Source organism: Poecile atricapillus, chromosome 4 (assembly GCF_030490865.1).
Source record: "Poecile atricapillus isolate bPoeAtr1 chromosome 4, bPoeAtr1.hap1, whole genome shotgun sequence".
Classification (NCBI taxonomy): Eukaryota; Metazoa; Chordata; class Aves; order Passeriformes; family Paridae; genus Poecile; species Poecile atricapillus.
This window is the reverse complement of record NC_081252.1, coordinates 70,631,075-70,772,185: the sequence shown is the minus strand read 5'-3', so window position 1 is coordinate 70,772,185 and position 141,111 is coordinate 70,631,075. Positions and strand designations below refer to the sequence as shown.

General features: G+C 43.3%; 5 protein-coding genes and 1 non-coding gene across 17 annotated transcripts in view; 3 read left to right on the top strand and 3 right to left on the bottom strand.

Moving 5' to 3' along the window:
• The window catches only part of REEP1 (receptor accessory protein 1), a 64,745-nt gene extending 3,883 nt beyond the window's left edge, over positions 1-60,862 (top strand). For 2 of the 9 annotated variants that reach the window (XM_058837963.1, XM_058837968.1), the window contains exons 2-10: positions 23,121-23,193; positions 25,967-26,043; positions 27,831-27,951; positions 29,518-29,643; positions 36,497-36,547; positions 42,313-42,481; positions 48,836-48,871; positions 57,033-57,172; positions 59,170-60,862. In XM_058837963.1, the coding sequence (XP_058693946.1) occupies positions 23,121-23,193; positions 25,967-26,043; positions 27,831-27,951; positions 29,518-29,643; positions 36,497-36,547; positions 42,313-42,481; positions 48,836-48,871; positions 57,033-57,172; positions 59,170-59,241 (865 nt within the window). In that variant the 3' untranslated portion in view covers positions 59,242-60,862. Of the gene's footprint in view, positions 1-23,120; positions 23,194-25,966; positions 26,044-27,830; positions 27,952-29,517; positions 29,644-36,496; positions 36,548-42,312; positions 42,482-48,835; positions 48,872-49,736; positions 51,812-52,522; positions 52,564-52,878; positions 53,026-57,032; positions 57,173-59,169 lie in introns of those variants that run through there. The other 7 variants (XM_058837964.1, XM_058837965.1, XM_058837966.1 and 4 more) reach the window with 7 other exon arrangements.
• A 3,470-nt stretch (positions 60,863-64,332) lies between these two features.
• MRPL35 (mitochondrial ribosomal protein L35) lies at positions 64,333-67,794 on the bottom strand. Its single transcript, XM_058838853.1, has 5 exons — positions 67,786-67,794; positions 66,678-67,158; positions 66,433-66,583; positions 64,922-65,066; positions 64,333-64,685 (listed from the first exon to the last, which is right to left on the bottom strand). Exons 1-5 carry the CDS (start codon positions 67,792-67,794, stop codon positions 64,497-64,499), a joined length of 975 nt encoding a protein of 324 aa, XP_058694836.1. The 3' UTR covers positions 64,333-64,496.
• Positions 67,795-67,978: 184 nt separating this feature from the next.
• Positions 67,979-88,954, top strand: IMMT (inner membrane mitochondrial protein). Of its 4 annotated transcripts, XM_058839105.1 has the most exons (15): positions 67,979-68,137; positions 72,872-72,948; positions 73,340-73,529; positions 74,886-75,006; positions 77,138-77,218; positions 78,281-78,382; positions 78,924-79,060; positions 80,040-80,143; positions 82,076-82,211; positions 83,164-83,293; positions 84,926-84,940; positions 85,931-86,154; positions 86,987-87,118; positions 87,549-87,678; positions 87,999-88,954. In XM_058839105.1, the coding sequence occupies exons 1-15, from the start codon at positions 68,093-68,095 to the stop codon at positions 88,604-88,606; spliced, it is 2,232 nt and encodes a 743-aa protein (XP_058695088.1). In that variant the 5' UTR covers positions 67,979-68,092; the 3' UTR covers positions 88,607-88,954. The 4 variants fall into 4 exon arrangements, with proteins under 4 accessions (XP_058695088.1, XP_058695091.1, XP_058695089.1 ...); XM_058839108.1 differs by lacking the exon at positions 77,138-77,218; XM_058839106.1 differs by lacking the exon at positions 84,926-84,940.
• Positions 88,955-89,283: 329 nt separating this feature from the next.
• PTCD3 (pentatricopeptide repeat domain 3) lies at positions 89,284-106,313 on the bottom strand. Its single transcript, XM_058839110.1, has 24 exons — positions 106,185-106,313; positions 104,489-104,538; positions 103,787-103,826; positions 102,733-102,778; positions 101,954-102,022; positions 101,422-101,526; positions 100,917-101,040; positions 100,169-100,287; positions 99,702-99,775; positions 99,308-99,395; positions 99,151-99,211; positions 98,785-98,867; positions 97,981-98,125; positions 97,309-97,359; positions 96,392-96,475; positions 95,815-95,843; positions 95,433-95,536; positions 94,708-94,786; positions 94,526-94,616; positions 93,768-93,853; positions 92,563-92,711; positions 91,659-91,700; positions 90,639-90,797; positions 89,284-89,944 (listed from the first exon to the last, which is right to left on the bottom strand). The coding sequence occupies exons 1-24, from the start codon at positions 106,274-106,276 to the stop codon at positions 89,866-89,868; spliced, it is 2,049 nt and encodes a 682-aa protein (XP_058695093.1). The 5' UTR covers positions 106,277-106,313; the 3' UTR covers positions 89,284-89,865.
• Positions 98,935-99,076, bottom strand: LOC131579379 (small nucleolar RNA SNORD94). The gene has a single exon (XR_009277697.1). It is a non-coding gene; the product is annotated as a small nucleolar RNA SNORD94 (small nucleolar RNA).
• A 70-nt stretch (positions 106,314-106,383) lies between the features above and the next one.
• POLR1A (RNA polymerase I subunit A) lies at positions 106,384-135,725 on the top strand. Its single transcript, XM_058838553.1, has 34 exons — positions 106,384-106,556; positions 107,028-107,232; positions 108,346-108,495; positions 108,588-108,695; positions 109,620-109,705; positions 109,811-109,920; positions 111,422-111,508; positions 112,164-112,266; positions 112,727-112,886; positions 113,837-114,010; positions 114,178-114,300; positions 115,049-115,276; positions 116,293-116,547; positions 116,886-117,077; positions 117,553-117,696; positions 118,139-118,322; positions 119,604-119,686; positions 119,799-119,957; positions 120,288-120,386; positions 121,268-121,420; positions 121,613-121,695; positions 122,449-122,614; positions 123,090-123,311; positions 124,366-124,574; positions 125,198-125,365; positions 125,975-126,110; positions 126,839-126,996; positions 127,495-127,609; positions 128,204-128,320; positions 129,074-129,355; positions 129,926-130,126; positions 130,882-130,999; positions 132,182-132,346; positions 134,789-135,725. Exons 1-34 carry the CDS (start codon positions 106,480-106,482, stop codon positions 134,887-134,889), a joined length of 5,121 nt encoding a protein of 1,706 aa, XP_058694536.1. The 5' UTR covers positions 106,384-106,479; the 3' UTR covers positions 134,890-135,725.
• The last annotated feature ends 5,386 nt before the right edge of the window (positions 135,726-141,111 follow it).

The window sequence follows — 141,111 nt, the reverse complement described above, 5'->3', positions numbered from 1 at the left end:
CTTCTCAGAAATACGAAACTTTGTGTGCTTGGGATCACACAGAACAGAAATAAAGGGTTTTGGCTCCCGTTCTGAAAGTTAGACACATCACACTGCCTGTTGAAAGATTTTCGATCTGGAACACGTGGCAGAGGAAGGAAATGTCAATAGAAATGAGGCTGGGTTAGACAGGTTATCAGTAGATGATATGATGCTGTGTGATGACTTAGGCATTTGAATTCCTCCTGTGAAAAGCTTGGAAGTACATTGCAAATTAATATAAAATGGTTAAATATGTTCTTCATGGTGAGAATCCACAGCCTTAATTATGCTTTTTTTGCCTCCATTTATTTTCTTTTAAATCGAAATATCATTAATGGCCTCTCTGATCTCTTATGTTCTGATGTGAAAGAGAATGGCATCCTTAGATATGTTCACTGGGAATTCCCATCCCTGTGTAGAAGTATCAGGGATTTGGGGATCTGTCAGGCATCCTTTCTTCCGGCTGTCCCTGGAAGCAGTTGGATTCTGAATAAAGTCAAAGGGGCAACCAAAAAATTATTTAACCTGCTGAGTGAAATTTCCTTCCCTATCACAGTTTGTTAGCTTTCTCTTTCTTGGTTATTGTGATGCTGTTTTAGCAAGGCTGTGAGATTGGCCACCCCCATCCTCATCTGGTGTTAATCTCAGTGCTACTGAGTCAGACATTGATTTCATCTTTCTATCTGTAAAGAATTCCCATTTTAGAGAAACTTAGCAGATCCTTCCTCCTCCTGCTTTTCAAGTGTATGGGAAGCCTAAAGAAATTTGTGAATGAAACAAAACCTGAAAAGTCTTATCATAGATGTTATCTGAAGGTAGAAAATGATAACTTGTGCTTTTATGAGAGGCAGATCTACTCAAGCAGGCAAGGACTGCTCTCATAAATCAGAGCACAGCTTCAATTTGTTGGTTATTGATACATCAGCATTAGTGTTTCTGTTGATGTATACCACCTGATATATATCATGTATTGGTTATTGATACATCTGAATTTGCATTTTAATTGACATGCATCATGTATGTGAAGGTCCTTCATAGCCTGCTTTATTTACTTGGTTCTTTTTTCATGGTAGGTGACATGAAGGATTCAGGTGTTTGTTGCTCTCTACAGTCCTTACCAGCAGTGTAAAATTATCTGAAAATACAGCAAAGAACCCAAAATGCAGCTTGAGCTCCCAGCCAAGGCTGTGGGATGAGTTTGCAGTAGACTCTTCTGTGCTCTGGAGCTGGGAAGTGGGAAGAACAGACCACCTGCCATACTTGCAAAGTTTACTGATACACTTTACCTTTATAAAAAGTGGTGTAATCTGTCCAAAACAGAGGCTGCAGCCTTGCACTGCTGCTGTCCTTCATGTGAGGAGCACTTGGTCTCTGTGCCCAGCTCAGTTTGTGTGCATCCCTGCTGCAGCCTTTGGCTCAGCTGAGGGGGCAGAACCTGTTGGTGACAGTAAGTGACAGAGGAGCACCCAGCGCAGGTGCGACATTTGCCGTGCCCTTGATATGAAATGTGAGCGTGTGATCACGCTGCAGGGGACAGCACTGCCTGCTGCTCTGGCAGCCATGACCCAGATTCTCCTGCCCAAGCACAGATGTGCTGGAAATGCTCCTGGCCCCAACGGGGAAGGTTTTCTGGTGTGCACATCACAGATCTTACTGGTTCTGGTGTGGTAAGGAAGGATGTTTTACCAGCTTGGCAGCTATGGAGTATAACCAAGGGGCTTGGCCTTTGCAGCTGCCTTTGTACAGCATTTTGCCTTTGTGGGACCTTTTCCATTCACTGTATTAAAGCACTTTGAAGCATTAATTTAGTGTTGTGTCATTAGAGGGATTTTTACTGCCATTGTATGGGTAAGGGCACCAAGACATACAGAGATCAAGTGATGTGTCCAGTATTCCACAGAGTAACAGGTAACATATCTCCTCCAGGCACCTTGCTCAACAAATTAATAGAAGGGAACCTGATAAGGGGAATTGGGAAATGTGTGTGTGGCTTTTGTATGGATTTTTGGTGGCGTGAGAGAGATAGAGCAAAACTACAGACTTAAATAGATGCTACTGAGGCAGTCAAACAACCAAAGGCTGAAGTATTTTGAATCATGACCTATTCCCTTTCAGATCCTTGGTGCTGTCCTTAGTGTCGCAGTCAGCAGAAAGCAAGAGCCAGACTTCTTAATACAGTCTACTAAGTCAGGCATTACACTGCCTAAAATTGGTTTCCTAGTCACAGGAGGGAGATTTAGATCCAAGGTACTTGAGCTGTGGTCTACAGATGGCTGGCAGTCCACTAAACATCAGTCAGTGTTTCAGCTCTAAACCAGAAACCCTGATATGGGCAGTTATGTGCTAACTGATTTCTATAGAAGATACCATTTTTAAATTTTTTTGTAGTTACAAGTCTTGATATTATATCTACTGAATTACAGTTTTGTAAAATATTAATATTTCAACATTTTGCCAATTCCATGTGACTTATTATTTGTCACCTATCCTTAAGCAACAGCAAGATATAAAAGGAGTTGTGAGTTTCTTCCAAGGTCTGGATGGTCCACTGATTAGGAAAGGTTGAGAAACACTCTTACATGCTCTTACTGCAGTTAACAGAGCAAGACTGGCATCTCTAAGGAGCTTCCATCAGGGGTTGTGTGTTGCATGGAGAGCTGTTGGTCAAGGGGAAATACTTGGTACAAATTGGACGAAGGAGGACAACATACAATCACATCTCCTACTTCTTGGGCAGTTGCTTCTGAATACTGAGCACTGCATTTGTCTTTCTGCTTCTGTGTCTCAGCAGACAGAGCTGATACCTTGGGAACTTTCAGGCCAATCAGGCAAAAGGTGGATGAAGATCTGAGTGCTGCAGAAGTATTGGCCAGTTTGGATTGCTGCAGAATCTTTGTATGACAAAATTTCTTCTATGTCTTCACTAGGCAGCAAGGATCTGAGTCTAGATTTCCTTTTGTTGGCTTGTCCACTTGGCTGGATTGGGGCCACTCAGATTTCAGGTGGGTCTTGTGAGGTGAAATGGCCTAATGAAGGGATTTATCCAGGTAATCAGGCTCTTTGCAAGTAAAACACTCATATGGCAAAATCTTCCTCACCTGTATGGTTGACGTTAATCATATGCTGCTTTTTGCAGGGAAGGTCTCACATACTTTTGTTATCACTGGTATGCTACTTAGATTGCAAGCTCTTTTGGGCAGCAAGTTCACGTAGTATTTTTTATCTTACAACACTTAGACAGTGGGGATTAGTCTCTATCTGGTTCTTCTAAGTTCTATAGTATTTGAAACATAAATAAGGTATGAATACATGCAATTCTCCATTCTAGGTGAATCATTCTTGAGACTGATCCTGTGCTCCTCAGTAATTTCTCTGTGACACTTGCTGGTACAATGTTCATGCTCTGATTTGGCATTTCACATGCATGTAGTAAGACAGAATTTAAACTGATAAAATACAAGTAAAACAGCTGGTGAACAGGGTGGTGAGAAAGAGCTAGAAGAAGTGACAAAATGAAGACTGTGTTTTATCTTTTCATGACTTGTATACTTTTGAAGAGAATGACTGAGGTAACAGGACACATTCCACAGGTAGGACTTGGGAAGGCACTCCAGACCTGGAGCACCATGCCAGAGCTAGAAACATGAGTGGTGCTTTCCCAAGATTTGTACACAGAACCACTCCATCTTTTGCTATAAGCCTCAGAACAGGCATAGTGCCTTATCAGAGTACCCTTCAAACAAAGGTGTTTGTTTCTTGCAGACACATTTTGCAAGAGAAGGGGAGAGCAAGGGATTTGAATTTACTCTGGGTGGTAAAGCAGTGATCTGCAGACTGGCAAAAGTAGTCACAGAGTCAGAAGCAGGGCAGGGATGGCATCAAAGAGAAGCTGTACAGTAAGTAGAAATGAAGAGCAAGGATTATGTTTCAAAAGCGACACACATTTATATGGAGGCAGAGGACTGCGTGTCAAGTTGGAGATTTACTCTTGGCAGTGACAGGGGGACAGCTGGTGTCATGCTTAGGAAAGGCTTGTTTCTTCAAATGCTGCTTGCTGCATCCCTTACTGCTCATGCACTGATTGCTAAAAAATAAATAAATATCCACTTTCAAAGAAGGAATCAATCAATTGGTCAGTAAAGCTGCAGTCTCTCTTTCCCCTTTCTTTCTCTTGGAGCCAATAGTAATATTTTGCTTTCCAAAAATGTCAAATTTTACAAGAGAACAAAAGTAATATTGCAGAACCTATTTGTGAGGAGTTACAAAGAATGCCCCTCATGTCTGGAATGCTGTGGACAGAATGCTTTTTGGACAGATCCCAGGGATGCCAGGACCATGTGTGTACCTGCCTGTGAAATTTCCAGGCAGTCCAATACTATCAGCATTAGTGAACAGTTGCAGCTCCTGTAGAAGAAACACTTCTGTTCTGTTGAGTTCATACTGCCACTTCCTTTCATTCAGCTCATTTATTCTATTTCTTGTTTCCAGCCTATAAATAAATGTTTACACAGGAAAGCCAAAAACTGACAGACATTTCTTGCCTCATGTTTTGAGGGAGGTTTATAACCAATAACCAGCCTCATACAAGGAAAGTGCTTGTGCTGCAGATTTTATATGAGAATACCAAGAACCTGGATTCACTGCAGTGCTGTAAATTCCCTGTGGGAAGAGGGAAAATTGTTTATTCTTTCCTGATTTGGTAACTGTAAAATAGTCTTAGTGATAATCTCTGTCCATGTAAACTACCAGTTCTGTTTTTCACATGGTAGAGCCTGATGTAGGTATGAGGTCCCCCCACTGGAGCAGAATTGGAGGGGTGAGGTAAATATGAATTCTGAGCTGAAATTTCCAAGCCAAAGGTCAGAAGTCATGGGGTGCTCTGGGATAATTTACATAGACAAATTCCTTCTGTGGCAGAGCTCTCCTGGCTGTCAGTCCCTGAGGAGCCCTTATGGAGAAGTAAAACCAGGAATCTTGTGTGGCATTTCAGGAAGAACACCCTTGCAGGGAGGACAGATGGGAAGCACCTGGTGATGGTAAAGAGCAGAGCAATCACAGGAAGATGACCTTCTCCATTCACAATATTTCATGGTCACCTTTGTCTTGGTGTCTTCAGCACAAATGCTCTGACACTTGCTGTGGGCATGTGAGGAGAGCTGCTCTCTCCAGCTGTAAGTCACATCAAATACTCCTCATGATGAGGTGGTTGTTCTAGTTTGGGCAGTTCCCACAGGACTGCTCTGGGTTGTGCTCTGCCTTAGCCCCTTTTGAGGATGAGCAGATTGGAGCTCTTGAGCTTCATTCTGCTCATGGAAGGGTTCTGCTTGTCCTGCTGCCTCTTCTGCTGTGGATTTTGGGGGACATGATCTGTGCATAACTAAAATTAGGCCTATGAGCCACTCAGATTATGTAATCCACAAGAAACTATGCCTGGTGTTAGATCAGGTTCAATAACATCTGGCTTCTAAATCTACCTGCAGAATTCATGGTGACATGTGAGACAGAGATGGATGCTGGAGCTGCCCTGAGGCTAAAAGGCTTTGAGTTTAGTCACGTATTTAATGGAAAAAGATTGAATGGTTTGACTTGAGAATGACTGCAAGACAGGTGGTTATATGAAAATGAATTGATGATCAGTGTTTAGATTCCACTGAGCATATTCCTCTGCAAAAAACACCCCACTATCCTAGCTGGTATCTTTTGCTGGAAATCACAGCAGAAAGGCCAGGGGCATGATGGACAGAAGCACTGAATGAGACTTTCCCCTTTCCAAACAATTTGTCTAGGTCTGAATTAAAACACATTGTCAGGGCAGCCTGGAGGCTGTTTGCATTTTCCCTGGCTTAATTGTACCTGTTTTGTAGCTGAACAAAAGACTCTGCTTTCCAAATAATAAAATAATAAATTTTTTTTATTGTTTTCATTCTGCTTATAAGGATTTCAGTCAAAATAGAAAGATGTTGCTGTTTAGAAAGATCATTAATAATTAAATCGAGATACTCTGGGGAATATACCCCATAAGGCTAGATTTGTTGAATTTAACTAGATCATAATAGTTTCCATGGTAACACACTCTGCTGTCCTATATACAGAAAGGGTCTTTCTCATAGGATCAAATGCAGAGAGGAAGCTGCTGTTTTAAAATACACCTTAAAAACACAAACACTGAACTAAGAGTAAATGGTTTCCTGCATAGATGTTGTAGGAATTTTCTCATGCTTGTTATAATGTGCTCACCTCCTTTCTTAGCTGTCAGAGTGCAATCAGTCAAACCAATCCCCTGCTGATTCTAATGATTTATGGAGAACCTGAGGTCTAATGATTCTTTCTCATGATATAATCTATCTCATAGATACATCCACATCTGGTTATTTATAAAGCTGTAACTGTCATGAGCCTGCAACAGAGAATTTTGTGGTCCTTTTGAACAGGTCTGCAAAAATCCTTGTGTTCTACTGCCTACCCTGCTGTCTGCTTGTGATCTCCCATCTCACTGTGCTGTGCAAAGCTGGTTTCATCAGTATTTGGTCAGCATTGAGAACCTTGTGTATGGTGTGTTCTGTTACAGCTGATTACAGCTGGCTCTAAAATGGGAATTCATGGTGATGGCTTAACACCCAAACACTTAGAGATAATTGAGGAACCACACATTCACTTAAAAGATTTGGAGGTACTTCAATCCATCAGGAATTGCACAAACTCTTTTCCTCTAATCTGTCAAATAGGTGTATCATTTTATGTGTTCAAAAAAAGCCTTGCAACCATGGGATCAGTTACAAAATCTGTATTGAAATGAAATATGGTCATCCAAATGAAAAAGATGGAATTCAATAGAAAGCTTCTGAATGTAACTTTCTAATAAAGAAGTCTCAGTACATGAGGGGGGAAAAAAAGAGTTCATATGTGGAATAATTACAGCTTCTTTATTTTGCCCTTATAAGTAGGCTAAGGGGTGCATTGCCAAATTTTAGGAAGAACTACCACAAAAAATCCCAGTCCTGGCTTGTGGTAAACCTGAGGAATCAAGGCTGGATTTTCTGGAGACAAACTAAATAAATAGCTGAAAAATGCTGTTGCAATGCAAATGTTGATAATTTCCTCATTCCTAGGGCAATACCAGAGCTTTAAGTTGTGCCAATTGGTGCTACTTTTCTGAGGTCAGTGAGTGGTGTAAATCTGCCCAGGTGGAGGACCTAAGTTTGTGTTTGTAGCTCAGAATGGTGAGGGCCTTGTAGAGGGTGCCAGCTGCATCCTAGAAAATTGAATATTATGGGACAGAGGTTGGCTGGTTCAATGGAGGTCTTGTGTTCTTTATGAGCTTTGAGTTAAACTGCCCTTTGAGTGGTGATAGACCAAGGATAGAGGGCTCCTAAAGGCATGATCCTTTCATTTTAGTATTGGGAATTTCATCACTAAATAGGAATATGGCTTTACCTGCACTTCAGCAACCAAAGTCAATCAAATGCACCATCCTAAAGCCGGTAGTCAAGACACCTTTGACCTCTCCTCTGGAGCTCTGATGAGCCTCACTATCGGACTTTTCTCTAAGAAGTGGTAATACCCACTGAAAGCTGAGGGTGAAGAGCATGACCACCTTCTCTTTAGATTCAGTCTAAAGAATCCAAATGCCTTTTTGCACCCTAGCATATATATTTTTCAAGCTACTCTAATCACATCAGGCAGGTAGAAACTGTAATTTCTCATGCTTTGTGCCTGTGCTGTTGTGTGAAGCTCTGTTACAGAGGGTGCTGGCTAACCATGGCTGCTGCTCATCCCTGATCCTGACTGCCTTAAACGAGTGCTGCTTTGCTGACTTTCCAGAACCTGGAATCCCAGCAGCTCACTGACAGCCATTTTCAGGACCTGCGGGGATGTGACACATGTGACTGATGATACACACCCTCTGCCTGTTCCTACAAGTTGTTCCTAGATCACTGCAGAATCAGCAGAGCTGCTCGAGAGACTGCAGGCAGCCACTGTAAGATTCTTGCCTGCTGTCCGTGAAGCAGGACATGCATTTTAAGTTTATAAATACTATGCCTGATTTTGCATGGGACTTGAAAGTGAACCAGTCTGCTTTCCATGTAGTTTGTGGCAATTCATATTCAATCTTGTGTAAACCCATTCTGTAAAATCATACCCCCCACCCCCAAGGACTTACTTATAGATGAGATATTTTTCATCTCTTTGATAAAGTGTGACCTGAGTTTTTTGCATTCAGATGTGTTATACAGCCACTGGAATAGCTCAGCATTCTTTTTCAATTATTATTCTGCTGAGGTCTGCAGATACTTGGCTGTAACAAATCATGTCCCTATTCAAACACTATTATAATTTATGTATATTCTTGAAACCAAGAAACCTCACTCTGGGCAGTCAGGCCATAAATGGCTGAAGTCTGTGTAAATTCAATTCTCCAGACACGTTTTATACAGATACATGTGTTTGAAACAGTTTAACCATTTCATTTCAAAATAGCAAGGCTTTATTTAGAGTGGCACTTGCAACATTGTCATCCCTCTGTGTGAATCCCCTTGCCTGGGAAAGAGAACAAACGCTGGACTGTGGCATTTAAACCAGCAATATTAATGAATAAGAAATGGTGGAAAAGCATACATAAGATAGCAGGCAGTGTGGGCGTTCTCACAAAAAGTACAAGCTGCCTTCCCAAGCAGCTGCTTATTTAGAAATCTCTGAAATGGTCCTTGAAGTATTGGCTGTCTTCCCCTTTGCTTTCCTCTCAAGTTATTTCTGTGAAGTCTCCATCTGGCTCCTAAGCCAATCCTAAGTTTATATTTTATTTTATATTTTGAGTAGCTGCCAGCTGAAAGGTATATGTGTGGGAGGGAAGGTGAGAATGGAAAAGAGGTGAAATCACTAAGCCAAAAGAAAGAAGAGAGGCAAAACCTTTTCTGTTCAGAATTGTGCAATACACTGGCTCCTTACCCAAGCCAAGACAAAGTGGCATTCCTCACAGTGTAGGGATGGAGCTGTGCCTGTGTCACAGGCTTTGATCTGAACACATTTGTGTTTGGGGAAATGCAGAATAGAAGAGAGCAGCATGACTTATCCCTTTTACTCTCTAGGGCTCTCAGCTAAAGCTTGAAATTCAGAGACATATGAGAAATCTGTGAGAGATCAAAATTGAATGCAAATGGGAACATGACATCTTCTGTCAGAAGGAGGATTGAGTATCTGGATATCAATACTGCTGTCTTGAGGCATTAAAAAACCTGATGTCTTTTGTGGAACTGGATTTTAAATCCCAACTTCTATAATATATGTGTATATTGCATGGATCTGTGGGCATCAGATATTTTGATTTGTACTCTGAACCTGCAAGGCAGTGTGCATGCTCTTTTCTGAGAAACTATTGTCTGATACTTTATTTTGAATGGAAATGTTCCTGTAATTGCTTCCAAGAGATCACCTGATGAGAATAAATGAGCAAATGTGGGAATTGCTAAGATGTGCTCACAGTGAGATTGTCTCACTGTGTGATGATGGGGGTGGCACAGAAGCAGTGCCTGGAAGCTGTGACTTCTCTTTCTAGATCTCACACTGCCTGGACTGTGACCAAGCTGCTGATTTCCAGTGGCGAAAGCCATTTATTTTCCAGCATGGTCAATGGAATGTGTAGATATCTGCCACCTCAGCCTTCTCTGAAAGTTTTTATCCTAGGTATCTCTTTGTCCAAAATCTCAGATTGCCAGATGTCATTGTAAAGCTCTCAATATGAGCTGCTGTGCCATGAAATGCTTCAGTAGATACCTGTCCTCACTAGTGAGTCTTGCCTGCAATTTAGGTAATAGGTAGTTGTTAGAAAAATGTAATGTAGGTAAATAGTAGTTATGCTGTAAAAACCAGTGGAAGTAAAAAGAAACCCCTTTCTCCCTCTTACCTTTAGTTAAAGACTCAAACTTCACTTTCTAGCTATAATATTGCAGGTATTAAAATCTAGTCTTTGGTGTAACGGGAAAGTGTTTAACCTCTTAAGCTTCAGGGAGAAGCTATGGTAAGATTGAAAAATACCAGAAATTTGAAAGGAAATTGAATATTGGTCAAACAATACAAAACCTGGAGGTACTTAAAAAGACAAAATTATTTGGGAGGAATAGGGAAGAAATTGTCTTTTTGTAGCAGAAGTATAGTCATTTTTGAGGTGAATCACCGTGTAAGAAAGTTAGATGGAGAGAGATTTCCAAGTTCAGAAGAGAAGACTTGCATTGTAAAAATCATCCCAGAGTGGCTATGGAAGTATGTCTAAGTTTCAGTATTTCTGTCTTGATGCATATTCACTTGTACTCTTTGCTGAGCAAAACCAAATATATTTTAGAATGCTCTGTACAAATTGCATGAGATGTATCTGTCCCACGCACCTGCAAAGTGAATTGCAAGTCAGAAATATTCAAGTTCAGCTGTAGTTCTGGGCAATATGCAGGTGTTAGTGCAAGTGAGGGGATGGGCACGAATTTTGGAGGCTGGGAACTGAATTTTCACCTGGGGTATTTTCGCCCACCCACACTGTGTGCTGGTATGCTCTGAGCCAGAAGCAGTGACAATATCCTGCCCAACCCAAGCAAGTTAAAGGCACAACAGATGCAGCTTTTGTGTGTCAGCATTGAATGATGGATGTCCAACCAGGGTAATGCTCAGCTGGGCTGATGTGGAACCAAAATGTGCAAAGGGGATCTGAGAACTCAGCTATTTCCCAAAGACTTGGAGAGAACTAATTGAAAATGGTGAAGACTTACAGAGGTGCTTATATTTCTGTGCATAGGGTACTACTGTGTCCTCAGGTACAGTCCTGAAAAGCCTTTTAGAATTATTAGATCAGAAAAATTAAAGATTCCTGGGCCCTGGAGTATGAATTTGTCCAGCTACTAACATAGGTCAGTCCTTCAACAGTGCTGAATATAACTTTTCTTAGGATCAGTTTCATTTAATCTTTCTTCATTTAACCTGAAAATACAGTTCTACAGCTTCTAAAGGATGAATTTAGGGGCTCTGGAGGAGATTGTCATTTAAGAAAGCCCTTTGAATCAATTTTAGTTTGATCAAGGCTTTGCAGCCCCTGATCTTTTTAAAAATTATCATAGCATGACTATTAGCCATGTATGGGTAATTTACTTTCCCTGTGAGGTTCCAAGCTTCAGCAGAAGAAAGGATGTGTCATTTTATCACTAGATATGTACCTTGGGCCATGGTGATTGGCATAGGGGTAAATAAGCTGATAATGACCTCTCTACTCAAGGCTTTGTGTAAGAATAGATCATGCAACAACATTACCATAAGACCATTATAAGTAAACTGCACAGTTAATGACACAAAGCCTTGTCTGTGAGTATGTGGCTGTGGAGATAAGGGAAATCTAGCTGTTCCTCTAGCTCACCGAAAATGGCTAAGCAAGAGAATTAGAGCACTGTTTGTAAATATTCATTTCATCTCCCTACCCCTTTTTTTTAAGCCTTGCTGACAGCACCCATTCTGTATTAAGTCCCAGAGTTAAGGCAGTGTGGTGCTGTTTTTCACATGCCTCCCTTAATAACCAAGTAGGTATTCTGCAGCTTAGCTCCTTGGGGACAGCACCAATTGCAAGGGAAAGGGTGTGGTGGGGCTGAGGAAGGTTCTCCAAGCAGCAAGGAAGAATCTCTCCATCATTCAGAGAATGGATGTGCTGTACCTCTGATCATAGGAATGATGTAGTGCTGCTCTCTTCCAGATCTCGACACAGGGTTGGGTTAGTAAGAGGATTAAAGCAGGTTGAAGAAAATTATTGTTCCCCTCTATTTTGCAACCGTGAGGAGATGCCACAGTTGCTGGCTGGAGTAGAGTATCCCATTTGAGTTTTCCTGGTAAAAGGAGGGCCTTGGCAGCATTGAGTCCAGTGGAAGAGGGTTGGAGTGCATGGTGCACCAGGACAGATATGTTTGTTCAGCCTTAATAAGAAATGGTGAAGGGGAGATGCCATTGGTGTCTTTAAAAATGTGGAGGATTGTTACAGAGAAGGCTTTTTGTGGAGGCACAGCAAAAGAAGGAGAGGCAATGGAAACAAGTTGCAGCAAAGGAAATTCTGATTATATATAAAAATAATTCTTCAAAGCAAGGGTAAGCAAACATAAACAGACAGGAGTCCAGAGATGAAGATACTGAAAACTTGACTGGACAGGGCCTGGGGCTTATGATTTATTTCTGGCATGGGATTGGTGCTGCTCCTTTGTTCCTAGGTTAGTCTGGCTCCTCCAGGGTTAAATCTAAATTCAACCAGATTCAACCCTGGAGTAAGTGCTCTTGCTCTGCAGTGAGCATTATCAACAGAAGCTCAGAAGCCAAAGTGCTGGGTGCTGGCTGTCCCATGTGTTCTTAAGGAGGAGTTCAGAGGTTCAATAGGTATTTTACATCATGGCTCTTATGAGTTAGTATGTGAAGATGTGAGACAAGAGGCGCCACTGTACTGTCATTTTGGTGTGCTTTTCATTTTGTGTGTGAACCCAAGTCCACTGTCTGCCCATGCATCCCATAATGAGTCTCATACCCCTGGAGGTATTAACCACCCCCAGATTGTGAAGTGCTCTGGTGTCACCCCTGTGGGGCTGATGCTGCCCTGGGACAGCCCTGAGAGCTGCCAGGCCAGGCTATTATTTAGGCTCTCCCAGCTGCTGTTTTGTACCACTTATCCTAACACCATGATTTAGGATTAGCCACTAAATGGTCATTTTTCTTTAATTTATTTTAATTAGTGGCAAAGAGTTGTCCTGGTAGTTGAAGCTGAATTCAGAGGTGTAGCCAGCAGATCTAATTGATTATTCGTTAGTGGTCCATGGCTTCAGAACAGAGGCGTGTTTCCTTCTGCTTTCGTCTCCCTTATGTCTGGGTTAGACTGGAGGCTGCTCTGTATCAGTTCAGCTCCAGCTGGATATCTCTGCCTTCACATTTATCTCAGTTGCACCATGCATTTCATTACAATGCTGTTATTAGCTGTACAAAATGGAGGGATTAAAAAGGATGAATGAAATGAGAAAAGACCCCAGAGGAAAGAACTCTATTAAATTCACACAAGAAACCCTTGTCGAATACCTGTGAGAAAAGACTAGAAGTCTCTTTTTCAAGCAGTATGACAGTTTCTTGTTTTCCTTTGCTTTAAAATAAAAATTATGGAGGTCCTAGTAAGAAAGCAGGTGCCCAGCCACTCCCTTAAGTGTTTATAGTATCCAGAAGAAATGCCAATCGATGTATGTGGGCCAGAAAGAGAAACTTGGTCTGCATGGCCTGTGAACTCCCGGCAATTTTGCAGCTGTTATATTTAGCATGTGGCATTCTGATACCCATGCTAACCAAAGCTTGGAGCTGGGCTGAATATTCTGAAATTACCTGTAGAATCATCTTGCCTTAGCTTTCCTATACTCTCTTGCTTTAAAACTGAAGTTGAAAACTGGGCACTGTTCAGGTCATGATGTGATTTTTCCTTCTGACTTTCTTATAATTTAAAATAGACATAAACCACTAATGAAATAATCAGAAATCAGTAGTAATGCCATCAACTTTGATATTCATGTCAATAATATAGTGCACTTTGAAATCCTTTTTTGAAATGTGTCATCAAAATGAGAAGAAATATTTTAAAGATGTGTATGGGTTTTTTGTTTGTTTACTTAACTAAGAGGTAGATATTGGCTCTGGAACACGGAGGTTGCAATTGAGTTGGGTGCCACTTTTTTTCAGCGAGTCTGGTCCCTCAAAATGTTTGGTCTTATGGTTTTTCTGGTTCATGTTCTGGATTCCTCAGAGATGTAAGAAAGTCAGCTCCTGATGGAAGGAGTTACACTGTTTACTGTTAATTTACCAGCATCCACCATATCCACCATACTAGTGGAAGGTGGCCCTGCTCACAGCATGGGGGTTGGAACAGTAGTAAGATTTCATCTCCAAGCTGGCTGTGACTATGCCTGACACCTCTTTCTCTACCAAGCTGCTCTCCTTGGCTAGTGGAGAGATCTACCCTGGGTTTCTGTCCTCTCAGAGCTTCTGGAGAGCTCCAAGACCAGAGGTACTCACAGCAAGCTTGGGACTGCTTGATTTGTTACAGTGGATTGAGTAATTGGCAATGCATGGAAAGTCAATATTTTTCATTGCTTTAGCTGAATATTTGGGTCAAAGAGATCTTCTGGTTTAATTTTGAAATTGCATTGAGCTGAAATATTCCTTGCATTTAGTTAAGCACTTCTAGTAATATTCTGTCCCTGGGAAGCTGAAGTAACAGTACTCTAAGGAGGTTCTGTTGCAATTGATTTGGATGTGTTATAGTTTCACATAATTTTTTATTCCTGTTTTCTGTCCCATGAGTACACCACAAGAAGTCTAAAGCTGTTTTTCAGTGAGGGGTGGAAGAGCAGGAACTATTGTGTTTCTCGCCACTTCCTCAGACAGTGGTTTTACACTTACGGTTTGATGGTGGAAGTCTTCCATAACCTGAACTGAGTTTTCATACACAGAGAATGTAGTAGGATTGTGTTCTCAATTAGGAGAGTTTCTGTGTGTGGTTACACTTCCTAAAAGGTGATTCACACAGTATCAGTCAAAATAATTCCAAAATAATACTTGCAATATGATGTGGTTTTCTATGAAAATAATGCGGAGTTTCTCTGTTGATAAGCAATCCACCTTTTTTTAGTCTAGAAATTAGTTTGGTTAGGTTATAAGTTTTTCTGTTCCTTTTCATATCATGAGCCTACCATAAATCTGTAGGCTAGCTCACAATGCAGATTTTGGACCATCTGTCATCTCTGGAATATAATATCAGTGCTTCTAAAAAAGCCTTTTCCCATATAAACATCACCCTCTCCAGAGTCAGGAAAAGCAGCCCTTCCCATCTAAAGCATACCATTCAGTTTTCAAATTGCCATTTATTTGGCTTGGAAAAAACCAAAGCCCTCAAAGCCGAACTATACAGTCAGTACTGGATAGGGAAAGCATCAGAGCTCACAGATCCTGAGCCCTGCCTTTTTGGAGCAGTGAAGATCTGACCCGGTCACAGAACAGGAATGTTTTCTTCTCTAAAAGGCACAGATTTTATTGCCCTCAGTATCACACTGATTAATGACCTCTTCCCCAAAAGAGTGATGAAGCTGTGGGCTGTGCCAGCACTGGGAGTAAGCTCAGTGCCGTGGGCTGTTTTCTCCTGCGGGGCTGCTGAGCTGGAGCACGGAGAGGGAGGAGCAGCAAAATGTCAGGCCCACGAAACAGAATCTCTCACAGGCAGCTGCTCAGAGCCTCGTGGGGTGTGCCAGGCACTGTGTTCTTACTGACTGCAGCTTCTCACAGGCCCCACACCAGCCCCACAAACTCTCCCACTCAGACCCTCTTTCAAACATTGTCTGGGTGACAGCAAATTCCTCTCTCTCATCAGCGCTCAGGGCCTGGCAGCTCCGCTGAAGGCAGCATGAAGTAGAACAGACCAGATTAGTAAGCCTCTACCTGCAAGGAATTTGCTTCCTAAAATAGCTGCCGAGCTGTGGGGTATTTTTATAGCAGCTACACAGGCATTCTCTGTTCTGAAGGACTGGAAAGAGAACTTTAAAGTGTTGGCTTGAGTGTAAATTGATGGAATTCTGCCTGAGTTTGAAGAGAGTCTGGAACAGTAACCCTGGGAAGGGTTAAGTACCTGCCTAATCTTGAATGGACTTTAAATATGATACTCAAGGATACCCATGTATGCATAACCCTCTGAAGACCCTTCACTGCTGGTAGTTTTTCTAGGAATGTCAGGCTTTAGTAAGCATCACGTGCATTATCATAACAATCACAATATTTAACTAGGTCCCTCCATCAGTAAGAGTTATTTAAGCATTTCTATCTTCTTCCTGTAACAGGAAATGTGGAAAAGGGAACAGTGGGGACAAGTTTATCTTATTTAGACCAGTCTGAATGTAGGATTTCTATGTTAACAAGTGTAATAGTTCGCAGAATTATTGAGGTTGAAAGAGACCTTCATGATCATCCAGTCCAACTGCCAACCTGACACAACCACCATCCCCCCTAAACCACCTCCCCAAGTGCCACATCCAGACACCTCTTGGACACTTCCAGAGATGGTGACTCACCACCTCGTTGGGCAACTTATTCCAATGCCTAACCACTCTTCAAGTGAATATTTTTTTTTCTAATATTTAATCTGAACCTCCACCAGTGCCACTTAAGGCCATTTTCTCTCATCCTTTTACTGTAGACACAGCAGAAGAGACCAAGCCCACCTCACTACAACCTCCTCTCAGTTCTAAAGAGCAGTGAGGTCTCTTTGAGCCTCTTCTTTCTCCAGACTAAACAACCCAAGTTCCCTGAGATGCTCCTAGTAGGACATGTCCTCTAAGCCCTTCACCAGCTTTTTTTCACTTCTCTGGACATGCTCCATCACCTCAACGTCCTTTTAGCACCAATGGGCTCAAAACTGAACATAGCACTTGAGATGTGTCCTCACCAATGCCCAGCACAGGGGGACAATCACTTACTTGGAACTGCTGGCCACACTATTGCTGATACAGGCCAGAATTCCTTTTGCCCTCTTGGCCACCTGGGCACACTGCTGGCTCATTCCCAGCTGGTTGTCAACCAGCACCCCTCGGTCTCTTTCTGCTGAGCAGCCTCTCAAACCACCCTGCCCCCAAATGCATGGGGCTGTTGTGACCCAAGTGTAGTTGTGTGACAGCTCCAGGCTGGCCAAGGCCAGTTTCTCCACCCATCCCCTCTGCTATGTTTCTTCACCTGTTTGTGCCTGGCCATCTGCCAGCTCCTGTGTGAGGAGTGGCCTGGCTGAGGAAAACAAAAAAGGGTCATGTCAACTGGAGAGGAGTATGTGCTGCTTTGGGAACATGAAGACTACTTAAATTAGAAGCATCAAGGACAGTCCTTGACTTGCTGTTTCTGCTGGAAGGCCAGTCTGGCATCCCTGTGCCCTGCAGTTACGCCAGGAGGAGCGATTGGGTTTCAGCAGCCATTATGTTACATTAACCAAGATGAAATTTCATTTTGCTTCTGTAGTAACCTGTCTGAGAAGTCAGAGGTGGATCTGGATGGAAAGCAGAGCATCTTTGTGTTAGACACAGAGCTTTCCTGGGTCTGCCTTCTGCCTCCTTGGTGTGGGTGTGTATGTGCTTTGGGAGTGCGGATGTGACGACATGGTCTTAGCAGTTCAGAAGAGCTAAGCAGGTCACCGAGGAGCTGCAGAGGTGCAGAGGAATGTTTCCCAAACAGAGGGGTGTGCTGCGTGGCTGTGCAAGTGGAGCTTTACCTGCAACAGCAGTGCATGACTGGCTGAGTGACCTGGGCACTCCTGCATGTTTGTCCTTGGGCACTGAACCAAGCTCATAAAGATGTTTGATTCAAGTTGCAAGTGGAGTTCGAAGTGAGCCTAATCTGTCTCAGGGGCATCAGGACCCAGTGCTTTTCTTGGGAGATATTTTTGTCATGAGTATTCTCAGAGTGTATCAGGATGTCAGTCTGGCATGGTCAGGTATCCACATCTCTTGGGGCCCAAGGTGGGGATGGTGTCAGCTGTTGCCCTGAGGGGTGAGCAGGCGAGTTCCTGACTTCCCTGGAGCCACCATTCTGCTGCACAGTGACTGCAAAGAATTTGCAGGAGCCACCTCCTAGGGAATATAGCCCAGAACCTCCTCTGCAGCTGGTGCTTCCTCCACCCCAGCCCCTTCTTGAAAATCAATCATTTGGCCTGTCCAGGGACTCAAATTAACCCTTTCCCTGACCTTGTGCACTGCTAATTTTCACATCTCCGGCTGCTGGATTTCAACTGGGAACCTTCAGTGCGAACGCAGTGCCATTTATTTTTAATCTGTGGCACTGTGTGAACATTAATTAGGACTGATAATAAGGAACACAAACCTATTGGCACCCTTCTTGGTGGTATCATTGAGGAATGCTGGCATGGTGACAGCTCAGCTCTCTGTGTAAGAAGCACGCACTAGCCAGTGAACATGTTGAGAAAATAGGAAATGTCTCAATGATTCCTAAATGTGTCCATGCCTGTGAGCAGAAGTTGTCATCTTGGCTGCTGTGTGCTGATGAAATGGGAACATTAGTTATTTGTGGGCAAAATAAGGGCTGTTCTATTTGTGTTGTGGTAGTACAATGTTCTAAGTGTTTGGACAGCCCAAACACTGCTGGTGGCATGGTAACTAGAGGAGCAAAACTTGGATGGCTTGGGATGTAGACAGCCCATGCTGGTATATTTGTAACAGAAAGTTACCACCCAGAAAATACCCCTGTGGTTAAAAGTGCTCAAGGGAGGGGATATGCAGGCATTTCTGGAGGTAACCTGAGTCCTGGCAAGAACTCCTGAGAATCACTGGGAGCCTTTCCATTTATTTCAGTGGCTACTTTATGGAGCGTGAGAGTTCATTTTGTGGGTAAATGACTTTTCCATGAGGAAAGCAACATCTAATCAAAACTCAAGATGTCCTGTGAGACCCTCACAGGTCATGGTGGCAGCTCTTAGGCTGTTCCCCAGACTCTAGCCTAGAATTCTATCAGGAATACTGTCACATCTGGGATAGCCTGTGCTCTGTGGTGGTCAGACCACTGCTCCAGCAAATCCAGAGAAGGAAGAGAAGGATATAATAGCCAGGTCTGACTGTGGCTGTCCGGGTAAGTGGAGACAGAAGGAACTTTGGTGATGATGCAGCTGCTCCCCTGGAATATGACAGGGTTTTCTAAAGAGGAGCCAACAGTTCAATTTCTTTACTATTCTCCCGACAATCAGGAAACCTCACAATATGAGAAGCTTCATCCTTTCCTGTGTAATTTAATGGTAAACTTGAATAATGAAACCCAAACCCCAAGTCCTACATAATGTAATTATATTAAAAAATGCAGTTCATCCATTCCACATAATATCTCCTGGTGATAGAGGAGATTTCTCCCCTCCTTTTGCCTTTGTTTTATTTATTGAGTTGAGCATCCCCTCACACTGCATCAGGAGGAGTAAATAACCTCAGTTATTTGTCTTTGTTGCAAAAGAAACAATTACAGCCTTTACAGTCCCTCTTAAGGATCGTCCCCAGTGCACTTCCACTTTCCCTGTCTTTCTCTTTCCCCTCCTGCCTTTGTGTCTCTATTTTGACAAAGAATGACCAGAAGCACATGTAATGATCCAGACTGGGGATTGCTGCTGCTGAGGTGCCTAATAGGATTATAGGATTTTCAGCATTAATCCTTATCCTATTCTTTAGGCAGACTGACCTTTTACTTAGATTTTTGCCTCTTCTTGCACAATTATTTGACTCTTCAGTGATTTCTTTACAGCTGCTGTTTTGTCCTTTTTCAAGGTGATTGTAATTGGTGTGGACCTCCAGCACAGAACAATGTAAGAACTGTCAGGCTGTTGTGGTTATTTGTTTAGTGCTGCAAGTGAGCTTTTCCCAACTCACTGATGGATGTCACCACTTCCTTGCCTCTCTCTATACCCTGAGTGTGTGTGCTTGCTTTAGCCCAGACTAGAGAACTATTCTGTAGCTTTAAATTTAGCAACTACTCTACATCAAGCTCTGGGAGGTTTGATGATCAGGATATCTGTTTCTGAAGGTAAAAGGGCCAAGGCTTTCCTAGGTACATGGCCCATTCAAAGAAACTTTGAAAGATGGAAATGGGTGGGGAGTGGGTTGACTCTGGTTTCCTAAGGAAATGAGACTTAAGTTGTCTGTTTTTCCACTGTTGCAAAACTTTTGGATCTGCAAAGTGATTGTGGCCAAAATAGATGGGTCAGAGAGGCCTCAAATAAAAATTTCCTACATTATTCCTAATAATTAGCTGCTGCATAGGAGATTATTTTATAGCACTGTCTGCCAGGAGGTAAAAGCTGCAGTGCTGAGTCCATAGGTAGGTCATTAATTTGTCTGGCCAGCACCAGACAGACAGACAATGCCTGTAACACAGAAGGAGTCACAGCACATCTGAGTCCCAGGTCAGCTGGCAGCAGCGGGAGGGAGCTGAAGGGCAGTCCTGTGATTTTTGGGCTGTGGGAAGAAAGCTGAAGATCCTGTGATCTGGTTCAGAGAACATCAGAAGTTTTGCAGAAGAAGAAGAATATAGAGATGAGGAGGACTGGGGAAATAATATGGTTGGAGTTGGGCTGCTGTCTCTCAAACTAGGGGCTGTCAGGAGGACTGCCAGGGAACAGCTTGTTTTGGAGGCAAGGGACTGATGTGCAATGGGGGAGCAAGGAACACAGGAGCTCCAGGGTGTGGGAGAAAACATGCAAGGAACAGCAGAGGAAGAGGGTGGTGGCACAGTCATTAAAGGAGAGCAGGGACTGAGGTAGGAGGTGATAAAAGAGCAAACCAACAGTGGTTAGAAACATAGTTTTTCAGGCATGGAAAGCAAAGATAAGTTACTTCAGCTTGTTAGGCTGGGACTGGGGGTGACTGGGACAGGGGGGAGAGGTTTAAACACTGGTGCATCTAGATGGGGTAGAGACCACACAAAGGAGGTGGAAAGGAGACTTGGACAAGGAAAGACTTTATGGTTTTCAAGGGACAGAGAAGGGACAAAGGATCAGCCTCAGGTTTGTGTATAGCGTGCAGAAGGAGTGATTTGGCAACAGTCTGAGCATGGAGATGAAGGAAGGCAGGAATCAACAATAACTTTGATTACACAGGAAGCTTGGATGAGGGGGAAGTGAGAATTATTGTCTTCAGCAGGGTACAGGAATTGAGGGAAGAGACGGAGGATTGATGTGTGTGTTTGAATTAAATCAATTGTGCTCAACTCTGATCCAAAGTCAAGTGAAGACTGTAACTTCAAGAGACTTTTTGGAATATTGCTATATGCAAATATTGTCTTAAAACCCCTGAATACGCTTTAGAGAAATGCCCAAACATCTTTTGTCTTCCATTTGAAGAGTGTGTCCAGAGCTTAAGTGACTCCAAGCCACTTAGTAAGCCACAGAAGTGACAAGACTGGCTTCCAACATTCTTTAAAACAGTTTTCAGTCTGGTAAACCACAGCAGTAATAAATGCCCATATATGCACACAACACACTGCAAGGCAAATCAGTGAAACTCTCAATCTCCAGTTTAGGGAGATCACATCACCTTATTAACTGTCCCTTGCTCTGCACATGCAAAATGATTCCAATTTCCTTCCCTCACAGGATTTTTTTTCCCAAGTATTTATTGTCTACAACAAATTATTTTCTGGTATGCCTGTAGACCATTTGCTTCTTCAGGATCCAGTGACTTTCTGTTACCAGCACAAACTGAGGAAATGAATATCAATCACTCAGTGATTATTTGCAGGAAATAAAAGTGTAAGATAGCAGCCAGCCTAGACCAAGAAGGAAGAACAGCATTGCAGTGCTTTTTATAAGGAGAGCCAAAAATATTTTTCATGTGCTCAGCTGTTATTTTCTGAATATTGTAGCTTTCTTCCATTTGTGAACTCTGCCTTCTTTGGATTAGGTCCTGTTACCATTGAACTCGGAGTATTTATTAGCCTCAGTGAGAACAGGATTGAGCCATCAGCTGTGTGTTCATCCTTGCCTTAACCCGTGTTGCTGTTTGGTGGAATACTGCAAGGGACAAAAACACTTTTGGTTTCCCAGAATCTTTCTGAGTGTTTGTGTCTGATCCTTGCAGATAGCACAAGCCCCTCTGAGTGAAATAGGTTCAGAGCTGACTGTTTCCAGCAAAGCTTTTTTGAAACCAGTGTGATGTCTCTGTAAAATGTTGAATCTCCTCACTCAGTAGCTGCTTTTCTGAAGTCTGCATTGTGCTTCAGGTTCTGCTAATCCATGCTACACTGAGCATGATGAATAGCAGGCAAATTGCCTTTGGTCACTGCTTTGGAAATCAAGATGTGTGCTGGCTCACCCCATTCTTTCATAAATACCTTCTTGAGCTCCGGGAAGTACGATGGTGCACCATATCCCAGAGTGTTAATTTTTAATGTCTTGTGCACGTAATGGACTTGACTGTAATTACGAGTCCCAAGGCACACAGTCACTGCTGGCAGGGTGGAAAAAGATGACTGCGGATCCATGTGGCTCCACAATTAGGGATTGAAACATTGATCATTTTCATTCCCAGGAGCAGAGGAAACAGTTGTATGAATTTAAAGCAAAAGCTTCAATGGAAAGATGGGTAGTTGCAAGCCAGTAAACATTACCCTGCAATCTATTAAATTTAGACTTTGCAGCATCATCCTTCTGCATGGAATAAAACTGAAACCTGGGCAGGGCAAAGTGGTTTTGACAAGCCTATGCTTGCGTCCAGAATAATCCAAGTGAATAAGCGTGTAGGCAGTGATGCAGAGAAAACCTAGTATAAAAAATACTGCACATTTTTTTCTCAGTGGTGCTATTTTTAACTTACAGATCCTTGTTTCTTTCTTACATGAAATCTTGAAGCTGACAGCATCCCTTTCAGACTTGAAAATGAAAGGAATCTGTCTGAAGGAACAGCAGAGCTGGGACTTTTAGGCCTGATCATGTTGATGTATCTTGGTAGGCAGATTCCTCCTCCTCTCATGAGCCTAATTTGACTTTGCTGAACAGTGCAGGGTTCTTCCCTATACCAGGTTTAATGTAGGATAAGGCACCCAAACCTTTGCACCAGTAGAACTTGGATCCTGCTTTATCATCTGCCAGCTTTTCAGAGTACTGAACAGAGGAAGGGATTTTAGACAAATAATTCTCTCTCTGAAAGCAATACTTCCATATTCCTGGTGTCACAGTAGATTGCTTCAAGATCAGATTTTTAATTTCCTGTGGTGGTGTGGTGGTGGCCTTTTTTGTTTGGTTTGATTATTTTGTTTTGTGTGTTACTCGTAAGGTACAGCTTTGGAAACCATTGCAAAAAAAAACCCAATGTCCTGAATCTCTTCTCTTCATTCAAGTCACTGGTAACAGATGCTCTGAATTCAGTGATGCAAAATCACTCCTGTACTGTACTGTATTTAGTGCACTCGAGCTTAAATCAAATCCCAACACTTTGCATCACTGCAAAAACCACATTTAAAACACAGGGAGGAAAAAAAGTCTTTCTCTCTGACAGGAAATTAATTTAATCCATTTATTGTTTGTTTGTTTTTTCCAGGCTTATATTTGGCACACTTTACCCCGCATATTATTCTTACAAAGCCGTGAAATCAAAGGACATCAAAGAATATGTGAGTAATGAGGTTTGTGGCTGTGCTGGGGGGTTATTTTCTAAGACTGCTCCTCACCACATTGGAAAGGTGTTGCCTGTATTCTGGGAAAGCTTATAAAGCAGTGCAAGGGGCAGACTGGCCTGAAGGTGGGCTGGTTGATTGCTAGGCATAAATGAGGTTTGGGTTTGTGCTTCTGGCTCCAGTGCAGAGCTGATGTGCTCCTTGACAAATGTCTGCTGTTCCTCTGGTGGTGAGATAAGCTGACTTAAAAGGTATTTGGCATCCAGAGCTTTGTGTGCTCTTCTTTGTTTCTGATGAGCAGCATAAATCAAAGCCTTTTCAAAAAGCCTTGAAGCTTTAACTGTTCATTCAAAACAAGGATAAGAGGAGGCAACTCGAAGTTCATGTGGCTGAATCCTCAGACAGAAACATCCTTCCTTGCAGTGCGACCTATTTACAGGCAGGTCTGGCAACTGGGTGTGCTCTCTTTGCTTTTTGCTGAAAAATCTTCCCTGGGCCCTGGTTACCAAAGGCATATGGGGCCATCAGGGAAAGTGAAATGAAGGAGAATCAAAAGTACTTGGATGCTGTCGGGGTCCTGTAGGATTTGTAGTGCCCTTCACAACCTGAGCTCTTTTAACTTCATTGAACCCAGCTCATCCTCCAGATCTCCAGAAGATTGACTCTTCAATCTTCTCAGGATCCTAGGAATAACAAGCCCATTTTCTCATCTGGATAACAGCATAGGTGTCTATCCCATTAAATCTTTAGTGCAAACTCAATCTGGGACTCACTGTGGCTGCTAAGAGTTTTGTTTATAATTTTCCTGCTTCAGGAAATGGTTTTGGGCATTTTGAGAATTGTAAGTGTTACAGAACACAGCAGATACTTCAGGCAAAATGTCTCTGCAGCCCTTACACAGCTGTGCTTCTCAGGGCTGCTTTGCTTGAAAATGCTGAAGACGTGCACAGGCATCTCCAAGCAGTGTCTGCCACTGATACTTAACATTTCCATAGTCCCTTTCTGGAAGGTATTTTGTTGAAGGGTCCAATTTCTATTGGAAATTCAATTGTAAAACAGGAACACACATCAAGTGAGGAACTCACATCAACTCACAAGACACTTGTGGTTGTGACGCAAATATGGGAACAACTGATCTCGTCTGCCCTTACAATTGATTTCAGTTTAACATTGCAGTTGTGGCAATGTATCCATTAAGGCTTGATTAAAAAGAAATAAAAATTAAGTAATAATTTAAAATGACATGGGAGGAACCTTCATTTATTAATCAAAACTTATATCACTCTAATGTAATTTTATTCTGCTTGGTAATAGTAATTTTGATGAATGTTTTAGGCTGATCAAAGCCGATCCACACCAGGTCTTGGTTTGTGTTTCAAAGTTTTGCTGGCAGTAATGTCTAACTGAGAGAGCCATGTTGGCACTGAGGCTCTGAGGAGTCACAGTTACATAAAAAGTCTGGCAGAAGCTTCACTGGGAAGATGATGCTCTCAGGCATTTGGCAGTGCCATTATTGCTGTAATGCTACATATAAATATAAATATGTACATAAATATAAATCCCAGGAGAGCAGCTATGTAGCAGAGTGACAGGTGCTCAGGGAATAATTCCAGTACCTACAGGGAAATGGAGACTATCAGTACTGCCCCACTGTATCGGGGAGAAGATGGGGATATAATTTCCAACCTGGTGAGATCGACATTTATTGGTGCCTCCATCTTCCATTCCCCAGAGCAGCACCTGGTGTAGGTATCCCTCTTGTACTGTCTTTCCTCCAACCTTTCCTTAGTCTATTGCAATTGTACCAGCCTTAGCTAACATGGCCCAATTCTCTAATTCATTGATTTTCATGGGTTTTACTTCCTTAAGCTTTCTAACATTCCAGCAAAGCTGCTTAGGGACCTCCATTTTCAAATGCACCTAATTAAACAACAGTTGCCAGTTAAATTAACAACTTTTGTCTCACCACCTTTTTCCATCCTAAGAAGAACCAATACTAGATGCTTCAGAATAGTTGAGCTGTGCTTTTAGATGCCATTTAGTGCTCAGTGAAAAAAATTCCCAAATTCCTGAATTACTTGAAGTACTACAGTTTATCTGACCAAGTCACCATCCCCAAAGGCTCTCTTGCTGGTTCCCAAAGGAAACCATCATCCATGACAGTGGAGTTTCTCTAGTTGAACAGAGACAGCACAGCCTCTCACTACCAGTGTGAGGTAAAACAGTCCCCTCTAAGCCCCAGGGAAGGGATTTAAACTATTGCCCTTTCCCTTGTCACTACATGGGGTTGGGTGGGAGCAGTCACAGCCACTCCAGGGCTGCCCAGTGAGTCAGTAAATGGTGGTGAGTTGGGTGACAGGATAGGCAGTTACCTCTTTGCCTTTTCCTGGCTGTAGGTATTATGTAAGTAATTGCATCTTAACTGGAGTTTGGCCAACAACTTTATTTTAACATTTGCTATTAACATGAGCCAAGTGAGATTTTTAAAGCCCTGTGATAGAGCTGTCATGTTCTACTGGCCAGTGGAGTTTCTGCAAGGACAGAGGCTGCTCTTCTTTTCCTAAGACCAGTCCTAAAGGCCGCTGTCACCTTCCCAAGGACCGTGTTGATCTGACACATGTTAAGTGGGGCAAACTGGCACCTTCAAGTCCACAGTAATTGCTAAATACACAATGGAGAGGGTGAGGGGGTAAGAATTTATTTTCCCATGAGAGTTATTCTGTGCACTTGTGCCTGTAAGAGATAGTTTGAGACTGTTTTTGTTTACCAGGTCAAATGGATGATGTACTGGATCATATTCGCGCTCTTCACGACAGCAGAGACATTCACGGATATCTTTCTTTGCTGGTAAGCACCAGAGGGGAGAGGCTCTTTGGCATGAGATGAAAAGAAAACAGAAATGTTTACAAGGGGGAAAAAAGGCACACAAATGTGCACTGACTCCTGTGCACAGGTTCAGCAGCTTCAAGTGCATAGAGGGTTTTTGTCTGCAGGAGACATGCTTCCTTTCTCAGTACTGCCACAGGAAAAACAAGAAAGTAGAAAGGCTCAGTGATATCTCATTAGTGGGAAATCATTACTGGAGTCTCAGGCCCTGCCTGTCAGGCACAGCTGACTGCCCAGTTGGACGCTTTCAGTGGTCATCGCATAAAAAACAGTTGATTTAGCTACAAGCAGAGTTTTATACTTGCCTGGCTGTATCCTACAGTAAATACACAGACTGTGGATCAGGTACAAGCAGCCCTGCAGCACAAGACTATGTAGGTTGCTGTGTGGGTGGTTGTTCCTGGGATGTTTTGCCAGACATATTCCTGGTTAGGTTGGGTTTCTGGTTTTATGGAGGACAGTGACAGTCTGCACTGATGTGGCTCTTTGGTGCCAGTGGAAGGATTCCTGGTAACCTTTGCCAGAATGAGAGCACATAAATTCCCAATTATCAGATTCAGTTCCTTTTGGATGCTCAGGTTAGGAAGTGTTTGCTGCTTGCTTGCCCTTTATTGTAAGGCCTTCCTACCAGAAACCAGTGAGATCAACAGACTTTAGGATGGAAATGTAACTGTAGCACATGGCCCTTACATCCTGTTCCTGCACAGCACTGCATGCCTTGAGTGAGTCCTTCCGATGAAGGAAATCGGGAGAACTTGGCAGCACGTCAGATCTATTGAAAAGGAGATAAAACCATTATTGTATGTCTAATTTGCATGCAGATCTACCTCTCCTGTGTTCATCTGTAGCTTTGTTATTTTTTGGAGAATGAATTATGTGGGTCTATCAGGAGAATTGGCAAAGGGCTCATCCAGCCTGTGAAATCAAGTGTGCTGTAGAGATCCCCAGTGAGGTGGGAGATCAGCCTGGCACATCCATGCTCAGAGTGTCAGACCTGGGTGCTGGCTGGCTCAGTGACAGCCCTGTGTGGCACAGCAAGAGCCTGTCTGGGTCCACAGCCATCACAGGTCTGTGCACTGCTCATGCTTGCAAAGGGTGACAATCGTTCATCACACTGCTGCTAGCAACATGCTGATGATGCTGGGTGGCCAGTCTTGAGCTCTGGGCTTTGTCCTCCAGAAAAGAGCCTGGATAATTTAATCTCAGGGTATCCCTAGCTGCTTGTTACAGCTAAAGCATGTCCTGCTGGTTCATGTCCTCTATATTTTGCAGCCCTACCTCAAAGTCAGTGTGAATCTGCACCTTTATGTTGCTTGGACAACAAAGGTTCTTGTATCTCAGCTTCAGTCATGTAAGTGTTAACTTAAAAGCTGAGAGGCAAAGAGATGGAAAGTGCATAAATATATCAATGAAAATACTGGTTTGCTGGTTTGGTCTTTGCTTTCTCACAATTACTGGGGATACTGTGAAGGCAACACCTATGATCTTTGCATATAGAAAGCTTCTCTTATCGCACATCAGAATCTCTTCCAGGCCATTAAATAATGGTCCTGATAACCAAGTAAAGATTCACCCACATGTGTCATTGAGATGTGTTCAAAACTGAGTCAATACGCTTTAATCTTTAGATTTTTTTGGTAGCAAAATCTGCCTTGAGCTGAGCTGGGAAATCCCTAACTGTGCTGAGCATCTCTAATTAAGGGCAGAGGTTAAATTGGGAGCAGACAGTAACCCTCTTCTTCTTCTAGGTTTCCATTCTACTATGAACTCAAAATAGCTTTTGTAGCTTGGCTGCTGTCTCCATACACAAAAGGCTCCAGCCTCCTGTACAGGAAATTTGTCCATCCAACGCTGTCTTCAAAAGAAAAGGTAATCACAGGTGCCTGGATCCTCTCTGGGTGGAACAGAACTATGGTGTGTTTAGTCCAGTCCCTGTGTCATTCATTTTTATGGAAGGATTTGGAGCTGCTGATTCTCTTCCTCTATCATTTGATCCCCTCCTTTGAGTTGGTGTTTTTGTTCTTTGTGCTTGTTGTGTTTTTAAATACTGGCATCTGTTCAGTGCACTCACAGTTATTAACTCATCTTTGTGCAGTTGAGAAGTTGGGAGGGAGTGGGATAAAAATACCTCCTGAGCTGCTTTGCATGTACTGGGCGATTATAACTGGAGTACTCTGTTGTGGCTGCATATAACAAATAGAGAAACTTGGTCTGGCAGCCAGGACTCCTCAACTTTGTTCCCAGCTCTGCCTAAAACATTGTACAGAAATGATACAAACAGCCCAGGCAGTTTAAAATGAGCTTAGCAGCTGTGAGCTGCCTGGCTGTGCAGTGTGGTGAAAAAAGGCATGTAGCATGTTGAGGTCCTAGGTTTAAAAAATGTCTTGCTCAAATTAAAGATGCTAATTTTGGGAGGGGGATATTACAGCTTGGATCATTTGCCTGCCTGGAAGATTACTATGGCTGTGAATGGGACACTATCAGGCAGATCAATTTGGCTCCTGTGTATAAATGGACCAAGAACAGCTATTGTCACATACCAACATGAAAACTGCTGAGTGACTGTTTCCTGCACTGGCACCTTGGAAATGAAAGCTCTCTGTTTAGCCACAGGCAGTGAAACAGCAGTTGGATCTCAGTCTTGTCCAAGAAGGACAGTGGGAATCAGTCCCCTGTCTCTGCTTCCCTTTTCTTGTGCTTCTCCCAAGCAGGGCTCATGCATTTTGAGTTGCCAGCTCTTACCTACAGGGAATAAGGAGAGCAGCCAGCAACTCCTCACAGCCTCCAGTCCCTACTAACCCAGCACATGCACCAGCTGAGTACTAGAAGTCATTGCTATCGTTATCATCCAGACCCCAGTGTCCTGAGGGAGGGAGAGTAAGGGAAGGAACCTCCCTAACTGTTTCACTGTATATTGAGCAGCATCAAAGTCCAGAAGCTCTGGCCCTACCAGTTCCATGGGCATCTGAGGCTGGACATCTCCATGATGTGCAGAGATATCCCAGATATTTCTGAGGCCACCTGTCCTGGACACAGGGCAATGCAGCTTCAGCTGCCCGGTGTCATCATATGATTATTTTTAACTATGAGGCAATCACATTTGTCTTTGGAGTGCATGGTTTGCAAATATCTATCAATCCATGTCATTCAGGCAGATTTCTCTTGCTTCTAGGACCTCAACTTTGGGTCCCAATCTTCCATTTGTAGAATAAAGAGTTCCCAAACCCTGCAATGGGGGTTACTGCCCCCCAGAAAATTTTCCTCTTTGCAAATATTGGCTGTGAGCTTTTTTCCAGCCACAGTGGAAGAAATAGGAGACATCCACCACCATAAAGTATGACCTGACTCTGCCAAGAGTTTGAGGCTGGAAGCACAAGCCTGAACTTGTCCTTCTTGTGCTTTTTTAATTGTTTGTTTTGTTTTCTGCTCTGACAGGAGATCGATGACTGCCTCATCCAGGCGAAAGACCGAAGCTACGATGCCCTCGTGCACTTTGGGAAGCGGGGGCTGAACGTTGCAGCCACCGCAGCTGTCATGGCAGCTTCAAAGGTAAAGGTGCAGGTCAGGATGGTGACTCATTAACATCTTATCTGCATCCAGTGCCAGCAGCAGCCACAGTGTGGAGAGGGAGAGATGATGGGCGTAGGGATTCTCTCATTGTTTTGTATAGTGACCTATAGTTTTGTGTAGTGACAGGAGAGAAGATGAAGTTCATGAAGGCTGAAAGTTCTTCTGCAAGGCATACACATACCATAACTTGTATATAACTCTCTGCAGAGATGTCATATAAGAGTGAATGGGAAGTGCCATTACTTGCCTTTGGAGGATGAGTAGCTATTGAATGAGGGGTCTCATCTGAAGGGGTGTATCCTCTACTCTCTTCCTGGCTTCGAGCTAAACCCAGAAAATAGCTGTTATCTGTTGTTCCTTTTCTTGCATAAAAGCTGCAAGGACATGATAACTGCATTTTGGGGTCCTGCCCTCTGTCCATGGGCTATCATGGCTTGGAGTCGATGTGCACAGTGTGTTTTAGAGATGAGACTTGGCTACTGCAAATAGCAGTTGCAAAAGCATAGTTAGCAACATATGGACAAGGAGGGTACTGGTAGTAGGAACAACATGAGAATGGGGGTTGAAGGAAGTTATTTTCCTCTGGCAAGTGCTTTTCCTGTGACCTCAGGCACATTAGTATATCTTGGCCTTACTTCCTGCAAAAATGCATAATGCATCCTTGGGAGGCCAAATACCATAAAGTCTATAAAGCCTGTTGAATGCAAGGTATTACAGAAGGGAGGAGCCCAAATCATGTGCCATGCTCATGGAATCACAAGAATATGCTAAACCCAAAAATTGTCTCCCTTTTCCCTACCTAGCATTGTGAGACTATGTTGTCAGGCCTGTCTTCTCCTGAACATTTCTTCTTCATCAGGGAGACTTTTCCAGCACAGGGACTGTGAAATAAACCAAATTTAGACTGAAACCTGGGATAAATGTGCAGCTAGGGCAGTGCTGTGTATCGTATGCCCAATGAAATGATATTTTTGTGATGCCTCCAGGACACTTAACACTTTTGCTGCTGCCATGTAAGCCTGAAGAAGTCCAACTGGGGACATAAATAGGTTCTAGGAATGCCAGTTTTGCAGCACTGCATTTGCTCTGATCCCCTTCCTACAAGGTACTGTAGACTGTCTGTGCTAGAGCTGTTTTTAGGACACAGTGAGAAACTATGTGTGAATCCCAAAGGGATTCTGGCTCCTGTCTAGGTAGCTCTTGAATATGAGAAGCTCAACAGTAACCCAAACCCACAGTGACAACCTGTTCCTCCATCAGGACTGCAACAGTGTCTGCATCAGCTGTTCAACTGGAATGAACAGTCAGCAGCAGTTTTCCTTCCCACTGTTCCATGTTTCTGGTGTTTTTCTTAAGAATCTCTCTGCCTTGAAATGTGGCTCTAGTGGCAATGGAGAAAAGAAGAAGAGTCTCCACGGTACAAGGAAGCCGTTGTTTTTCACAGTTAATGAAACTCCCCATTCAATGGTGGAAGAAAACAACTCTGTGACTCCTGTGGTATTACTGAACTGCACATTTGCCAACACAACTTGAGAGAAAACTGTTAAGATATTACAACCTGTAAATGGGCCAGAAAAGTCCTTCCTGCACACTACTTTGGGGAAGGGAAAATGATTTGTTAATAAGATTGAGAGGTTGTTATTGAATAGATTGATTTTTACAACAAAGCAAGGGCTGTTCAAATCTTTCCTTCAGCCTTGACATTTAAATTACTCTGAATGTATGAGGAAAAAATAGGACCCCTGGCTTCTTTCACTACTTTGGCCTGTGGCCTCCAGCAAGCTGCTTGTTTCTGTGTGCCTCAGGGTGCAGATCCAACAGAGAGTGTGAGCCAATCTGACAGCTCTCCTCCAAAGTGGGGTAGTGCTGCAGCTCCCAGTGTGCACCAGCATTTTGGACCTCCTCAGGTTATCTCTAATCTATCAGAAATAATCCTGCAAGAAAAATAAAGGGATATGTTTTTTTGAGCCCACAAACATATCATGAGTGCCTGAGCCAGCATAAGGAAAGGGATTGAACTGCATTGTGAGGAGCATGGCCAGAGGAAAGGAAAGCAAGATCATCCCTTCCTGGTCTTGGGAAGCAGACAGATTAACTGTGCTATTCATGGAGCTACACCCCAATCCGATCCCAGTGTGAAATCCAGGAATGGATAGAGCAGCTCCTGTCCCTTGCCCTTCTGAGATGGAATGTGCTGCTGCTCTGGCAGGGAGAGCTGCCTGGGGTGAATTACAGCCTGGTGTGCTGTGGTGCAGAAGTGCTGAGCTGGGGTTCCTCAGGTACTCAGGATGTGACTGGGAGGGTGTGGAGGTGTCTCCACGTAGCTGTCCCTGCTGCTGTGGAGTGAGTTTTTTCCCAGAGAGGAGTGATACCACAGGCAGGGGTGGGAACTGTTTCTGTTGCCCTGGTTTTCAGCTGCTGTCAACTACATGTCAACGCCCTTACTTGCTCACTTGAGAAGGTATGACTGAGCCAGATTATCCTGCGTGAGAGAGGTTTAAATGACTAATTATCTGGAAAACACTTTGAGCAGACAGATGCCAGACCAGACTGCAGTGCTGTCCCTAGGGAGAAGTTTCTAGGGAAGGAGGAAAGAGAATACTATTTCTAAGGCTTATCATGGCTTTCCCAATGCCAAGATTTAAGGGTATCCAGCTAGTCTGTGATAAGTGTTGAGTGTAGATGGGAAAGTGAGCGGTTCATTTGGTTTCAGCCTTTAAAGGATTGTGTTAAAATTGGAATCTATAGAGATGATGATTTATTCAGAAGCACTGAGCTCCTGCAGCTTCCATGGAAAACATGAGCTTTACCAGCAAGTGAATGTGAGGATTATTTACTGCTTCACTTGGATTACTGGGTGAGGAAAAGATGCTTTTGTATGCAGAAATGAACCCTCAGACTTTGTAAATCAACTTCATTGTAGTGGCAATACACAGTTAGCTGCTGGGCTGAAAAGGGACTCTGTACAGACCTGTTTTCAGTAAATTAGCTGAAAACTAAAGGCTCCTATACCTGGAGAACATGTCTCATGCTGTGCTTAGCCCTGTCCTCTCCTTTCTGTCTGAGCTGTGATCCATCATGGTCTTTTGTCTTTCATGGTAAAATCTTTGGGCAAGGCCTATATTTTAATTCTTTTCATCCATTATATTTTTAATCCATTATTTTGTCCACAATATTTTTTAATCCATCCTGTTTATCCATCATCTTTTTATTCGTGCATCATAATGCGTCATGCTCACTGATTACCGTTTGTGTGTGATAGGCTGCTGCTTATATATTTACTGCAGGCTAAGATGCTGCAAACTGTGCAAAGCCACACCTTCCTTATCTCTGATCCCCTGTCCCTTTCCCTTTTCTATTTTAAATATCCTATGGTTTCAGTTAGCCAATTACAGGCTTGTCCTTCCCCCTCCTCCTGCTCCCTGCCCCTGCTCTGTTTTGTTTTGAAGCCACAGTTGTGCTAATGCTGGCACAAACCTGTGCCAGTTCATTTTGCAGGCTGAGGAGCTGTCAGTGTCCCAAGCTCTGCTCAGCTGGCTCACTTGGGTGTTCTCTCTCTCTCTCCAGAGAGTCTATTTTTGATGCTCACTAGGCAAACAGAATGTTGCATATCTGGTTTATTACCTCTACTGGGTGCTCAAGACAGATCTTTTCCCTGCCCTCAGCAGCTCACATCCCCACCAAGGAGCATAATCTCATTTGAGGCTCTAATCCTGCCCTCATCACTTGGTGATTCTGTCACATGTGGTGACTTCAAGTGGGTCAGTCCTAAGTGGTAAGATTAAATGACCAGGCAGTAAATCCTGTGGCTCTTTGTGTGTTTTCAATTAGTTACAACTAATTCAGCCATTTCCATTCCTGAAGAGCCCTGGGCACTGACCACCACCATCTTTCCAGCTCACCTTGATGGAGAGAAAAGTGGAAAAGGAGCTTTTGGGTCACAGCAGAAGGGAGCAGCAGCAGCAGGGCAGTTACAGCCCCAATCATGGGGCTGCTGCAAGGCCTTGGCCAGGCAGTGCATCCATCAGATGGATCCTGGGCATAAGTGGGCTTTTCATTGCCACCAGTCAGGTTTCGGTGTAAGCAGCTGGGACACACATGGCTGCAACAAGGAGAGGCTCCAGAGGCTTGGAAGCAGCACCAGCCTTCTCCAGCACACCTGCATGTACTTCCTTGCTGTGACCACACTCCCAGCAGTTATCCTCCACCTCTCACCCTGAGCCTCCTACCACCTGCTGCTTTGCCATGTCCCCAGTCCCCAACTCTTCTACCCCTGCTTGCTTTCCCAGAAGCCTGCCCAGACCTGCCATTGCCTCCTGTTTTTCTACAACCCACACATCACCAGTTTTACACTCTCCCCCAGCTCTTTCTCTTTCTAGCTCCTGGGTTTCCCAGATCCTGTTTGGATGTAACCTTATTCCCTACCCTGAACAAACCAATTCTGCCGAACAGATCCACATCTTTCCCCACCTGAAGACAAATCCTGCTCCCAACCACTTAACCATCCCCAAGCTGCAGCCTCAACTCTTCTTTTCAGAGGAGATTTGGAGAAAACATCCCACTGCTAACAGATCAGTACTCCAGAGGTTTCTGATAATGCACCTTCCCCTGCCTTTCTCCTGCCCTTCTGTAGGTAAGGTGTCAGAGCATGGTGCTGTGGCCCATTGCGTGCCTGCTTTTACGCAGGGGAGTGGGGCACAGCGTGGTGCTGGCACTGGGCACAGAGCCTTGGCAGGGGAATTTAAACGAGTTGGAGGGAGCAGGCACACATGACTGGTGTCAGTGAAAAGCCCATTTGTGCCTAATAAGTCTGAGAAACAGTCCAAGAGCCTTTCATGGGTGGGGAAATGTGGCTCACGGTGCTGCTGGAGCCGGCAGTCACCACGTGAATCGTTAAAAGGAGCAGGCATGCAGACAGGCAGGAGGGTTTCAGGATGTGCATCCATCTGCTTAACTAATGCTCAGGAGTTCTGAACTGCAGCCTCAGCAGTTCTCAAACCACCTGTCTGGGCTGGCATTTCTATTCTATTCATTTCTATTTCCACCTTTGGGCTCACCTTCCCCTGGAGGGTTATAGCTTCATTACCTTAGGGCACCTTAGCCCAAGAAATTTATCAGGAAGCTTTTCAGTACATTTGCTGGTTTTTAAACCGGGACACTGGGAGGGAAATACCGGTGATGATTTGGGCTTTATCCTCTTTTAATTAATTTCTAGTATCCAGCTGGTGTAGCCAGTGCAATTGCCCAAAAATCAGTATTTAGATCCCTAATTTACCATGCATTTTTTACCTATTTACTGTGGAAACTGGGAGAAAAATACTTGTGTGTGAGAGATATGCTGCCTTTTGTGACATAGCAGTGGAGAACTGTACTGCTACTTGAATTGGGAGAGGGAGGCAAGGGTGGGGAGCATCCTTTCCCTTAAGATGCTTGATAAAGCCTCTTTGTAATGATTAGATCCCACTGCTCAGAGGGAGAGTGCTCCTGTGCTGAGCAAACATATGGGAGCACAGTTCTGACCAATCTGCTTAGCACCATATCTACGATGGCCACATCATGTGCCCTCATCAGCAACATGGCCTAGAGCTGCAGAGGTCAGGAGGGATTTAGAGTTCACAGTCTGAGAAGCCCTTGGGAACACTTTACTGCTATCTCAGAGGGGCTGAGCTTGTCGCTTTTGAAAGTAGCTTCTTTTAAAAGATCCCCATTTGGGATCCAAAATCAAAGATCTTGGAGCTATTTTATGCCAATAAAGAGGAAAAACAAATGGCTTTCTTAAAACATATGGTATCATGCCACTGATTACAGTACTTTATATTCTTGTCACATGTGACACATCTTTTATTCAGAAGTCTTTATGAATCTGTTTTTCACAAATCTATAGAATCCCAATGCTGTTTGAGTTACAATCCAGGTAACTTTTTTCAGTTTTTCTTTCATGTTGGCTGTTTCGTTGGTGTCTCCAACAAGCAAACAACACTCACTGAATGCACAGGGCAGCAGAACAAAAAAATAAATTTATACAGAGGGACTAGTGTGGGAGAAACAATAACAAAGAGTTCCCTGGAGAGGAAATTAACTGCACAAACAAAAAGGGTGGATGAAATTACATTTCCACCATCAACATTAACGTCATCTGGTTTCCCTTTGAGTCTTTATTACTGTCTGACATTTCCAAACAGGTAGCTCTTACAGACTAAGCATGGCACGCAGGCCCTGGCCATAAATAAGGATATTGTTTGTAGGATATTTGTGTTCATATGGTGGCAGAAGCCATTTTCTCCTTCACTCATGCCTGTGCTCAGACCATAAAGCTGATGATTTTGCTCAGGGCCTGCCTGCAGCCAGACATGAGGAAGCTTCTGTGTGCAAACTCCTGCTAGCTGCTGTGAACAATTCCCCACTGTCACCCTACTGCTCAGGAGAACTGTCCATCACCAGGACTGAAATGACTGCCACGTGTCCCTCACGTAGTCCTGGGCCTAAATTACTCATTAGGCCTGACACTGGGGATTTCTCCAGTGGGAAACATCAATCAAGTGCAAGGAGTGGAGCCCACTGTGTTTCTAATTTGCTTTAAAAACACGTGTTAGGTGGCACCTTGTCAGCTGGGTTTATGGAATAGTTTTTCCATCTCTCTGGGGAAGCTGAGGAAGGAAGAACCTATGTTCAGAGGTCTAGTCCACAGGTGGGTGTCCCTGCTTTTTATGTGTATGTGAGTCCCTGCACATGGTGCCCACTGTCATGCTCATGTCTCACCTCAATTACTTATGCTTCAAATAGATCTTATTCTCAAAGCTTTTATGTGTGTTGCCACAATGGCTCTCTTTTTTCCCTTTGCTAGGTCTCTCAGCTACTTCATTTACACTTGTATTTGGACCAGAAAAAAGGGCAGGTAATCTGCTGAGTGCTTTTACTAACCCCTAACTAATGTCTGCTCCCTGTTAGACTAGTTGTTAGACTAGCTGTTAGACTAGTTGTTTGGACTGTTTTCAGCTGACATTGGTCTGAGGCCAAATGCTGTCTGCTCTGCTTCCAGTGGGTAGATCCTGCGTGCTGAGCTTTAAAAGCCTGTCCTTGCTCTCATTAGCAAATTGCCTTCCAAGTCCTCTGCTGGCAGTCGAAGAGACTCCAGCTCCAGGCAGGGAGCTTTGTACATGGAACACTCATTTAACTGGGCTGATTGCTCCTTCATTGGCCAAGCTGCTGTGTTTGCTGCTGTGCTCGCACTAATGGATGAAGGGAGCCTCTCTTCCTCTGCTGTGATCCCTGTGAGGATGGTTGGGGTTGCAGTGGAGCTTTTGAAGGATCTCTGACAGGTGTGGTTGGAGCAGTCCTGCTGACACCGTAGCCACAGCTGACATCCTGGGAATGTGCACTACGCCCTGTAGGGGACAGTGGCAGGATGGAGGCTGCAACGTGCATGCAGTCATCTGTGGAGGAGGACTACTAACCACAGTTACAGCAAAAAGAGAGGAGAACATTAACAGATTGACTATTGTGCTGGCAGTGTGCTGAGTGTGACTTAGTGTTCCCTTGCTTGTCCATTAACTGCTGATCCTAAGAGGCAGAAGGCCAGGAGGTGCCATCCTGCATTAACACTGATTGTATTAAAAGCTTCTCTTTTGTGATGTGGCAGTTTTGGGTTCCTGATTTTTCATGCTGTGTCATGGTTTACACAGCTGCAAAATGGAGTTTTTAGATATTAGAGGTGTTTTGAAGCCTAAATAATGTTTACAGATTTCTTTCATATTTTCAAACTAAAGGAATGATGAAATCTATAACTGTTATTTGTTTATATTTAGATCATATTCAATGGGACTGTTACATAAATTTCAGGTTTTTAAATTATGTGCTTAATTTTATTTACTTTAGCTTTTGCTGCCTACGTACATGAAGTATTTATAATAAATAATTCTATTGAATGTAAACCCAGTTTTTCCCAGACTCCTGAAAAGTTTTAGTTCAAATGGGAATGCAGAGGCTGATTATAAAGTGGTACAGGAAATTAAGACGGTTCCAGCTCTTTCTGATTAAGTGCCTTTTACAGGGCTTGTCACAATGCAGATGTCAGTTTTTTGAAAGTGCTTCTGATCCTTCCAGGCCAATACTGGTTGCATCAGTGTTTGTGCTCTGGACCCAAGAGAGGTTGATGTTTGTTTCTGGAGATGATGATGGTGATGTCTGCAACATGAAGAGGAAGGCAGTGTACAGGTTGCTGGCTCTGGAAGTTCAGTGTTTTAATACTGTTTTGTCATACTCTTTAAGGCAAAAAGGACAGAATGTGCTAGGTGTGGGTGTGGAAGGAGAGTCTATAATACAGCTGTCATTTTGACCAAATCAGGCAGATATACTTAAATTAGTTTTAGATTAATTACTATGCCAAGTGGATGTGAGCTTTAACTTAGAATCACAAATGAGCTTCTGCAGCTTGTCTTGATGGCCAATGCCCTCATACTGTTGGTGCAGTCATTAATCTAAATAAGGTTGACACCAATTGAGAGCAGTGACTGGGAAGTGATATTACCATGTCCGTTTTAGTATTTGTCTTTTATTCTGTTCAGTAGCACTGAGCCCTGGCTCTTCCCTGTAAGAAGAGAACTTGTGAGGTTGGTAGATCCTGGGGGAAGAAGAGGCAAAGGAAGCCTGACGAGCTCCACTTTCAGTTTGTGCTGTACCTTTACCTATATGCAAGATCAGATGAATGTGGGGACAGATGCACCGTAGTGATCAGGGAACAGAGAGACTGTCCTACCTGTGTCCCCCAAAACCTCACTGTCTGGCAAACTCACTGTCTGTAAAATCAGAAGTGCCATGCCCACAGGCATGGTCCATGTCTTAAGAGAAGCTGAATGAGAAATTTAGTCCAGGCAGGGCGTCTTGTTCTTGTGCCCAGGGAAATTAAGGCTCAGTTTTCCAGCACCATTTTATGCTTGTGTCCTCTAAAGTCCCAAAACCATAAGTCCCACACTGCCAGCACAATCCTCCTGACAATTGTTGGTGTTCAGTGAGGAGGAGAGAGAGGTGGTGTCATCCTTAGTCCCACAGCCCTCCCAGCCACAATTTTCAGAAGGCTGTGTAATAACATCGAGCTGTTTCTCTGTTGGCACAGTGACATGGTGCTACTACAGCTACTGTCATGATGTTACTGCTGTCACACTCTCCAGGATAAAACTAACCCAGATCTGTGTGGATGTGCTGCAAGCATGCCTCTGGCCTGCAGCTTCAGGACATGGATCCTCTCTCTGTGCTGAAATTCCTGGGATATCTCTCATGTCTATAGCAGTTGGAAGAGCATCTGCACGATCATGGCCACAACACTAAACAAAAATCCCCCAAACAGCTGGTCTTCTTCTTCCACATGATTGTTTTAGCAAAACACAGCCCAAAACATGTGCTTTGCTAAATCTGTTCTGTTGAGAAATAAAGCTATGAACTTATTTTCTTTTGCTAATAAATGATGAGACTTTTTGTGGAATAATAAGCATTACACCTGGATAAAGTCTTTATTTCTAAAACACAGCTCTGCAACCCTCACCATGCTGGCTTTTCAAATGTTTCTGATTTCATATACACCAGCTGCTTATGCAGCAGGGAAATAAAGGTTGGCAAACAATATTTTCCATTTTACTCTGACACCATCCCTATTCTGTGGTAATTTCTGTCACATTTCTATTTGGGGTCAAGTAAAAATGTGGTAACTTGGAAAGAACTGTGAGTGTTACACTGTATTCTAGGAGCAAGTAAATAAAGTCTATCCCTGGAAAGGCCAAAGGTGCAGAAACTGGAAAGAAAGGAAATGGAACTCTGCAGGTTTTCACAGGTGTTCAGTGCCTTCACTTAGCCCAGGCATTTGTTGTTCTTGCCATTTCTGATATTTGGGAAAAAATTGTTTCATAGAATGGTAGGAACAGTAGCAGTAATATTTTGCTATTACTTGTCTTATAAACAATCTTTATTTTTGCTGTTAGAAACTCAAGTTAAATTAAAGCAAAAATTCAGAAAAGGAAATTTTAGTTCTTTTTTTCACAGAGAAAGTAAAGTTATTTAGCTCAGCTGCTTCAGTCTGTGCTCAAGGCTCTATGTTATACATTGATGTAATAGACCCACAGATGACAGGCACATAGCAGGTCCCTGTTTCAAAGCTCTCTCTGGAGCCTTTGATCATTCTATGCTGCTGTATCACAAAAATATTAACACAACTTCTTCATTTTCAATGTGTTGGTGTCATCTTCCCTGCCAGGTTAGTCTGACACATGAATCTCGTCTCTAACCTGACTCATGTCCACATACATAAATTGCTGGCTGGAATGAAATGGAATTTGGGTTAGCTGGCTGAGCAGAGCAGCTGGGGGGAGGTTAAAAGCCTGAGCCCTGCTGACACTTGAGCTGGGTGTGAGGGAGGCATACAGCACTCAAGTTACAGTTCATCACTTGCTAACCCTCTGGCTTTGCTGGCCCAGACATTCTGCAATAGCAAAATATTATTTAATGGTCAGCTTGCTCTCACTGGAGATCTGTCTGTTGTAATCAGGCTGCAGGGTAGGATATCTTGTGTTGGCTTTGAATCAGGCACTGAGAATAGGGTGTCTGTGCAGGAATTCAGTGGAAGTTCCAAAACCCATCCAGAACTGTACTGAGCTCTGGGCAGCTGAGATCTCAGCCAGCTGACCAGCCATGCAAGGCAACTACACTTACCAGCCCAGTAACATTTGCAGAGTAAATGTAGCTTACACTGGCCCAAGAGGATTAACTGGAGATGCCTCTTGGAGTGAGAACACACCCCAAGAGTGGCTCAGCCACTGGCAGGAGTAGCCAAAATTCAGGCATCAACTTGTATGCCAGGCTGGAGAACGCGAGGGCAAAGGTGAGTTTAGCAAAACATAAATTCTGAGGACTCCACTGCCAGGCATATAAAATCAGCAACATAATATGTCTTGGTTTATAAGCAAAGGAGCCACATCAATTTAAAATATTCTGCTTTTGGAAGTAGAATATGTTAGTGGGAAAGAGTAAAGTAAGTCTGCTGCTACTCTGTAATGTTCTGCAGGAAAGCTAAATGTAGAGTTAGAAAGAATTTTGTACTCATTTTTCTTTTACAAAAAGCTTCAGGCTGAAAAGTTGGGAGATTACTGATCTGTCACTTTCCTCGAATGTAAAAAGTGCAGACTGCCACAGTGACTGTAGGTATAAGCACCTGATGCCCTCACCTTTTACACACCATAAAAATAAGATACTGAGGAATTTGTATGAGGTAGAGGCACTGTTTTTCCTTTGCTGTGTGTGCAGGATTTCTGAAGTGTTGTTGATAAATCATGAAGTAAATTGTTGCTTTGCCTTCCCAAGGGGTCAGTGCCACTGCATAACAGCTTTAGCAAGGAATGTGTCCAGTCTTACCTTCGACTGTAGCTGTTCAGGGTGAGTCCTTTCTCTCTGCCAGGCCAGCACCAGAGTGAATTCTCCACTGGCCTTGACCTGCACCTTGGGTCAGGATACTCAAAGCTGCAGCCCAGAAGGGAGCAGTGACATGTTCTGGTCCAGCCCCAGCCTAAGTCCTCTGGCAACAGTCAGGCTGTGCTGCCTGGACAAATACAAGTCTAGATGAAAGTGGTGGGTGAATTGCTACAGGTTTCCTTATCTTTTGTTAAACAGGAGAATATTTACTGTCTGTTATTTGCCTTTCTGATTTCATCTCAGTCAAAGCATCCACTGAATTTTTCCTAATTTACAGTTGCAGAAAGAATGTTAGAATCAGGCTCTGTGTGTTTACTTCAGTGGTTTTTTCAAGATTATATGCTATGAAGTATCTTTCAGATCCTCCCCCCTTAATAAAATGTTAAAACATAAATATAATTTTTATCAGTTATACAATTTATATTCTGAATGTCATTTAATGTAGCTCAAAAAATCCATGATTCTCTATGGATTGAATTTTCTCGTGTTCCTACTTTATGGCTATGAGGGTTACAGAATATTTACAGTCAACCTTTTGATGAGATGCAGTTTTAAATAGAAAGTGTCATTTAATCAACCCACTCTTTGCAGTTACATTCCTTTGAACAAGGAGTATCTTTGTCGTAAAATTGAGAATTAGTGTAAAAAGAAAGAAAAATATTGAACTAGTTAATTTCTTCCTTAAGCTGCATGAAAAAAAAGAGATTGTTATATTTCCTGGAATGTAATAGTATCTTTTTATTGCTTTAAAATTTCAAATTTTCTGTGCTGTAGTAATGTTGTGTATTGCTGAGAATGGCTGGGTGAATATCATCATAGATGATTAACTTTAAAAGGGAGTTATTTTGATGCGGGCCATTTAATTGTGATTCTGAAGCCAAGCTTCTGTTTGACTCATTCCTAGTGAAGGAAAGTACCCTACTAGAAAGATACAACATCCTGCTCCTTTACACATGGCCAAGACTGCTCTGTACTCAGATCACTGCAATGAAGAATCAGTGATGTTCGCCATGGAGCCACTCCAAAAGGAAGAGCCAAGAGAGGGAATGATGCTTTTAGCAACACATTTTTGTCATCTCTAAGTTACTGGACCACACAATTTTCTTCTCTTCCTATTGTCCTGATGGATGTCAAGGAGCAAGGGAGAAAAAAAGGTCTCAAAATATTGGATCTAACTTTGTGTTCTTTATTTGCTTATTTAACTAGGGACAGGGAGCCCTGTCTGAGAGACTACGGAGCTTTAGCATGCAGGATCTCTCGACAATTCGTGGAGACAGCAGCAGCACTGTTCCTCCTTCGGTCACTGTACGAACAAGTAGCAAACAGAGCCACCCAAAACCATCCAGAAGTGCATCAGAAGGCACTGGCAGCTCAGGTAAGTGCCAGTGTTATTTTCAGTGTTGTGTTGTCTGGAATATCACACTGTTCAATGAAGTCATGCCCTTGGCAGGAACAGAGAGAAACAGACACTGCAGGCAGCACATACCAGGGTTCACAGGACACAGCCTTGCTGTTGACTCTCTTGGCACTTAGGAGAAAAAAAGCAGCATCATCATTTGATGATTACTATTCCTGGCTGGTACAAAGGATGGGACTTGAGCATGCAGAGAAGCCAGACTCTGTCTTTGAAACCTGAGCTGGAGAGTTGGGCTGGGGGCTGCAAGCCATGCTGAAAAACACGTGTCTCCTAAGGGCAATGTTTGTTCTCTAATTCTGAAAGAACAAAGGCAAGAAATATGCTGTAAGTAAGATCCATTCCTTAGGATTCAGTTAAAAAATTTATTTCAAGTTTGATTAAAGAAATATTTTTGAGTCCAAATCCCAAACATTTAATTGGAGATAGCTTTGCAGATTAGATCTCAGAAATTGAGACATGGAGGGTTATCCCAAGCAGGTGGCACCAGATGGCTCCTGGGATTCCCACACACCACCAAAGATCACTTGACTCCAGTGCTGTGATGAGAAGCCACGGAAAGTTGCAGGCGTATTGCACTTGGTAGCTTGTGAAACATATGCTGGCAAGTCAGAAATTCAGCAGTTTCGACTTGTGTGTGTTGAGGTCTGTGCAAACACTTGCAGTGTTTCAAGCCTGGGTAGTTGCTACCCCTTCTAATTTGCTTTAGTTTTGGAATGGTATTAGAAACGTCCTGTTCACCCTTCCTAAAGAGTATCTTTCAAACCTTTTACAAACTCTGTGAATCAGACTTCTTTTTTTAAATATTATCTGTTGAATACATTTTCTTTATGGGTAAACTGAAATGTTGGTGCACAGTGGTTTTATTCTCATCTTTATATAAGGTCTTGTGTACACTTCTCTTGAAGTAATAAATCTGGAAATAAGGTGTTCACACGCAGAATATAAAAGTCTTTAAAAAAATCACATATTTAGACCAGAATAGATAATGCTATAAATAAACCATAATTTAGTTATCTTAATTCCATGTTGAGTAGAGCAGCCTTTGTAGTTTTGCTTTTGAGACAGTGGAGTCAGCTCACTTGGCCACAAACCCCTTCTCAAGACACAAGAGTTTTTTATTTTGGTCTGGTTTTGTATCCATAGTGTACAAGGATCTCTCAGATTGAATTTCTGAAAAAATGTTCATAAACTTTTTGAACTCAGCCTAAGTGTTTATCAAAAATTTTTGGATTCAAGTAATTTGAGATTTTAGTTGTTTTGGTTTTTTTTTTAAATCTAAACTGCACAAATTTGCAAAATCTTCCAAGACCTCTATCTGTCCTATCTCACTTGATGATTTCATTGAGGTGCCTAATTCTCCACCTGCAGAGAATACAAACAGACTCCTCTTGCAGCTGGTGGGAAACTCCAGCCATGAGCTTTGCTTTAAAGTGAAGGATACAGTTCTGGTTTCTCCAGTCCTTGTGCTGTTTCATGTGGGCACTATTTTGTATGTGGTCAGAATGTCTGGAGGGGAGAACTGATCAGTCAGCTGTCGTGTGTGTGTGTGTGTGTAAGACTGTGATGTGTCAACCAAACTGTGTCACATTGTGAGTGCCATGTTCTGCTGACAGGACACTGCTCCAGGCACACCAAGCCCAGACATAGTTCCATTATTCCACCTTTCATATTTGTTCAGTTGGAGAGCTGGACATAAGCAAGGGACAGACCTAATTTGCCTCTGCCCATTAGTGTTCTATATGTATATGTAATATATGCAAATGTGAGAATGTGCATGAGCAGTCACTACAGAAGAGCAGACACAGTTCTTTCTCCTGTCTCAAAACCCTCAGATGGCATAAATGTCCCTGTCAGATGTCCTCACTGCCTCACAGAAACATTGAATTCCTCTTTTTGTTACCTGCTTTAGAGATTGTGGGACACAGTCAATGTGGCATCAGATGGAGTCAGCAAAAATGATCCAGACTATGTGTTTGGCATGAAGGTGTTGACATTTTCAACAGGCAACTTTTCCTAAGAATTACAGAACCTGCTTCTGTTTTCCTGATGCTCTATCACCTTACATCAGTGACCTGTTACGCAAAGTAGACTTCAAGCAGATATTTTTGTTTTGACTTTTTTTCTTTTTAGAGGTATTTCTCTCTCTTTTTTCCTTCTATCCTAGTCCCACTGCAAATCCACAAATTATGTTAGCAACACTAAAAAAAGAACCAACACAAAAAGAAACATTGTACCCTTTCCTTCTGCGAGTGCTTTATTCCCAGTGTTCTAAGAAAAACCTTAAAACAGGAGGCTAATGATTCCCCCCAAAACCCTAAAGTTTTATATAATTCAAAGAAGGCTTATGTTGATTGTCCTTGACTGCTGCCACCTAGAATTGTGCCTGCTCCTTGATCTCTTTGTGACCGCATTAATTAAGGGAATTAGCTGAGGGCTGGACTTAAAGGTTATGTTCACAGTGAAGAACACAGAGCCATGCTCTTACCTGGTGTGTTTTCTGACTGACAAGACAGCAGAGCTCAGTTTCTGAGTGGTAATAGCCTTGCTATTATAGAATTTTAGATTAAGCACTCAGGAAAGAAAAGCAGACCAAAACCACCATCCCTTCTTGATGAGAGCTCTGAAACTCATGTGGTTAGAATTAAGGTATAGCTGGAACAATGATGGCTGAACATAAAAATGCATGTTAACTAAATTAGCCAATAAAAGCTAAATCCCTGTCATGAAAGATGCTGGGAGCTGACCCCACTTGGGTCTGCTGTAAATACCAGCTAGAAGTGATGGCTTTGCACTGTGGTGGTCCCTTCCTCAGGCACTGATCTTTGCTCTTTTATGCTGAATAGGGTTTCTCTGGGGTTTATATTACTGATGTTACTATTTTCATTATCATGATGTTATCAGGGGAACTTCAGTTGCAGCTGATACCTAGCATACCTGGAAGTGTCCAAAGCCAGGTTGGATGAGGCTTGGAGCAACCTGGTCTAGTGGAAGCTGTCCCTGCCCATGGTAGTGGGGATGGAACAGGATGAATTTTGAGGTCCCTTCTATCCCACACCATGCTGTGATTCTATTAGCCCATAATCTGTTTTGATGCCAAGGTGATGGAACAGCCCAGCTCTGGCTACTCAAACTGTCCAGTAGTAGAGAGTGGTGAACTCAGAGAAAGAAATCTTGATTTTGATGCAGATTAAAAATACTTTCTTGTACTATTTTTGAGGGATTATTTTTAGTTTGAGTCAATGTGCCAACCTGCCTTACTGGAAGCCTCTAAGATCTCTGTTTTGGGAGACTTTCAGTGAGATATGAGGTCAAGAGGCCAGGAAGTGGAAATTCCTCAAGTCAGCTTTGGTGCAGAACGAATGGTGTATGGAAGCATACTCTGACTTAGAGCAGTGAGGCAAAGAGAAGAGAGGGCTCTTTAGGTTGAGCTTAGAGTTGTTTATATGGGTCCCGTTCCCTGAGCAATGGAAACACAGACAGACCTGGTGTGGAACTTGGTGTTGCTGGTCCTCTTGTGTGACCATGTTTAAGAGCTGATGTGATATCTGAAAGAAAGTGATTTGGAAAGACAGGGGGATAGAGAGAGGTCTGTTGTCCTTCCTGCACAAGGAGGGGAGAGCTAAAATTCAGTTTTGTTGATATTAAACCCTCCAGTCCCTCTGTGAGCACCAGCAGTGGTTCAGGTTCTGGTTTCACAACTCTTGGGCATGTTTCCAAGCCTGCTGAAGCATGTGAAAAGGCTCTCCTGACACCAGTGGGCTGTGGCCAAAATTTGGCTGCAGGACCAGGCTACAGAAACACTCAGTCTGTTTTGTTTCCACTGTCGTTATTTTTGTAATGTGAATGGTGCTGCTTAGATGGATTTGTGATTCTTTGAATCTCTCTTGACACAAAGTACTGTGTGAAGAGCTTGGCATTTTGTAACGACCTCATGCAGATACAGGGAAGGATTTTTTTGCCTGGTGAAGGGTGTCTTATGAGGCCAAGAAATAGAACAAGCAAGAGCTGCTTTTGAGGCATGGAGAATTGCTCCTATTCCTCTACCCTTTGCTACTTTTTTTCCCCTTCGACTTTTTGCTGTCTTTGCTGCCTTTCAGTGGTGCCTGTGCAGCTCTGCTGTGAGGATGGTTCCTCACAGGGGTGGGACAGCTCAGCACACAGTGGGCTCTACGTGTGTTCACACACATCCCACAGAGAGACCCTTCTCGTCCTCCTCACACCCAGCCAAAAGCCACACCCAGATGACATGAGGAGGCAGAGGCTGCTTTTGCCATGATTTGTGGGTAACTGCTGATCCCACAGGTAGCACATCCCATGAGGCAGCAGCTCCAGGGAAATGTGCACACTTTTCTTTGATGGGCACCAAGGACACACAGTGATCCCCTTCCTCCACACAGCAGGCCCACCACCTCTTCGTCTGATTTTTCACTTCATTCTTGGTTCAGCATTTTTCAGTTCATTGTCCTGGCACCAGATGATGGACTGTGACATTTTACTTCAATGCCTGTTCCAACCTGCCCTTTTTTCCACAGGCAGAACTGATCCTTTCCTTCAGGAACTGTAAATGTCATGTGGCTATGCATTGTTATGGAAAACTGTAAATTCCAGAACAATATTTCCAAATAATTTTCAAGGGAATCTGTTGTTCTGGCAAATGTCCAGTAACAATCCACATCATGACTTGTCTTTATTAACAGGAGCTTTTGCACTTCTTAACCTTATCATATTGCCTTAATTTGTGTTACATCACAGGACAGTCAGTGTACAGAGCTGATGCTGCCTGGGGCAGAGGATCACAAATAATGGAGCCACCCTCTGTATTGCCCAAACCCAGTGTTCTTTCTGCTTAAGCTTGTCCCACACTAAGATCATTCTTATCTGGAGTGGTTTCAAAGCAGAAATGGACAGTGTGCTTTCTGATACTCTCCATTCCTCTGAGCAGGAGAGAATCAAAGCTGTTTTTTTGGTCTTGTGCTGAAGGACCAAAGGCTTTGCAGTACAGGACAAAGGCGAAGGAGCATCAGTAGTCAGGATGTGTTTGGTATTCAGTCCCCATCAATGAGAAAGATCTGAGAACAAACCAGATATATGTTGTCTGAACTCCCAGAGAATAAACTGTTATAAAACAGTGATCAGCTTCCTTCCGTGTAAAATCAGAGGCTGAGCTCACAGCAGATCTCTTGAGGTAGCCCACAGTTTCACAGAAGCATCCTACCAGCGTTGGACTCCCACTAAAAGAGTGTCCAACACCACTAAAACTAACTAAAAGGGTGTAACACTGCTGCTTGCCTCTGGCCCATCTGTCTTTTCCTTTGGATACATTTAAATCTTATTTTTACATGCTGACCCCAGTCAAGGAATTGCTTCAAGTTAAATGCTATCCCTTGCTTCCAGGTTGCTCTTGACCTGGGTCAGATTCTCAAGCCAGTGGAGAGCAGCAGCACAGACATCAATGGGACAATGAAGGTGGAGGCCAGAATACAAGGGACAGACAGTATCTCCCTTCAATAGTGCTGCTTTAAAATAACTTTGGAACTATGGAAGAACTTCCTGTGTCTCCAGTGCAGGATAACCATAACTTAAAAAATCACACAGAGCTCAAACCTTTTGCTTCTTCAAAAACTTTCTTTAATGTGGAGTCGTTGATGCCACTGTGAGTGTTAAATTGAAAGGCCCAGACTGGAAATTTAGGCTGTTTCCTGGAACACAAACTGTGCTCAGGATGAAGCTGTAAACTTCACATGTTCATGAACAGTTTTGAATCACCTGCTTTCACTGAAGGGTGCAATGCAATTTCCTTGGTTGCTTTCATTCTTATGGCAATTCCATCAGGATATTAATTCCTGTAAGACCCTCATGGTTTAGGAAGATCTGGCATGTATGTATAGTTTTCCTTAGAAGCTGTGTGAGTGGTTGCAGCAGCCAGACTTCTACAAGAATTCTAAACCTACTGAAAAAACCCAGGCACACAGCCTCACAAATCCCAGCATTACACCCTGCATTTGTTATTGTTTTATGCATCCATGCTCCCATTGCTTATCCACTCTCCCAGGTCCCTCCAGTCAGGAGTGACTTTTGTTCAGTGGTCTGAGAACAGTGCCAAGGAGCTGGACCTAATCCCTCCTTAACACCCATATGGACACAGCCAGGGAAGAGACACATTCCTGAGTCTGTGCTCCATGCTGGTCAGTGGAGACACTCATCTCCCTGTGCACATGAGGGCCTTGAAGTCCACTGCAAAATGGTGCCAAGTGTTTTCTAAGAGTGAGTGGCTTCACCTGATGAGTTCCTAATGCTCAGCTCCTCTTTCAGTGTGCACGTGTTGCTCAGTATGCCGACTCCTCAGAGGTGAGTGCTGGATTTCCTGTGTCCTGGTATCCATGCATCCCTTTTGGGCATGGCTGCATTCCCCAAGCCTGGCTTGCTCCTGATGCTCTTGCTCACTGGGTTTCCTAACACCAGGGGAACAAAGCAGGGGAAGGCCAGGCTGTGAGCGGGTTTGGGAGCTGCGTGTGTGCTGATGCCAAGGACTTCAGTGCTTCTCACCATACTGACCTGTGTTACCCAAGGATGGGGATTGTTTCTCTGGAGAAGAACTTCATTCCTTTCTCTTCTAGAGGATGTGCCATGTCCTTGCTGTGCAGTGTAACTCCTCTGCCCTGTGCTGGTGTAAATCCTCTGGGAATGCAGCAAGAGCATTGAACTCAGTCCCAGCCCTGTTTTGCTGTGTTCCCTAAGGATTGGCACATGTCTCTCCATTGGTGGAGAGGACCTTTGTTTTTGTGGTGAGCAGGGTACATAGCAAATCCTAACAGCAGACCCTGGTATGACAAAATAGGCTTGAGCTGACTCTTTCTGATTCAGTCTCTGGTAGAAGCATTTTTGAAAAATGTCCCCTCTGTCCCCAGCATTTTCTGTGTTTCCAGACATCAGAGTGCAGTGAATGGTTTAGCTGCTGGTGGTCTTTTCAGTGCTGTGCCAGTTAGCTGGGTTGCTAAGAGCCCAGACATGTCACTTCTGCATTTTTTCCCAGTGACAGATGAAAGGAGTGGGAGAACTCCAATTTGGGCATGCCAGAGGATGGGACTGCCAAGCAGCTTGTCTGGGGAGAAAAAAGAAATACAGACTGGCAGTGTCTCATGTTGGTGGAAGAAAAAGACTTTTGTAACTCCTTTTCTTCTCATCTCATGTGCTTTTTGTTTATTTTGCACAGTCACCAACCTGGAGGCAGCAGCAGAAGGACTGAAGGATCACAGTGCTGCCACCGTGCTGCAGCCACCTGTGCCTTCCCACAGCCCTGCCCCTGGTGCCAGAGCCCTGTGCAGTGTTGGTGCTTGGAGGCTGATGGTTCCAGCCTGACACAGCCTCCTCGCACCCTGCATGGGTGGCAAACCCACCCATATTTGATTTGTTACGCTTCCTTTTCTGGTTGGATGTGCCATTGTGCAGGGCAATGAAGCATGTTTAAGGTGGTATCTGTTGAAACAACCATGAAACTCTTGTATTCACAGGGCATTTTATTAGAATCCTTCTAATTTTAGCCTAAACCTATTTTATGGATTTGACTTCAAAGTGTTATTTATAAAAAGAATCACTGAATCCTTATAGGCTTAACAGTCATGAGGTAATCTTAGGAAAGTCATTTAATGATGCTAAGGCAGCAAACAGTCCAATATGTTTATGAGCTGGACCCCATGTAATTTTGATCTTGTTGAATTTGTGTACCCTGTCATTCACATTGGCTTGTTTTACTGTTCCTGCCCCCCTCTCCAATATAATCCAGTCCCTTAGACCATGTCAATAGGGATGTGCCAAGGCTCTATGTCATAGAGGGTTCATTCTGTCTCCACAGGCTGCCCTTTCTCTGTCTCCAAGGCAATAGATGCATTAATGCACTCTCAGACAGTGGCCTGCCATTAAAATGCTCCTTTGTAAGTGCATCTTTGGTAGCCTGGAGAGCTGACTACGTCATGTGAACATTTTTCAGTGCCACAAAAAGCTGAGGGAAGAAAGAATTTAATTTTGTTTAGGTAGGAATAAGTTGTCTTGAGCTATTGGCACTCATCTTTTCTTGGTGCAAACTTTTGTGTAGTCAATTTCAGAGTCCCATCATTAACAGTTCTCATTTCCAAAGAGTTTATAATCTAAATGGGCAGATAGTCAAGTCTTTTCCTCAAGCAGGGATATTACTATTCACTGCTTTAGAGCCTTGGTGCAGTCTTTTTGGCATGAACAATTGCCTTAATGCTCTTGCAGGTAAAACTCAATTATCTCACTGTCTGACTCACAGAAATCTCCACAATTCTTAGGAGAGCACAGGCTGGTGGAGCAAAAGTGCAAGCATCCTGCTCCCTAGATGATATCTGGAGAGAAGGTGTCCTGAGGATGAGGCCTGCAGGTGCCATGGGGTGTGCATTTCTGCAGAGCCCAAAGGCCAGGCTGAGCACAGCCTGAGCCCCCTGATCTGGACTGTCCCTGGCAGCAGTTGTTCTGGGCTCCTCTCCTCTGGAGCAGGACTGTCCCTGGCAGCAGTGGTGGGTTTCTCTGTGCTGAAGCTGTTGGCTCCACAGGAGAGCCCTTTCCTGCCCAGCTGGATCACTCCCACTGGCCTCATGGCCTGCACATGACAAAGCATTGATGCAATTCAGGACATTCATACTCTGCTCTGGGCAGCTTCACTAAAATACAATCCTGTTTGACAGATGTACTCCAGCACATCTTTTTGAGAGCTCCTATGCCAGCTCCTCTTGCTTTTGTTTGGGGCCAGGCCTTTGCTGGTGGAACTCCTTCCAGGTGTTCACCCGAGTTTCTGATTTATCTCCTTTGTGTTCTGTGGAAAGTCAGGCTGCAGCATTCAGGAACAATGGTACAATTATGTAAGAGCTCTTTTTCCCTTTCTGAGAGGACAGAGTGAAAATCTCCAGGGATATCTGTTTGTCTTTTGGCAGTGCTTGGCAAATGCTTAAACGCTGTTCGATATTAAACAATCTTGCTTGGGACTGGCATTTAAGAAGTAATAAAATTATGTTTGGTGGTGTTCTCTCAACTAACGTCTCTTAGGTGCTGTTGCAAAGACCTGGGGCATGGTTGAGAGGGAGAAACCATTTTAATTCTTGCAGAGAATAAATTTACCTATCATGAATTGAAGAATCAGCTATGTATGAGGAGAATTTTTGGGATGGCAAATATTTGAGGGGGCATTTAATACTAAAATGCTGATCAGAAGCCTTAGGCAGTGTAAGGAATGTGCAGGGACATTAGTGATGAATGGGTCTGTGTTGGTGTGCACTGCAGGGTTGTGCTCCACAAGGTGACAGATCACACACATCCAGCAGTGCAGCTGACCAAGGATCTCCATGGGACATCCACTTAATTGTGCTTTAAACAAATCACATTATTGGTCTATTGGCTGAATCCAACCCCTTCTTTGTGGTATGCTAAGAAGCACACGTGAGTTATTATAGTGGAAAGTGCTTTAAAAACACTAATTGACTTTGTGTCAAGGGGCCTGATTGTACATCTCTGAACGAATTCAATTAAATGGTGTAGGTGGTTTTATTTTGGATCTTAGCCAGTTTTGCTTCCAGCTCTCATTTGGGGGATATTTTTTAACCTTATTGAACTTAAAGAACAAACAACAATTTTCTGTTGCTCTAGGCATTTTCTTCCTTAAAATTTCCCTTTTCTAAATACTGAAGCAAATTTTTACAGGGCTGGTTTGCACCATTTTGCACTGGTGTTTCTGAATAGAAATTTGTGATTTATTTTCAAGATTTAAAAATAGTTTCTTATTTATTTTGGTTACTTCAGGGAAGAAATTTCACAGGAAATCAATAGTTCTAAAGTACATTTGCATTTTACCAGCAGAAAGTTAAAATATTAATTGTTGTTTAATAAACTCCATCTGAATGACAGATATGATAAAAGCAAAGATGAATATTTCTGTGCTCTGAAACAATGTTCCTTCCCCCTCTGAACCCAAATGTTTTCTCCTAACAGTTTATTCTTTCTTTTTCTCTATGTAAATATTATGGGACTCTGATGTAAGTGTTACAGATTGCATGAATTTTCCTCCGAGGTGTTTGGAATAGACTAGCACTTAACAACTCACTCATTTGTGGGATGTGTTTTCATTAACGGATGACTTTGTTGATGTGATTAGGCTTGTTTGCTTTGGTTGCATTTGACTCCAGCTTTGGAAAGGATGTCTGCCTCTGTTTGGTGGCTTCTGGGCAGTGTGTGCTGGTATAGTTGGCTGTTCCTAACTCCTTGGTTTGGCAATGAAAACTGCTGGGGAAGTACAGGACTTGGGTCAATGTCTTTTGGAAATGATGGTGAATTTATCTCTGTTGCAGGGGAAAGAAGCTGATGGCCATCGTATAATAAATATCTGTTCTCCTGTGCTTATTAAGTGATGTGCAGACCTCTTTATATGAATGATCCCCTGGAAAGGCTTAACTATGGAGAGACTTTACCTTCCATTACAATAATACAATACCTCACTCTTGGTTTGTGTAGTGTGTAACTCTGGTTTTCCCCATTGCTCCTGAGGAATTAAAAGTGATGGGAGAAAGAAGTATTGTGCCTAGCAAAATAAGGGGAGGTCCAATGTCAAAGTTGCCAAATTCCCACAGTAACTGTACTTAAGTGTCCAGGTTTTTCAGAGGATCTAGATCAAAGTCATTTGTTCACTTGCAATTAGAGTGGACCAGGTCCTGACTTTTGTTGTAGTCATGAAAATCCATAGGAGCTTGTTACAGATTTACATGGCAGCATGGACCAGAGTCTGAACCAAGTGATTGCTGAAAAAAACATCACTCTACTGAACTGTAGATATTGCTGTAGAAAGAGTTTTGCAAGCAAAATTTCTTAGCCTTGTTGAATCACAGAGATCAAAGATTGCAATGATTTGGCCCTGCATTTCCTGGTCCGTGCTGGGTTGTTCCCTGAGATGCATTAACAGCTCAGATCCCAACCCTGCAGAGCACTCAAACATCTACTTTAACATGAAATGTGCCCATTTTCAGGGCTTCCCACACAATGTGTTGGCTGTATCAATTCCCTTGGGAGGAATTATGATGGAATGATAGGAACTGGAATTAAGGGATCCATTTCCTTAGACTGTTTATAGTTGGATTATTCTGTCTTGCTTTAGTGGAGAGAGGACTGTAATCTGGTCTGTGCACTGAAAAGGTGTTTGCAAGAGGCAGCAGCAGCTTTAGTCCTGGCACCAGCCCATTTCCTGCTTCTGCAGCAGTTCAGCCCCTTCACACAAAGATGTGGAGCCATAAATGTAACAGGTGGAGACACCTAAAACACAGCCTGCCCTGGGATGGGGAGTGAGAGTCTCCCAGACAGAGTCAGGCAAAGGCCTGGTGTACAATCCATGTTTTCACACAGCCACCTGTGACAGCCCCTGGGGTTGTTGGCTGCTTCCCTGGAGCAGTGCACACTGCTGACTCTGCTGCTCTGGGGACATCTGATAGTGACCTGGGGCCCTGCAGCCTCGGATCATAAACATGGCTCTTAGAAACATACAGGAGGTCACCCAAGGCCAAGTGCTGTCCTCAAAACGCTCCAGCCCTGACAATATGTTTTGCTCCTCAATCTTTACCTTCTGTGGTAACAAGTTCTGTTGTCCCAGAACTCTTTCATTCACTTTAAACATTCATCTCCTTTCTCACCAGTTCCTTATGTGCGTTTATTCTTGTGGTTAACCCCCTGCTTTACGTTTTTACTCATTCTTTTGGTGTCAGAAATCTGTTTTTTTATCATGTCATCATCATATTCACAAAAAAAGAGGAATTTCAGAGATGGGGCTCCCACAGCAGCCACTCTTCAGAGATGAGTTCTCTGCCATCCCACAACAGCAGAATGCTTCCACAAACATGGGACAAAGTCTGGCAGATCAGTACGAGCTTGGGTTGCTCACAATACAGAGGTCCTTCCCAAGGCAGGATGGGCAGGGAATGCTCCCTTCTTATTCCAGGTCTCAAGGAAAGTGCCATGTGTATTCAAGATCTGTTCTCATCAGTGGCCAGAAAAGTAGTGGAAAAGCCTGGAATAGCCCATCTTCTTCCTTTTTCTAGTTCAGTGAGGCTGAAGCAAAACTGGTTCCCATTTGGCTGGTTTTCAGTGTCCCATTCACAATGATGTGGAGCAGGGAAGAAGAGGGCACCAGCCCAGCTTCCAGTGAGTTTTACAGACCTCTCAGCTTCAGGGATCAAAGCAGTATGTGCCAGCTTGGAGGCTGAGCTCTTGATCTTCATGGAAGCAGCTTCAGGACATGGATGTGATGCTTGCATTGATGGGGAGAATGGAAACCCTGCAGGAGACTGTGCCTGCTTTGGAGGTGACATGGGTGGCAGAGCTCCCTGGGTATCTTTTTTGCCCGTTTTTACCCTTTGCATCTAATTAAAGAGAGAGAGCAGTAACGAAGAAAGCAATGTATGCTGCAAAACTTGTGGGATTCACAGAAGCATTATCAGACTGAAGGCTTCTTCTGTCTCCTTTTCCTGTGGAGTGTCTGGTTGTAGGATGGGAGCAGGGCACATTTTCATTATTCTATCCACTCAGCCTCAGCAGCCAGTGTCTCCTCACTGGTCACTGAGCACCCTAACTCTGCTTCTCTTCCATCCTGTCCCATTCAGAGCAGTTTTCCCTGGTGAAAGTCCCTGTCTGCTCTCAGTGGCACATGGCACATGGAGATGTGTTGTTGGGCCACTGGGTAAACCTCAGTGAGGCCATTAAAAGAAGTCCTGACCCACTTCTACTAAGTTTGACTAAATTTTGATTTGGCTTAGGCAGGCAGCAAAGAACAGCTTCCCCATCCAAGAGGGTCTAAGCTAGGCTGCTCCTGGGTAGATCACTTCCCAAGTGGAGGGATAAAATAGTAAACCAAAATGTTTCTGTACTATTTTGCCATGTGGTCTAGAGAACATTTAATTCTCTGCACAGTGCAGTTTTCACACTACTGTTCTACAAAGAAGAAAAACATTTCAGCATTATCCTGGGCCTCTCTGCAACGTGACTATCAACATTGTCAGTACAGCTGGGGAAAAAGTCAATTTCCAGCTCTTCCTGAAAACCTGCAGTGGTGTCTTCCAGCCTGCCCATGTGAATGGTGATAAAGGGGTAGAAACATGGGATCAGTGGGCAGAGATGGTGTGCACAGGCTGCTGTCTCGAGCAGCAGCTGCATCCTGTGGGCTGAGAGCTGCTGACTTTAGTTTGGCACTGGAGAGAGCCCCGGTGACCTGCTCATGACTTGTGGTATTGCTGTAGCCAGATCATTTCCCCTCTCTCTGTTACCCAACTGAAAGAGCTGTCGAAGAATTCAGTTCTTTTGGGCTTTAAGAATCCAAAGGGATTAGGAAGTAAAATTAGTAAGTATTAGATGTTTAGGAACACATTGGTTTCAGTCTTTGGGGTTTAGTCTTTGGTCCAGCAGACTCTTACAGACAGGCTGAGACAAGAAGCACAGAGCATTATTTCTATGTATATTCCCACAACAAAGTATCTACCCAGTAATTCTGATTAGTACCACCTAAACAGCAAATAGTTCCACTCCTACTGTGTTTTGAAATCAAAAAAGCCCTCTCAGTTAAACAGAGAAACCTCCAGCCCTGATGGTAAGAAACTATGGAGAGCAGGAAACTTGGTCATGTTGAGTTTCCTCTTCTGTACCTCTTGCTTTGAACTGGTCATAAAAATACTGTCATTTACTCATTTACTGTCCGTATTTAGGCAGCAAATGGATTGTGTTGTGTAACACGACCAGTCCCACAAAGATTGTGCCATAATTTACAAGGATAAGAACCACCAAGTGTTTGTGGTCTATAGTTATAAGGCAATAAATTGTCTTCAGGTCCATCAGCAGAGTTAATGCTCCTCCACATTTACTCCAGAGTGACAGAAGAGAGACTTTTCCTTGCTCTAGTTTTCCAGCAAACAACCCACTAGCTGAGGGTCCATTCAATGCCTGGTGAAGCTTTTTGTGAACTTCAGTGGATCTCAGATTGAGTGATTGCCTTGACCACTCTCAGTTTCAAGTCTGTAAGTGCTACTGTTTCCCATTTCTGCGTCCCAGGCAGCACTCTCTGTGCTTACCAGAGGACTTCAACACCCATTTGGAGCCTTCTAGAGGAAGCAGTAGATGCAGGAGCTATGGATGGAACCAGCAATTCAAGGAACCAGTTATTTTGTTTATCCCTGAGCAAACAAAAAAATCTCTTTCTAGTGTCAACCTCCCAAACATCAGAAGCTGTGAATTTAGTCTCAATTCCCTGTAAAATAATCAAAATAGACTTTATAATGGCTTTGTAAACAAAAGCCTTCTGATTTCTAACCCCACAGCTGCTATTATTAGAGTGTGATGTGTGACTCTTCTGTCTATTAATCCCTGGAAGATGCATGGCTTTGCAGTGAGTGATGTTTGTGTGAATCAAACTATCACTGATTTCCTCATTCCGTGTCTTCACATTTAGGCTGCAAATGGCTGTGTTAAATAGGTGAAATAAGTGTGGACATTAGGTATGAGAAGCCACCTGAGACAAACTGTGAAACAAAAGGCTCAGTGTTCTCAGATGATGAAGAGAATGATTGTGCATCCATGAACAAAAGACCCAAAAAGAAGGATCAACCCCTTGAGGTACTCCCATATTGTCAAGGCTCCTCCTTCTGACATTCCTTGATTCTTCAACTGGAATCTTCAACTGAACAAGCACCTCTCTTTGGTCTAAACTCACTAAATACACTTTACTTCATGAAAACAAAAGAACTAAGGGAAATGCAGGTCTCACTCTGTGATTTGCCAAAATTTTAGCAACGTTTTGTTATGGAGGAAATAAAACCCCTGTGGGAAATGCTGTAGGCAAAGACTCCTTGAGATCTGGGCAGGGTGGATGGAGCCACAGCCTGCAGCTGAGATCTCTACCTGTGGGAAGCTGAGTTTGTTCCCTCCTTCCCTTGTCTCAGTGTGAGGGAGCAGAATGGTGTGGTTTGGTCAGCAGGCACAATCCTTTCTGCTGGGTTGTTCTACCTGTGGGGGCTTTCACCAAAATCTGGGCTGCTCTGTTCTAGCCATGGGAAGGTGCAGCCTCTTCAGCTACTCCCAGAGCTGTCCAGTGGCCTCCCAAAGGAAGCAGAGCTGTTCATGCCCCATTTGAGAGTTTGGCTGTGCAGTTAATGACAGCTTTAAGATCCACGTGGTTTCCCAAAGATCAGCCTTCTCCCAAGCTGCGGGAGGTGCTGCTCTAGCTGGCTGTGTCCCTGGGCTCCTGGTTTACAGACAGCTACTTGGAGCCAGCAGCTATGGAGTCAGGTGGTGTGTGGGATCCATCACTGCCATGCACAGCAGCAGTGAAGTGCTCTGCCCCAGCTGTGCCTTCTGGGCACAGCCATTCCATCCAGATCTGTTGTGCTGTTGGGGATTCACCGTGGAGACCTGGGGTAAGATTCCAGGCTTGGAAGATGGGGTGAAGTGTTGGATTAATCCCATCTCTGTGAGAAACTACTTTAGTTTATGGTCAAGCTGGAAAAAAATAGAGATTTAGGTGGAGTCTGAACAAAACCTCACTGTGCTGCAGTCCCTTGTCTATATGAATATTTATACCTTGCTGCATCACGGGAATGCAGAAACATGGCACAGTCTTGGGTTTGAAAGTCCTATAAAACAGAAATGACAAAGTCCTCTCTTTGGTCCTGTCAGGCCCTTACAGGTAAATACAGGTTAATGCTATTAAGAAAACGAGGCTTTGGATATTTATGTAACTGGAGTAGAAGAGCCTACCACACCTTGCAGTGTTAGTTGATGCTCCACACTGAGAATCCATGCTGTTACAATATCTGATAGCTGTTTCTTGTTGTTAATCTCATGAGACACAATGCCACACCAGAACTTTTCTGAAAGAAGAAGACACTGCACATTGGGGCTTTTCCTTTCATTTGTTTGCTAGCCTAACTAATGTCTGTCTGAGTCTGGAGAACAGGGTTAACCACAGGAAACCAAATTCATGGAGTTGGTCTGCCTCCTCCTGGGCAGTCAGGGCTCCTTGTAAAACTCTGCACCAGCTGACTACAAGGCAGAATTCCAATAGCTGGTTTCTAAAATAATTTCAACAGATTTTGTCTGGCCTCTTTCCCAAGCAAGCAGGTGATTTTAAGGAGTTCTACCTCGTGAGAATTACAGGCCCAGTGTGTTTCACCTTGAGAAACCCTACAGCTTTGTAATGCTGTGAGCTGTACCCTCCGAGGAGCTGTGGAGGGGTTGGACAGGGCAGGATGGGCTGGGAGACACCAGAGCTGGATCCCTGCCACCAGTTTGATCTCCAGATCCATGAGCTGCTGCAAATGACACCAGTTTGACCTGGCTCTTTCAACTGTTGAGTTATTAGCAATCTTTAGCCACACCTCTAACCAAGCACCAGAGTGGAAGGTGTTGATGTAACCTGGGTATACAACAGGTTCCTTAAAGAGATTAGTCCTCATCTGGCCATTCATTACTGATCTTCAGGGCCAAAACTTCTGCATTACTTCATGTGTGGAACGGGATCCTTGTCACAGAGGTCCCATAAAGATGGGTGAGTTGTAAGGAAAGAAAATATTTTTCCTACTATGCCTCTGACATTTTGTCTTGCATTTCTGCAGGCACCGCCTAGGACCCTTAGACCTCGCTTCAGGAAGAAAAGTACCTCGTCCTCTGCCACTGAAACAATGTGAGTGCAATGAGCCGATAGCACCAATATCCACAGAATGTCTCTCTTCTGCCTTAAAGAGCTACTCGTTCATAACGTAGGAAACAGCAGTGGGATGGATGTGCTTTGATGTACAGCACTGTAGACATGGCCTTTCTCCCTCCTCTCTCCACACCCTTCTGTGACACGCTGCTGGTGTTTGTCCCTGACGTGGGTAGGACAGTCTGGCAGGCACCTGCAGGTGAGGGGTCCTGGTTTGGTTTGCAGAGTATGCACCCACCCACAGTGTACATTTACAGTTTCATTTGTGTCTGCATAGCTCTTGCTCTGTGAATGCCCAGTGGAAACAACAATAATCAGTTACTCATGATGCTACATTGACAGCGTATTTATTTATGGCTTTATCATGGATGAAGTGGATTTGCAGAACCCATGGATTTCTCTTTCCTCCCTTCCTCCTCAAGACTGTGAATGATGTAACAAATGTCAAAGTACTTTGACTATACAAAATGTCCAAGATTTGTTAGCAAAAGCTGAGCTGTAATTGTGTTTTTCTGCAAGTAAATCACATGCTCTGAAAAAATCATTGTGCTAAACCCACAGAGACAGAACCACTTACAGAGGATGAGGAAGTGATGTGCAAGAGAAAAAAAATGGTTCCAGTGATGTAATGAAGGGGGAGTCCTAATTTTGACCAGCCTGAGCCAGGAGAGTATTTTGTAGAAAATGATGTGTAGAAGAGCTAAATCCCACCATTTGTGGCCAACGTTCTACTGACAGTTGTAAAGTGTGAGCAAGCCAGGTTTGAGCAAGCTGCAGCAACAGAAATTAGAATTGCTTTAGTGATGCATTTCCAGGGGAAAGCACACCTTTCTCCCCTTCTGCAACAGTGCCAGTCCCAGCATTCTGCTCTGCTGCTGAGGGGCTGCTTTCTGCTTGCATGAGCAGAGGAGGGTGCTGGGTCTGAGCTGCTTTTTGAAGCCTGGAGTTTCTCCTGTAGCATGGAGTTTGGTTAGAACCACAAGAACCAGATGGAGTGATGTATTTGTATCCATATATAAATGAGAAATATTAAAGAAGAGGAAGACATGGTAGGGTTTGTGTATTTGTGCTTCAAGTTGGTGTCTCTTGTAAGTGTTGAGCATGTGAGATTCACACATAAGTTAATTACGTGACTCTTTGTGTTTGCTCTCGGACCTGTCACATAGACTAGCAAAGCATTTAGCATTACATAGGATGTGCCATCACCAATGGATCAGCACAGGGGCTCGATGGTGTCACTGTTCATCTGGCTCAGGTGCAGCAGCCCAGGGTGCCAACAGCCAGCTGGAGTGTGCCAGGCTCAGAGATAACTCTGAAGTGGCCTTTGAAACCATTTCTCTGCTGGGCATGCATCCATATCCCAGCTGCCCATCTGGTGGATCCCTGGGGTCACCCCCACAGCTTCCTACATGTGTGGGAAAGAAAGAAATAAATTACGCACACACAGAAATGTTTATCTGACCTGGCTAGGAAATGGAAAAAGCAAGCAGGTATTTCCTGTGTCTGCCACAGTATTTGGCCTCATTACCTGAGAATTTTATTTCCTTTACATGTGCTGATTCAGTCATATTTTGCAATTTTTTAAAAATTCTTCAGAAAGTAAATAAAAAAAAAAAAATCAAACAAACCTGTCTAAAGAGCAGTTACGGAACAGTCGGTCCCTGGAAGATACTCAGCAAAAGCTTTGAGAAGCTAAGCTTATATATTTTACTTCTAAGCAGCTTTAGAGTTTATTTGATTTCTTTTGGCTAACATTAAAAAGAAATAGGAAAACTGCCTGCACTGTTAGCAGAAAATAAAATCCTGTTGCAAGCAAGCCATGTTTCCCTGCTATGCAATGGGCTGCTGTAAGAAAAAAGAAGCTGACAAGTTTGCACTCACTTATGCCAAATAACCCAAACAACGTAGAACTGCATAACATCTGACAAGTTCTAGTCTCAGACACGCTGTATTAACATTGATTTTCACTAAAACTATTTAATGTGTGTCTAATCTGCTGTTTTACTGTAAACTTGACTGTTTAGCATTTCTTAAGTGCTGAGGTGAAATGTTGACAAGGGAGTTGCCTTATATCTCTCAAAACATTCACTGTATAAATGAGAAAAATAAACCTTTTCATATCTCTGGAAAAGAAGAAATGTATTATCAACGGAGCTGTATATTTGTGTATAAATAGACAGACATGTGAATGCCTGACCTCGTGCACTCGTGCTCCTTGTGCTCCAGTGTTCTGTACAGACGAGAACGGCCACTCGCTTTGATTCCTCACCTTCCTCGCACAGGTTGTTTACAGGGGCTGCCCCAAGTCTGTCAGTTCAGAGTTAGGGCTGCGTGCGTTCATTCCGGATAAACACCACCCGCGAAGTCTTTTGTTCCAGCTTTTCTCTGGAGCCTCTGCCAACGAGTGAGCACGGTTCGGTGACTCGACTTCCTGCGCTGCTGCTGACCCCTCCTGGCAAAGCAGGGTGTGCAGGACCCGGCACGGGAGAGGAGGCAGGGATGGATGGATGGATGGATGGATGGATGGATGGATGGATGGATGGATGGATGGATGATGGATGGATGGATGATGGATGGATGATGGATGGATGATGGATGGATGGATGATGGATGGATGGATGATGGATGGATGGATGATGGATGGATGATGGATGGATGATGGATGGATGATGGATGGATGGATGATGGATGGATGGATGATGGATGGATGGATGATGGATGGATGATGGATGGATGATGGATGGATGGATGGATGGATGGATGGATGGATGGATGATGGATGGAGGATGGATGGATGGATGGATGGATGGATGGATGGATGATGGATGGAGGATGGATGGATGGATGGATGATGGATGGATGATGGATGGATGATGGATGGATGGATGATGGATGGATGGATGATGGATGGATGGATGATGGATGGATGATGGATGGATGATGGATGGATGGATGGATGGATGGATGGATGGATGGATGGATGATGGATGGAGGATGGATGGATGGATGGATGGATGGATGGATGATGGATGGAGGATGGATGGATGGATGGATGATGGATGGATGGATGGATGGATGGATGGATGGATGGATGGATGGATGGATGGATGGATGATGGATGATGGATGGATGGATGGATGGATGGATGGATGATGGATGGATGGATGGATGGATGGATGGATGGATGGACGGATGGACGGATGCTTCCTAGGCATGTGTTGGAAAGGAGCAGTTCTCAGCTCCCATATCAGGGAGGGCTATGAGAATGGAACTCTGAAGAGAACAGGCCAGCTCTAGGAAGTGGCCTTTACCCCTCCCAAGGCTCCAGTGAAATGTGCATTATTTTAAGCATGTAAAATTTAGGCTGAGGGGAAGGAAACTGCAGCTGGAGATGGTCTGTGGTAACAAGCCTGTGAATGACCTCCCCAGTTTACCATAAACTCACTCTCTTATGAAGAGAATAAGACTGGAGCAGCCCAGTGCAGCCCTCTGTGCCTCCTCTCCTGCCGTAAGGGTTAGTGTCAGTGCAGCTCCAGTGGTCACCAACTGCTGAATCAGGATCCCATCAAAAACAAGACAGACTTCACGTGTGTCCCTGTCATCCTGGAATGAATCAGCCCAAAAACCTTGTGGAAGTGCAAACCCAGCACAGAAGGAAAGAGAATCAGGCAGTTTATTCCTGCTAGGAGGGAGAAAGCTGCTTGGAGAGAGATGATGCTCCTTCTGTAAACAACCTGCTGCCTCTGGCTGCTGGCAAGTCCTCGTGTTGTGATGAACCCTTGTGCTCCTCACCCACAGTCTCCCTTTTGCTGTTAGTTTCAGGTACCTGTTTTGCATCCAGCACATTTGAACTAGCAGAGAACACGTTGGGATTTGCATTTAGACAAACTATTTAAGGCTCATAATTGTGCACTTGGTGTGATTTCTTTCCTGTGATGGGTAGAAAAGGTCTGTGATACAATGGTACACTTGATGCCTCACAAGGACGGCCATTACAACAGTATTCCAAAGGTTGATGTTTTGCTGGTTTTGTTATACTGCTTGATATACATCTTGAATAAAGTCTTAATCTTTTCTTTATTAAAAAAAAAAACAAAAACAAAAACATCTTTAGTCTGTTCAATGTATCTGGCAGGCCAGAATAATCACTTTGATTGCTGTATTATTTTTATCTGAATTCTGGCTGACTGTATATAGATGTATTCACTAAGTGCTGCATGTCCTTCAGAACTTTCTGTATCATGAACTGGAAAAAGAACAAAATACAGCTACTGAACACTCTGAGTAACTAGTGAATTCATTGCAATGCTACAGCCTTGTACAGCAAACCCCCTCTGCTATACAGGCTACCAGGCTCAAAAATGGGTTATCAGGGAATGCTAAAGTACTGCTTTCATATGCTTTCTGGAGTATCAGCTTTGTAGAGAAAACATCTGATCCAACCCTTAGCAAAACCAGGGTCCTAGTTGATCTGCTCACTCCAAACAGCCCCCATGATAAATCCTTGAGTTTGTTCCATTTATGTGTGACCAGGAACGTGCAGTGCGAGGTGTCGTTAGGCTTAAAGGAAAAATAAACAAATTACTCTGACTTGTCTGCCTAAGGATGTCATGCAGGACACAAAGAATAGATTTGACTACTCAAAAATCAATGTGAGTCCTGCAATGACAGATGGTAGCCAATACATTTTAAAATTAGTTATAAAACCAGCATGTAGCTGTGAAACTCTGATTTGGGTTGTTTTTTTCCCTACACTTTCTAGCATGGACACAAGGCAAGTGTGTCATTGTGACAGGCAACACTGCTGAGATGGGTTCTGCTCTCCCCTTTCCTCTTCCCCAGAAGACTCCATTCAGTGAGCCACCAGTAACTATGGATACACAAAAATAAGATTATGGGGTTATTTAAACATATTTGTTTTAAAAAAATAAGACTAAATATGTTGAATTTTTCGCTTTTGGTGCTGTTCAGTGTGTTCCTCCATGTCAGACAATCACAGGAAACAACCAGACATCAGAATGTGTGGGTGACCAGACTGACCTCTGCAAAGTAAAACACAAACTGCAGTTGAAGATAAATTCGAGTATTCCTTTATTGTGGCCATTGATTCCCATAATTCTGCTCAGATGATATGCACATGTTTATTTAAAAAAAGCAGGGTTAGAGATGTACATTCCAAAATCCAGACCATGCCACATGACCACACCCCTTTCCTAGAGATGTGCAAACCCAAGATTTCTACACACGAAGATTTGTGCGGTCGTGGTACTTCTGGAAGGGATCATCGATGTACCAGTTCCTCCTTTTCCAGAAGGAAGTGGTCATTTTATCCAGGAGTTTACACTGTGTCCTCGTGCACAACACAAGCTCCCTCAAACGCTTCTTCCGGGCAGCTGACTTCTTCCACAACCTCTTCTTATAACCAGACTGTCAGGAGAAAACACACACAAAAAACCCATTTCTAGGTAGGTCACTGCAAATACACAAACACAGCCACACTGCTCAGCAAACCTGGATAAATCCCCCACTTTCAGGAAAACAGGAGTCTCTCCACAGAGCTTTTTTTAACTTCCACACCAGCCACTGTTTCTCCCAAGGAAGGCAAACAATTACACTTTACACTGACTGTAAAGAAGAGACTCTCATTACCCAAAAAATCTCACCTTTCTCCTAACCCAGAGGCCATTGTGCAACCGGAGGAACCTTTTGACCACAGATTTCACACTTTTCCTCTTTCCTTTCCGTAAGCTGCAGTAGGTGAGGGTCCTCACTGGCTGCTGGAGTAAGCTTGGAAGTAAAGGCGTGACACTAAAAAAAACCAAACCAACCCCAAAATGGGGAGGAAAACAGAACAGGAATGAAACACCTTTTTCTAGAAGTAATCATTGCTTTTATCACACATACATGCATAGAGAGATCAGAAGGGCTGTGGCTTGTTTGAAGGGTAACAAGGACTCCTCTAATATTACAGCACAGCACCTAATGGGTGTAGGATACCAACTGCAGGGCTGGATTCAAACTCGTTGTTTCACACAGAGCATCTTTTTTTTTTTAATCTACTAAAAGCAGTCAAACACTCAGAAGCCAATATTCAGCTGTTACTTGGATTCAGAAATTACTTTTAGAATATTAATCATAAAATAGTTTGAGTTGGAAAGGACCTTGTAAGTCATCTAGTCCAACACCCCTTAGCAGCAAGAGAAACAGTAGTGAGTACAAGACTAATTGTAAAATATGGCTGCAAAGAATATCCTAATTTGCCTCCTACTCCAAGCATTAATGGTGACTGAAGTGAGAGGCTTTGGGGCTAACACAGACCCATTGCAGAGTGCAAAGGTGCTCAAGAATGTCAGACTGTAGTTTATATATTCTACATGTGTGCACCTATCTGTCTATCTATCTATCTATCTATCTATCTATCTATCTATCTATCTATCTATCTATCTATCTATCTTATATATAAATATATATGGGGGATGGGGTTAGTCTCTTCTCCCAGGAAACAAACAACAGGATAAGAGAAAATGGCCCCAAGTTTTGCCAGGGGAGATTTAGATTGACTTTAGGGAAAACTTAACAGAAGCAGTTGTAAAGCACTGGCACAGGCTGCCCAGGGCAATGGTAAAGTCACCATCCCTGGAGGGATGTAAAATCTGTGCAGATGTGGCACTTGGGGGCATGATTTAGTGGTGGCCTTGGCAATGCTGGGCTAAGGGTTGGGCTTGATGATCTTAGAGGCAGTTTCCAACCTATGATTCTATAATATATCTGTATCTGTTCAACATATATACTACACCTATTGTATAAGTTATATAAAACAACATTATATCATTAAATATAACAGACTATATTAACAATATAATATTAATACACACAACGATAAATTATATGTTATAGGCTACATAATAAATTCACAGTATATTAAATATTATGTAATATACATGCAGCAGAATAAAATGTATGCTCTTAAATGTATTTATGCATAAATACATTTTAATATAAATGCATTTTAAATTATTTCTATTTCTATTAAACAATATAATACATATAAAACATATAAGGTATACAAATAAAATCATATATTAAGTACATATATATAACACATATAGAAACTCCTCCATATATATCTGAAACCCCTTTTAAGGGTTTTTTGCACCAGGGAGAAGCCGCGCACCTGCTGAGCACCGAGGGGGTCCCTGCCCGGGGCCGGTTCTCGCAGAGCAGCCGCGGGGTCCAGAGCGGGGCCGGGGCCGGTCTGTGCCCGAGGCAGCGGGCGGAGGGGCCGCAGAGCGGGAGTGCGCGGGGGGCCCAGCGCCGCAGGATCCCTGCGGGAACACGGGGAAGTCTCAGCACAAACGTCCCAGCCAGACACCCCCAGCCCCAGCACCGAAACCACCCCGACACCGCCCCGGTACCGACCCGCCAGGGCCCCGCGCGCCGCCGCCGCCGCCGCCGCCATGGCCACGCTGCGCCGGGCGGGGCCGCGCCGGGTCCCGCCCACGGGGCTGCGGCCACACCGGCCCTGGGATCCCGCACCAGCCCTGGGGCTCCGCACAGCCCCGGGATCCCGCACCAGCTCTGGGGCTCCGCACGGCCCCGGGATCTCGCACCGGCCCCGGGACTCCGCACCGGCCCTGGGGCTCCGCACGGCCCCGGGATCTCGCACCGGCCCCGGGATCCCGCACCGGCCCCGGGATCCCGCACCGGCCCCGGGATCCCGCACCGGCCCCGGGATCCCGCACCGGCCCCGGGATCCCGCACGGCCTCGGGGTTCTTCTGTCCGCCCTGTCCTCCGAACCGGCCCGCTCCCGCTCCTTCCCCCCGAGCAGCCGTCACCTTTGGTGACCAGCACACACTGACCCTCTGCCCCAGGGGCTTTGCGGCCTGTTACCAAAGTCCCCTAAAAACCCCACCAAGAGGATTTAACTCATTGCGGACATTACTGATGTATTATGATTTATTTTTTTTTTTCTCTTCAGGAGTCTGGCCGGAGTGGTTGAAGGATGAGATAAAAATGACTTCTGAGAGCTCTGAGCCAGAGGTTTATGAGCGATCTGTGAAAGATTACAGCTGTAAATTGTTGATAAATGCTATAAAATGTGCTGTGTTACATTCAGACTGGAGGGACTGGAGCATCTCTTTCCTGAGGAAAGGCTGAGAGAGCTGGGGCTGTTCAGCCTCGGGAAGAGACACCTGAGGGGACGCGATCAATGTCCATCAGTGCCTGAATTTATTTGCATCGTGTCAGTGCTCAGAGCAGGAGCCAGGCTCTGCTCGGTGCTGCTGGGCAATGGGATAAGAGGGAATGGGCAGAAGTTGATGATGCCCAAGAAGTTTCACCTGAACACGAGGAAGAGCTTCACTGTGCGTGACCGAGCACCGGGGCAGATTGCCCAGAGAGGGCGTGGAGTCCCCTCACTGGAGATATTCCAGAGCTGTCTCGTTGCAATCCTCTGCCATGTGCTCTAGGATGACCCTACTTAAGCAGGGAGGTTGAATCAGATGACCAATTGTGGTTCTTTCCAACCTGACCCATTCCGTGATTTTCATTTTTATTTTATTTCGCTCTATTCTGTCCCGCGGACTCCCCGGAAGGCGCGAGCCCTTCTCCGCGCACGCGTCCCCGCGCGCCGGCACCACCCCGCCCCTCAGGTGTCGCGCGGCCCGCCCCGCCCTCCCATTGGCCACTCGAGACCCGTCACGCGCGGCCGCCCCCTGGCGGGGCGGGAGCGCCCGCGCAGGCGCAGTGCCCGCTGAAGGGGGGGCGGAGGCGGCGCCGGCAGGACCCGCGCAAGGCGCCTTCCCGCGGGCCGCGCCGGCCGCCGCTCCGAGCCATGCTGCGGGCGTGCCGCCGAGCGGGGCTCGCCGCGGCCAAGCAGGTGAGCGTTCCCCGGGGGAGCCCCGCCACCCGCCCCCGCTGTAACCAGCCCTGCGACCGGTACGGCCGGGCCAGGCCTGTGGGGAGGGGGGAGTCCCTGTGACCGCGGCTCGGCGCGCGCTGAATGACTCCGCACGAGCGGGCCGCGATTGGCTGCGCAGCCTTTGACGGGCGGCCGTGACCGCCAACGGAGGCGGGGGGCGGGCGCTGGTCGGTGGGGTGTACTACCAGTCCCAGCGTGCACCGCGGCGGGACAGCGCGGGACGGAATGAGGACCGCCGCAAAAGCACGCGGGGACTCGTAGTCCTGAATGGGGTGGCGAGGCTCCGCGTTGCTTGCTGGGGGCTGTAGTCTCGGCCGCCATGCCCGTGACGGGCCCGCAGCTCCGCTGCGTCGCGCCCGGCCCAGACCCCGGGACAGCGCCGGCAGCCGCGGGCGTTGCCCGTGGGCCGGGGGGGGCTCGGTGGGGACGCGCACGGCCCGCCGGCCCCGCGCGGATGGTGCGTGGATGGGTGGCAGGTGCGCTCCCCGGCGGGGAAGGACGTGACCTTGCCTTTCCCGGCGCGGCCTCCCGCGCAGCCCCTCCTGAAGCCGCTGGGTCCGGCCGCCCGAAGGGTCGGGACCGGCGCGTCCTGCTGTGTAGCGTGGTGACACGAGCGATGTCAGCGTTCATGTGTAAGGGGCTCCTGTCCACGCGGTGGGACACGAAAAGGACACAACACGCGATGCCGAGGGCAGAAGTGCCCGTGGGACTCGTGCTGCATGTCTGGGACCTTTGCCTTTGCTTATCAGCAGAGATAAGGATGGTGATATGCTGTGGAGCCTTTTTAAAGCAGTAGGCCAACTTTAGGAAGGCACAAGGGTTTATAGGTGAGGGTGACTCCTTACCAAGGCCCCAGATTGTATTTCAGCTGTCTGATAAAAAATAACCTGATTAGATCACTTTTTTATCCTGCTTTTCATCCCCGTGTTCATTACCCTCTGTTCACACGGTTTAGCAAAGGAGAAGCTGTTCTTCCCTCTAAAGCTCCAGCCTTTCCCACTGCAGCAGCTGCATTTCCTCTGCTGCTCTATAGGGCTGAAGAGTCCTTGGGTAACCTGATGCCCACTGAAAAAAGGCCCTGGGTTTGCCTGGCTGTGGAAAGTTTCTTCTGGAAGTTGAGAAGACAGAAACCAGGCATTGGCTGATATTTATCACTTGAGGCAATTTGTATGTGCTGGGCCTGTAGAAGACTGTGTCTGGAATGACTGTACAGCTCCGGAACAGCCAGGGTGGTGCTTTGCAGCTGGAAGTTGGTCATCAGGCTATAAATATTTAGTGCAAGAGTCACAGAGTGCTTTGGATTGGAAAAGACCTTAAGGCTTTATCATTCCAAACCCCCTGCCCTGGGCAGGGACACCTTCCGCTATCCCAGTTTGCTCCAAGCGCTGTTCAGTCTGGACTTGGACACCTCCAGGGATAGGACATCCAGTTTTTTTGGGCAACCACACCACCCTCACAGGGGAGAATTTATCCCTAAGAACTGTGCAAACACAGAGATGGCACAGCAGTCTCTGAAGTTTGTTATCTGTACCAGAAAGCTTGTGGTGGAGACTGGGAAAACTTTATTCATTCTTTCCTACTGTGAGGTCTGTGCATGGAGCATCACTAAACTTGTAAAAGTAAATTGAGAGAAGGGGATCTTCATCACTTTCAGAAATGTTTTCTGCTACATGTGCAGTGCTGCAGAAGGACTTCTCTCTTGAAATACTTTATAAGTTTTCTGTGAAAAGAAATAGGGTTTTTAATAAAAGTATGTGATATTTGGCAGAAGTCTTGAAGGATGGGAAATCAGAGTTCTGTTGTTGTATCTTACCTCTGTCTTAATGAAGAAAAACTTCTCTGAAGTTTCTGGTTTTCTCTTTCTGTTTAAATGCATGAATCCCATGTTACAGAAATTCTGGATCAGGATACTCAAGCTTGATGCCTAAGAGAGGTTGAGCTGGAACTGAATGAGCAGAGGATGGTGTGTCCTGGCCATGGTTATTTGAAGTTACACATAAAGTATAAACCTGCAAGGCAAATTTAATTTGTTTAATGATGTTCTGCCATGCCTTCCTGCCCTGAGCACTATGGCAGGGTGAGCTCACATGGATATCCTTAAATGTCCTTAAATCACTGGGGCTCATAATGTTAACCAGAGTGAAGGTGAGACATGCCCTGCAAAGTGATTCCTGTGGTGATTAAATAGTAGATAATGAATGTAAAATAATAAGCATTTAAGAAGTTGAGTGAAACAAGTATTTTGTAGAACTGCTGGGGAAGGAGGAAGGGGCACCCTGCAGTGCCCTCGCTGTGGGCATCCTTACTGCGTTTGTGCTGCCTCATCCAAAGAATTTTCTCTCTTCTGCAGGACAGAAAGTGGTTTATTTCTGCTTTTTGAAGGATGCAGCAAAGCACATGTGATGTATTTCTCCAAAATTCTTTGAGGCATTATTACAAATGGCAGGGGTCTAAAAATTTACAAATTCCTGGAAACTATGCAAAGGGGAGATGAGAAAGTACCTGTGAGTTTCCAAATTATGGTGATACAGCAGATAAAAGCAATATTATTATGGTGGCCAAAAGAGAGCAATGCTTCTTTAAAAACTGATTTTTAAAGCATCCGTGGTTTTTTGGAGGTGTTCATGTATTTGTATATGAGGGAGGAAAAATTGAACTTGGGATTCTATTTATAAAACATGGATACCTACAGATTTTAATTTGCTGTTCACTGGCCAGCTGTGGAAATTTGTTGCAGTGTCTTAAAAGATACAATTGATGAGGGCTTGTTTTGGGTTTAATTACTGCTCCCATTTCAACATGTGTGAGTCCCAGTGCCAGAGATGGACAGCCTGTGTTTTGGTTCCTCTCATCTCGATGAAAAATAAATAGAAATGAGGATTTAATTCTAGAACAGTCCAGGCTGGAAGAGATCTGGAAAGATCATCTGGTCCACAGGGCATCTGGACTAAAATCAATAATCCCTCCAAAAACCCCCTTCTGGTGAATAAAGCATAAATTCTGAGCTAAGAGAAGCAGGTGTTCTCCTCTGCCTTGGTGGCTCCCTGAGCACAGCCTGATCCCGAGGGCAGGAACTGATGTTTGCTGAGGGTGTAGAGCCATATGGATCCAGTGTTGTTTGCCATCACCAGCTGTGAGTGGCGGTTTTAGCCACCAGGGACAGGGCTGGCTCAGAAGGCAGCTCCAGCCCGGGTAAGGATGTGGGAATGATAATGATGCAGGGTGCAATAGCCTCCAGAAAGCCTGGCCAGGAGCTCACAAGTGATGGCTTATTTCTGAGGGAGCACCATCTAAAATAAAATCATCCCAAAGTGCTGGAAATTCAGTTTGAACTGATGAACAGAAAATCAGGAGTTTTTACCTCCTCATTTTATTGAATTGAGCTGTATGCATAATGCTGGATTATTTTGCTCCTCCTGGTGTACTGAGAGTCAGGAGCATGTTCAAAAGTTGATAAGAAAATGATTTGTGAGTCTTTTATTAGTGAAATTCCCCTTGAAAGGACCGGTGAAGCCTCAGGAAGTGCTCCTGGGGCAATCAAGTCAGAAAATCAAAAACATTACATGACAAGAATATATTTATTATTATGTTGCCCTTTCTATCCATCACAATCCAGAAAACCACCCACAGTGAGGGCTCCTGAAGGTCTCAGGGCTAAAAGGAGCATGTTTCCTCTCGCTGTACATGTGCTCCTGCTACTAATTAAAAATGCTTTGGCTGCCTTTGTGGAAAGAATAAGAATGCAGTGTTCCTGCCTTTTCCTGTCTGTGCTGTTGGACAGGGATAGGACCTAAACCACAAGAGTTGTGCATGTTATTGCCATGTGCAAAAGGAAATAGAAAAAGTTGTCTTCTTGGGTTATGTTGTAGTGAAGCATCTTCCACTTTTTTCTTTTTTAAAGAAAAAATTCCCCGTTGGGCAAAGTACCTCAACTGTGGGAAAAATTCTTTTTGTACCATGTGCTTTGATTTCTTGGGAGTCCTGTACTTCCCTGTTAGTAATTCCCACATGGGGGAAAAAAACCTCTGAGGGCAACAGCGTGTTTTCTTCTTTCTGTAGTCTTAGAGAAGCTTAACCAGTCTTTCAGAGAAGATAAAAATCTTGGTATTGTGGATTTTGTTGCATAGAATATAATAAAATATCACTCTTCATATACTAATTTAATTTATATTGTAATATGATGTCTGTCTGGAAAGTGTACAGGTTATTAGTTCTTTTAAAGAAGAGGTCTTGGTTTGTAAGCTCAAGGAGTGTTGCTTGTATATCTTAATAATTAAAAATAGTTTTAAGCATTTAAACAGCTGTTGTTGTGTCCTGCCCTGTTCACAGTGAACTGTTCTAGTGCATGAGATTGAAGTGCATCTGAAACTAACCCAGCTGTCCTGCCCATTACACAAATCAGCAAAATAAATGCAGAAAGAAGCTGGGGTAGGGGTTTGTTCCTTCTTGTTTTTCAAATTTTAAATTAAATTTTCAAATAATTTAATGGCTGCTTAAAAAGCCCTTAATCTGCAAGCTGCACATGGGAAAGCTGTTCATGTGTTTACAGAAGAGTCCAGTGCTGTTCTAGGTCACAGCTTTCCTACAGACACACTGAGGTTGTGGCAATGGAGCAAATCAACAAACAGTCCTGCTGTTGAGGGGGAGATGCTTCACTGTGCTCAGTGCTGACCCTGCCTCCTGCCCCCACAGAACAGTCGGTGTGTGAGAGCCTCACTCCGTCCATCGCGCCTGTACCGCGGATATGCAACCCACTCCGGAGAGTCTGGGTACGTAGCGGGGTTTGGAGGGTGGAACTGGTTCTGCAGGTGCAGTGGCCAAGAGGGAATCTGCTCCTTGGTTTCACATGAGAGCAGACTCCTGGCAGTGGGATTTTTGTGTGGAGTAACTCCTGTTCTCATGTTCCTTGTTTGGTTCAGTCAGATTTAGATGAAGAAATTTAAGATGACCAGTATTTATTGTGGAAGTTGTGGGCTGCCATTGTACCTTCGGGTTAGTCGCTAACCAGTGTTGTACCAGGGTGAAGGTGATTTAAAGCAGGTTCTGGGCTTGTTGGCAGGTCCTGGAACAGAGTGGTGGTCCCCAGCTGTAAGCTGAAAACTCACAAACTGATGTTTGCCATATAATGTAATTTACATCACTCTCTTCTTTCCTCCTCAGCATTTCTGTGGGCAAAGTCATTGGTGCAGGTCTCCTGTTTGTGGGTGGAGGGATAGGTGGAACCGTCCTGTATGCCAGCTATGACAAACAATTCCGGGAGAGCGTGGAGAAGGCCATTCCCTACTCTGACAAACTCTTTGAGATGGCACTTGGCCCTGCACCTTCCAGCACACCAATGCCAAAGAAACCAGTAAGTGTTTCCCATCCACCTGCACACATTCACTTCTCTGGTTTTTAAAGAGAGTATCTGCACTTAGGTTTCATATTCTGATTAATTTTGCTTTGTGCTAAGAATTAAAAATGTTTAAGATTCCTTAAATTAATGTATAAGAATAGTGAACTCAGTTCCTACTTGATGCTGCAAAAGTGATGCTTGTATGTTTCCTATTGCCATCTCGTGATTGTGGTGTGTGAGTTGTAAAACTTATTTTTATTTACACTAAAATAATCTAGTAGAATCCCAGCTGAATAGCTGCTCTGCTTATACTCAGAAATAAAATGGGGAGAGAGGCAGGTGACAGGTTGGAATGCAACTGCTTTACTAGAGGTTTAGTGTGTAGTTAGTGGTGTAGCAGAATTACAAAACTTACTCTAAGTGAACTTACTTTAGAGAGGACTGAGAACATTCTTGAATGAGTAAAGATTTGAATGGTACAGAGCCAGGCATAAGCATCATACTTTGAAATCTTAGTGGCACTACCCTGGAGAAAGGAGAATCTGATACTGCCTTTGGCACAACTATGGAAATTTGAATCTGGAAGTTTCTCTGCTCCTGCATGTGAAAGGAAACACTTCCCAGTAATCAAGAATACTGAAAATCTGCTCTGGCCATGGTTTTTTTGGTGCTTTCAGAAGCCATTTGGCCTTCAGGAAACTCAAAATTTTTTAATTGAATTTAAGAAAGTTGTTCTTAATGAGTGGGGGAATATCAGAGGAAAATTTCCTCTCTTCTCATTTTAGCTACACTTCGTGTGATCATTCAGCTCTTGGTGCTTCCCAGGCACTAGGGAATTTTACAAACCAGATTGATCAGCAGAGTTACCACATCCCCAGTCATGGCTCTAACTCAGATGGTTTTATTTTTACCTTGTGGCTTTCCACAATGGATATTAAGGGATTAATAACATAAAATGTCACAATACTCTGTGTTTGAATGTTTATCTGCCCCAACCAACAGCATCTGAAGCCTTTCAAAAGGAAATCAGTGAAGCCAAACTTGGGGTTTCTTCATTTAACACACTCAGAAGTGTTTGGGATATTTGGGGCATGAAACTATTTGTTTTTTATGCATAATTTAATAAGTAATTATTTATAGTGAAAACCTCCACAATTCTACCTGTATTTTTGGAGAAGTGCAAACTGAAAATTCCTTCTGAATTAAAAATCAAGTCAAGACACTAGATAGCTGTTTTCATTTACACTTTGAAGCTGAGATATATGGTACAGACACCTGGATATGGAAAAGTTCTTTTCCATTATACTGGAATCAGTGAAATCCAAGCTGTTTGAAAAAACTGATGGTATTTCTTATTTCTGACTTTTCAAGATACATCAAGGTCCACTGAAGATCTCATCTGTAGCAGAAGTAATGAAAGAGTCTAAACAGCCTGCTTCCAAATCCCAAATTCCAAAACCTGACGCTGCTGCTCCTACAGAGGAAAAAGGAGGTAAATTTATAGAATGTCATGTATAAATAAGCAAATGATGTAATGATGCCCTGTATCATATATGTTAGAGTAGATTAAAATTGTCCTTTGAATGGTTGAAGGTAAATGTTGTGATTTCTTAGAATTAATGTTTTATTTTCTTTCCAAGTCATAGCATTTGCCTAAAATGGCTTTAGCTTTTGTTTTTCCCCCTATTTTTTAGGAAATGTATTTAATTTAGAGGATATTTGGAATCGAAGATAAATAGTTACTAACCTGCATAGTTAAGATATGAGACTTGGCAGGACGAGAACTTCAGGTGCTGGACTCTGAGGCTCTTGCAAATACAAGACACTTAATTTGGGATAATTATTGTGCTACTGTAAAGCCAGATCAAATTGAACTTATTTAGAGAGGAGCAGTTGTGATGTCTTTTTATGTTTATTGCTAATGGCTCTGTGTATGTGTAACTAATATCTTGTTGCTATTTATCTAGGAAATCATCCTCTTCTGGAAATAATAACATCCATATCCAATTAATATATTTCTACAGAGGAAAAAATTAAGTCTTATCTCCCTGATATTACATTATAGCACTTAGCATGGAATGGTTGGGAAGGGAGCTTAAAAATCATCTCATTTCAACCAAGGGCAAGGACACCTTCCACTAGGCCCATACAACCTGGCCTTGAGCTCTTCCAAGGATGGGGCAGCCACAACTTCTTTAGGCAGCCTGGTCCAGTGCCTCACCACCCTCACAATAAAGAATTTCTTGCTAACATCTGATCTAACCCTGCCCTCTGTCAGTGTGAAGCCCTTCCCCCTTGTTCAGTCACTCCATGCCCTTGTCAGAAGACCATCTCCAGCTCTCAAGTAGCCCCTTGTTGGTAGTGGAATGTATTAGAAGCTTTTCCTGGAGCCTTCTCCTCTTCAGGCCCAGTTCTCCCAGACTGTCCCCACAGCAGAGATGCTTCAGCCCTCTGAGCGTCTTTGTGGCCTCCTCTGGACTTGCTCCAACAGGGCCATGTCCTTCTAATATGGAGGGCCCAGAGGAGAATGCAGCACTGCAGGTGGGGCCTCACCAGAGTAGAGTAGAGGGGCAAAATCACCTCCCTTGACCTGCTGCCTGCACTGCTGGGGATCCAGCCAGGACACAGGTGGTTCCTGGGCTGCCTGTGCATGTGACAAGGTCATCCACCAGCACCCCAAAGTCCTCCTGGGGGCTGTTCTTGATCCATTCTCCCCCCAGCCTGTGTTTGTGCTTGGCCTTGCCCTGACCCAGCTGCAGGATATTGCACTTGGTCTTGTTGGGCTTGTTGAGCTTCATGAGGCTCACACAGTCCCACCTCTTGAGCCTGTCCAGGTCCCTGTGGATGAGCCTCCCTTCCCTCCAGCGTGACTGCACAGTTCAGCTGGATGTTATCAGCAAACCTGTTGAGGGTGCATCAGTCCCACTGCCCAGGTCACTAACAAAGATGTTAAACAGTCCCAGCAGTGGTGGGACTCACCACTGGTGTTCGCTTGGACATTGAGCCATTGACCACAACTCTTTGAGTGCAACCATCCAGCCAATGCCTTATCTACTGAGTAGCTCAGCCATCAGATCCATGTCTCTCCAGTTTCGACATAAGGATGTCATGCAGGACAGTGGCAAATGCTTTCAGAAATCCAGGGAGATGATGTCACTTGCTCTTGGCTTGTTCAGCTCCTTTGTTATCTATGGAGGGCCTCATCTGCTTGGTCGTCCTGCTCAGGCAGTCAGTAACAGACCCTCACTGTAATGTCACCTATCCCTGCCCTCCCTTTAATGCAGACCCATAAACTCTCGGATGGCTCCTCATCCATCCCCAGGCAGAGCTGCATGCACTCCAGTCGGTCATTGACAAAGCGGGTGATTGCACTCCTTGTCTCCCCTTCCTAAAGAGCCTTCATCCTTCCATTCCAACACTCCAGTCACAGGAGCCATCCCACCATGTCTCCATGAAGGGAGGTTCCCTTTTCCTGGGTCCCTTCTCCCAGCAGCTTTGGTTTAAGCCCCTCCTCACCAGCTCAGCAGGCCCCTGGCCGAAGATGTTGTGGCCTGTGCTTCTCTGGCAGATGGAGCCCGTCTCCCCAGCTGTACTAACTGGTGTGTTCTGCAACTGTTTAACAGCAGGCAAGGCTGCAGCACAGATCATCTCTGCAACAGGGGTAGCCATGTCGGTGCCAGCTCCGGGGATACAGACTGAAGAAGGTGAAAAAAATCATGTGAATTACAATGAAGAAAACCCAAATCCTCTAGTTTCACGTGCATGCATTCTTGCTTCTGTGTTGGTACTTGTCATTGTTTAAAGGTGTGAGTTTCTGTGCCTTGTGCAGAAAACCTTCATCATCTGTTAATAGATTTTTAACACAGTGAGAGCTGCGGCTGATGCCTGGGACAGGTGTAGGTGTGAGCACAAGAGCACTTTGTGATGAACTGAGCTTGCACATACCAGTTTGCCCTGCTCCTGGTGGCTTTGTGACTGCTGTTCAGTCAGGCATCTCTGCCCAGGGACAAGTGAAGAAACTGTTTATTGTTAAACTCAACAAGAGACACCGGCCTTGAGATGATGGTCTCTTCCAGATGAGATTAGATTACGTAAATTCTTTTAGTTATGAACACATTTTGTAGAAAGCATGCCAGGGGTAAGTATATGCTGCAGAGTAATATCAGCATTATTCAGAGGTGATCTGATGGGTTTTGTTGCAGCTTGAGGCTGAGAGCTCTGGGCTGTTTCCTCAGTTCAGATGTAACTTGCTGTTGATCTTGAGCATTAGTTAGGTCAATTCTCACTCTTAAAGGCATTTTAGGTGGCTGTAGGCAAGGGAATAGCGTATAATTGTGAACCACCATAGCCTTCTCACTCATCCTTCATTGTTTGGGTTGAGTTCTGTAAGTGTGCCAGAAGAGAACTGAAAAAAAGCAAGAATAGAGATTCACTTGAAATTTAAACTTGGCTCCGTAAGTGTTTCTCACTTCTTGCTTTGCCTTTGACTTCTGAGTCTTGTGTAATTTTGTAACTAGACTATGGAAAATCTCCAGATGCATGTGGGGTGTCCATGTTCTTGTCTTTAAGTTGTGAGACTGGCCTTTATAATTATGGATATGAAGATTCTTCAGGTAGTTCCAGCATGGCCTTGAGCAGAAGTCAGGTCTACAAAGTGATACCAACTATAAAAATCAGTTTTGATAGTTACTTCCCTACAAGTAACATCTGTACAGCAATTTTGACTCTCCACTTAAGCAGCTTGACTCATTTTTCCTTCCAAATAGGTAAACAACTTGAAGGTTCCCCTGCTATAAAAGAACGCCCCCCAGAAGAAGTTGCAGCCCGGCTTGCCCAGCGAGAAAAAGAGGAGCAAGAGAAGGTATCAGGTGAGTCCACACTGTCACTGTTCCTGTGTGTGTTGCATGGGACAGAACTGTGGAATTGTATTGGCTTTATAGTCCTAAGCTTGTCACACACCTCTTGGTTGTTGTCCCTGTCTTGAGTTGGCAGAGGAAGTAGCGATGAAGTTTCTTCTACCCACTCAGAAGCAACTGAGAATTGAAAAATAATGGAAAATTTGAGGTTGGAATGAACTTCAAAGTTCAAGGAAGATACAAAAATTTACTTTTTTTCTCTTAAGAACCATTAAAACAAATGAACATAGGATATACCTGCACCCCCCTGCAAACCCACAGGAAAGGTCTTCCAGTGGGTGGTGTTTTGCTGTAGGTGCAGCCTTGCCCCTCAAACCCTCCTCCAAATGAGGAGAGCATTTTGGTGACCTTATTCTCTAGGTGGCTGTTTAGCTCCCAACCTGACTAGTACTTTTAGATCATAAAAAATAATATAAGAGATGTATAGGCTGTAACATGTAATTTTGCTAATTATAAAGTCTTTTCTTTATTGTTTAATTGACTTCTTTTCCAGCCCTTGCAGCAACTCTAGAAGGAGCCTTGAACAAAACTGCTCGTGTAACTCTTCAGGCTATCACTGCACAGGAGTCAGCTGTGCAAGCAGTGAATGCCCATTCCCAAATATTGAAGGAGGCCATGGATGAGTCTGAGGTAAATTGGACAAGAGGGGAAAATTTTTTCTTTTTCATTGTATTTAGCAAAACTTTAATCTCAATTAAAAATAAACTTGAAATCTTTCCTTGCAATGCCTTTATATTTATCACAGTTTTAACTTATCTTTCTGCTTGTGAAATGTGGTATAGTTAAATAATACAGAGGTTTTAATTTTGAATTTTGCTGAGGTTTTTTTTCCCAACTCCATGTTCTTTTTGCAACAAGAAAATTCAAGTTAAGACATAAATAATTTTTACACTGTATTTTAATTAGTTTTATTTTAATTCCCAATCCTTTTTTTACCTAGTTAAGATCACGCTGTCCACCCCAATAATGAACTTTTTCCCTTTGCCAACATTCTCTTGCTGGATTTTTTGTTTCTTGTCAGTAAATGGGGAATGTACAAGTGGTAACATTTGTGGTGTGCCTGTGCTGAGGTTTGTGTGGATCTGCCACTGCCCATTCAGTTCTGGAGCAGAGATAAAATTCAGTTGTTAATCAATTAGCAGCAATTAAACATGGGCAACCAACCAAGCACTCAAGACTTAACCTAGTAAAGTAACTGCCTTAAGAGATTGCTTTTAAGCTTATACTAAGCTTTGTTTAAAATCAACCAACTTTGAACGTATTATGGTACTTTAAGTATTAAGCTTAAAAGCAATTTTAAAGTATTAAAGTACTTTTATGCGTGTGGAGATTTTCCCCACAATACATTGTGCACCATACAGTGATCCTCATGTAAGCTCTTCCCTGTGGTTCAGGGAGAAAAACCATTAAGAATCAAACAAAACCAAAACAAAATGCTGGAAGAGAAACATCACTTGTAGAGCTTCCAGCTGTGCTGTTGGAAAACACAAGAATGGTGCTCAGTTTGAGGGAAACGTTCAGCGACACGTGAATCTCAGCAGGCTTCCACTCTGTGGTAGTAATTGTTCAGTAATTGTAATGACCCTAATGAGGAATCTGTGTTTCCCAGGATGCTGGGGAGAAAAAATCCTCCCAGTGGCGCACGCTGGAGGATGCGCTGAAGGACCGGAGGAGGGCAGTGGATGAAGCTACCAACGCCCTTCTGAAAGCCAAGTGAGTTGCTTAAGTCTTGGAGTAATAAATGACATTGCTCATGTGAGGGCTGGCAAACACCAGATGAGTTTCTAGAAAGTGTGGAGTCATATTGAATGATCTGTTTGTGCCAAATCAGAAACGGTTTAATACTCATTAGCATGAGCATTTTAATTTGACATGTGCAGACCTTGGGTGCCTGTGCACAATGTCCTCCCTGTACCAGAGAGTCTGAAACAGTCCTGTTCTTTTTAAGAAGTTGTTAATCTGCTTAGTACTAACATGGAGTGCTGGTAAGTTCAAGTAAGATAAAAAAAAAAATAAAAGATCACAGTCCTTCTAGTACTATTGTTGAATAATTTTGTTAATAATAAAACTATTAATAAACCTAATAATAGAACTAAGGACTTCAGCCTGGAGAAGGGAAGGCTCTGGGGACAACTTCAAGCACCCCAGCACCTAACAGGGCTACAAGAGAGCTGGGAAGGGACATTTTTACAATGGCAGAACAAGAGGGAATGACTTCAACTGACAGAGGGCAGACTTAGATTGGATATTAGGAGGAAGTTCTTCCCTGTGAGGGTGGTGAGGCCCTAGCATGATTTGCTTGGAGAAGCTGTGACTGCCCCATCACTGGAAGTGTTCCAGGCCAGGTTGGATGGAGCTCTTGAGGGACCTGTTCCAGTGGAAGGTGTCCCTATTTGTGGCAGGGGGTGGAATGAGATGATCTTTAAAGTCCCTTCAAACCAAACTGTTTGAGGATGACTCCATGAGTGCATTCTGTATATTGAGTCAGTAACATCACCAGCTTCTTTTAGTTGTAATGATGGAATTAAACCTTGCAGCATCCTTTGGCAGTTCCCTGTGTCCACAGAATTGCTTTTAAGCAATTAGATTTTTACTGAGCACATGCCTAAGAAAAACTTGAATTCTGAATGGCAGCACTGCTCGTACCCAGGGGTCTGTATGACCTGTGTTGATGTGCCCTGAGTGTGGTCTGTGGGCACTGAAGGAGCAGGAATCAAACAGTATCTCCAAGATGACCTTGTAATGAAGTTACAAGAAATAAATTTGGAAACCCTTTGATGCTTCTAAGGTTGAGAGGGTAACAGCCTCCTTGAAACTGCATGGTTGCTATCACATTGTAAACTTCCCTTATCTTTGGTGTTGCTGTGTTGACTAAAATTAGTGGGAGGTGTAATTGAGGTTTCATTGTTAAAACAAAGCTAATGCAAACCCCACATGCACCAGCTTTTATTCTTTATTGCTCTACTGGATATCTTTGCTTTTATTTATTTTCTTAATTTACTTATTTTAAAGCTTGTTCCTTATTCTAATGAGGTAATTGGAAACCTCCGTTGGTTTGAATGGATTTGGAAAAGGAACATTTTTTCACTTTTTCCTTGATTTCCAATTGTGCTAGAGGAAAGCATTTCTTTCCTAATTACAAAAATCCATAATCTATCTTTACAGAGCCCTATAAATTCTCTCCCATCCTCATTAATCTTCACCCCCCCCCCCCGTCCCCCCCCCACCCCCCCCCCCCCCCCCCATGTCCAAAACACTGCTGCAAGCGTAAGACATCTATATTAAAAATGTTTCCTTGCTGCTGTTACATGCTGGTAATGTCTGCTGTCTAATTCTAATTCTAACCTAGTTTGACTAATACTAACTCTTTCCAGTGAACTTCCATCTTCCCTCCAGCTAAACCCTGAGTACTAATTGCAGTGTAAATAATTCTCATTTTACATGGAATAGCCACAGTGACACCTTTAGATTTCAGGCTGTGGGAAAAAGATAATCCTTAGTCAAAGCATCTTAGAGTTGGTAGATAGGAAGCACCAGTAGAGTTACCCAGTAGTTCTTCCTGTGAGTACCAACAGCATAAAGTAAATTTTTTGGGGTGTGATAAGCCTTGTATGTGTTACACTTAGCAGCTGCTTCTCTTTTCAGAGAGGAGTTAGAGAACGCGAAGGGTGTCATCGAGAAGGCCAAGAAGTCTCAGCTGGCAGGAGCCAAACCTCACATTGCTGCTGCAGAAGACAATCTCCATCATATGATTGTGGACTTGGACAATGTGGTGAAAAAGGTAAAGCTTCCTCAGACTGTTTGTAATTGCCTCTAGAGTAGAGACTCCTTGGCAGATTGTGCAAACCAGCCATTCCCAAATCCTCTGCAGGGGATGAGATATTTCATAGAATCACAGAATATGCTGAGCTGGAAGGGACACATCAGGATCATTGAGTCCAACTCCTGGTCCTGCACAGGACACCCCAAGAATTCCACCCTGTGCCTGAGAGTGTTGTCCAAACACTTCTTGAGCTCAGACAGGCTCAGTGCTGTGACCACTTCCAGGGCATTGTGAATTGTAAATGCATCCTCTTGTAGCTGTACTCAGGCTTTGAGCTGGTTATATTGCCACTAATCAGACATGGCAAGTTCTTCACGAGAACCTGAACCCTGTCTTGAAAGAGTGTCTGGGTGGCTCGATGGTGCCAGTCCTTTCTGTTGGCAACTTGTAATTCTTTCCACTTGATTCCAAGGTAATTTACCACAGGATTAGGGAGGAGTTCATGTGCTAATGACTTGGTAGTAAATCACTTTGCAGTTCAGAAGACTGGGAAAGAAATGTAAAGGTGAAGGTTATCTGCCTTTGCAGGAGAGATGGTAATTCATCAGGTGTGTTTGGAGTGAATATAGCCTGATAGTGGGAGCATCAGAACTCACTGAGGATGGCAGCAACCTGTGAGCAAAGAAAAGGAGCTGGAGATGTTTTAAGATACAAACTGAATTCAAGATACTCCTGGCTCTTACAGTGGGCATGTGAAGCAAAATGGATTGGTGATAGTTCCAGCAAATAATTATTTTTAAGAGGTTTAATATCACAGAGTGGGTTTTTGTGCTGTCCCAAGCGAGTATGCCTTGTTTGGGCTGGGGGTTGATATGTGCCAGTATCCCAGCGCTTGGCTTTAAATTATTTGTGTTTTCGGTTTCAATCCCTGCCTCGAAAACCAAATTAATCTCATCCTTGTTTGTTTCAGGTTCAGGCAGCACAATCTGAGGCCAAGATTGTGGCTCAGTACCATGAGCTGGTGGCTAAAGCCAGAGAGGAGTTCCAGCGGGAGCTCGACAGCATCACCCCCGATGTGAAGCCTGGCTGGAAGGGGATGAGTAAGTCTCCCATTGGAGGGGGGGTTACCTCATGCTCGTTGCACTGTGGTTTGTACTGCTTGGCCACTCAATGTCCAGCATCCCAGTTTTCAAATTTTCACAGTATTTGGTTGGTCTGAAGTGAAAATGATTGACAACTAAATTAAGTAAGCTAAAGCAGGCATTATGAATATAATTAGTTCTATCTGTGCTGTGTGGGAAGTATCACAAAATGTAGCTCTTGTGTGATAAATAGCACATTGGTTGTATGAACATCTCTCCCCTCCCTGGTATTTCAGGAAGGGAGCCAGTTCATTCCAGATTTCAGTCAAATCTCTGTTAATCAGTAATCAAATACTTGGTTGACTGTGATTTAGAGGTATTAAAAAACACCGTTTGATAAAGAACTCCCTGAATTTTTCTACATCATCACTGAAACTGAGAGGTTTCATTGTTCATACCCTGCCTGCCGCTGTACATTTTATTTCTGAACTAAACTGACACAGTAACACACCTGTAGCAACAGCCAGTGCAGCACAAAAGCAGTGCAGGCAGCTCACCCCCAGCAATGTTCCCTGCACACTCCTTGCCTTAACTGCTTTCATTTGAAAGACAAGCTGAGTTGCAGGAGGTGGATTGTGTGTGTTCATTACTGTGGATGAGCTCCTGCAGGAACCCATGTGTAGCATGTCCATGGAACAATTACTGTCTGTGGTAGCTCAGAAAAATGAATTCCCTAAAAACCTCAGCTTTCCAGATATTTCCACTCAAGGTTTAACATAAATGTACTAAGTGATCTCAGACTTTTCTAGCTGATGTGTTCAGAAGCAGCTGTTAAGGCTTTATTTCCAGGTGACAGATTTTTTTATAGAATAACTGCCATTTGAAAAATAAAAGTGTTGTCAGTATTTCCTTAATATTTTTTTTGAAGTATACAGTGCAGAATTACAAGAGATTTTCTTAATGGTACTTTATGCTTTAGGAATGTAGACCTTAGTCCACAAAATCATTTTCCTGGCTAAATGACTACAGCAGACCTTTGGAATGGTCAGTTTTCATTTTAAAAACAGCCAATCCCACACACAGTATATGTGGGGGAAACATTTGAAATTGGCCAATAGTTTGTGGAGTTTGCTTTTGAGGTATTGCTAGTTCTGCTGAAAAAAAACTTATTTAGGCTCCCTGGGGATGGAGCTGCCTTTCCTTGCACAGGACAAAATCTTAGGTTTTGTGATCACTGCCTTTCTGTGGGAGGAAAGGGAAGCTCCTGGTAGCTTCCATGTGCCCTGTTTCTTACTGGTGACCAACTGCTTCTGTTTAAGTTTTAGGTTCTGTAAGAATCTAAAAATGTCAGACTAAAACTTCCGATGTCCTGTTGCACTTTCCTACTTCAAACTTCTGTTCCTTGCTTTGGCTGAATTCAAGTGTCCATCTGTGGGTTTCCAAGGGTGATTTTAGTGGTTGGGGTGTCTTGGGCTATGTCTTGCCTGTATTACAGAGACTTTTATACTCCACTGTTCTTCCTTAATTCCTAAGGACTTGGTCTCGTGTTTAAGTCACTGTACATAAGCTCTTAGTTTTCTATTTTACTTTTGCATGACTGCCTTGCTGTAGTGAATGTGCATTAACTTTCCCAACTTCTTTCTGTTGCAGAGATAACTGACTTAGGTGAGTTACTGTCACTTGTTCTCGTTCCTTGAAAGTTATCGCTTCTCTTTGTCCTTTATGTTTGTGTGGGGCATGGCTTTAAGTTACAGGCAGTTAGCAACAAAGGGTGAAATGTGGCATTGCTAGAATATTTCAGGCTGAGGTATGCATTGGGATCCTTTCCAGTCCATTTTACACACTTTGCTTAAACCACAAACTGATCTTTTTGTAACACTGTTACATCCAACAGCTGAGCTTGGTGCTGCTGGTCAGCTTTCCCACTGGACAGTGAGCACCACTGCTCCAAGTCCTTCTGTGCCAGTCCTTTGTCCAGCACTCAACAGCAAGGTGATGAAGGACTGTGCAGTCATGCTTTAGACCCTGCAGGAATGCTTTCCATCCAGATGATTTAACTGGTAGCCAGTGCAAAATGAGCTGCAGCGTTTTATAAAGCCCTTCTCAGGTCACCAAATGCTGCAGTGGTAGCTTGGGTCCTCCTCTCCCAGGTACAATGTGGTTATGAATTGTGCTGCCCTCTGAGTAGCCAAACCTGAAAAGTACAATCTGGGGTAAGGAATCTAATTAGGAGCACTTGATCTTGAGGTCTGTTGAAGAGAAAATGTAATTCTGTACGTCCCTCACAGTGACATTCCCTGCTGCTCTGTGTGAGGGCAGAGGGAAAAATAAGTGGTGGTGTAAAAACCAAGAAATTACAGAGCTGTTGCCAGTCTCTGAGTGTGACATGGAATGGAAGTGTAAATTACAGCTGGGAATATTTCGGAAGAAACCAAGATAATTTCTCTCCTGGAATGAAAATGCAGTTCAGAAAGTGGTCTCGGGTCGGCATTAGCAGAGGTCAAGGGCTTGAAGTGCTCAGAGACCCTCCCTAGAGCAAGCTCACAGATCAATAACTGCTTGGAGCCCCAGAGCGCTCAAGTGGGAGGTGGGAGGGCACTGCAGTGCTTTCCCTGTGGTTTCCAGTCCCTCCCTCATGCCCTGTGTTTCCTTCAGCTGGGCAGTTGTCCACAGATGACCTGAACTCCCTGATCGCGCACGCTCACCGGCGCATCGACCAGCTCAACAAGGAGCTGGCGGAGCAGCGCGTCCGGGAGCAGCAGCACATCGAGTCTGCCCTGGAGAAACAGAAACTTGAAGATAAAACAGCTTTTGAGGTAGCCGTGGCCAAAGCGCTGGAGCGTCACAAAAATGAGATTGAACTAGAACAGGAGAAGAAGGTAAGGTGGCCTAAAGGACCTGGTTAAATCTTAGGCTCAAAAAGGAGGGAGAAGAGTTAATGGGAAAACCCAAAGGGACAACTTGGATGTTCTGGGTAGTGGGAAACTTCACATAGGTGACCCCCAGGCTAAACATGGAAAGGAGATGTTGAGCAAGGAAATGGCTGCAAAGTTGGAATGGTAAAATCATACAAGGAATGATTTTGTGTCGTTACTTGTCTCCTGTTGGAGATAGGATTACTGGATCAAAATAAATCCTAGCATGATTTGGGTTAGAAGGGACCTTCCAGATCACCTTGTTCCAGCCTCCTGCCATGGGCAGGGACACTTTCCACTAGACCAGGTTGCTCCAAGCCCCATCCAGCATGATCTTGCAGAGGGGTTGGGGCAGCCACTGCTTCTCTGGGCAGTCTGTGCTAGTGCCTTACCACCCTCACTGAGAAGAATTTCATTGTTGGATCTGACCATGTGTGGCCATTATAGGGCTACGTAGGGAAAAGGTAAAGTCTCATTGGTTTGGAAACTCATTTATAAACCAGCTTCCAGTGTTTTGAGTATTTGATTTGACATGTTCTTTATTTATTTATATACTATTTTGATAGCTGTGTGAAATGCTTACTAAGTAACCAGCAGTTACTCACACGGTGAACCACAAATCTGTTCCTTAAAATCTTTAGCAAAAGGCTCAGCTGTAAAACTGGACCTCAGCAGGTCTTTAAATGAAATGGACACTGCTCTGACGTGTCCCCCAGTAATCACTGATGTGATACTGTGGCAGTGTGTGACAAGCAGCTGATGTTGTTGGTGCATTACACCCCTCGTGCATGTCCAGGTGGAAGAGGTGCGGGAGGTGATGGAGAGCGAAATGCGGACCCAGCTCCGGCGCCAGGCTGCTGCCCACACCGACCACCTCAGAGATGTCCTGAAGATCCAGGAGCAGGATCTGAAGACAGAATTTGAGCAGGTAAGGGAGAGGAGTCCCGAGGGGAATTAAAGAGATACTTAAGCCCTTGCAAAGCACACGTTTCACGTGACAAGAGCCCTGAACCGTGTTCCAGGGGATTGAAATGGGGGCTGGGGAGGGAAGCAAGCTTACCTTGAGGTGATACAGAGTGCCTCAATGTGTAGGTTTTATTCAGACTGGTCTGAAAAGCTTTTGCTATAGGTGATAAATTTTTGACACAATTGCAGTAATTGTTAAATTCATGCCAGTAAGGTTTCTTACTGGTATATTGTATTTACTATATGCATGGGCCCAAACAAGGACAATATAATAAATATGTATTATATATAATATAAATATTATATATATACACATCTATAAATGTGTCTTAAAAATAAGGTAAATATTATTTACCAGCTGTTTCTGTTACTTGTATTACACTCTGTTTCAGAACCTATCAGAGAAGCTCAGTGAACAGGAGATGCAGTTCAGACGCCTTACTCAGGAACAGCTTGACAACTTCACCTTGGATATAAACACTGCCTATGCCAGGCTGAAGGGAATTGAGCAAGCAGTTGAGAGTGAGCACTGAATTTCTCTGTCTTTAAGGACTAAAACTGAGTTCCCCAAAGTCCCTTTGCCCAAACTTGGGTGTCTAAACCCAGGCTTAGGCACATAGCTCACACTGCTGAGCAGCCAGCAAACCCCAGAGGAGCAATCTGAAGTGGTCCTTCCAAAAGTTGTCTTTTTCTGGCTCTAAATTGTGGGACAGACTTGTTTTAGAGCACGTGCTGAGGGGCAGCTGCTTTGGAAAGCAGAGGGAGGAGAGGGATGGCTGTTGCTGCTTGTTCTCAAAGCCACGTGTGCCCAACTGAGAGCCCCTTCTTGGCTTCCCTTGCAGGTCACGCAGTAGCAGAAGAGGAGGCCAGGAAGGCCCATCAGCTGTGGCTTTCCGTGGAAGCGCTCAAATACTGCATGAGATCGGGCACGGGGGACGGTCCCACGGAGCCCCTGGGGAGCGCGGTGAGGGCCATCCAGGCCAGCTGCGCCGACAACGCCTTCACGGAAGCCTTAATAGCAGCTCTCCCCGAGGAGTCCCTGACACGGGGCGTGTACAGCGAGGAGGCCCTCAGAGCACGGTTCCACACGGTCCAAAAACTGGCAAAACGAGTGGCCATGATCGACGAGACGAGGAACAGCCTGTACCAATACTTCCTGTCCTACGTGCAGTCGCTGCTGGTGTTCCACCCTCAGCAGCTGAAGCCACCGGCTGAGCTCAGCCCCGACGACCTCGACACGTTTAAGTTACTGTCTTACGCTTCCTACTGCATCGAACAGGGAGATCTGGAGCTGGCAGCCAAATTTGTCAACCAGTTAAGAGGAGAGTCGAGGAGGGTGGCACACGACTGGCTCACGGAAGCACGGATGACCCTGGAAACCAAACAGATTGTGGATATCTTGACAGCATACGCCAGTGCTGTGGGGCTGGGAACAACCCAAGTGCAGTGAGCTGGGATTGGAGCTTTGGAGGCAGTTCAGCTGTTCAGTGCCAGAGAGAAAGCCCACGGTCTCCTGAGGGTTCAAACAGAGCTGTTGGCAGGGGCTGGAAGCGGTAAATCAAAGCACGGGTACTGTCTTGTTTCCTTGCACTGTATTTAATTTCACCACCTGTTGTATTTTTATTGGTTTTGAGTTGTCCTGACAACCAACTTCAGGAAGCTTCCCTACAATTTCTGTAAGAATTAATGTTTCCCCATCTTACAAGTGGGCTTGTGATCCAACCAAAATAATGTTTGTAACCTGCCATTAATCATTTGTCACTTTGTCAGCTGAATAAAACAAGACTTCAACCACTTGTTCCTGCTGTTTAAGTCTCCTGTTTAAACATCAGCCACAGCTGGGCAGTACAAAAGCTCAGTCTTTCTCCAGGACCTGAAGAGCTGAAATTCTAACCTACTTTCAAGGAGCAAGAAAGCAAGAATTCACTGCTGTGATTTCTTAATTTGTACATCATTAAAAAAATGAACCCATCTTTGAGTACAGGATATGTACATAACTGGTGTCAGAGCACATTCTGTTTCTTGTCAGAGCTGCTCTGCTGTAGTTCTAGAACTTCAGGTATTTCTATCAAAGGTAAACTGGTTCAACCACAATTTTTGTTCAAGGATGATCAGAATACAGACAGCTTTTATGTCAGCCATTTATTAGAGACAGTCTCCAGCTGTACAAAGTGTAGTTTAACATGTACACTCCCAACACCTGTCCTAAAACACCAAAAGGATGAGGAATAACACCACAGGTGCTGGGTATTGCATTACTTCAGTGTGTATATACAGAGTAAACTCAATATTTAAATAGTTCAGCAGAATTTAGATGGAAAGGAATTATATCTGGTGCAGGGTCAAGTGACAGGAGGCCCACAAGAAGTCTTGCTCAAGCTGTGGAAGTCTTGTGCCAGACTCCAGGGTGCACAGCACTCCTCTCCCTGCAGCCTTCCACTCTCAGTGATGCTGTTTACAGGAGCCAGCTCTTGCAGGGGTGCTGGGGAGGAGACCCAGGGTAGCCCACACTGTGTTCTACTTCACCAAGATTTAACAGCTTCCAGCTGGCACACGAGGACGGTGTCTTGCCAAGCAGGTCTCGTATCAGAACACTCCGAGTGTTGATCAGTGCTGCAGCACCTCCCAGAAGCCATTCCTTCAGTAATTCCACTCCAAAGCCTCCTGGTGTCATGGCCAGGGTTGTTCCCCGTTTCCCAAGAGGGACAGCTACTCACGGTCGCTGTCACTACTGTCGCTGTCACTGTCACTGCTGTCACCATCCCACTTGATACTCTCCAGTGCCTTCCTGTGGTGTCAAACAGATCAGTCATCAGTCACCTCTTGTGGCTTCCGCTTGAAAAGAGATCCCAAAACGCACAGCAAACACCGAGAACGTTATGGGCTCTAATGCCTACTGTCCTCAAAGGACAAGTGCACCCAGCATTTGGTGGAAGCACATCCTCTTGGAAAAGCCAGTTCCCCTCAAAGTGGTGAGCTGGCTGTCAGGGGTGCTGGACTTGTATTTATTCCCTTGAAGCACATCTGGCTCCAAACTGTGGTCCCTCAAGCCTGACCACCATCTGAGGATCATCTGGGCTGGGCTGGAGCAGTGCTGTGAGAGGTGGCCACAAGCCTCAGAACCTGGCAGTCCCATGCAGGGCCAGCCTGTACCACCCCGCTGCTGCAGCCCAGCAAAAGCAGTGTCTTCAGGCAGCCAGACCCAGCTAGGAAAACATTCTGGGAAAGAAAGGTGATAGGAGGACTGAGCAGTGGATAAGGCTAACCCCACCATGGAAAATTCCCTTCCCTCCTGTGTGGGATGGATACAGCATGGAACCAAAAACTTAAGGGCCATTTCGGTCCTGGAGTCAGCAGACCAGCACATCATTCTGAAGCCAATTGTCTGCTCCCTTGTTAGAGAAGCCTTTCCAAATGCACTGCCCCTCCAAGACCCCGGCTACTGTACCCCTTCAACAGTAACATGAAATATTCCAACTTACTTCTGTGTTTCAGACAGTTCAAATTCCTCCTCTGTTCTGCTTTTCAGCCTTTGAGATGAAAGAAGCCCAAGGGATGCTGCCAGCTTTACCATCTTAATTGCCTCATCTGGGCAATTGGTTTGCTTAGCACAGTTCAAGAACTCATCCATCACTTTGTCACTGCAAAGGCAAATGGTGACTGTTCTCAGGGTCACAGGAGAGGTGCCCATTAATTTACAGCCTGTACTTTAGAGAGGAAGGTGATATTTTCAGATCTACCAGTCCATCTCTGCTCCTGCCAGGAAATTCAGCTCTGGTTCAGAGGGAAGGCTATGTGCTAAGTTTGGCAACTCCTGTCCCAGCAAAAGAGAGCAGGCACTGAGTGCCACTAGGTGTGTAGCCTTTGGTACCACACACCTTCATGGTGTTCACTGGGGCAAGCTCCAATTTTATTTAGAAAAAACCCACACCCAAACAAAACCCATTGCTACTCCTGAAAGGTTCTTCAAACAGTTCCATCCTCCACAATCCTGAGACAAGCAAGCCAGTGTAGCCTAACAGGGAATGACCTAAGATGTAGCATTTGACTTGATAAACTTGTCTGTAGAAATCCAGGCACCTCTGAAACATCCATGCTTGGTTAAGAGCATGCTGGAATATTTCTGACACGTGGAAACCAGATGTTTGGGAGTCCTGCTCAGGCTGATTTGCACTGCTGAGTTCATCAGTGGCACTGCTCTCCATGGCTCAGAGCTTCAGAGACCAACCACTTCACGCCCTCCCACTCTGCACTTTCGATGTGTTTTGGGACAGAAAGCTCTTGGAATACTTCCACTGGATAAACAAACAGCCATGCTCACAGGGACAGACACACATTCATGTTCTGGAAGTAAATGGACCACTACTATCAGTTACAACTGAAGGTTGGACTACCTGACCTTTAAAAGTCCCTTCCATCCCAAACTATTTCATCCTGTAACAGAAATTCAGGATCTCAGCCAAAGGGGAGACTCAATAACTGAAGAACCTAAAAATACTTACGTGGGAATCCGATTGATTTTCTGGAAATGCTCCATCATGTTCCTATTCAAAAGAAAAGAAAATAATAATTTTAAAATCCCACATAACAGGAACAGATACTCAACCTCTTGGTTGAGCCTCCACTGACACACAGGTAAGCACAAATTCATGAAACAATCTTTCCCATGGATCCCATGCTGTATCCTTGCAAATTCAATCTGTACCAGCTAACTGCACTGATTAGTTTAACACAAAGTATCTTAAACTCTGTGGAAAATGTAAGTGTAGCTGGTGGCAATTTTCCCTTAAAATACAACATAGTTTTAGTATTTTAAAATACTCCTTTGTTGATACTTCTTTGTTTCAAATCAATCACTGTACATGGAACATCTGTATTTAACAGAAAACAGCTCAGAACCTTAAATTGGAGGCTAGATATTTTAACCTTATTTCAAGTTCAGAGCATGTACGACAGTACGTTCTAGCTATTAGAGTTCTAAAAATAGCCTATTTACAGTCTTAATTTGGGCTGTTGCTAATTAAAAATTTAATTAAACTAATTAATCTCTTTATCAGTTTGAATTCCAAATAGTTCTAAAAATCAGAAAGTGGTGAGTTGTGGGCACTCAGCAGTGCTCAGGGAAGTGATTGTCAGACCACACCTTGCCATAAGCAGCTGTACAAAGCTCTACACCAGATACTACATTAGTTTCTAAACCATTTTTAAGACAGACAACTGTAACTCGGTGCTAAGAAGGAACAAAAACAAAGGAAAAAACCCAACACATTCCCTGCAGGCTTTATCCCCTCCCTTTGTCTGCAGGGGCATTCCAAGGCATCAGTCATTGGTTATTAGCTTTTGGTTTTTGTAACTAAGCCTTGAGCTGCAGTGTCAGCAAGCCCAGAGCTCAGAGCCCACACGTACCAGGCATCCTGGATCCTCCCAGCCCTGGAAAACAGCACCACAACATGGCCCAGAGCACTCCCTGTCCACTCCAATGGGACCTGCCCCGGCCCAGCAGGCTCATGGACAGCTTTGATTTCTTCAGCACACTTGGCAAATGCCAGCTGAATCTGTGAAAACACTGTGCTATTAATACCAAAACCTCTGAAATCAACAGAAGCTTTTCAGTGCAATCTCTCCTGCAGCTCCTACAGGTTTGCTCTGTATGTGATATAAATTTGTAAATTAATAGTTGTTACCCCAGGAGACAAATCTGTCTCTTCTGTCAGGATGGCTGTCCCCACCAGGCAAGCTCTAAGGTGGCTTTGCAGGGACAGCCTTCAATACCCTTCAGCTTGAGAAAGCAACTACTGCAACGAAATACTTGGCAAAATCCCTGAATTCTGCCATGTGCCTCCCCAGAGACATGGCTGGTTGGGCTGCATTACTTCTCCAAAGCCTGGTAAGAAGGGATTCTGCTCTGTTGAGGTTTCTCTATAGATTGAATCCAAAGGGTTGTTTAGCAGGCCTGGATAAGCTCACATGGATCTGGGAATCTGCAGTGGCAGATGCACTGGAACTGGATCTCCAGAACTAACCAAGGCTACAGCATTTACCTACAGTCTTGGGAGACATCACTACTCCTTACTGAGCTTCTGTGCTGGGATAGAGTGAAATTTCTTCAGTTTCTTCTTCCTTACTGTGGGCTTACATGGGGCTGTGTTTTATATTTAAGATGGAAAATGTGTTGGTAACACAGGGGTATTTTTGTTTCTGCTGGGCAGTGCTTAAAGAGCATCAAGGCTCCACCACCAGGGAGTGAGTTGGGGGTGCACAATGTGTATGGTACAAGGAGTTGGGAGGAGACACCTCTGGGACAGCTGACCCTAAATGACCTGAGGGATATTTCAGACCACAGGTGTCATGCTCAGCACATAAAGCTGGGGAAAGGAGGAACAGGGGATGGAAGTGATGGTGTTTGACTTCCCAAGTAACTTACACATGAGCTTTCCAGGAGCCTGGCCTTCCTAGGGATGGCTGAACACCTGCCTGTGATGGGAAATGGTAACTGAGCTTGAGCTTTACCCTTTTAACTGTCCCAGTTCCCTCCACCATCTCACAGGGGAGGAGTGAGCAAGCAGCTGTGTGGGGGCTCAGCTGTTCATGGACATTACCAGCTTCCTTACCTCACTGGGGTGCTGGTCCCTGCTCATCAAAGACAAGAACTCTTCCAACAGGTCTTGTCTCCTGCTAAACCCCAGCTGTTTCACATCTGTATATAGAGAATATCTGTTGTTGGTAGGTGTGACCAGTACCCCTTGTTCCCAAATCCTAGCATTATAGTCAGCACAATTTAACAAGGCAGAACCGTTCTGTGTGACTGAGCAGGTCACATTTAGTTCCCTCTTTCCCTTCATTTATCAGATCCTGTGCACCAAACACATGAACTAATCTGATTTCTTCTGCCCTTCCCTGCTGGTCTCAAGATTTCTGGGTGACAGCCCAACTACTCTCCCCTTGATAATGGCCTTCAGGGTCCCAAGCACTGACCAACCTGGTGGTGGTGATGATCCTGTCATGGAACAGTGAGGAAACAACACACAGCACCGTCTGTAACATTACCAGTCCTCTGAGGGAACATGGACCTGAACTGCTGCTGGACAGTGAGGCCCACAATCCCCCAGAGCAAGAACCCTCCACCACCATCAGCTGAGGATTAAGGACTTGAATTCTTTTTTTTTTTTTTTTTTTTTTTTGAGGTGGGCTAGATTAAATCTTAACCAAGGATCTGCAGAGGGTCCAGGTGATTTGATACCACAGGCAAACACTGCACCTTATCATGGCTACTCCAAGCTATGGGAAGTTTCCAAACTAACTCAAACTTTGCACTGCTCCTGGCATTTGTCAGACAAACTGCCTGTGAAGCCATGTGGCCATCACTGACCTTCCCAGACTGAAGGGATCACTTCCAACTGGTTGGCTGCATCCAGTGCTTGAAGGAGGTCCAATATATTTTTAGGTCCTGGATAAAAAAGCTGATGGAGGAAGAGAATAATTTCAGTCACCTGTGACTGCTCCATTTTTCTATGCAAAAACTCTGCAGCTCTTACCCTGGTACACACTTACTGAATATGACATTTCTTTGTACCACTTCAACACCACCTCAATTTGTTCCATCATGCACAACAACGAGAAGAATTTTGACCTAGAGAGAAAAAAATGTCCTAATTCAGTTATGGTTGGATCAACCAAACCATACAGAAGTACCAGCAAATGATGGTGTGCTAATCAGATCTGTATTGCAGATCAAGGAAATTTTACTGATTGCAACACTCCATGCAATCAGAAAAGCAGCAGTGTTTCTTACAACAGCTTAATGCTGACACTAGATTACTGGCAGAACTCCGTTGTTAAGATACCTGAATCTGTCTCAAATGCAACTTTTGGATATAAGAACTGAAGTAAATTAACCTTGTTACTTGTGCAAGTTCACAAGACAAGCCTGAGTCCTTGATCCAGTGCACTGACTAGGCAAACAACCCTACATGAAGAAATTACAGTTTTGGTGTTTCCTCCAAAGCTGCCAGGGTACACAACAGAATGGTAGAACCCACAACTGGCTGTCCTAGTTGCAGTATGGGTGTTGAGATGAACTGATGCTCCAAGACACAGGATTTCAGTTCAAAGGCCACAAAATGAAAATAAATCCTAAACAATCACAGGTTTTATGAAGGATCTAATTCCCAAACCGGACCTACAATAACCAGCTGGTGTTCAGTGCCTGAATCCTAGTTTGTATTGAAGCTGACAGCAACACACAAGGTGCTAAATATAACCTTCACTTCACTCACCAATAGCCGTTTAACTGATTCACATCCAAGAATTTCCAGTTGTCTCCCTTCTCCAGTGCCTTATTTAACTGATAGGCAAGCTTGATATCCTTAAGATCACAGCACTGCAAAAAAACAGTCAGATCTGAAAGCTGTTACCAAGTGTAACTTGAAAGACTCACAGAGGTACTTGCACATGTCACAGACATGCAAATTACCAATTAGGGAGCAGTCAAGCAAAGAACTGGAGAATTATGGCAGAAAGTTACAGGAGGTGATGAGCATAGATGAAATGGGAGACAGTGAAAGCTAAATCTTGTATGACAGGATGTAAACTCAAAGGCAGTTCTCCAACAGCTGAAGGGGCTCAAAGGAATTCTGATGGCAAAGAAGAGGCACTTACCACTTGCATGGCGGTGGTAAAAAAGCTGGCTGAAAGGGAGCAAAGAAGAGTCTGTTAACTTCAAGCTTCCAAGTAGACATAAAACAGCTCATTAATCCACCCTCCCAGAGGATGGATGAGGTATATTCAATTAGAAACTCAATCTGTAGCTCCATTTGACAATATAGGAGAACTCTTTGCTTTCTTGCAAGTCTTTGGTGTGACATGAGTTGGGTGAACTAAAATAGGAGAACTCACACCACACCTACAACAAAAAAAAACCAAAACAACAAAAACCTGCCATTCACCTGATGTGCATCATCTCATGAAACTGCTCCTCCTTAAAATGATCTTGTAAATAACCCTAGGATTTTTTATCACATGGACTTAAAAATGCTCATTCACACAAGCTACACACCTACTTTCACACAGAAGCCAGTGCAGCAATGCATAGCACAATTCCCACCACTGCAATTTGCCCTTTGTCTCCAGAAATATCAGAAGGGACTGAGAGAAGCAAGTTGCATACATTTATCCTAGCTGAGTAAAACTACCTGACATTCACAGGTACCTTTTCACCCAAGCTTGAAGTTCTTACCATCATCAGGGTCCTGGGCAGTGAAACTTCGCTTTTCAACCTCATCTAACACCTCAGAGATGATGTCTGATGACTGAGCATCGACTGTGGGACAAAGAGACAAACATCACATCTCAGTTGTACCAAGCACCTCCTCAGTGAACAGCATAACTGCAAATACAATCAGAAATTGGGAACAAACATCATTTTAAACAAATGTAACTTCCATGGTGCTCCACACCAGCTGCAATTTAAATTGCTCTAAAATTTGCCCTCCTATTGCCAGATTTCCACAGCACAGCAGGGCAGATTCAGAAAGATAGAAGTGCCTTCTAGCAAGAATCAAACAGGCCTGAAGACTGTCTGTTAGAAGGCTGCACTGGAAAAAGCAAAGCATTTCATAACCAAACAAAAATTTAAAAAAGGGAAAACCAAAACCAAACCAACCCCCAAACCCCATAACCAAACCCAGAGAGACTCCAGAGCAATTCCTTTATGTTTCTTAAAACACAAAGACTGCAGTTATGGCTACTCTGCCTATTATCTTCCTATAGCCAAGAGTCTGTGGCCATGGGATCTTAACCAGTTGCGTTCCTGCCTTCTAACAAAGCTGTTTTCCATGACAGCTCTAATGCACAGAACTGTTGCAGGAAACTAACTCCCTGTGCAATTTCATCCCTGTGAGTGGCACAGTATGAAATCACACACACTGCGGTCAGACCCAGCCTCCACAGTGACTCAGTACCATTTGCTCCCTGTATGAGGTTATCCTTTTTTTCACCTAAGCAGAATCAGGCAGCACAGGGAACACTAAGATCACACCCATAAAAGGTTGTCTTTCAATCCATAAGAGAACTGCCTTCACCCATCACATGTGAAAAGCATCAAAGCAGCTGCTACACAAGGCACGCTCATGGCCAAGCTCATAGCGCACGTACCGCCTTTGTAATACATGGAGAGGAGATGATCATAGGATGCAAGGCTGGGCTCTGGAAAGCAAAAGCATTGCAGTTAATGCAACATTCCTGGCTGAGCTTTGTGCTACAGCTCTAATTCACAGTCTGCTCCTCCAATCAGGCAGCATGCATAAATTTAATAAATAAATAATAAATCTAACATCTCTGCCCGCCCACCCGAATGCTAGACCAGACCTCAAGTACACATGCCTGGAGAGACGATATCCAACACCAGTTGGGGCATTCAATTTCTATGGGGAAGCAGCCAAGCTTCTCTGCTCTAAATTAAAATAAAAAATACTTCATAGCTAGTTTCCCTTCTGCTCATGAATGTAATCTTTAGCCTATCAACAAGCATGCTACTGGGGCAAACACAACCCACAGGATGTGAAATCAATTATGCAGGTATTTTCTGTTTCTGCAATACTTATTTGGAAGAGAAAATCATCATCTAGAGTAAAAGCTTTCTTCTGTAGAGATGTAGATCTATAGACCTGAACTGGCTTGGGTGGCTTGTGAAGTACAAGCCTGGAATCAAGGAATCACCACTGTGTTGTGTGGTGCTGAAACCCTACGTTAGCTGTTCTGTTCTGAAGGTGGCACTGGAATATCTTATCACTGCATATAACAAATACTCTCTATAGGTTCTCTTACCTATATCAAGTGCTTCCATTTCCTTTAATACCAATAAAGACATAGTTCTGCCCACACCACCACATCTTCTCAAACTCTTCAATACGGAATTAAAAGTTAGCAGAGTTGGTTGCACTTTCTGTTGAGCCATGTGAGTCAGGAAGTCCTTAAAACAAAATGCCCAAATCCTTAGTGCTTCACATGTTAAGAATCACAGTTCAGCTTTCAGGTGGGTTATCATACATTCCCTCAACCCAAGCCTTCTCACCCCCTTCAAGTGAACAACTCTGCTTTAACTGATTATTTATTAAGGGAGTACTGTCTAATTTTTAATGACCTAAACCCAAGGCTACATTACATCAGAATAAACCTTGGACAATTGTCTCTAGAACATAGTGGAAAAATTTTATAGTTACATGAAATTTTTCCTTATTGACGTGTCAAAACTCAATATTCCATTTCTGTCACAACACCATGAATTAAAATTCAAAGAGTTTTTATCTAAAATTGTTCATTTGTTTTGTCTCCCAGCAGTAATTTCCCCAATTACTTTCTATCCAGGCAGTTCTTGGATCAGGTATGTTCTCACAAGGCAAATCACTCTGACAAAGGCAAGGCTGGATTTTTCACATTCGCCACTCCTCCAGTTACCTTTTCTGTTTAAACTACTGCACTTCCTTTACAACAGAAATTAGTATCTGGGGACAACGTTCTTGCTTTTGGTTTTCCAACAACTCCAAAATTTTACTAATAAGGCAGACCCTTATTAGTAGAAGAGCCCACACTCTTACCACTTCCCCATCTCTTTTGCTCTACCCTCCTTACCTTGGCTAATTCCCATCTTTCTACGAACCTCTCCTTTAGATATGGGGCTGCTCTGATCAGTGCATTGAAGGTGTGCACATCAGCTGGAAAATGTAAGATAATCCATTTTAAATAACAATTTATAGCCTACAGGAAAGAGTTTGTTCTAGCATGGCTCAGTTTCTGGCAAAGTCTCATGCAAACCTGTTTCCAGTGAGCCAGCCACATGCCAGCTGCACTGGAATTACCAGTTTGCATTCAGCTCCCATGATCCAGCTGAGGTCCGTACCCCTGCGCCAATCATCACTGCCATGAACAAACACTCCTGTGCCCAACAGGGGCTTTCAGTTCTCAGGAGACCACAAAGTACAACCAGGAGACACTCACCCTTGTGCCTTTCATTCAGCAAGTCTATGTACATGTCATAAGCTTTAGAATAAGCCCCATGCTGCAAAAACAACAACAACAAAATAACAAATCAATCCTTGACTATGTGAGATCTCATAAGCTGAAAAAGTCCCCCAGCACTGAAGAATAACTTTACCTTCACCATCCCACGGATCATTGTGCAATAGGAGTGTGCATTCCTCTCTGGCATTATCTTAAATATCCTTTCAGCATGGTTGTTCTCCCTAGAACCAATGAACAAGACAAATGTTAAAGAACTAAATAAAAATATTATTAGGACATACATACAGGACAAATAAAGGCTGTACCCCCAAAGACTGACATTCACATATCAGACTTGTGATACTTGAACTGTGGCACCTACCAGATTTCCATGAACACTTTAAAAGATCAGCAAACACAGGTTTATTTGACAAGTAACACCTGTGAGTATGGGCTGCTAAAAGACTTAGGACTATAGGTCTGTTCTATAACAACAGTGCAACTGCACAACCCATGGAACATGGGAATGTAGGCAACATTTTTTATACCTCCATCTGGGGCCAGATGACTGTGAACGTCTTTGAAATTGTCTCTTTGGAGCTTTCTGCTCTGAAGCATTCACCTGGAGAGATTTTTGCAAAACGAAGTTTCTCAGTATTAAATTAAGATTTAACATCAAATGACATGATTTGCTAACAAAAAGTTCAGCAGCATGGACAAAAGGTGTTTTTTAGTGGGTTATATTAGAATAATTTATATCATAACATTCAGGAAGCAATAAATAGATTGAGAATAATGTTTATGTTATTCAACATATCAACAGCTTTACACAAACTACTGTTGCTATTAGGTCAGTCATTGATTTTTATAACAGAAGTATCTTCTGGGAATGTTGACTGCATCTGATCCACCTCATGGCATCTCCCATGCAGACTGTACAAAAATCTTGATGTCACCTTAATATACTCCCACTATGTATGAAATAAATAAATAGAGATCAACAAGTTTTCCATACCTCTGGTTCTTCCAAATCCTCCTTTTCTTCCTGCTCATTTTCAGGAGTAGGTTCGCCATCTCCATAGAAGCATAACAAATCTAAAAGGCTGTTTGTGGTCTCCAGAGATACAGGGGTACCTGTAGAAAATGAGAATTTATGAGAAAGTGAAGAGCTCACCACCCTGCAGCCATATCAGAGAACCTCTGAACCCCATTTTGCTCTCTTCCAACACAGACATTCTCCAGCAAGTCCCTAACCCTGCTGTGATACCAATACTGCCACAAACCCACTCATCACAGGAGACAATTTTAACACTGAACCAGAGTATGTTTTTCTACTGAAGCCACTGAAAGGGTAGAGTTTTCCTGACCAAATAGGAGAAGGAAGTGACAGCTGACAGCCAGAACTATGAAGCCCAACACAGCAGCTGAAATTTCTAGAGCTTTTCATAACTCCTCCTAGGATACACCCTGCTGTGAAAAACACTTTGCATGTTTCACTTTATATGAAACATTCAAAACCAACAAAAGTATTTTATCTGCTTCCTCTTCAAGAAGTCTTCTCCTTATCACCAAAGTGACATGTCAGACAAGCAGTGGCTAAAATTCTCCAGTAACTACAGAGAACTACTTCACCAGACCAGAGTCAGGTGTGAAAGGAGCAACAGAGTCACAAAATTGTCTCCATGGCCTGTGCCAGCTGCTGAAGTATTTTTGGCACAATTCACATAGAGCTCCACCACAGAACCTGGCAGGTGATCACATACCTCCCTGTTGAAGCTGATCAAACATGTCCACAGACTCTTTCACCATCCTGAGGTGGATGCGCTCCCTTAGAGCTTCCTCGCTCACTCCTTTAGTCTGAGGTGTGAGACTCTCAGGCATCAGGCACTAAAAGCAAGAGTGGAAGTCAGTCATAAGTTCAAACCTTCTCTAGATATCCTTACTCTTCACCCAATACACTGCTTGGAGCCCAACAACAGCAGTCCTTTTGGTGATAAAGGACCACACACATCCTCATCCCTCACTTTTGTGCCAGGAAGCAACATCTAAACAACACTGCTTTTCTTACTTTTATCTCAAGAACCTGCTATGATATTGAACTCCCAAGGAAAAATGTCTGCTACAGAAACATAATAGAAATACAGTACTGTGTTCATACTGTCTGCAAAACAGTTAAAAAATTACCCTTTTATCTTAGTTTTGGACCAGTCCAAGTTGATTTCACTGACAAAGCACAGATACAACAAAAAGAAAAAGCAGAAAGCTTACTGGTACGTTTGGCTCTGCAAAAGTCTTGTCAAAATATTGAGGAAAGTTCTTTATGATGTATTTTGCAGCATTTCTCCCAGACTCCTTTGACAATGAATACAGACGCTGCAAAAAAATGAGATAGAACAAGATGGAGAAATACACAAATTACAAGGGTGAAAATTAGGAGAAACATTTTCTTTAACAATGAACATTTTGATGGGATCAAATGAAACTAATGCATAATTTTCAACTTACTACAATCACAGGGACAACATTTGGTATTCATGCCAATATAAGAATGTCTGTTCTTTAAACACCATTGTATTCTATTTCCTTGTTACTTAGTCAAGGGACACAGTTCAGACATCTGAAATGCTGCACTACTACCTTAAGTTCAAAAACATCTCTCATTTAAGAGAGAAAATTGTGAAAGCAATCTGCTACTTCATTTTCTTTTGAAATCAAAACCAGGCTTCAATTAGGTAAGAGTATTCACAGCCTAGACAAAGGTAGGAGGGAAGCTATCAAGGATGTGAAAGGAAATACATACAGAATTAGCTGCATTTCTTGGCATAAGGAAAGGGTCATCCTGGAACATGTAATGAGCAGCAGTAGGATCCTGTAGAAAGAAGAGCCCAGCATTGAGAAGTTTATCATTATGTGCACAGGCACAACACACTGCCTCATGGCACAATGAATTCTTCCACCATAACCACCACCAATGCACATTTTATAGAAGTTCCCCTTGTTCAAAAAGGCTTAGCCTGTTTGGAAATAGTTTAAAAAATATTTCCATTACACACACACATGGAGGCTACCGTGGTGACAAAAAAGGGTCCTTCCTATAACATATCAAGCAGCAAGTGCCCTGCAAAGCAAGTAGGGCCCCAAGTGTAACAGCCTTGGGAAGCTGATGGGACTTGGCAAGTTTTGATTCAATTCATAGAATTTAAGATAGATGGGATTTAAGAACAGCATCGTAGCATTTCCAGGTTTTGCCTAACAAGAATAGACACTCATTGCACTTTTTAAAGCCTTTCTGGACTGAGATTGGGAAGGATGGTCTGGATTGTGAAGCTGAACTGGTGAAGGAATTTTCTCCCTATATTAGTAAAAGCCTTACCAAAGCTTTCTCTGGTAACTGCAGCTCTTAGCACATGAATGAGGCTTTAAGGACACAGCAAAACACCTGAGTCAAAGGGAAAACCCTGATGTGAAAGTCCCATCTCTCATTTATGGCCAAAGCAGAAATTAAAGGCCTCCTGAGCATAAGGGTATTGCACAAAATGGACAACCTGACCCAGCTCTATGACCCACAGAACCACTCACCTTGTTCACAGTAGAAGCCAAGGTCTGGAGCACTGCGAGCTTATCCCTAAACACAAAGGAGTTTGGTCAATACTCAGCTGCAGACTTTGAATGCTTGCATTACATTGTTTGGAGAACAAGCACAGGATTATCCTGACTCACAAGGATTTTCAGTTCTAGGAAATTATGGTTTTGCTGCACTAGGAAAACAACGCTTCTCACAAAGAAAGAGAGAATGCAAAAATTGTCTCAGTTCTTAAACAACCCCAGGCACTTAAGAGATTTTGAGGAAAACCAGAGGAGCATGTGTTTTCAGCTATTACTCCTGCCCTTTTAATACATTATCAAAGGAATATCACAGGGAAGCGCCACATAAATAATTCCTTGGAATGCTGCTTCTAGAGCATCTCTGAGGGATAAATATATTAAAGTCGCTCTACAGTACATGTCTTTGCAAGAAAAACAAACAAACCAAAGTCAGGTATCCCAGGATCCCTGTGCCTGTGGAAACTGAAGACTTTGGTTGTTTCAAGCAAACAAGGAAAGGCCACTGAAAGTGTTTAGGTGAAGATGGCCTTACTTTGGGTTTACATGCTGACACCATTTGACCATAAACTTAGTTTCTGCTGTACAGTCATGCAATTCTATCTTAAGTGCTCCCAACAAAATAGGCTTTATTCAGTTGTATGATTTCTAAGCAGGATTTTTTCAGTCAGCTATCAGTGTTCCAGTTTTATTTTGCTGGAAGAAACGCATTCACATGCAAACAGCCAAATGAACTTGGTTTTACAGATCTTTAGCAAATGTGATCTTTTACAAAAAAATAGAACTAGGCTTAAGAATGCAGTAGTTGTGTTTTCAAAAGAAATGTCAAGAACACAGTGAACATAATCTGCAGAGAGAGAGTAAGAGTTAAAAATATTCACAGAGCTCCAAATCAGCAGGAAAACCACTAGTGGGACACTGAATCAAGGAATACAGGAATCTCAACTTTCTTTTTCAAATCTGGTGGACAGACTACATTTAGCTAAGACTGATTTTCTACCAAGAAAAAATTCCAAAAGTGAACACTCACCATGTTTTCCTTCGGGGAAGCACAATTTCTTCTTGAGTTACTGTGAGAAACAATATTAAAATGGTCATTAGAAACAAAGAGATGCTCAAAGAAACTTCTGACCCTGTAAGTTGTAGCTAGGTGGGGTCAATCCTTCTCCCAAGTAATAAATGGTAGGACAAGTGCAAAAGGCCTCAAGTTGCACCAGGGGAAATTTAGATTGGGTATTAGGAAAAAATTTCTTCACTGAAAGGCTTGTCAAGCATTGGAACAGGGGAGTTCCAAGTGGTGGAGTCACCATCCCTGGACTGATTTAAGGCATGTTGATGTCGCACTCAGGGATGTGGTTTAGATGTGCCTTGGCAGTCCCAGGTTAAGAGCTGGACTCCACTAACTCAGAGATCTCTTCCAATCCAAGCAATTCTATGATTCTACAAAACTTGATGAGTTAAGCTGATCCAGCTGAAAGTACCAAACTAAGGATTTAAAAATCAGTCTAAGATAGGCTCAGGGAGCTGCACAACTCAGTTCATGCTGCTGGAACACGGAGCTGATTGGTGATGAGGTAAGGAATCAAGTTAAGCAAGGAAATTTATGCACAATGAAGACAGGGAGAAAGAAAATCCAAGGAGGGGAAAGAGGGTGTTTACATCCTATCTCCTGACACACTGTGTTGTTAGATTAAAAAACATATGCAAGGAACCAGTAATGAAGACAAGTTACCCTGTGAATTGTCCACAGTCTTCCCAAGAGCAGTACTACTCGAAGAGCTCCTATAAAACAACCAGGGACTTGAATTTATGGCAGTCACATTAATACAGCACAAGTAGAATAGTGAAATTCTATACTACAGGTCAGAATTAACTAAAACATTAGATGAAACTGGAGTGCATTACAGTAACTGGCAATGTTGCACTGTTTAATTCCAAATTATTACCAGAGAACTTATATTTGATGCTTAAGGCCCTCATTTCAAGAGACAAGAGGTTATATGTGAAAAATTATACTACAAAAAAAAATAAATCTGTGATTACTTAATATTGGGGTATAATGTTTTTAAAGTAGTTTTCATGAACTCATGTATCTTAGAAAGAAAATCAGGGACATAAATCAGAAAAGACTTTATGCTTTAGAGATGGAATCATGCTGAAAACAGCACTTAAAAAAAAAATACGTTAGACAGTAGTGTTCACAGAAGGAGAAAACCCAAGAGTAATGATACAGGTGAATCAGCCTTGGTGAGTTACAGATGTCCAGATGTCTCTACAGAGGTGCAGAAGCTCCTCACAAAACCAAAGCTGTGGCACACACAGACACAGGACTTGCTGAGTATCACAAAGCAGCTGCTTTGTCCTCACTCAAGACGCTGCTTCAAGTCTTTCTAACCACTGTGAACATTTTACGGCTTTTAACACAAACTAAGGCTTACATTAAAATACTTTTACTCGTTTTGCTCACGAAGCAACCTAACAGTAAAGCTTTACTGTAACTCTGGCCTTCAGTGCCTCCACACTGACCTTGGCCCTGAGGAAGAGGCTGTTAAGGTGCAGTTACAGCTCTGTATCTTACCATGGCACTGCACAATTCTGGGTGCTCCCAAAAAGACTCATAAACTGATTAAGTATGATTTTGCCATCCCAAAAATGAGTAATGATTACGCAGTGAAGTGGTACCTTTTCAATTGAGAGTCCCTAAACAAAACCATTACACAGAATCATGGAATGTTAAGGTGTTGGAAGTGACCCTTAAGAGCTTGTTCCACCTCTGCTGCCATGGGCAGGGACACCTTCCACTAGACCACGTTGCTCCAAGCCCCATCCAACCTGGCCTGGAACACTGAGGGAGTTGAGGCATCCACAACTTCGCTGAGCAACCTGTGACAGTGTCTCACCATCCGTACAACAAAACATTTCTTCCCAATATCTAATCTAAACTTCTTTTTCCATCTGTACTCATTATTCCTTGTTAGTCCTATCACTACAATTCCTGACGAAAGATCCCTCTCTGGCTTCTTGGTAGGCCCCGTTCAGACACTGAAGACAGTTAAGGGATCTCCATGCAAAATTCCCTTCTCCAGCCTGAACAGCCGCAGCTTCCTCAGCCTTTGTAAGCTCATCTGCTTTTTCGCGAGACTCAGCTCTAGGAATCGCTTAAACGCTCAAACTCTCTCCCGGGGAGTCTCCGAGCCGCTCAAAGCCAGGGAAGACCCCCGGGAAAGGTGTCCAAAAGCAGATAAGAGCCCCAGAAGAGGAGCTCTCTCCTGCCACGCCGCTCCGACCACGCCGAGCCACCGCACACGAGCATTGCGCCTGCGCAGCCCTTCCCGCCTCACTCCCCACACCCCCAGCACTGCCCGTCCGTCGATTCCCCCCCGGTGCCGCCGCCGCCGCCCGGCCCTTCCCTCCCGGCGGTCCCTCACCGACAGCTCTCCCTCCCGCCCGGGAGGCGGCACCGCCGGCCCAGCCACAGCGCCCGCTGCCAGCAGCCAGCCCCGACGCGCCGCGCCGCCATGCTGCTCCCGCGCGCGGCCCTCTGGGAGGGCGGACGGCACCACTCCTTCCGCAGGGGGGGAGGGCGGTACCGCCCGTCCGCGGCGATGGTACCGCCTGGCCCCGCCCCCCCCGCGGCCCGGACCGCGTGGTGCTGCCCGTGGCGCGGCACTTCCAGCGGGAGCGCGGGACCAGCTGTCGGCCGGGAAGAGTTCCTCGTTCGCCATGAGGCCGCCCAAAGTGGTGCCGTGGCGGCGGCTGGTTGGGGTGTCCTTCGCGATGTACACGGCCGACGAGATCAGGTGAGGATCCATGTGTGCGCATCCCGAACTCTGCGGGTGCTGTTGGGCACTACGAGTCCCAGCGTGCCCCGCGGCAGGGCGCCGGCGAGCTGCGGCGGGTTATGGCGCGCGGCATGCTGGGATATGTGGTCCGGCTGTGCCGTGGCCCAGCCGCAGGGATGGCGGTAGCCGAGTTTTACACAAATTCTCGCACCGCTCCGAGGGGGCACACTGACAAAATTATGTGATTTCTTAGCAGAGTGGCTAGAGATGTAAAAGAAATATTTGCTGCGATATGAATGTTTTTGCTCATTGTGTCATGAAATCAATGATACACAAATTCCCATTGCATACAAAACACTCTCAGAAAGATGTTTTCATCAATTTAGAAGATCACACAGATACTAAATGCCCATGCTAGTTGTACCATTCAAGTGCGTATCGTGTCGCTGTTTACTGCCGTTGATTTTTACTCTTTCCTTTCCACTTGAGGAAACTGAGTGTGAAGGCCATAACAAACCCTCAGTACCTGGATAATGTGGGGAACCCGGCTCTAAGTGGACTCTACGACTTGGCCTTGGGACCTCCGGACTCCAAAGAAGTGTGTGCGACTTGCATGCAGAACTTCAGCAACTGCCCCGGACACTTTGGCCATATAGAACTGCCTCTGACTGTCTACAACCCCCTGTTCTTTGATGTATGTACACTTAATTATTGCTGGTGAAAGGGGTGGTGGTGCCCAAGCTGTCATGTAGTTGTAGTAATTGAAAACAGTAAAAGTGCCAAGATCTGTTTTCTCTTTTAAGTGTCATAACAGAAAATGTAGTAGAAAAGCTTTGTTGTGTCATGATAGTTCAATACAAGTAGAGCTTTCAAAAATTATGCTCTTTGTTGTAACTATTGTTTGACTCAATATTGATAAGCATGTCAGGGGGGAATATTCATCCTAAAGTAAGTGACTGACTGGAGGATGCTTTAATTAAGTGAACAGCACAGTAAAAATTATCATTTCCTTTAAACAACTACTGCACATGAACAGCTGTTCATGTTTTTCCAGTTTTTAACAAACCTGAGCTGGGATGAATTTTTGTCCTGAGGTGCTGATCTCACCATTTACAGTAGCTGCTGTTTGCACTCTCTATTAATTGAGAGTCAAAACCTCGCTTTCAGGTGACCAAAGTTAGATGAGGTACCCACTTCTAGCCTTGTTCCAGCTACAAATAACTGTATTGACCAAGGATTAAAATCCTGCAGCAGTAAATCCCAGCCTTCAGGCCACAGGGACTGCATGCAGCTGGAGTGAGAGAACTGTGTTAGATAATAACACAGAGCTGTGTTAAATAATAAAACCCACTGATAGTGTCCCAGACCTTGAGGATAATGTGATTGTGTGAAGGATCTTGTAGGGTTGAGACCAGAAATCAAAATTTAATTTTCATGAAATTTCATTTTAGTAGTGTGGGGGTTTGGGTTCCACATTGTCCTCTACGGGCTGAGCTGTCGAGAGCTGTAGTCTCAGTGCTGTGTAAGAGCAGCCTTGGTCCCAGAGCTGCTGTAGATACCACAGGTGTTTCATGTGTCTGTTGTGTAGACAGCCTGCAGAGAATTTATCTACAGACCATGCTTTGCATATGAGTTCGGTTGAAATAAATTTTTTTTCAGGCAAATTCTATATGATTAGAATTAACCATTAGTATACTTTCCCAATTACAGTAACACTGTCTTTAAGTCCAAACAATTGTAGTTACTTGCTTACTGTGCAAGCTAGTACATCTGCCAGGATAACCTTTTCTTCCCCTTTTCTTTCCAGAAATTATACCTTCTCATACGAGGATCTTGTTTGAATTGCCACATGCTGACATGTCCTCGAGCCGTGGTTCACTTACTGCTAAGTCAGCTGAAGGTGCTGGAGAAAGGGTTGCTTCATGCTGTCCATGACCTTGAAATCATTCTGAACAGGGCAAGTAGTGTGTAATGCTCCATCCCTCTTGGGGTTCGTGGTCTCATAAATCTAAAGCTCTCTGCCAATTTCTTTTCTTCTGTTCCTTTTAGTTTATAGAGCAATGTGCAGATGCAACAGGCTCAGAAATTGAGGAAGAGTTGAATCGCCACGTTCAGGAAATGTTACAAAGCTCTCAAATAAGAGATCGGTGTTCAAATGTAAGTACAGGCAGCACTTCTCCTGAGATCTTGGGCTTTTTCTTCTTAAAATAGCAATGTGCAGAACAAAGCCTGTCTTTGACTCTGTAGGTGATGGATTCTGAACTGTCTTATGTCTAGAGAGCTTTCTGATGGAAATGTCTGAAATTAAACTTAAAAAGGATTTTATTTCCCATTAGTTTAACTTTTGAGTTTCTGGAAAATAGTGTCTGTGTAGGGAAATGTTTTGATGGTGTAAATACCATATTGAAATCTGATACTGCTGTCAGTACACCAGCTACAGATGTTGACACTTCTCTGTATGATGCTCTGGCTGTTTTGAGGTGCAGAACACATTCTGAGAGCTCATGCATCCACCAAACTTGCAGAATTAATTACAGTGACATTTTTAGGCAGGCTTGTGTAATTGCATTCTAATTCTATTTTAAATGTAGTTTAATGTACATGGTTAGTAAAGGCAAATGAGTGAAGAAGATATTTAAAAATCTAAGACATTGAGCAGATTTGTTTATAAGCCAAGTTTAATTTCTCAATCACTTGTTTAAAAACTAAGCTTAAGCACTTTGTAAATCATACTTCACAAGCAGTCAAAAGAAGCAATTTTTGTCACTTTTCTACCTTGTTAAGTTATCGTTAGTGAAAAGCTTTAAATTCCAGAAGTGACTTGAAAAAGAAAGACTTTATGGAATAAATTGAAAAAGGAAGGTGGAGAGCACTGAGGGATGTATGTCTCCAGCAAATGAGAAAATGAAGGAAGAAGATTGCAGATCAAGGCATGAATTAATGAGTTTGTGGATGTGTGTGGATTGATACTAATAATGCTCATGTTGATAGTTGATGTTAATTGTATAATATTCTTCACATAGGGTGTTTTATTAAATTCATTATTTTTAAGACTTGTTTGGGTTTTTTTTCCTTTACCAGGTCAAAAATGTGTGTGAGTGTAGAAATAAACTGATATCACAGTTCTGGAAATCACATATGGGTTCAAAGAAATGCCCAAACTGCAAGTAAGTTTAACTACATGAGGAAGCTGTTTTCTATTTAAATGCTGTATTTATATTATCTTTCATTTGCCTGTCCTGTTTGTTTGGGTTTTTTTTTTTCCCTTTAAGATCCAGGAGATCACTGGTGCGGAAGGAGCACAACAGCAAGCTGACAGTGACCTATCCTTCTACAATGTGCCATAAGTCAGGAGAGGAAGGCATTCTGGATGAAACAGCAGGTGAAATATTTGTCTCCTATTCAAATATATTTGCACTTTTTCCTTTCATTTAAGGGGCACAGATTCTGAGCAGTGACAGTGCGCTTGAAACTCATTTATAAAAAAATGCTGATTATTATTAAACCAGTAAGCTCAGGAGTCAAGAGAGAACCCAATTCCATTAAATTTCTCTTTGAGAGCCTGTTGTGCTTTTGCAGCTTCAAGTGTCTCTGTGTCAGGAAAAGAAGTACAGCTGTATAATCTGTGTCAACTTTAGGGTGGTTTTGGGACACTTTCATTTTTGGCACATAGTTGATTTTCTGATGGATTTTTTAAACAGAGCAACTACAGATAAGATTAATTAGGAGAAAGATGACCAACTTCAGAGAGAAAATCACATAATCCTAACTCTTACGAATGAGTTTCCTCTTAAAGAGTGAAAGACAAAAAAGAAAGGTGACACTTTCTAGGATTAATTATCATTGTTTGAATCAATTTAAACCTCCTTTTCCTTCTCATATCCTCAATCCTTTACGCAGTGAAACAGAATTGAAGCAGATATTTATGTGTTATTTAGCCCTTAGGAAAGGTTTCCATAGAGAATTTATCTTGCTTGCTACTCTTGATTTAAATACTAGATTAAGTCTCTGGACCTGTGGCTGAAAGCAAAATGGGAAGTATTCTATATTCTGAACTGGGAAAGATCACACCTTTAGGTACACTGTAGATAGCCTGTGCATGGTTAAGTCTCAAAAGGCAGTACCTTTAACCTTGGCATTGATGCATTTCTGTTTGAGGGATGGAAAGGTTTTCTAGGTGAATGGAGAACTGAACTTTCATTGTGAGAAATCTGCATTTCTGGACCTAAGCCAGAAGAAGAATAGAAACTGAGGTTGTGGGAGAATTGCTTTTCATCGACTTGTGGAAATTGAGATCTAAAATCTGGCTTTGTTTTGAAAATGATTGATCTTTTTGCTTCTCAGTAGCAAAACCAAAGCAAAACCTTCCTCTCCAAAGCAGAGGTAGCTCAGACTCTCAGTTATAATATAGATGGATTGCTGACTGTTGCTATTGTCTCCTTCAGTTGAGTGTTTCATGGGAACCTTGATAGCTCCCTGCTAGTACCTGAACCCCACTGGCAGGTTCCCCAGCTGCAGGTGACTCTTGATTTGTGTTTTGGTCAGGGGATGAGATCATCTGAAGAAAGGTTCCAGCTCATTATAAGTCAAAAAAAGCATAAACTTTAGATGTTAGAATGGAGTCTCATTTATGTTACTTATAGCTGTATTCAGTAGTCACAGAAATAGTTTCTTTTTTATTTAATTTTGTATTCCCAAAGCGAACATTTAAATGATAATTTTGATTTAGATGCCAGCCAGTATGTTTTGTGTTTATTTCCATTCCTTCTCTGAGCTGGAAGCACTGTAAGCAGGAAAAAATCTTTTCAGAGTAATGTCTTGAGATTTTTTTTTTAAATAAGTGTTTTTTTATTTTTTGTTTTTTTATTTTTTTTACTTTTCAGGTATTGATGAAAGCCAGTTAGGGAAGAGAGGCTACCTGACGCCAATGACTGCCAAGGAATACGTCCTGGCTCTGTGGAAGAATGAAGGTAATGGTTGTGAAGAGCAATATTATTTTGTTTTCTGTACCATTTAGTGGACAAATCTTCAAATCTCTCAGTATGAACTCCTTGTCAAATCTTTGCCTTTCACCTTAAGGGCTCTTGGCTGCAAAATAGGTTTTGTACAGGAGGACTGGCAGCCAATGAATGCAGAGACCTGCATTCAGTTAACACTTTGATCAGTTATTCTGCAATTGTGGCTCCCCACAAATCACAACTGTTGTTTGCAGAAAGTGTGATTTTCCTGTGGTACTGCACCCCACAGTGACACTGGTCAAAGACTGAGAATGGATTTATCAGCCTCTTTTTTGAGTTGCCTGTACTCAGAATCTGTCTGCAGGAGAAACCAAAGCAGTTTCCTGAATCACAGTCAGTAGCTGGAAACTTTCTTCCTCTTGTTTTGCTTTCTCCTTCTGCTATAATCTTTATTTCTGTCCACAGTTGTTTCTGAAATACCACGTATGTGACAGAAAAAAGAATGGCATTTCTTTCTAAACTGTGTCTGAATGTTTTTATTTTAAGCAAGCTCAATAGTGTTAATTTAGCAGATTATTTTGACTTGGTTGATCAAGTGCATCTGGGGGTTTGGATTCCCAAACAATAGCAATGAGAATGAGTTTGTATTTCTTTTGTATCTTTTTAGGTTTCTTTCTGCGTTATCTCTTCCCTGGGATGGATCCCAATCAGAGTTCAGGATTCAGTCCAGACTTGTTTTTTTTAGATCTTCTTGTGGTTCCACCTTCAAGGTAAAATTTATCCCCCCAAATTTTTTTAGAAATCACAGGGTTTAGTGCATCTAAACTGCATTTGCAGGAATTGGAGATCCAAACTCCTGTAGTACAGACACTGGTCTGCTTTAGTGTCAGTGCAGTGTTTAAATAATAAAAATCACACTAGTAATTGATGATCAGTTCTATTGTAACTTCAATTGTGTTCGTTAGAAGACTGAAATACTAATTATGGAAAAAATATGTTTTAGTATTTTAAATGATTATAGAATATTATAACTGCACAGTACTGATAGAATTTCTTGTTAAGGATCATTCCTCTTTTATGACTGTCCCAATAGAATATATGAATTTTTAAATGCCCACTGTTAGTTTGGATTATTTTCCATGCACTGAAGATTTAGCTTAGAATGTTTGAGATTTATCATGCTGCTTTTGAGTGGCTTCAATCTCCTGAAGTGATTTTGATTTGCTGTAGGTATCGTCCTGTAAATCGCGTTGGAGATCGCCTGTTCACAAATGGGCAGACTGTGAACTTGCAGGCTGTGATAAAAGATGCCCAACTGATACGGAAGCTCTTGGTTTTCATGGCCAAAGAACAGTGTCAGCCAATAAAAATTACAGAAGAAATTCAAACAGTAAGAGTTGCTGGTTCTCTTATTCTTTGCTTTTTTGGATGTGTGGGTTGAGTTCAGGAGAGCTCCTGTTTGAACTGTTCCTGTAACAGTTGTTGCCTGAGCTGTTGGAATATCTGCTGGTGGAGATGTTCTATACCTTGTTTGGTTTTTTCCCTCAGCTTTTTTTACCTGTCCAAAGGGAAAAAACCATTTTGCTCAGATTCTCTCAGCCAGGGATTTTTGGTATTACATTACTGTATGTGAGACATAATGGGCTTCTGTTTCTGGAGAATGAAATATGTACAGCACAGTCACAATAAAACTTTGCCAGCATCTCCTCACATGAATGAGGGGGAAAAGCCACTTCAGCTTCTAAGCCTAATGGAGCCAATTGTGACTGTGTTTTATTTTTTGACAGTTGATGCCTAAGTAGGACCCAAAAGTTCACAAATAATAAAATTAGTAACAGTACTTGTCTACTTCTGACAGTTCACATAATTGTATAGTGTAAATAATAATGTATGTCAGCTTGCCTCATTCCATATTTGTTCATCAGTTGTGTCATTGAGGGTCTTTGACATTGGACTCAGTTTCAGGGGAACTTGCTTTACATTTCCAGTGTAAAACATTTTGGAAACATTGTTAGTTACTCAGAATGTAGCCACTAGATGGAGATCTATTCTTAAAACATTTGACAGGAGATCAATGAGTGTTGGACGTGACTGCTTTAGTGGCTCTTAGACTGAAAACAAAGTGATGTAAGTCATAAAAACTCTTGAATTTACGTTATTTTTATCTAAGAATAGGATTTTCTAGTTACAGTGACTCCTAACATGGACTGACTACCAGTGCAAAATAATGGTGAATGTTTCTTTTGCTATATTTAATACTGTAATTAGTACTACAACTTCAGCATAGTAAGTAGAAGATAATTTTTGTTATGTCCAAGTTTCTAATTTCTGTTTCTGTAGGCGATAGGAGGGGATAGTGAACCTCTGGACCGTTCTGTGCTGACAACGATTCCAGGACAGAGCATTGCTGATAAGCTGTACAATACTTGGATACGTCTCCAGAGCCATGTCAACATTGTGTTTGATAGTGACATGGACAAGCTGATAACAGAAAAATACCCTGGGATTCGTCAGGTGGGTAGCAGGTGGAGTCTTAATTAAAAAAGAGAAGCTGATGGAGTTAGGAAAAAAGTGAACTATTTGTGGTTAGTACATAGGCATTTTCATGACACTCATCATTGCAAGAATCCATCTGGTTCTCCATAATTACAGGTTTTAATTGTTACCTTCTGTTTTCAAAGCTGTTGGAGAAGAAGGAAGGGCTGTTCCGCAAGCACATGATGGGGAAGCGCGTGGATTTTGCTGCTCGATCTGTCATTTGCCCTGACATGTACATTGGGACCAACGAGATTGGCATCCCCATGGTGAGGATAAATAAGGAACTGTGTCTTTCTGGTGCAGCTCAGGACTGAACTGTGCTGCTGACACTTTGGTAGCAGTTTAAAATCTAGATGCTTTCCTGCCCAGTGTTAATAAGGAAGGAGCACTGAAGAGCAGGAAATTCTTACTGTTACAAAGCAAGAACACCACATCTGAGAAAGAGGATTCCAAAAAAAAAAAGCTGTACTCGCTTCAGGGGATTAGGAATTGGTGCAGACTTTAAAAGTAGATCCTGTTTCTTCTGTGGTCTTTGTACAAGGTATTTTTGTGGTATTGCAGCCTTAAGAGAAGGTCATGATACTGTCACAAACTTCGTTCATCCTGAAGGATTTTTAACTTCATAGAGATGACACCAAGCCTGAATTTGAGTTTTTTGTTATGCAATCTTTGCAGAAAATAGTGAACATGGTGATAACAGGCTTTTTCTCTGTATTTGTTGGCTTATTTGCAAAATCTAAACCCATGATTGCTTACTTTAATTGCTAATTGATTCTTGTACCGCAGTACAAAATTTTAAAGGGGACATTGTTTCTCTTCTTAGGGTAGAGGATTTTAAAACAGAAACGTATGTATTTGGCAGGTATACTGAGAAGGAGATGCATTCAAGAGCTTAAATTAATTTATGTTTGCATTGTTTAAATTATCTTTGACATTGTTTTATCAGTGGCTTTTACAGTTCAAAGCCAAAACTGAACAACATGTTTTTTCTCTCCTCTTTTCCCCACCATCTAGGTATTTGCCACCAAACTGACTTATCCTCAGCCAGTCACTCCCTGGAATGTCAAAGAGCTGAGGCAGGCTGTCATCAATGGCCCCAAGGTGCACCCTGGGGCCTCCATGGTCATTAACGAGGACGGGTCTCGCACGGTGCTGAGCGCCACCAGCCTGACCCAGCGCGAGGCCATCGCCAAGCAGCTCCTCACCCCCTCCTCAGGGGCACCCCAGACAGGGCTGAAGATTGTGAGTATTGGCAGAGCCCTCTTCCACCTCTGGTTGGGGGTGTAGGAAGAAAAATGTGGCACTTTTTCAAATTCTAAACCCCATTTTTCCACACTGGACTTCACTTTCTCCTAATATGCATGTATGCATATTAGTATGTATGCATATGTGTGCATGTATGCAATGTATGTGGCATTCATCATGCCAAGGGGCAGAGTATTCTTAGTGGTGGCCTTGGCAGTGCTGGCTTAGCAGTTGGGCTGCATGACCTTAGAGGTCTTTTCCAACCTAATTGATTCTGTGTCAGTTGTTTCTCCTCTGTGCTACATCTTAATCAACCTCTGAAACTTCTTAACTGTATCTTCATCCCTTGCAAGAGTTGAAAACATACTATTTAGTTACTAGGGCAAAAGTTTTGATGGTTAATAGTTTTTTCACATTGTTATGTATTACTTTGTCTCTCATAAAGGCTTAGCAGAGATTTGAAATTTAAGTCTGAGTATTTCTGTCAGTTCTTTCAGAACCTGACACAGAGTTAAACTTAATAGTATTTAGATTGTACAAACAACATCAACACTCCTGTTGATAATCATTTAAGTGATTATTTGGATGCTACTGTCAGAAAAGTTAAAATGAGACTGTTCTGAGAGACTCTGTTCTAGATAAGGATATATTGTATTTTACTCAAAGATGAAATTAAGAGATTCCTGGCCTCTGCTTCAGCCACTGGGTCATATTACTACCTTAGTCTAGAGGGTCCAGGGCTGGTGTATTGTGGGAGGTATCAGTTCAGCCCAGTGGGCTTTGGATGAAGAATTGATTGATTGATCACTGTGGTTTGGGGGGAGTTAATGGGGAATAATTGTTTGGTGGCAATCAGAGGGCATTCAGGGAAAAGCAGTCTTGATTCTCTGAATTTTGCACAGAACACGAATACCAGAAAGAAGATGTTTTGGATGTGTGTGTATTTAAAGATAAATTAGTCCTTTCTGAGGCACAGCCATGCCTTGTAGGCAGCAACCCAATCTGTCTGGCAGGTGTGTCGGCATATTAAGAACGGGGATGTGCTGTTGCTGAACCGCCAGCCCACGCTTCACAGACCTTCCATCCAAGCTCACCGGGCCCGGATCCTGCCTGGGGAGAAGGTGCTGAGGCTTCACTACGCCAACTGCAAGGCTTACAACGCTGACTTCGATGGGGATGAAATGAACGCCCATTTCCCACAGAGCGAGCTGGGCAGAGCAGAAGCCTACACCTTAGCCTTCACTGATGAGCAGTACCTGGTGCCAAAGGCAAGCAAAACTGCCAGAGAAATCTATTTCTAGATACAATCACTTTTGTCTGTTTTGTCTAATGATAATGAGAATTTTTTAAAAATCTGTTTACTTACTTCTGAGGTTTATTTCTGCATTCTTTCTCCACTTGGGGTTCTGCTCCTCTAAACACATCCAAACAGTCTTGTTCCTTTGAGAGTCAGTGTCCAGAGGAGATTCAGTAGAGAGTTGTGCTGTAATGATGACTTCTTTACAAATTACTTAAGTGCTTTTATCCAGGGAAATAATTTTGGGAGCTGGAGGCACACGACTTATTAACCACCACCCCCACCACCTTTTTGTTGTTACCTCTTTAGGATGGGAAGCCACTTCCTGGCCTGATCCAGGATCACATGATTTCTGGAGTCAGCATGACAATCCGGGGCTGCTTTTTCACCAGAGAGCAGTACATGGAGCTTGTGTACCGAGGGCTGACAGACAAAAAAGGAAGAATTAAAGTATTTCCTCCTGCCATTATGAAGCCACAGCGATTATGGACAGGAAAACAGGTAGTATATCATTTACTGGGTTAAAGAATGCTGGTGGTCTCAAAATGAGCAGAATGCTAGTGCTAAAACTAGCATTTACTCTTAGCTGCTAGAGTAGAGTGTTTGTAAGGCCAGATCCCATCAGCATCCTGTGGGTTTTGGTGTGTGTTTCTGAGCTGTAAAACCCAGCAGACAGCTTTTTTTTTTTTTTTTTTTTTTTTTTTTTTTTTTTTAAATTTTCATATCTCTAATTATTGCTAAAACCTCTGCTGTTTTATATTTCTGAATAATGATGTGTCTTAGCTCACTGATCCTTCAGAGGGTAGAGTAGCAGGAGGATATTCCTGCCTTATCAGATTTCCAAGCTTTCAGAACTTTGCTGTCTGTGGAAAGAATGCTTGCAGGATGTTGCTTTTCTCAATTCATGCCAGATTTTTTTATGTTGATGAGCAATTATACAAAAAAAATAATTCCTGCCACTCATCCTCCTTTATAGGTTGTTTCCACTTTGTTAATAAACATCATTCCAGACAATTGTGCTCCACTGAATTTGACTGGGAAAGCAAAAATTGGTGGGAGAGCCTGGGTAAAGGGACCTGCAAAAGGATGTCTGAATCTTGATTCAATGTGTGAATCTCAGGTATGTGACAATTTTGGGGGTTGGGCTGGGCTGTGTTGTATTAAAATTGTGTGTACAGTAAAGGAAGGGGAGAGGAACAAGGCAGATAACAAGGTTAGGAGCAGATATTTGACATCAGTTACTGCCAGAAGTGGGTGATTGAAGGATAGGCCTGGGAGTCAGGAAGATTCTCTGTAGCCCTGACTTAGGTAAATTCCACCTGTTTTTGTTAGGCCATGTGTCTTCATTGTCAGACTTTATAGGTGGAAAAATGCAGGGGGTTTTAGAAGTTTCATTTCTGCTATAAATTCTGGAAGTACAGATAATCTGACCACATTTAACCATTCACCAAATGGAAGCTTTTTAAACTTTAAACCAATTTTCACATAGATTACACAGAAAAACCTGTAGAGGCCATAGTAAGGTTAAAATTGCTGATTCAAAGCTGTGTTTTATTTTTCAGGTTATTATCAGAGATGGGGAATTACTGTGTGGAGTCTTGGACAAAGCTCACTTTGGCAGCTCTGCCTATGGGCTTGTCCACTGCTGTTATGAGATCTATGGGGGTGAAGTCAGTGGGAAAGTGCTGACGTGTCTGGGGCGCCTCTTCACCGCTTACCTGCAGCTGTACAGGGGATTTACCATGGGTGAGTACCTGCAGCACTGCAGCACCTCCTGAGGTATAAACCAGACATGGCTGGGCATAATACATGCTATTTCTGTTAATGAAATTCTTCAAGACTGCTCTTGGGTGGGATAGCTGCCTGCTTGCCTTCTTTTGATCTTGTTTTTTTTTGTTGGTGCATAGCTGGCCTTCTAAGCATAAAGAGAAGGTACAGTCTTGAGTATGTCCAACAGTTTCTCTTTTCTGTCCTGCCTAGTCAAAGTGTACACAGTTAATATGTCCTGTGTTGAAATTTTGTTTAGATCAAAACCTTGTGTTTTGTTTCTCTGAAAATTAATTATTGCTTAGAAAGCAGAGCAACTGACAAAGCAAGATGAAAGAACTTTAAGGGCTTGGTGATCAAGTCTTGTGCATTACATTTTACTGTAAAACTTATGGTAAATGAGTTTGAAAAGCTTTCATTACAGGTTTTAAAATCATACAAGAGTTATGGAGACACAGTCAAGTGTTAGCAGTAGTGAGGGACCAACAGACTGCTGTGAGCCAGGGGAGAGGGAATGGTATTTTTTGGAGTGAGGAAGGTGACTGATTAGCTGTAGGACACAGGACTCCTGAGAGCCAGGATGCAAAAACTAGTTAGGAAAAGATAACAAGCCTGAGACCACTAGGCAGTTAAAACATCAGAAGAGAAGTGAGGCTGGAGCAGGAATTTGGGATTTGGTGTTTTGACACAGCCATTTTAGTGACCATTTTAGTGTCTGTGGCAGGACTCCTTACAAATAGCTCACAGGAGTTCAGCTTGCAGTGTTTAATCTGTTCCCTGGTCCTTCACATCAAATGTCTTTAATTTATCTTCTTAGAAAAAGCTAAGAAATGCCAGATTGTGAGAAGTTCAGCTAATAGGAATTTTGGTTTGGATGGAAGAAAAAATCCAGTTTGATGTGGCTGGTCCATAAAGCATTAGTTTGTGCAAGTGCACCAATTAAGATTTTTTGAGACTTTTGAAGTTAAGACTTCTTAATTAGGGAGCTGATTTTCTGATTTTGCACTCTTACTGCTTAGTTGATGTTGTTATTTTTTTTTTTAATGGCTTACAACTTCTCCATCCAAAAGCTACTCTTTTTTTTTTTTTTTTTTTTTTTTTTCTTGTCTAACTGCAGACTGTGAGTCTAACCATCATGGTAACTTTAATTGTGATTTTCTAACCTAGCTCTTCACTCAAAATCCCTGATACCAAATGTGGTTCCTTCCTTGACTCTTTTTTTAGTTTAGACCATTGTGTTCTGTCTCCCCTCTTTAACAGGGATTGAAGATATTTTGGTTAAACCCGAAGCAGACCGCAAAAGAAAAAAAATCATTGAAAGGTCAAGACAGAGTGGTATTGAAGTAAGTCTGTTTTGCAGATTTATTTTTCCTTCCATAATGCAAAATTTTGGAAATACTGCCTTGTTCAGTCATGCCTGCTTAACTCCTAAAATTTCGTATATTTTACTTTCAGGCTGTCAGAGCTGCTCTTAATTTGCCAGAAGCAGCATCGTGTGAGGAGGTCCAAGGGAAGTGGCAGGATGCCCATCTCTGCAAAGACCAGAGGGATTTCAACATGGTTGATATGAAATTCAAGGAGGAAGTAAACAGTTACAACAATGAAGTCAACAAGGTTGGCATTGAGGCATCTGTGCATACTAATCTTGTTTAACTTTTTTATTAAGTTAATTGACGTGGGTGAGCAGTGCCTGACTCTTCTGGAGGCTGAAGCTTTCCTTCTGTCCCCAGCATGAGGCTCCACATGCTGCCTCTTTTCCTCAGCCTTGTCCTCCCTGAGTGAGAAGATGGTTTAATATTCAAGATACTTTTGAAATTATAAATAGGAATGTTTGTGATTACTCATTGTTTAACTTTGTTAAAGCCTTCCACAGGAATTTCTTGGGTTTATTATTTGATTAATAATGTTTGGTTTTGTTCCCTTCTCTCCCCCACAACTCTGTAGGTTTGCATGCCCCTTGGTCTCCACAGGAGCTTTCCAGAGAACAATTTGCAGTTGATGGTACAGTCAGGAGCCAAAGGATCCACTGTGAACACAATGCAGGTAATGACAGCCAGAATATGCTTAGCAGCTACATGTGCTGATGTGATGTGTGCAAGACTATAAACTGTTGGGAAGCTCTTGTGGGGATATCTGATGCCAGAGCAACGTTTTCATTCGGGACTTTGGCATGGAAAAATATTAGAAGAATGTAACAAAGACCTCAGTGGGTGATGGAAGAGAGTCAGTGTTTATTATAACCTATTTTTGAATTGCTCCTCAGTACATCAGGATTTACTGAATAGCAGACCTGCTTTTGAGAAAGAATGCTGCAGTTTACACAAACAAACCTTCTGTAGGAGAAATAACTTCTCCTGGCCTCTGTTGAAGACTGACCCTCTTCTTTAACTTCTGATTAAGAACAACATAATCTTTGGTTTTGGTAGAAGTGGCAAGGACACATTTTCATTTTAACATTTGCAACACAGACACTAAGCAAGGGAGACTCTATAAAAATGTCATCAAAAATGCAGAGAATGACCACAGCTCAAGAGAGAGAGCATTTTGGGTTGAGGTTTTTGTTCTGTTTTTAGTGCACTGCTGAGAAGTGGTGAAGGTAATGCAGGGACCTAAAAAATATTTACAGTATTTTTAGTTTCACATCTCTGTGTTAAAATAAGCATACAGAATGAGATTTTGAGGTAATGTTGAGGATGAGTCAGGATACTGGAATAACTTAAAAAAAACAGGTGAGATCTCCATGTCTTTTCTGCCCCTCAGGAGCTAGAACATTTAATGAACAAATCCACATTGAGTTAGCTACAGAGCATTTACTGAACATCTGACTTTTTTTTACTGCATTTTTCAAGAAAAATTACTAAGCTTATGTGAATGAAAAGTTGGATGGAAGAGTGATGTTTCCTTTCCTTCCTGTCCACATTTAGATTTCTTGTTTGCTGGGCCAGATTGAGCTGGAAGGCCGAAGACCCCCACTGATGGCATCTGGCAAATCCTTGCCATGTTTCCAGCCTTATGATTTTTCCCCTAGCTCAGGAGGATTTGTGACTGGCAGATTTCTCACTGGGATCAGACCTTCTGTAAGTTTAAGGCTGCTTGTGTTGATACTAAAGTTTATTTAAGTCTTGGTACTTTAATAGAGACTATCTGCACTTACAGATAAATAGACTTTGCTCACCCTGGTTTCATAGGAAGCTTTTGAGGAAGAACATAAATTGACAGCTTTGATGCACTTATTAGCAGAATGCTGATGGTATTGTGCTTGTGTTTAGGAATTCTTCTTTCACTGCATGGCTGGCAGGGAAGGTCTTGTGGATACAGCTGTCAAAACCAGCCGTTCTGGGTACCTGCAAAGGTAAGAGGCCTGGTTTAGAATTGGAGCCTTTAAAAGGTCCTTTTGTTGGTTGATTTTTCTCTTTTTTTTCCTGAGAGAGTTCTGTAGACAGTAAGTGCCTGTATTGCTTAGATTAACTTCACTGTATTTGATTTTTACAAAATAATCTGAATGCTGAATGTTTGTTCTAAGTACAATTTTCTAGAGATCTAGATCAGCTGGAACATTATAATTTCAAACTTACCTCTGGCACATAACAGCAGCAGCTTTTCCTTTTGCAGAAATCTTTTTTTCTGGTATAAATGTATTTAAGTGTACAAGTTCCAGGCAACTCTGGTTTTTCTTGGCCACATTGTGTGGCTCTTGTCTTTAGTCAAGCAACAATTCCAGTATATACAGAAGAAAATGGAACTTTTTTAATTGTTTCAGAGGGTAGTGATGAGTGCTAAAGGAGGGATGCCCCTTTCTTTCAGTTAAAGTGTGACAGCAGAAATGGACAGTAATTTACCATTTCATTTTAAATCAGATCAGTCCAAGGAAGCTGGAGGGGAGCAACTGAAAGCTTTGCAAATTAAGCATTTCACATGAGTGTTGGGTCTATAGGATTTTGGCTTCCAGAATTCCTGATCAGCCCTTAAGCACACTTAAGATGCTGATGAAAACAGTGTTTTTTGTGTTAGAGTTGTATCATTCTTGTTGCTTTGTAGCCTCTTAACAGCATTTTTCTTCCCTCTTTTTTTTTATTTTCCCACCCATTTTTTCCCTCTGAAATAGGTGTATCATAAAACATTTGGAAGGACTGGTAGTTCAGTATGACCTGACTGTGCGAGACAGTGATGGCAGCGTGGTGCAGTTTCTGTACGGTGAAGATGGGCTTGACATTCCTAAAACTCAGTTCTTACAACCTGAGCAGTTTCCTTTCATTGCAGAAAACTACGAGGTAGAACACCTAAATCTTAAGGATTTATGAGGGGTGAAGGGGAGACTGAAACACATGGTCAACATCTGGCCTATCTGTCAGTGATTGTTTGTCTCAATTACTTTCAGAGTAACATACAGTTTTATTTGCCATTGTATTTAAAGCATGGAAGCAATCTGAAGTCTGCAGCATGATTTAAGCAGTCTCAATTTCAGCAGAGCACTGTCTGTTCTAACTCTGCACTTCAATTCAACAAAAACTTCACTTTTCAATCTGTCAAGTTTGATTAACTTCCTTTTACCAGTATCACCACTGCTTATTATAGAGTGGTGATAATAACATAAAGTTATAAGGAGCTCTGTCTCAGTTGGGTTGAAAACCAAATTTGAAAATTGTTTTACAGCAGTGACAGCAGATGACCTTTTCAATTTGCTTTGCCTTTTCTGGGACAGTGAGGACTGAGAGAAGAATAATCACACAGTTGACTTTCTTACAGGTAATCCAGAAAACAAACCATCTGGATGAAGCTTTAGCAAGGATGGAGTGTCACCAAGCTAACCAGCAGTTCAAAGCCATCAAAAAGTGGCGAGCCAGACATCAAAACTCTGTGCAAAGAAAAGGAGGCTTTCTGTTGTTTTCCCAAAAGAAATTGGCAAGTTTGAAAGCACAGCTTCCAGGAGGTGAAATAAAGAATGGAAGAGATCCTGCTACGTTACAGGTAACACAGAAGCAGTTGAAGTGACCAAACCCTTCAAAAGAAGTTACAGAATTCAGTATCTTTTTTTTGATTGCTCTGTGTATCCCAAACTGTGTTTCACAGTCTAACTAAACAAGTTGCCTTTTAAAGGAATCATGTCAGCTATGTGGGTGACAAGCTGAGATCTATTAAAATCTGTGGGTCCTAGTGCTAGGGAAGGGGCTAAAAACTGAGATAAATGTGTTGTTAGAAAACAGGTCATGTCTGTGAATGGTTTGGAGGGGTTGTTTCTGTTTATTGGTGGGTTATTTGGTTTTTTTCATGTACACAAAGTGAATCTCCCTTGCATGGACAGCTGTCTGCTAGCTGGATGAGAGTCTGTTTGATACCAGAAATTAGAGGGCTGAGCCAGCCCTGTCTAGTTTTTTCAAAAATCACTCTTGCTTAAGTCTCTTGTCCATCACTGTCTCTATGACATGGTTTCTAATGAAGATGGTGTGTATGGACACAAAATGCAGACAGGTCCTGCTTCACTGCCTTGCTGTCACAAGGAATTTATCCTGGTGGAACTTGGGCAGTTAGCTTGAAACTCCAGGTTGTAGGTGTTGAGAGATGACTCTGTGAGCTTGTCTGCAAAAGCTGTTTTTCCTAATCAGAGGTTCATTTATTGAGCTATGCTGAATTTGTGTTGCTCTTGACACTTTTTGATAATAAGCTCCTTTTTCATTTCAGCTTTGGACAGGTGAGGTGAGAGTCAGCTACAAGCAAAGGTTTAAGTGTATTGAGTGTTCACTCCCAGTTAAAATCATTCTTTGAGGCCGTATTTCACTGATTTCTGGAGTAGTTACTATGGATACATAACTTAGGGGATTTTTAAGCATGTAAAGAATCTTGAAATATTAAATGTTAAATATCAGGGAAAGGAGAACACTGTGTTTGTAGCTGAGCTGTTTGCTGTGTTGTGTACACCCTTACATTCTGCACAGGTTATGTTTTCCTTCCTCACTGCTGCTTGATTGCTTGTGCTCTTACTGTGGATAAACCAGCCAGCTTAAAAACCTCCTTTTATTTTCAGTTGTTGAAGATGTGGTATGAGCTTGATGAAAAGAAACGAAGGAAGTATCTGAAGAAGACAAATAAGTGTCCTGACCCCAGCCTTGGGGTTTGGCGTCCAGATACTTATTTTGCATCTGTTTCAGAAACATTTGAAAATGGAGTTGAAGGCTATATCAATAAATGGCAATCTGAGAGCAGTTACATGCACCCAGCACTTTCTTCTGATAGGTAAAAATCTCTGAATGTCTTCTTCTTTGCACTGAGACAAAACCCAAAATACCTTTTTGGAGTGAGTTTGCTAAAACTTGGAAAGTCTTTACCAAGCCTTTGTGAAACTAAGCAGTGGATTTCAGAATGGTTCTTGAAAGCCAAATGTGCTTAGTGTGCAATGGAGAGGCTCTGGTTATCTGTTCCTTCCAAACCTGATTTTTCCATACTGCTGAGGGCTTTAGCAAAGCCTCTCTGGAATAACAACAGTGTATTGCTGTCCCCATACATATAAAATAATACTTTAAAGTAATCTTGAAAAACAAAGTATGCCCTTGATGCACCTTGGAGTTAGCAAGGCAGTTAGAAAGTGCAAGTGGGAGTAAATGGACTCTCTTTTGACATTCTGGGAATTGGCACAGAAATAAAATACAGTTTGGCCAAGGCCCCTGTTCTGTGTTAATGGGCTGTGTTTGTCAGAGCAGATGGGGATAGACAATTTTACAGTTTCTGGAGTGTATTTATCTGTAAGCTACCAGAAGAAATTGTCTCAAAGGTGTAACTATTGAACTGAGCAATGATTGATTATTTTCTGAGTTTTTTGTTAGGTATGTTAAGCTAAATCTCTCATTTCCTCTCTCCAGATTAAAGGATCTGTTGTATTTAAAGTGGCAGCGTTCTCTTTGTGACCCAGGAGAAGCTGTGGGGCTTCTTGCTGCTCAGAGTATTGGGGAACCTTCAACACAGATGACTCTGAACACCTTTCACTTTGCTGGCAGAGGTGAAATGAATGTCACATTGGGTATTCCAAGGTGAGAAAGCTTTGTCCTCAGTGGGCCCTTTATTTTAGGCACTTAAGGAATTGTGAGGGTGAACAGTCCTTCAATGTACTTGTAAATTTTGCCTGTTCAGAACTATTTTAATGTTTTTCAATTTTCCAGTTATTTTGGTTCATTTTCCAGATACTAAACATCTGTGAAGGCCCCCTACTCTAATCTGATATACAGCAGGTCATCAGTTTATTTGGAATAATGTGATTCCTGACCTGGCCTCATAGGGGAATTTGGGATGCCTTAAGTGGAAGGGGATTGTGTTCTTTCAGAGAAGCAGGGGAGGGGAAGAACATACAAGGAAGCATCCATCATGCATCCATAGGAAACAGACCTCATTAGTCCTTCTGTTCTTGGAACAATTTATTCTCTTCTAATAACTGGGGGAATATTCCAGTTGAGGCAGTGAGGCTGCTGTTGTGGTGTGCCTGGTGGGGAATCAGAGCAGAGAAAAGGAGCAGTGCAGTGTAACCACAGCTCTTGGTGCACATGGATTTGGTGGAACTGCCAGTTGCTGTATTCTGCCTAATGAAATTACCTAGATAATCATGATTTAATGGCTTAATTTGAATGATTATTCTTTGTTTAAAGGTTGCGGGAAATACTGATGGTGGCCAGCTCAAACATTAAAACACCAATGATGAGTGTTCCTGTGCTCAACACCAAGAAAGCTCTCAAGAAGATGAAACACCTTAAGAAACAGCTCACAAGAGTGTGCTTAGCTGAGGTGAGCCTCTTTTTCAGTGCATCCTTTGAGAGTCAGCAAAACAGACTCTCCGAGCTCATCAGTGTTTGCTGTGCCATAATCTTTGCCTTTTTCTCAAGCACGTTTTCGTCAGTCTGTAGAACTGGAGGGATTCTGTTTTGTCTTTGAGAAAGCTAATCTGGCTGTGATTGACACAGAGCTCAGGTAGAGACCTTTCTATCCATCCCCCACCCCTTCCTAATCTCACACAAATGTCTGTGCTTAATAAAAGCAAAGCATGTGTCTCTGTGGAGGTTGAATACACTGTGATGTGTAGCTCTGTGTTCCCTCTCTTCCTAAGAGTACACCTCTGTGCTTTCCTGCTGCCCTCCCCTCTCCTGTTCTACTCTTGTGAGTTCAAAGCAGCAAAGATCAGGTTAAGACTCATCTGTGTGCTGGGATGCCATCCTGCTCCATGAGCATGGTCAGTAAAATGAAGCTGTAGTCCCCTTGAGAAGGGTAATCTCTTGTGAAGGAGTTGGGTAGGAGGTGAGGGTGTTCTTCCAGTATTGTCTGAGTTAATTGTTGGGAAGACTAAGTCAAAAAGTGCAGGAAGGTACAGTCCTTTTGCCCAGGAGCAAAGCCTCCAGAAAAGTTTGCCAGTTAGCCTTGTGTAATTCTGGTCTCCTGTGGAAAGCACTGGAACTGCAGGAAATAAATGAAATGTCTTCATCAAAGGAGTAACATTCCTGTTTGGAAATGTTTTGTAGGTCTTGCAGAGAGTGGACATCGAGGAATCCCTGCATGTGAAAAACAATCTGAACAAGCATCGCCTCTACAAAATCAAATTCCAATTCTTGCCCCATGAATATTACCGAGAGGAGAAGTGTGTGAGGCCCAGGCAGATCTTGCACTTCATTGAAACAAGGTGAGTTCGCATTCAGATAGTTTAATATTTGCTCTTCTTTTGCCTTTTTACAGGCTTTGCATGTGGTTGATTACAGCTGGTGTGGCTTTTAGGGCAACAGTTCCAGCAGATGTGCAGAAAATATTTACACAGTTGCTTTTATGTCTTGAATAAAATTGGTAATTGTATTATTCAAGTCCAGGAATGAACCATCTCTTCTGAAGGTCAATTTGATGTGCAGATTTTATATCCAGATGGGTGTATAATTTTATGCTTTGGATGCACAGCTACATATGTGACAGTGACAGAGCTCATACCAACCTTTTGATTCCTAAATGAATGAGAAAGGGCTGAGAAAAATTATTTGCATTATCCTAGAAGTACTTTTACATTCAGCAGGGAATAATATCCTGTTATGAATTGACTGGCTTGTTAGCCAAAATAAATAAATTTTTTGACAACTTCAGATTTTCTGTGGCACTGCTGAGCTTTGACATTCTGAGTTGCTTCTTCTGTCAGGTTCTTTAAAGTTCTTCTGGAAGCAATTAAAAAGAAGACTACAAAAATGGCATCTTTTAATGAAGTCAGCACTCGGAAGACAACTCGGAAGGATTTAGATGATGAACAAGACAAGGTACAAAAAAAGCATCACCTGAAAAACACCTCACTTCCTTTCACTGTTGTTAGGAACCAGAGTTGGAAAAGCGTAGCATGTTTCAGTCTGCACAAAATGTGTGAATACTAAATTACAACTTAAATACTTCATATATAAACTGTCTTTGCATTCTCATAAAATTAACAAGGAAATTAAAGTTTTTGTCTATTAAATCCTGATTTGCTTAAGGCTGTACTCTGAAAATGCCTGTTCATTTTAGCTTCTTTGAGACAAAAGCATATCACTCTGCTTGCTCCCAGATCAGTGTCTTGTTGGAGCAGTGGTTTTCAAAACACTGGGGAAGGTCCTTTGTTCATTGAAATGCTTTTGCATGTTCCTTCTGCCACTCCTCTCCCATCAAGGACTGTCAGAGCAGAGTGACAACTTATCCATCTTGTAGACATTCATCTTGTTAAATGTTGAAGATTTGTGGACATATAGAAATTAATTTGTCTGTAAAGGCAGAACATTGAACAAGAGATTGTTAAATTCCAGATGTTTGGCTGAAGCCTTATGATGCTATTGATATTTCCTAGCAGTCAGCCTGATTATCTGTCTGTTATGAATTTTTAGACACTGAAAAATCTGGAAGCTGTAGCAGAGGAAGAAGAGAACATTGTTGATGCAGAAGTTGATGAAGGGGATGGTGATGCTACAGAAACAAAGCGGAGGAAGAACCAGGAGGAAGAGGTAGTGATTCTACACTACTCAGCACTGCTCAGCACTGCTCAGCATTGCTCTTTAACTCTCTATTTCTTCTGTGTTTGACTTGGGAAGGAAAACTTCCATTGAAACAAAATGCTGAAAAAAACCCAAACCCCACGTGAGAGGAGACAGGAAAGTCTCAGCTGTTTCCTTGTCAGCTGAGTTTTCATTTGGCTCTTTCCTGAAGCTGTGTTTTTCATGCATTTGGGTGGATGTGTCTGGCAATCAGGCTTCCTGTGCTGAAGTTCACCTTAACTTTACCTTTTGCTAGTTTCATACCATTAATTGTTTTCAAAACTTCACTGTGGTTCTTAAAAAATAGTCTCCCTGCATGTTTCTCTGTGTTCAATACTTCATAATTAGATCTTAAAAAATGGAGTGCTGTAATTTCAGCAAGAGGGCGGGGTAGTTGAAAATCCTGAGGGAATCCCATCATCAGAGCTGGATTAGGGGAAGAAATTGGACTTTGTCAGGGAGCAAACTAAATTCTACTACAGTCTCAACATCCTGCAGCATCCTGGACTGTGCTGAGAAATAATGGTATGATTATAAAGAGATAAGACTGAACTGAATCTGTTGTATTATTTTCTTTACAACAAAATTACATTTTCTTTGTGCTGTAGGGGCAAGATCCTTGCAACTCGGCAGTGAAGAACATTCCAGAATTGAACTGTTTGTGGTGTGCTGTGTCTCTCTACAGGTTCTGGCTCAGATAAACACAATGTTACTTCTTTGCAGGTTGATTATGAGAGCGAAGAGGAGAATGAGGAAGAAAACGTTAATGAGAATCCGGAAGATGAAGAGGCCGAATCTGGAAAAGAAGAAGAGACTGATGGTCCTGAAGAGGATCAGAGCAGAGCAGAGGGTGAAGATTCTCAGCATCTTTCCTTTGTGTCTCAGACTAAAAAAGGGAAAGATCGATTGCTTCAGTCAGCAGAGGTGCGAGTGAACGCTGTTGTGGAGAGCCACCCATCCATACAGGATTACACATTTGACACTGAAAATGAGCTTTGGTGTGAGGTAAGGTGGAACATCTCTGGGTGGTTGCACAGTGGACAAAACAAAATTGCTGTTTTGTCTCAGCAATCCCGTATGAACACAGAAAGTGGCACCACAAATGTATTTTTTTATGTCATTTTCAGTAATTTCTCATTTTCAGAACACCTCATGTAACTTTTTCTAAAAACAATTTTTGGACAGGTTTATTGTGTTTTAATCTTTCAGTCTGCTCTATAGCCCTTGATGAATAAAAACGATGGCTGGAGTGTTGAAATAAAATGTAAACATTTTAAAAAACAAATAAAAAGCTCAACAAGCACATACCTGTCCCACTCCAAAAAAAAAAAAGCCTGTGCCAAAAAGCTGTCCTTGTAAGTTCAGAGACCTCAAAAGCAATGTGGATGAACGATCCTGGGATGGGGAGTTCACATTACCATCATTCAGCTCTAATTCCAGTCAGACATTTATGTTCCTTAACACACAATGAGGGTAATTCCATTTGTCTGCTTTTTGCCTGAAAAGAAGCGTGCTGGTTATTGGGCCTGGTGTTCAAGCCTCCTTACACTGTGTTGGGTTTTTTTTCCCCATTAGGTTTCTTTGGCATTGCCACTGACCAAGGTGTACTTCGACCTCTCCTCCCTGCTGGCGTCCCTGGCGCGCAGCACGGTGATCCACGAGGTGAAGGGCATCACGCGCTGCCTGCTGAATGAAAGCACCAGCAAGGAGGGAGAGAAAGAATTCGTTCTCCAGACAGAAGGGATAAACCTCACAGAGCTCTTCAAATACTCTGACGTGTGTAATCTGTTTCTAATCCCAGACTTCAATGATCTTTTGTGTTCTGGGGCAGAGGGTGGATGATGGATGTCATTTCAATTTCTCAGGGGTGTTGTGTGGCCTTTTCAGCTCTTGAACTGTCTTCTTCCTCCTTTTTATCCTCAGATGTGTTCAGAGCTCAGCAGAGCCTTTTCTCAAGGGCAGCTTGCAAATCAGTGTTTGTGCAGCAGCCAGGGCTTAATGACAGATGATTTCACACCATTTTTCTCTCTCATGTGTCTCTAAATGTTACTTGAGGGAGTTCTTCAATCTCAATGAATTGCAGTGCTTGGAGATTAATAGTTCTGTTATCCCATCTAGCCCATAGCTCTCCAAATACAGGATTGTTTTAAGTTGCATCTTCTCTTTTGCTAGAAGTTCTGGCTGGCTGAGACACACTGGGCATTGCATTGTGTTGTTTGGAAGACTTTAACATGTTTTTTTCCAGTGTATTTTGCTAGTTTGCTTTTTGGGATTTCAGTTGATTTTCTCCTGTGGTGAATTCTAACTCCAGTGCTCCTAGTCATGTATTTAATGCTGCTTAGCACAAATCCTCAGAATCATTTTTGTCTGTGTGTGACCCTGAGCTGCTGCCTAGTTGTTCTGTAACTGTTGTTGCTGCTTAAGCTCATGAAAAATGGAGGGAAAAAAATCTATCTTAGTTTAGCTTAAGTTATTTAGAAATACAGAGCAGTTATTGTCCTGACTTGTATCTCTGTTTTTTCTGCTTTCAGATTTTGAACCTGAACAGACTTTATTGCAATGATATCCATGCCATGGCTAAAAATTACGGAATTGAATCAGCCCTGAGGGTGATTATAAAGGAAATAAAAGATGTATTTGCTGTATATGGTAGGATTTCTTTGTATTTTTATAGTCTTTAATACCATTAAGTTAGGGAAATGCAGCCACATGCTTTCAGTTATGGTTTTGCATGATCTTTTCCTTTAAGTGCCTATTTTTAGGTTTCAGGTTTTCATTGTTTTAATGACTTTAGAGTCTTCTGTGAAGACCTTGTTAGTTAATTATTAGGTTTCTTTTAATCAGTAGAAAATAGGTGAGGTTGAATTTATTCCCCCTTCACAGAGTTCTCCCATTCTGGTACATTTTTTGCAAGTTTCAGACCAATTAATTATTAATGCCTGAGGAAGCCAACTGTTGGACTTGTACCATGGCTCTGAGAATAGGATCGATCTTGCCTAACTTTGCCTTTTTAATGGTGGGAATCCAGGCTCCTGGGTTTTTATATCTTTCCTAAAATAGCTGCACTGCATTGCCTGAATGTTCTTCTCTCAGATAGATGATTCAGAGATCCCAGCCTGGGGAGGCTGCATGACTTCATAGGCACTCACTCACTGGAGTGGAGTCTTGCTATGAAATAAACTATTGAAAATAGGGAAGATTAATACAGTGGGAATTTTAGCAAGCAGTTGTACCAAACAGATTTTCCAACTGTCAGCCCAGAATGGTATGACCTTCAAGTTGTTCAAGAACTGTTCAGTAAATGTTGACAGAGCTGTTAATGATCCCCATTACACTGAGTCCACGAGTGTTATTTAGGAATAAGTGCATTTTTTTTTTAGCCTAAACAGGGTTTTCTGTGAATGCCTGATGTCATGCACAGAGGACATCAGAACCTTTCTGATCCTGGGGCCCAGCTAATCCTGGCCACCAGGTGAGGGGCAAGAGCTCTGTCCCAGATGTGTGATCCCCTTCTGTGAAAACAAGGGTGGTGCAGAAGTTTGCTGATTTCATCTAGAGAAACTGCTGCCTTACAACATTCTTAACATTGCAGTTTCCCATTCTTTTCATTTCAATTTGGAGAGATTATCTTTTGTATTAGAGTGAGATCTGCCTCTCTTGGATATTTGAGGGGAGCAGTTAAGCCAGAGACACACTGCCAGAAGAATGTTAATAGAGATGTTCTCCAAGCTTGTTGGATTCATGGCGTTTGTTTTAGACCTGATTGGTTTAAAAAGCCCCACAGATTTAGCCCTTGAATGCTCTGATGATTGTTTTTTCTTGTGTTTTAAGGAATTGTGGTAGACCCTCGACACCTTTCACTTGTGGCAGATTACATGTGTTTTGAAGGAATTTATAAACCACTGAATCGCATTGGAATTCAGTCCAACTCCTCCCCTCTGCAACAGATGACATTTGAAACCAGCTACAAATTCTTGAAGGAAGCAACGATGATGGGTAAATGATTTAGTATAAGATCTTTTGCTGCAGCATTTCACATATGTTTTGTCATAAATTTGCAGTATTTTCAGTAATGCGTAGCAAAAATGCCAGAGGCAGAAATTTTAATTAAGTCCTCGCCTAGGAAAATGTTCCAGATGTTTTCAGTAAAATTCTGTCAGCTTAAATAAAGCCGGCTCCCACATGTTATCTGTGGGGTCTGTGACTACTTTCTTTAAGAATTAGATGGGCATTTTTACAGCAAACCTTAAAGTTGTTAAGATTTGTTATAGCAAAGCTTTATAATGGACCACTAAACCTGCCTTTTTCTGTCACTACTATTTAAATTGTCTTCTCTGCTTTGTTTTTGTGCCTATGTTATAACTTCCATATCTTTTCCAGCCTTGCTATTCAGCATTTTATTTTGAGAACAGACCTGGCTGTTACTGTGATTTAGCACCTTTTCTTTGCTTTTTTTCCCCCTCAAACACAGACAAAGAGTCAGACTTATTTGTCTAATCTTAGGTTTCTGGTGCCATTTGAGATTCCCAAGAGTATCCTGTTCTCTGGCTGCCTCTCTGGAAGGTGTAGAGATCACATGGCTGTGTGGATAATTTAGGACATTTGGAGCAGCACTAGCCATTTAAGGCCTTCAATCAAAAAAAACCTTGTGTTTTAAGTCTGTCATTTGAAATCTTCTATGATCTCAGCATTTAGATACTAATTCCATCTCCCTTTTGCAAATAATCTTGGTTTCTGTCACTTGCCAGTCAGATGCTTGCTTTGCAGGTGCTGCTGTGCTGTGTCCTTCCAGTTCAGATGGGGAGAGCTCTCAACATGATCTCTTCTGTCTTATTCTGCCTTGCACAGTTGTCAGAGATACTTCTATCACTGAATTTGTTTTTTGCTAATGCTGTTTTATACCTCTTCTAGGAAGAAAGATAGGGTTTTAATTAATAGCATTGGTTACGATTGACTTAATTAATCTTAAAATTGTGAAGGAAAAGTGTAAATCCAGGGTGAAATTAAAGAGAAGGGGATGCTTCTCGCTGAGTTTCACCCTCTGGATTTATGTTGTATCACATACTGATTTAGAAATTAAATGAGAGGAGGTTTTTGCCGAGGGAAATGTAATGTATGGATAATATTATGAATAAAGACATTCAGTGCATGCTGACAGAAGGGCAGGGTGGCTTGGCAGGAACTGCACTGATTACAAGCAGAGGGAGTTAATGATTTCACCGTGCTGGAAATCAAAGTCATAATGGGGATTTCAGCAGCCTGGATCTAATTTGCTTTAATGTAACTGATAACTTGACTGTACAGTTCAAGAGACACTGCGAGGGTGCCTGGGGCCAGTGCCCTGAGCAGTAGGAAGGAAAGGAGGAGGTTTGTGAGGACATGCAGAGCTGAGGGGAGCAGAGCTGTCGGAGCACAGGCTGCTCAGCAGGGCTTCTTGTGCAGGGAGCAAACTGCATCAGCAGTGAGATCCCCTGGGCTGTTTGCTCAGAGAATGACTCTTTGTTAACATCACATGAGCAAACAGGGCAGCACGACTGTCCCGTTTAATGTTCCAACAAAGGGGCTTTTTTTTCCAGCTGACACACATTTAGGAGCAGCTATTTGATTATCCAGCTGTGGCTGAGATCAGAGCAGTGAGCACATGCCATACACAGTGCTGTGTGTGCTCCTGCCCCCACTCTCTGCATGATGGAAAGTTGAGTTGAAAAGTTGAAACATTTTGCTCAGTTTTGCTAACCAAACTTAGCAGAAGTTTAACAATTTTAATGATAAACTTTCAGCCTGCTGTAGTTAGGATGAATAAAAAACAGCCTGAATGCTTACAAAAAAAGTGGAATCAAAACAATCCCAGCCAGACACATTATCTGGAGTGCTTCCAAATTTCTGTGACACTATTTCGCTACAGTGAGTAACCACAAAATCAGAGGAATTCATGGAATGTCTCTCCAGTGAAAAGTTTTCTTCCTATCTAGCCAGAAGGATTTAAAATACACATCAAAAGGATTCATGCTAACAAAGAAAAAAGGCAGCAATGACAAGGGAATCTTTATGGTTTTGCTTCACAGGTATTTTTTAAGTGATCTGTTTAGTCACCAGAATGTGTTCACTGGAAAGTCAATTCTGTGTTCTCTTAGATTTCAGACTATTTTGTCTTTCCATGTGGAATCAGGAGATTTTAGTAATGTGTGACCTAATTCTTTGCTTGGACCAAAGATGGGGATGAGACAATAGTTGTAGGAGGGGTAGCAAGAGTTCTGGACTCTTAACTCCCAAAAATCCCAATTCAGTCTGAACAGCAGGTGGCAGAACCCTTCTGAGCTCGGGTGTGCTGAACCAGATGGCTTCTTGCACATAAACCAACATGGTTTCCTTCCAGCACTGACCTTGAAAAAACCTTTGGGAACCTCCTGATCGGATTTTGTTTGAATTCTGTTGCAGGTGCCCACGATGAGCTGCGATCCCCTTCGGCCTGCCTGGTGGTTGGAAAAGTTGTCAAGGGAGGGACTGGCTTGTTTGACCTGAAGCAGCCCCTGACATAGTGTGTTGGTGGTAACTTAAGGATCTGGTTGAAATGAGAACTGTGTGTGCTCTGCAGCTACGCAGTGAGGGCACGTGCTGTGTCTCCAGACATCTCTCCTCTGCCAGTAGATTTCGTTACCTGGATACCCAATGAGCCTTATATATTTAATGAGTATATGAGTTGTCTTTTGATCCAAAGAAACACTTGCTTACTGTTCATCAATGTAAAAAAATGAGGTTATTTGTTTACATAGAAAAGAATAAAAAGCAGGAGGCAGTCTGTTTATGCTGTGTGAGTTTTGTGAGGCAGCATCCCATCAGGATGGGTAGTGTCAGTTGCCGTGTGGTCATGAACATGACAAATTTCCAGTACTGGGAATAGCATTCCAAACTGGCAGGTGTAGCTGGGCACTGCTGTGCTGAACCTCAACCCTGCCTTGGAGCATCTGTGCTTGAGGAGTTTCCTCTTCTTTTGCTGCACTTGGTGCACTGACATGAACTTGTATAAACTTTGGAGGATGCATTTTCCTATTCTCCTGCTTCATTTATTAAGAAGAATGTGTCTGTGACACAGTTGTTAAATTTTTTTCAGCTGAAGAGTGGAATTCAGAGTTTTTACAGTTTCTATAGGTGTTTTCCAATGCTCTTCTAACTTCTTTGGGTAGAACAGATCTCACACAGTGAGAGACTTTTGCTAAAGATTTATTCCTTAAATGCCAACATGAGCTGCTGTAGGAGTGACTACGCAAAAGACTCCTGTAAAAATTACCAAAACAGAGATTGTAAACTATTTTTGCTTAAATATTCTGTATCAAAGAGGATATTTAATAAAAGAAATTGCAAAGAAATATTCTGAATGCCCTATTATGTGGTTGTGTTACCAAGGGGAGTTCATTTTTGACTCTGATGGCTGTTAAAATCACGTGGCCCGGAGCTGTTTGCAACTCCTCAGAAATCAGACTCATTTATATATTCTGTTTTAATCAGGATGCACTGCACACAAGTAGTCAAAGCTCTACTTTTTACATGCCATCTAGGCATGTTTTCTAGCAGATCTCAGTGCCTGATTATTCTCACTGGTAGCTCTGCACCGGTGGGAGTGCCAGAGCAGAGGAGGGCCACTACCAGTGGGGCTGCACTGAAAGGGATCAGATCAGATAGTGGGACATGTTGATTTAGGATTGTGAAATATCCTCTGTAGAGTCTCTTGATTGTCTCTGTTCTGCCTCAGCCCCTTAGAACCGTGTCACATGTCCTGCCAATTGCACTGAAGCTTAACAAATGCGTTAACTCAGCAGGTGTCCAGTTTCACTTTGCAAATCTCTGTAAAAGATTTCCTTTGTGTCTTTCTCCAGTCTTAGCACCTGCTTTGTAGTTGTCAAAAACGTCATTTCAGCAAAGAATCGTGAGAGACTCAGTTGGGTACGGTTTAGCAAACAAATGGGAAAGCACCAACATTGTATAAAATGGCTTTTACTTCCAGGTTAGATCTGTACTGGTGCAGACTGTTGTTGAGGGATCCCCAAGACGTGTTCACAGTCCTGCAGTGAAGAGCATCTATGCTACATTTCCCATCTCACAGTACAGTGCTTTTTGAGGAAGTGTGAGCTCCCTGCCCCCAAACGCTGTGGAAAAGGGCTACAGTATTGCACCAGACAAATGAGAGTCGTTTTTGGTATAAAAGACCCCAAAGAGCAGCAGACATGCCTTTGTAGAGAGGAGATCATGGCTGAAAGGCCAGAAGAAGGGAACCATCCCTTCTCTTAGCTGTCTGCTGCACTTCAGGGTGTCAGGATACTCCAATGCTGTGAAAACACGGGAAGAATGAGAGGAGAAAAAGTAACTTCCAAATTATCTCCCTTTCTTTATGTCCATTAATAATAGTGATCAATCTGTCTGGAAAACTAAAGGGTATAAGCTTGACTGAATATGCACTGTTGAGTGTATGAAGATGTGAAATCCAGGCAAGAGGATTTTTGAAAGCTGTAATTAGAAGAACTTGGAGTTACTCAGCCAGAAAGAGGAAGCAGTGATCCTCATCTGGTCCCATGTGCTTTGGCAAGCAGGGCATACATAAGCTCTGGGTTCTATCCTGCTTGTACAGATGTGCTTGTGTGCCCTGTGAAGATAGGCTGAGAGAGCTGGGACTGTTAGTCAGTAGATGAGGTAGCTTTGGGGAGACCTTACAGCTGTCTTCCAATACTTAACAGGGAGTATAAATAAGGGAGAATGTTGTTTTACATGGGCAAGTAGACATGGGATAAGAGGCCACAGTTTTAAACCAAGAGAGATTTACATTAAATGTAAGGGAGAAATTCCTTGTGAAGGTGGTGAGACGCTGGACCAGGCTGTCCAGAGAAGCTGTGGCTGCCCCATCCCTGGAAATGCTCAAGGCCAGGCTGGATGGGGCTCTGAGCAGCCTGGTCTAGGGGAAGGTGTCCCTGCCCATGGCAAAAGGTTGGAGTGACATGACCTTTAAGGTTCCTTCCAACCCAAACAATTCTGTGGTTCACACCCACTTGCTGATGCAGATTTGTTACCTTTAAGACAGAGATAACAAATGTTTTCAGTGTGTTGGTAACAGTGAATCAGCTTCTATTTGCTCCCGAGCTGGAATGCAAGCAATGTTCAAGTCCAATAAATCATAATAGAAGGCCTGTTTTTCCCAGTAAATGATAAAAACATCCTAAATTGGGAAATGAGGATGGATACACATAGGAATAAGTTCTTCTTTCATCTCAAAAGCAAAGCTAAATATTAGAAGACAGGGAGCAGAAAAGTTTGTTTTCCCAGGTCACTGGTTCCCATGTTGCTCTGCTTGTGTAGGTCAGTAACCAGGCAGTGGCCACAACACAGCTCCCAGAGATCTTTAATCACTGGGAGCTTTTCTGGGCAAACCACTTAAAGCTTGCCAGTAAGTGCTGAAATCTGGAAGCAACCTCACCAGCTGAGGAATTTGGCAAGTGGGAGAGCATGTGTGGCACCTCAGGGACATTTCCCACAAGGTCAGATTGTGGTGACCAGGCCATGCTCCAGGACATGGCTGGCAGCAGGCGGCTGGAGCCAGGACAAAAATCTTTGGGATTAGGACAGATGGGAGAGCTTGTGAGGACTGCCTGTAAGGGCTGAGATCCAAAAAAGCATTCTGAAGGTTTTGGTGCTGAATGTGGCAGTGTTGATGTTTGGGGTGGATGTGAAGGTGTGAAGATGACTGCTGTGGGATGGGGGAGAATGAGCTCTGCCTCCCACAGCTTCCTGCATGGCAAGCAACTCCCTCAGCCAGAGGGGAACTGCAGGAACTTTGTGCCTCGTCAGTTCCTGCTTTGCCTCGCTGTTTTATACAGCATGGAGGATTCTTCACCCTGAAGACCCCTGAGTTTTGCTTTGTTTTGTGGATAATACAACTAAAAGAGAGCAAAGGTGAGTTCTTTGACAGGAAAGAAGCAGTGACCCGTGTCTGGCCATGCCCATGAGCCCAGGCAGTCACTGAGGGCACAGAAGCCCTGCTCTGGGCTCTCTGCAGTGCCCTGAGGGGCTTCAAATCCCCCTCCCACAAGTAGAGGAAAATTTAAATTTTCTTGCTCCAAAACTCCTTGCTGCTGGAAATAACACACTGTTCACAGGGACAAGGGCAGAAGGAGGTCAGCTCCATTCCCAGAGGAAGAGAGAGGAAGCTAGGACTTTCTTGGAAGATGAGAGAAACCTTTCTCCTTGTATTTGTGCACCTCATCCAGAAGGGTGGAGAGAAATCTTGCCTCAACACAGTAGTGCAATTAGGTCTTTTCCAGGATTTATGGCATTTTCCTGTGATGAGAAAGACAGGGGTTGTAAGTCCTCAGGGAAAAGAGGGTTGTGAAGCCCTGTGAGCACTGTAACTCCCCTGTGAGGCAACCCCCCATCTCCTTCAGCATTTCCTTTCTATATTAATTCTGATTTACAGTGTAGTACAGGTTTGATGAGGCCTGAAGATGCTCCCAGAGGGAACTGAACTGCAATACCCAATCCTGGATGCTGAGCTGGAGATCCATGGGAATGCAATGGGGTGCTCAGAGGGCTGTAGGGTGGGAAATGAAGGTACCTCCATAGCCCCACTGTCTGCAAGGTCAAAGGGCAGCTAGGCAGCATTTTTTATAATGCAAAATTGATCAGGGAGACATCATTAGAGCATCCTCCACAGAGGCTTGCACAGCTGAGCTGAGCTGTCAGCCAGAACCATCCCCACAGTCTGCTCCTGCTCCTGTTACAGTGGGTGCCACACAGCCAGGATTAAGAAAGCTGCTCATTAATGATGTTTTACAGTTTCCTGGCTTAGATCCTTCAACAGAGCTGACCGTCCAAACTGTCCTGGAAACGTTCTAGGTCTGGTCACAGAGATGGAGAGGATGTAGAGCTGTTTTCCTAGGTGCAGTGTGCCCTGCCAGCACTGGGAAGATGAATGATTCCCCTCGGTGGAGCAGCTTTGAGTCTGGTGGGGTTTGTGGCTTGGTCTGTAGTAACACTGCTGCTGCTGTTTGGGTTTTGGAGCCCTGCCTGGCAGACAGACAGAATAACGAGTGATCAAGGAGTAACAGTGGAACAGTAATGCAAACTACAATAAATACAGAGATGCATTATTAATGGGACATTAAAACAAAAGGGCAAGAAGAGCAAATTGTATGCTGGCAGCACAACAGCTCTGCAGAAAAGTCCCAGGGCTGTTCCTTGGAAAAAAAAAAAAAAAAAGAAATCGATGCTCTGTGCAACATTTTGGTACAGGGCTCTTCTGCTTTCTGTTACACTGTATTTGTTCCACTTGCCTGGGAGCCTAGGTTGTTTCTGGAAGATGCAGAATTTAAGATGCCTTTTAGCCCCAGTAGCCTCCTGAGTGTAAATAATGCTACAAACCAGGGCAGTGCCCTCATTGACTGTGACTTAATGGATCTTTAATTTTGGGTTAAGCTACAGAACTAGATTTTACAGGAGTGGAAAGACATCAGAGTCTGAATTACTGCTTTAGCAAAGCTCAGGCAGGAGTTTGAAGCTGGACCCAGACTGGCACCAAGAGGGACAGCAGCAGGAAGGGCCCATTTCATCCCCTCTTTACATAAACACCAGCACCAGGGACAAATTGATGTAATTTTACAGTAACTGAAGTTCAGGCAGAAGCTTTTGGCTTTGCCTCATGTTTTGGGGCTGGGCCAGAGCTCTGGGGAGGAAAGAGCTGCTGAAACAGTTCTTAAGGTGCTGGTGCTTCTACACCTCCACCCACCATGCTGCAGATCTGCTCAGTTTTCTCTGCTACAGCCAGATCATGTTAAACTCATCTTTCTCCATCAGAGACTGAGATCATGTCCATGGATGTGCTCCAGCTGGACAGGCCAGCAGCAATTGTGTGACACAAAGCATGTGGTGGGAGCACAGAGAGGATCTATCCCTCTGCCTTCACCAGAGGGCTCTCACTGACCCCACTCTTTGCCACCAAGTGGCTTCAGGTCTCTCTGTTGGTCCCTTGAAGCCAAGTCCTCCCCAGGCAGTGCTTTTACAGTCTCTCTCTCAGTGTTACCTTCCACTGCAGACTTTTCATAGGTGTGGCTTTGGTTTGCACAAACAGCTCTTGCAGCTCTATCTCCGGCCAGGTCAAACTTAACCGTGTCCAGCTTAACTGCTTTCCCCTGCTGTGTTCCCGGCACCCCAGTTTCCCAAAAGCCTCGCCCTTCCTGGTGGTGATCATCCTTGCCAGAAGGCCAGGACAGAGTTACCACTCCTGTGATTCATGCTGGCCTGTCCAAGCTGCTGGTGGGGCTGGTGCTGTGGGGAGGGGGAGCGTTGTGGGGAGGGGGAGCGTTGTGGGGAGGGGGAGCATTGTGCCCCGTGCTGCTGCCAGGGAGGCTGGGGTTGGGCATGGGTCACTGCTGCCTTCCCCTTGTGCCACCCAAAAGCTTCTCCTTCTCTTATCAACACTGAAACCTGTCCCTCCCTTCCTTTGTGTCAAATTCAAGGAACTGAAATTAATTTGGCTTGTTTGGTTTGTTTTTTTTTTCTCTTTCCTGCCAACATCTGCCATACCAAGCTGTTTTCACACTAAGTTTTTTACAGGAATGAGTTTGCTCATTCATTTTGGGGATGAAATGGGAGACCTGCAGGGAGAGTGAATGACCGATGGCACATGCACCTGGTCAGGCCATGGAGTGTAAAGCCAGGCTGGGATTCACCCATTGCAGCTAATCCAAACATTACAGCCCTGGGGCTGTGCCACAGGGGTC

What these genes read in the sequence shown, in the direction of transcription:
- MRPL35 (XM_058838853.1), bottom strand. An exon ending in GGCGCGCGGGGCCCTGGCGG is followed by an intron (nt 66,584 to 66,677) that starts GTCGGTACCGGG and finishes GTGTTCCCGCAG; the next exon opens with GGATCCTGCGGCGCTGGGCC. An exon ending in ACCCCCTCGGTGCTCAGCAG is followed by an intron (nt 65,067 to 66,432) that starts GTGCGCGGCTTC and finishes GGTTTTTTTTAG; the next exon opens with TGTCACGCCTTTACTTCCAA.
- IMMT (XM_058839105.1), top strand. Translation starts at nt 68,093, where the DNA reads ATGCTGCGGGCGTGCCGCCGAGCGGGGCTCGCCGCGGCCAAGCAG. An exon ending in AACGCCCTTCTGAAAGCCAA is followed by an intron (nt 80,144 to 82,075) that starts GTGAGTTGCTTA and finishes TTCTCTTTTCAG; the next exon opens with AGAGGAGTTAGAGAACGCGA. An exon ending in TGGACAATGTGGTGAAAAAG is followed by an intron (nt 82,212 to 83,163) that starts GTAAAGCTTCCT and finishes TGTTTGTTTCAG; the next exon opens with GTTCAGGCAGCACAATCTGA.
- PTCD3 (XM_058839110.1), bottom strand. Translation starts at nt 106,276, where the DNA reads ATGGCGGCGCGGCGCGTCGGGGCTGGCTGCTGGCAGCGGGCGCTGTGG. An exon ending in TGATCAGCTTCAACAGGGAG is followed by an intron (nt 100,288 to 100,916) that starts GTATGTGATCAC and finishes CATTTTCTACAG; the next exon opens with GTACCCCTGTATCTCTGGAG. An exon ending in GATCCCTTCAGTCTGGGAAG is followed by an intron (nt 93,854 to 94,525) that starts GTCAGTGATGGC and finishes CTCTATATACAG; the next exon opens with ATGTGAAACAGCTGGGGTTT.
- POLR1A (XM_058838553.1), top strand. Translation starts at nt 106,480, where the DNA reads ATGAGGCCGCCCAAAGTGGTGCCGTGGCGGCGGCTGGTTGGGGTGTCC. An exon ending in AATACCCTGGGATTCGTCAG is followed by an intron (nt 114,011 to 114,177) that starts GTGGGTAGCAGG and finishes CTGTTTTCAAAG; the next exon opens with CTGTTGGAGAAGAAGGAAGG. An exon ending in CAAGACAGAGTGGTATTGAA is followed by an intron (nt 119,687 to 119,798) that starts GTAAGTCTGTTT and finishes TTTTACTTTCAG; the next exon opens with GCTGTCAGAGCTGCTCTTAA.